The 121,896-nt window shown below is 36.8% G+C and overlaps 34 protein-coding genes and 2 non-coding genes across 45 annotated transcripts; 19 read left to right on the forward strand and 17 right to left on the reverse strand.

Moving 5' to 3' along the window:
• The first annotated feature begins 4,892 nt into the window (after nt 1-4,892).
• LOC17879534 lies at nt 4,893-21,239 on the forward strand. Its single transcript, XM_023779049.1, has 26 exons — nt 4,893-5,189; nt 5,404-5,590; nt 5,687-7,801; nt 8,326-8,401; nt 8,918-9,040; nt 9,735-9,975; nt 10,077-10,496; nt 10,573-10,758; nt 10,858-11,151; nt 11,846-12,487; nt 12,609-13,008; nt 13,084-13,211; nt 13,940-14,110; nt 14,335-14,535; nt 14,620-15,183; nt 15,264-15,323; nt 15,430-15,755; nt 15,959-16,373; nt 16,502-16,966; nt 17,508-17,624; nt 17,712-17,833; nt 17,904-18,633; nt 18,782-19,036; nt 19,265-19,447; nt 19,540-19,881; nt 20,109-21,239. The coding sequence occupies exons 2-26, from the start codon at nt 5,419-5,421 to the stop codon at nt 20,856-20,858; spliced, it is 9,498 nt and encodes a 3,165-aa protein (XP_023634817.1). The 5' UTR covers nt 4,893-5,189; nt 5,404-5,418; the 3' UTR covers nt 20,859-21,239.
• A 465-nt stretch (nt 21,240-21,704) lies between these two features.
• On the reverse strand, nt 21,705-24,758 carry LOC17879393 (S-adenosylmethionine carrier 1, chloroplastic/mitochondrial). Of its 3 annotated transcripts, none has more exons than XM_023778797.1 (13): nt 24,642-24,758; nt 24,428-24,498; nt 24,226-24,333; nt 23,899-23,985; nt 23,678-23,750; nt 23,368-23,458; nt 23,117-23,170; nt 22,936-23,031; nt 22,760-22,849; nt 22,570-22,621; nt 22,273-22,334; nt 22,117-22,197; nt 21,705-21,994 (listed from the first exon to the last, which is right to left on the reverse strand). In XM_023778797.1, exons 2-13 carry the CDS (start codon nt 24,480-24,482, stop codon nt 21,869-21,871), a joined length of 975 nt encoding a protein of 324 aa, XP_023634565.1. In that variant the 5' UTR covers nt 24,483-24,498; nt 24,642-24,758; the 3' UTR covers nt 21,705-21,868. The 3 variants fall into 3 exon arrangements, with proteins under 3 accessions (XP_023634565.1, XP_023634566.1, XP_023634567.1); XM_023778798.1 differs by lacking the exon at nt 24,642-24,758 and adding an exon at nt 24,598-24,616; XM_023778799.1 differs by lacking the exon at nt 24,642-24,758 and having other exon boundaries at nt 24,428-24,517.
• Nucleotides 24,759-25,932: 1,174 nt separating this feature from the next.
• LOC17880101 (protein SLOW GREEN 1, chloroplastic) lies at nt 25,933-27,858 on the reverse strand. The gene is made up of 5 exons (XM_006283996.2): nt 27,192-27,858; nt 26,847-26,990; nt 26,658-26,738; nt 26,324-26,538; nt 25,933-26,211 (listed from the first exon to the last, which is right to left on the reverse strand). Exons 1-4 carry the CDS (start codon nt 27,807-27,809, stop codon nt 26,353-26,355), a joined length of 1,029 nt encoding a protein of 342 aa, XP_006284058.1. The 5' UTR covers nt 27,810-27,858; the 3' UTR covers nt 25,933-26,211; nt 26,324-26,352.
• A 1,305-nt stretch (nt 27,859-29,163) lies between these two features.
• On the forward strand, nt 29,164-30,960 carry LOC17879256 (alkane hydroxylase MAH1). The gene has a single exon (XM_006283481.2). The coding sequence runs from the start codon at nt 29,218-29,220 to the stop codon at nt 30,772-30,774; it is 1,557 nt and encodes a 518-aa protein (XP_006283543.1). The 5' UTR covers nt 29,164-29,217; the 3' UTR covers nt 30,775-30,960.
• A 921-nt stretch (nt 30,961-31,881) lies between these two features.
• Nucleotides 31,882-33,699, forward strand: LOC17877489 (alkane hydroxylase MAH1). The gene has a single exon (XM_006285648.2). It carries the CDS (start codon nt 31,922-31,924, stop codon nt 33,461-33,463), a length of 1,542 nt encoding a protein of 513 aa, XP_006285710.1. The 5' UTR covers nt 31,882-31,921; the 3' UTR covers nt 33,464-33,699.
• A 566-nt stretch (nt 33,700-34,265) lies between these two features.
• LOC17878968 (alkane hydroxylase MAH1) lies at nt 34,266-35,973 on the reverse strand. The gene has a single exon (XM_006283511.2). It carries the CDS (start codon nt 35,907-35,909, stop codon nt 34,392-34,394), a length of 1,518 nt encoding a protein of 505 aa, XP_006283573.1. The 5' UTR covers nt 35,910-35,973; the 3' UTR covers nt 34,266-34,391.
• Nucleotides 35,974-37,013: 1,040 nt separating this feature from the next.
• On the reverse strand, nt 37,014-40,190 carry LOC17880882 (developmentally-regulated G-protein 3). Its single transcript, XM_006283898.2, has 10 exons — nt 39,934-40,190; nt 39,713-39,766; nt 39,171-39,347; nt 38,927-38,998; nt 38,575-38,634; nt 38,393-38,502; nt 38,001-38,300; nt 37,740-37,931; nt 37,584-37,635; nt 37,014-37,403 (listed from the first exon to the last, which is right to left on the reverse strand). The coding sequence occupies exons 1-10, from the start codon at nt 39,973-39,975 to the stop codon at nt 37,353-37,355; spliced, it is 1,110 nt and encodes a 369-aa protein (XP_006283960.1). The 5' UTR covers nt 39,976-40,190; the 3' UTR covers nt 37,014-37,352.
• Nucleotides 40,191-41,047: 857 nt separating this feature from the next.
• LOC17880559 (shikimate kinase 2, chloroplastic) lies at nt 41,048-43,281 on the forward strand. 3 transcript variants are annotated; one of them, XM_023779326.1, is made up of 11 exons: nt 41,048-41,137; nt 41,323-41,538; nt 41,640-41,698; nt 41,821-41,884; nt 41,958-42,030; nt 42,110-42,197; nt 42,349-42,434; nt 42,523-42,655; nt 42,734-42,812; nt 42,896-42,960; nt 43,050-43,281. In XM_023779326.1, the coding sequence occupies exons 2-11, from the start codon at nt 41,343-41,345 to the stop codon at nt 43,104-43,106; spliced, it is 900 nt and encodes a 299-aa protein (XP_023635094.1). In that variant the 5' UTR covers nt 41,048-41,137; nt 41,323-41,342; the 3' UTR covers nt 43,107-43,281. The 3 variants fall into 3 exon arrangements, with proteins under 3 accessions (XP_023635094.1, XP_023635096.1, XP_023635095.1); XM_023779328.1 differs by having other exon boundaries at nt 41,830-41,884; XM_023779327.1 differs by having other exon boundaries at nt 41,068-41,137; nt 41,337-41,538.
• Nucleotides 43,282-43,294: 13 nt separating this feature from the next.
• Nucleotides 43,295-44,737, reverse strand: LOC17878914 (F-box/kelch-repeat protein At4g39550). Its single transcript, XM_006285217.2, has one exon. The coding sequence runs from the start codon at nt 44,685-44,687 to the stop codon at nt 43,518-43,520; it is 1,170 nt and encodes a 389-aa protein (XP_006285279.1). The 5' UTR covers nt 44,688-44,737; the 3' UTR covers nt 43,295-43,517.
• Nucleotides 44,738-44,988: 251 nt separating this feature from the next.
• On the reverse strand, nt 44,989-46,629 carry LOC17878320 (F-box/kelch-repeat protein At4g39560). Its single transcript, XM_023778720.1, has 2 exons — nt 45,277-46,629; nt 44,989-45,204 (listed from the first exon to the last, which is right to left on the reverse strand). The coding sequence occupies exon 1, from the start codon at nt 46,479-46,481 to the stop codon at nt 45,312-45,314; it is 1,170 nt and encodes a 389-aa protein (XP_023634488.1). The 5' UTR covers nt 46,482-46,629; the 3' UTR covers nt 44,989-45,204; nt 45,277-45,311.
• Nucleotides 46,630-47,371: 742 nt separating this feature from the next.
• LOC17879521 (F-box/kelch-repeat protein At4g39550) lies at nt 47,372-48,543 on the reverse strand. Its single transcript, XM_006283854.2, has one exon. The coding sequence runs from the start codon at nt 48,541-48,543 to the stop codon at nt 47,395-47,397; it is 1,149 nt and encodes a 382-aa protein (XP_006283916.1). The 3' UTR covers nt 47,372-47,394.
• A 981-nt stretch (nt 48,544-49,524) lies between these two features.
• Nucleotides 49,525-51,020, reverse strand: LOC17879508 (F-box/kelch-repeat protein At4g39570). The gene is given in 1 exon segment (XM_023779749.1): nt 49,525-51,020. A coding segment is annotated over 1 exon segment (1,194 nt). The 5' UTR covers nt 50,937-51,020; the 3' UTR covers nt 49,525-49,742.
• On the reverse strand, nt 49,535-52,564 carry LOC17880461 (F-box/kelch-repeat protein At4g39580). Of its 2 annotated transcripts, XM_023779751.1 has the most exons (2): nt 51,285-52,564; nt 49,535-51,133 (listed from the first exon to the last, which is right to left on the reverse strand). In XM_023779751.1, exons 1-2 carry the CDS (start codon nt 52,363-52,365, stop codon nt 51,096-51,098), a joined length of 1,119 nt encoding a protein of 372 aa, XP_023635519.1. In that variant the 5' UTR covers nt 52,366-52,564; the 3' UTR covers nt 49,535-51,095. The 2 variants fall into 2 exon arrangements, with proteins under 2 accessions (XP_023635519.1, XP_023635518.1); XM_023779750.1 differs by having other exon boundaries at nt 49,535-52,564.
• Nucleotides 52,565-55,101: 2,537 nt separating this feature from the next.
• Nucleotides 55,102-56,522, reverse strand: LOC17880034 (protein MIZU-KUSSEI 1). The gene has a single exon (XM_006285366.2). The coding sequence runs from the start codon at nt 56,352-56,354 to the stop codon at nt 55,566-55,568; it is 789 nt and encodes a 262-aa protein (XP_006285428.1). The 5' UTR covers nt 56,355-56,522; the 3' UTR covers nt 55,102-55,565.
• A 253-nt stretch (nt 56,523-56,775) lies between these two features.
• On the forward strand, nt 56,776-56,847 carry TRNAW-CCA. The gene has a single exon. It is a non-coding gene; the product is annotated as a tRNA-Trp (tRNA).
• A 146-nt stretch (nt 56,848-56,993) lies between these two features.
• Nucleotides 56,994-59,343, forward strand: LOC17878312 (pentatricopeptide repeat-containing protein At4g39620, chloroplastic). The gene is given in 4 exon segments (XM_023778725.1): nt 56,994-57,397; nt 57,737-58,841; nt 58,844-58,963; nt 59,101-59,343. Coding segments are annotated over 4 exon segments (1,758 nt in total). The 5' UTR covers nt 56,994-57,034; the 3' UTR covers nt 59,271-59,343.
• Nucleotides 59,270-61,158, reverse strand: LOC17880863. The gene is made up of 6 exons (XM_006285512.2): nt 60,895-61,158; nt 60,458-60,781; nt 60,337-60,383; nt 59,965-60,027; nt 59,568-59,703; nt 59,270-59,477 (listed from the first exon to the last, which is right to left on the reverse strand). The coding sequence occupies exons 1-6, from the start codon at nt 61,007-61,009 to the stop codon at nt 59,464-59,466; spliced, it is 699 nt and encodes a 232-aa protein (XP_006285574.2). The 5' UTR covers nt 61,010-61,158; the 3' UTR covers nt 59,270-59,463.
• Nucleotides 61,159-61,698: 540 nt separating this feature from the next.
• On the forward strand, nt 61,699-64,811 carry LOC17879340 (glutathione hydrolase 1). Of its 2 annotated transcripts, XM_006283353.2 has the most exons (7): nt 61,699-61,977; nt 62,326-62,667; nt 62,947-63,462; nt 63,556-63,791; nt 63,876-64,146; nt 64,228-64,365; nt 64,466-64,811. In XM_006283353.2, the coding sequence occupies exons 2-7, from the start codon at nt 62,341-62,343 to the stop codon at nt 64,697-64,699; spliced, it is 1,722 nt and encodes a 573-aa protein (XP_006283415.1). In that variant the 5' UTR covers nt 61,699-61,977; nt 62,326-62,340; the 3' UTR covers nt 64,700-64,811. The 2 variants fall into 2 exon arrangements, with proteins under 2 accessions (XP_006283415.1, XP_023634648.1); XM_023778880.1 differs by having other exon boundaries at nt 61,699-62,667.
• A 480-nt stretch (nt 64,812-65,291) lies between these two features.
• LOC17880722 (glutathione hydrolase 2) lies at nt 65,292-67,628 on the forward strand. Its single transcript, XM_006285847.2, has 6 exons — nt 65,292-65,670; nt 65,759-66,277; nt 66,365-66,603; nt 66,689-66,959; nt 67,062-67,199; nt 67,289-67,628. The coding sequence occupies exons 1-6, from the start codon at nt 65,344-65,346 to the stop codon at nt 67,523-67,525; spliced, it is 1,731 nt and encodes a 576-aa protein (XP_006285909.1). The 5' UTR covers nt 65,292-65,343; the 3' UTR covers nt 67,526-67,628.
• Nucleotides 67,629-67,993: 365 nt separating this feature from the next.
• On the forward strand, nt 67,994-70,862 carry LOC17879955 (alanine--glyoxylate aminotransferase 2 homolog 1, mitochondrial). The gene is made up of 9 exons (XM_006283599.2): nt 67,994-68,304; nt 68,614-68,844; nt 68,955-69,125; nt 69,383-69,526; nt 69,628-69,807; nt 69,946-70,171; nt 70,262-70,375; nt 70,472-70,558; nt 70,651-70,862. Exons 1-9 carry the CDS (start codon nt 68,065-68,067, stop codon nt 70,692-70,694), a joined length of 1,437 nt encoding a protein of 478 aa, XP_006283661.1. The 5' UTR covers nt 67,994-68,064; the 3' UTR covers nt 70,695-70,862.
• A 761-nt stretch (nt 70,863-71,623) lies between these two features.
• Nucleotides 71,624-72,569, forward strand: LOC17878105 (ACD11 homolog protein). Its single transcript, XM_006284381.2, has one exon. The coding sequence runs from the start codon at nt 71,761-71,763 to the stop codon at nt 72,478-72,480; it is 720 nt and encodes a 239-aa protein (XP_006284443.1). The 5' UTR covers nt 71,624-71,760; the 3' UTR covers nt 72,481-72,569.
• Nucleotides 72,570-72,935: 366 nt separating this feature from the next.
• On the forward strand, nt 72,936-73,009 carry TRNAV-CAC. The gene has a single exon. It is a non-coding gene; the product is annotated as a tRNA-Val (tRNA).
• A 3,216-nt stretch (nt 73,010-76,225) lies between these two features.
• Nucleotides 76,226-76,691, forward strand: LOC17880427. The gene has a single exon (XM_006284970.2). The coding sequence runs from the start codon at nt 76,271-76,273 to the stop codon at nt 76,484-76,486; it is 216 nt and encodes a 71-aa protein (XP_006285032.1). The 5' UTR covers nt 76,226-76,270; the 3' UTR covers nt 76,487-76,691.
• A 214-nt stretch (nt 76,692-76,905) lies between these two features.
• On the reverse strand, nt 76,906-80,117 carry LOC17878061 (apoptotic chromatin condensation inducer in the nucleus). 2 transcript variants are annotated; one of them, XM_006282393.2, is made up of 6 exons: nt 79,925-80,117; nt 79,728-79,765; nt 78,361-79,550; nt 77,954-78,142; nt 77,704-77,855; nt 76,906-77,579 (listed from the first exon to the last, which is right to left on the reverse strand). In XM_006282393.2, the coding sequence occupies exons 3-6, from the start codon at nt 79,529-79,531 to the stop codon at nt 77,169-77,171; spliced, it is 1,923 nt and encodes a 640-aa protein (XP_006282455.1). In that variant the 5' UTR covers nt 79,532-79,550; nt 79,728-79,765; nt 79,925-80,117; the 3' UTR covers nt 76,906-77,168. The 2 variants fall into 2 exon arrangements, with proteins under 2 accessions (XP_006282455.1, XP_023634030.1); XM_023778262.1 differs by having other exon boundaries at nt 79,728-79,824.
• Nucleotides 80,118-80,250: 133 nt separating this feature from the next.
• LOC17877885 (MICOS complex subunit MIC60) lies at nt 80,251-84,680 on the forward strand. The gene is made up of 12 exons (XM_023779174.1): nt 80,251-80,382; nt 80,595-80,658; nt 80,759-81,481; nt 81,912-82,034; nt 82,138-82,290; nt 82,403-82,480; nt 82,699-82,791; nt 82,872-82,991; nt 83,480-83,557; nt 83,673-83,852; nt 83,935-84,036; nt 84,131-84,680. The coding sequence occupies exons 1-12, from the start codon at nt 80,372-80,374 to the stop codon at nt 84,362-84,364; spliced, it is 1,959 nt and encodes a 652-aa protein (XP_023634942.1). The 5' UTR covers nt 80,251-80,371; the 3' UTR covers nt 84,365-84,680.
• A 1,283-nt stretch (nt 84,681-85,963) lies between these two features.
• Nucleotides 85,964-86,880, forward strand: LOC17878022 (heavy metal-associated isoprenylated plant protein 23). Its single transcript, XM_006282424.2, has 2 exons — nt 85,964-86,264; nt 86,429-86,880. Exons 1-2 carry the CDS (start codon nt 86,093-86,095, stop codon nt 86,731-86,733), a joined length of 477 nt encoding a protein of 158 aa, XP_006282486.1. The 5' UTR covers nt 85,964-86,092; the 3' UTR covers nt 86,734-86,880.
• Nucleotides 86,881-87,249: 369 nt separating this feature from the next.
• On the reverse strand, nt 87,250-89,407 carry LOC17880486 (photosynthetic NDH subunit of lumenal location 4, chloroplastic). Of its 3 annotated transcripts, none has more exons than XR_002832931.1 (6): nt 88,941-89,407; nt 88,743-88,835; nt 88,363-88,423; nt 88,215-88,283; nt 87,936-88,079; nt 87,250-87,507 (listed from the first exon to the last, which is right to left on the reverse strand). XR_002832931.1 is itself a non-coding variant. In XM_023778878.1 (6 exons), the coding sequence occupies exons 1-5, from the start codon at nt 89,304-89,306 to the stop codon at nt 87,997-87,999; spliced, it is 672 nt and encodes a 223-aa protein (XP_023634646.1). In that variant the 5' UTR covers nt 89,307-89,407; the 3' UTR covers nt 87,250-87,507; nt 87,976-87,996. The 3 variants fall into 3 exon arrangements, 2 of the variants coding, with proteins under 2 accessions (XP_023634646.1, XP_023634645.1); XM_023778878.1 differs by having other exon boundaries at nt 87,976-88,079; XM_023778877.1 differs by lacking the exon at nt 87,250-87,507 and having other exon boundaries at nt 87,787-88,079.
• A 1,645-nt stretch (nt 89,408-91,052) lies between these two features.
• Nucleotides 91,053-92,247, reverse strand: LOC17877847 (VQ motif-containing protein 22). Its single transcript, XM_006285559.2, has one exon. The coding sequence runs from the start codon at nt 92,213-92,215 to the stop codon at nt 91,337-91,339; it is 879 nt and encodes a 292-aa protein (XP_006285621.1). The 5' UTR covers nt 92,216-92,247; the 3' UTR covers nt 91,053-91,336.
• Nucleotides 92,248-94,472: 2,225 nt separating this feature from the next.
• Nucleotides 94,473-95,274, forward strand: LOC17877604 (PLAT domain-containing protein 1). Its single transcript, XM_006284522.2, has 2 exons — nt 94,473-94,584; nt 94,669-95,274. Exons 1-2 carry the CDS (start codon nt 94,516-94,518, stop codon nt 95,143-95,145), a joined length of 546 nt encoding a protein of 181 aa, XP_006284584.2. The 5' UTR covers nt 94,473-94,515; the 3' UTR covers nt 95,146-95,274.
• Nucleotides 95,275-95,940: 666 nt separating this feature from the next.
• On the reverse strand, nt 95,941-97,813 carry LOC17879075 (protein SCO1 homolog 2, mitochondrial). The gene is made up of 7 exons (XM_006284229.2): nt 97,550-97,813; nt 97,141-97,282; nt 96,974-97,049; nt 96,671-96,895; nt 96,485-96,574; nt 96,272-96,404; nt 95,941-96,169 (listed from the first exon to the last, which is right to left on the reverse strand). The coding sequence occupies exons 1-7, from the start codon at nt 97,609-97,611 to the stop codon at nt 96,067-96,069; spliced, it is 831 nt and encodes a 276-aa protein (XP_006284291.1). The 5' UTR covers nt 97,612-97,813; the 3' UTR covers nt 95,941-96,066.
• Nucleotides 97,814-98,209: 396 nt separating this feature from the next.
• On the forward strand, nt 98,210-102,937 carry LOC17877756 (F-box/kelch-repeat protein At4g39753). Its single transcript, XM_006285528.2, has 4 exons — nt 98,210-98,377; nt 98,478-98,663; nt 98,813-98,918; nt 101,707-102,937. Exons 2-4 carry the CDS (start codon nt 98,625-98,627, stop codon nt 102,822-102,824), a joined length of 1,263 nt encoding a protein of 420 aa, XP_006285590.2. The 5' UTR covers nt 98,210-98,377; nt 98,478-98,624; the 3' UTR covers nt 102,825-102,937.
• LOC17880372 (NDR1/HIN1-like protein 13) lies at nt 99,525-101,135 on the forward strand. The gene has a single exon (XM_023777885.1). The coding sequence runs from the start codon at nt 100,169-100,171 to the stop codon at nt 101,003-101,005; it is 837 nt and encodes a 278-aa protein (XP_023633653.1). The 5' UTR covers nt 99,525-100,168; the 3' UTR covers nt 101,006-101,135.
• A 716-nt stretch (nt 102,938-103,653) lies between the features above and the next one.
• Nucleotides 103,654-104,989, forward strand: LOC17879886 (putative F-box/kelch-repeat protein At4g39756). The gene is given in 1 exon segment (XM_023779438.1): nt 103,654-104,989. A coding segment is annotated over 1 exon segment (1,131 nt). The 5' UTR covers nt 103,654-103,739; the 3' UTR covers nt 104,871-104,989.
• Nucleotides 104,990-105,562: 573 nt separating this feature from the next.
• On the forward strand, nt 105,563-106,110 carry LOC17879487 (putative F-box/kelch-repeat protein At4g39760). The gene is given in 2 exon segments (XM_023777939.1): nt 105,563-105,776; nt 105,779-106,110. Coding segments are annotated over 2 exon segments (546 nt in total).
• A 3,921-nt stretch (nt 106,111-110,031) lies between these two features.
• Nucleotides 110,032-112,459, reverse strand: LOC17878992 (probable trehalose-phosphate phosphatase H). Its single transcript, XM_023779114.1, has 12 exons — nt 112,372-112,459; nt 112,048-112,253; nt 111,800-111,940; nt 111,608-111,679; nt 111,415-111,507; nt 111,258-111,314; nt 111,060-111,161; nt 110,883-110,960; nt 110,723-110,792; nt 110,568-110,638; nt 110,389-110,481; nt 110,032-110,272 (listed from the first exon to the last, which is right to left on the reverse strand). The coding sequence occupies exons 1-12, from the start codon at nt 112,373-112,375 to the stop codon at nt 110,216-110,218; spliced, it is 1,044 nt and encodes a 347-aa protein (XP_023634882.1). The 5' UTR covers nt 112,376-112,459; the 3' UTR covers nt 110,032-110,215.
• A 5,908-nt stretch (nt 112,460-118,367) lies between these two features.
• On the reverse strand, nt 118,368-119,749 carry LOC17880236 (ethylene-responsive transcription factor ERF060). The gene has a single exon (XM_006286158.2). The coding sequence runs from the start codon at nt 119,525-119,527 to the stop codon at nt 118,685-118,687; it is 843 nt and encodes a 280-aa protein (XP_006286220.1). The 5' UTR covers nt 119,528-119,749; the 3' UTR covers nt 118,368-118,684.
• Between the last annotated feature and the right edge of the window lie 2,147 nt (nt 119,750-121,896).

The following is a 121,896-nucleotide window of genomic DNA, read 5'->3' on the forward strand; positions in this document are numbered from 1 at the left end:
AAAAAATACTCTCTTTTCCAGTTTAAGCAATTTTGGCATATTGAAGATCTATCTCTCTACTTAATTTTTCTTCAAAACAAAAACAACATACGAGGATCATATATATTTGAATTGTTCAAACGAAAAGAAAAGAGAGGGATTGAAGTTGCACCAATTAGTAATCATTGTTTCCACAAAATAAATCCAAATCCTCTAGATGTATTGTTTTCGAAAAAATTTACTTTTATTTGAACAATATATATTATTTTTTTGAAATCATTTTCCATAGAAAAAAATGGCTGAGGATGTGATGGGAATAATATACACACATCTATCTCGTCACTTTCTTGTAGCTAGAATTTTATAAACTTTTCTTGCAAAAATGATGTAGTACTCAAACATAAATTTATATACGATTGCTATTATTTTGGGAATCCAAAAAGGAATATATGTAGATTAGGAGGAGCAATGATGAAAAATCTTAGGTGCAAATCTATTCCTCTGTACCCTGTGTGAGGATATCATGATTATGATTTGGTGAATTAGGCTCCTATATCATACTTTTTTTCTTTTTCCCTTCCCGTTTTTTAAAAAACTTGCACCTATCTCTCTAATCTCTAATACTAAAAAGAAGATAAAATAATGTCGTAAGAATATTTATAATCATACAAGAGAGAAAAGTTTCTTACCTTTTTTCTCATTTTGCCTTTTGCAAGATCGCATTTTGTAATCGTTTCATCAAAGTTTAGAAACCCCACCGTTTCTCAAATTCCAAGCCCACTTATTTTTTCTTCATGATGTCTTGTTGTATATTTGGTAATATATACATATATATATATATGTATGTATATGTACACACGCATGATAACCTCACCTCCGTATTTTATGATAAATTAAAGTGCTTTTTATATTAGTTTTCTTTTTGTCGACATTTATATATGTATATGGCCGCTAATCACACGTTTCAGATACTTGTGTGACGCTAAAAAAATAATATTTTTTCGAATAACCAGTATAAAAAGAACCTTTGTACTTTTTTGTTTCATATATTGCATTAGTTTTAAGTAATGTTAATATAGATAGGTCCCTCTCTTAGGTTAAAAGCCTCTCTAGATTACTGGAAGTCGTGCAAAGTTGTTCTACATGACTACATGCACGTAGTATACGAATATACGGTACATAGATGATAGACCCCTGTTACTATTTGTACAAAACTTTCATTAGCTACCCAGCAAAAAAACTGACCTTAATTCTAACGATAACTCATAACTGTAGTTACAAAAGTCTGTTTTAAGTGTAATGGGCACAACAACGATTGAGTATCATTGGTCGGACGTAGATACGATTATCGTTCCTTTTCTACTAGTAACCTTAGGTAGTAACCCATGCATGTATCTTTTTATTTTGCTCTATATGTACGTATTTTACCAAAATTTATTTGCATGGTTAAACGGTTAATTAACCAACAAAATATTTTACATCCATTTAAAAAAAGAAAAAAGAAAGAAGGAACCTCGTCAATAATAGTAGCATCAGTTATATCATTTACTCATTAGCAAGTACTCTCGTAATTAGTGCCGTACATTTGTTTGATTAGAGCGCAAAAAAGAAAAGAAAAGAAGATAGTTATGTTGAGTACAAATAAATACATTTTTTAGGTGATGAGAGTAACTCAAAGTCATCACAAACCATTATGTTATATTCTGGACCTCATATATACATAACAAAATAATTATATGATACTTATTTGAACGATGATAAATGCACAAAATACGTTTGATAACCATATTTTACAGGTTCTTAATTTGATCAATTTTGATAACTTACCTTCACAATAAAGCAAAAGTCCTGTTACATAACCGTGCTGTTTCAGTTGAATATATATTTTATACAGTGAAACACTAAGTTTGAGAGAAGTATTAAAATATGCTTGTTTTCGAAAATAAGTCTCCGTTTTATATATTTGTAATTTGTACATCTCCTTTCGTTTTCTTTATAATTGATATATCTCTGCTTTTGTTTTTTTTTGGTGATTATAGTTTTCTGTTTCTATAACTGCAACTTTCTCTTAATTCTGTACCCTATATAAGTATATTACATTAATGTATCTTCTTTTTTCAGTAGTAAGAAACTTTATTGTTTAGCCTCTTGCTGTCGTGAGGACAACGTCACAGTGACATCGCATTGGTCCAAAGGAATAATAGCATAACGAACATACACGTAACTCGTAATGACATAGGTTTCGCTTTACATATTAATGTTCGTGTGTGTAGGGATGCTAAACATTATATAATTCAAAAATTTTATACATTTTGCCAAAAAGAGGGAAATAGTAAATATTTTTGAGAACAAAAATGATATAAAGAATTAGAAGTAATTATATGAATCTGATTAATGGGCCTTCAGAAGTGGGGAAGAGACTGGAGTGTGGGTTGGCGAAAGTAATCATTTCGTTTTTTATATATTTTTAATTTTACTTTGCTCTGTATATTCTTTTTGTGTGTGTGTGTTCGTAATGTATTTTAAAATGTACATTATTTGTTTTCACATCCATCGCCTTTCTTCCTCTCGCTTTAACCCTACAATAATTACATTTTTCAGTGATCTCTTCTGCACAGTTGGTAGTTTTCATTGCAACTTGCAAGCATTATTTATAACTGGGACCGTAACTACGACTCGTCTTCTAGTCCGGTCCGATCCCATAGATTTGAGTAACCGGCAAAATCGCATTGTCGTAATTGGGAACAAGAAACACGATTAATCTCTAACGACAGTAGTATAAACTATCGACCACTACCAGTACTGAAGGGTATTGATATGGGTCGCACTTTTAGCTCATTCGAAATAGCTAAAGTTGACTTTCAGGTTAGGCGCAACAAATGAAACCCAACAAAAAAGGCAACAATAGAATATTTATCGTACAGCTTACAAAACATGTATCTATATATATGTTCAAACCATTTTATATAAATTAAGGAACAGCTAAGGAAAAGGAAATAACATTTTTTTAAATAGGAAGTTGTTTTTTTTTTTATGAAAGAAATATAAAAGCAAGCGGGGCATGAAGAGAAATGATGACACCATGCGGGGACTCTCTGCATCTGTTAAGAGTTATAATTTGACAACATTATATACTGTGATCCGACCATCCAAAGCTGTCTTGTAATGTCCTTCCTCTGTCACTTTATGCGACCCATCTTAATGCCTTCCTTATTTTTATCTACTCATATATATCTCTTTGCATAATGTTCTTTTGTCTCATATCTATACATCTCTCATTCATCAATGTCCAATAATACCTGGTTAATTGCAGAATCTACAAATTTGTAGATTGTTATTTTTATTTTTATATGTAGTACTAGTTGCTAATTTTATCTGCATCATGTCTTTTGAGTTTACAGATCGAATCTTGTCACGTTGGTATATATAATCATAATATAAATATACATGCAATGCAATGCCAAATTCTTGCAATTCAGTTGTGACTGGAATATGAAACATGATGACACATATATCCTATTACTGTATGTTGTGCTAGTATCGTTACTATGTAGGTTAAACATGCATAATAATGTATTAGAACTTGTGTAAACTTTGAAAAAAGACGCTTAATGTTTTGTATTTAAAGTGAACAATTTCAACAATTGACGTGACATCTGATATACATGGCAAAATGGTGATATAACTAATGATCAAACTTAAATATTTGGGGGCACTAATCAAGCAAGTAACTTCAAATTCAAACATTAGGTAATAGGTATCATCAACTGAATCTACACTTGAGGGTAAAAAAAAGAAAGAAAGAAAGAGATAAAAGAACCTCAGCGACAAATGTCAAAAACATGAGAAAAAGAAGATCATCAACACACTAATTAATCCACAATCAAGTGAAATCTGAAAACCCTAACATGGAGGGGTCATCAAATGATTGGACATAACTGCTCCAATCAAAAACTTAATTCTGAGTTTTATTCATTTTGGCATAAAATCAGTTTGGTGATATGCAACATGGTCCCATCTTAGTTTGACATAATTTAGTTTGCAAAAAATTATTATTATTATTTTTTCTTTTTTAAAAAGACCTTACCATAAAAGTCATTCGTTATTATTACTTATGTTTGCCATTACAAGTTATATCCATTTCGTTATTTTTCAACGAACAAGTTACGTTACCCTTGTATGTATGTACAATGTTCGTCTTCGTTCTTTAACATACACAACTCGACGACAAGAAAAAAGAAAGAAAATACAATACATGACTCAAGGTCCAAGGAAGGTACAGGCTCGGGCAATTCATGGCCCAATGAAAATTGTACAAATAATATTGGCCCATTTAAGAGCTACTTTGCTAATAAACAAAGCCCAATCAGTTTGGTCTTTATTAGCCCTGGGCGTTCGGATTTTCGGATCGGATCGGATCGGATTATTCGGAGTTCGGATTTTTCGGATTGGGATATATAGAATCCGATTTGAATCCGACTGGTTTTCGGATCGGATCGGTTCGGATTTTTTCGGATTCGGATCGGTTTTCAAATTTTATCACGAATCCGAGTTTAAACCGAATCCTATTTCGGATCGGTTTCGGATTCGGATTCTATACTATAAATCCGAAACTTATACTCTAAATCCGAACAATCCGACGTAAAAAAGAGGTTTGAGTGTTGAAGGACAAAAACATAGAGATTATATGTATACTATGTGATGTATTAGACCATGTGTATTCGGGTTAGCAGATAACCGATCGGATTTCGGTTCGGATCGGTTTAAATCCGAAATCCGAATCATGTTCAACATAAAATCCGATCGGTTTTTACATAGTAACCGAAACCGATCCAAATCGGATTTTTCGGATCAGTTCGGATCGGTTTTGTCGGATCCGGATTATATGCCCAGAGCTAGTAATTAATTTCTTAATAAAAGATAATAAAATAAAATAAAATAAAATAAAATTCCACGTAAGCACGGAAACAGACGACTGACACGGTGGTCCGTGCAGGCGTGAACCGAATCCTGTCGACGGAGGAAACCACCAACGATTTCTCCATCTCACGTCGTCTAATGTTTCATCATCATCATCATCTTTCCTACGACTTCTTTTTTCTTTTTATTTTCCCAATTGAAGTGGCGATGCCTTGCGATAGCTCTGCTCCACCTCGCCGCTGATCTCGACCACTTGATTCGAGTCTCTCTTGCTCTTGATCTCTCTCAAGGTATTGTATGTTTTATTGGATCCAATTTTGGGCTAGGGTTTTAAGGTTCTAGCTCAAATTTGGAGTTTCTAGAGTCGGAATCGCCGTTGCTCGCTGTTTCATCACCCCTTTTGCACGTTGCTGTGTTCGTTGATGCTTTGATTGGTGTTGAGTTGTGATATAACTTCGTTTTTAAAAAAAAAAATATAAAAATGTCGTGCTTGCTTCTGTGTAGTGTGAAACAAAGAGGATGGAAAGGTTGTTGAATGAAGGCCCAACGCTGCTGCAGTTGCATAAGTGGGAACCTTCTCAATTGCAACTCAAGCTATCAGAATTTCGAGAGGCTTTTATTTCTCCGTCGAGGCAGTTGTTAGTACTACACTCGTACCACTCCGAAGCTTTACTGCTTCCTCTCGTTGCTGGTAATAACTTTTTTTCCTTGTAACACAGTATGCATCTGCGTTTCAATTTTACTTGCGTTGTTCAGTTAATCTTCCTTTCTTTCTCACTGCTATCAGGGAGTTCTATTGGCAGTGAGGTTTCGGTAAGCTGTCATACTGAAGAGTCGTATAGTCCTACATGCTCTGTTGGGCCAGATCCAGAGAACATTGCATCTCCTTCTGGATCAGGAGTTGGTTCTGGTGAGCCAGGTTTTGTAGATAATTGCAGTTCCAGTGGCAATAGTTTTCCTTTTATCTCTGATGTAAAGTCTGTTGCTTGGGGTAGCTGTGGGGATACTTACAATCGGCACAAAGATCCTTTGTTTAGAGAATTGTTGTTCGTATCTGGAAATCATGGTGTTACGGTTCATGCTTTTTGCTGTATAAAAGATTTAAGTGACAGAGTCGAAGGCAAACCAAATGGTGAGCTGATGCATGGGAAATGGGTTGAATGGGGACCTTCTAGTCAAAATCAGAAATCAGAACACAAACGAGGCTCTTCTTTTGATGGCTCCAAGCAGTGGATGCAATCTTTGTTAATTGATTTGGAAACTACTGAAATTGATGGTATAACACAGTATAGGTTCCCTGAGAAGTTATCTTTTCCCGGTTCTGCGGAGGTTGTTTCATTCAGCATATTAAAGGGTGATTTACCTTTCTCGAACCTTCTTTTTCAAGACAAGCCAATACTTCAGAAGGATACTATGCGGGAGGAAGATGATAGCTTTCTCGTAGCTCCAGATCCGACTGCTATAGATGAAATATCTCGAGCTGATATGTCGATGAACAATGCTAGTATAAACAGTTTGTACAGGTGCACCAAAGTTTTCTCCAGCGATTCCCATTCGCTAATTGGATTTGTTATGGATTTATCAGACTGTGCATCTACCCTTTCAAGCAATGAAAACGATAGAAGTAAGGAGAAGCGTGTTGTCTTTGTTGCCGAGCTGTTTAGCTGGGGGTTAGAATGGGTTTCTCTTGTGAAATTTTGGGAATCAAGTATTGGACCTACAAATATGTGGGCAGATTTCTGTTTTTCTGATAAATTTGTTATCTGCCTCAGTGTTACTGGTTTGATCTTGTTATATGATGTGAAATCTGGGGATTGTATTTCTCATCAGGATATTTTACAGACATGCGGTCGTGGATTGCATTGTTTATCAGATATGCAAGAAGCAACTGTAGAGGCTGATCAGCAAAGTGAATTTCATAGTCGTACTCCACCCATGCCCAAGTCTCACATTGTTGGTTCCTCAGACAGAAGAAAGTTTAGAAAGCTTTTGGTATCCTCTCATACACCACTCATAGCCGCAGTTGAGGAAAATGGTTTGGTATATGTTTTATCTATGGATGATTTTGTTTCCAAGGAACACCACATGTCCGTTGAACCTAGTACTTATTTACGTCATTTTGGGCTTGGAAGTCTGGTTGGTTGGAAAATCGGTGGCATGGACGTTGGCCAGCAAAAAGTGCGCCACCCTTATCCTTCTGGCTCTCGAGTTGAAGATGCTTTTTCCAGGTGTGATCCTAGCTTTTCTGCTTTGGACATCTTGATGTCTGAACCATGTTTGGAAAGACAACATAACAATTTTGATCAAAGAGCTGGTTACTCTGGTTCATGGTTGAGTGGTTTTTCTGCTCAGCCTAAAAAAAATGTGCTGAGACTAGAAAATTTCCAAAGAGACTCACATGTCACACGGAATATGTTTGTATCTGCTGAAAAATTAGGATTGGATGATAACATATGTTTTTCTCCATTGGGATTCACTCATTTTTCTAGAAAGCAAACAAAAGGGGAAGATCAAAGCTGCAAGATTTTTCATTATAAGTTGCAGACGCATATGACTGCGAGAGATGATAGTTATTTGAATTATGTTGGCAACAAGATTTCTATTCAAGGTGCGGAAGAGAATCTCATTGACGAATCAGTTGGTTGTTCTTTCCAAGGATTTCTCTATTTGGTGACTTGTAGTGGTCTTTCAGTTTTTCTCCCGTCCCTCTCAATAACCTCGAATTACCCAACTGTTGAGGCCATTAAATATCTGCAGCCACTTCAGACCAGTATCATGGCATACCAGAGAAGGGACGATTTGAGAATAGGGGAATCACGTTTTCCTTGGCAAGTTGAGGTCATAGATAGAGTTATCTTGTTTGAAGGCCCTGAAGCTGCAGATCATCTATGCTCAGAAAATGGTAAGAACTTTTACGCAAGTTGGTAAATAACCTTGTTGCATCCTTTAAGCTTTTCATTTTAATTTTTATTGACCTTTCATATTGTCCAGTTTGTTTATAGATTGATATCTATATCTTAACCACCATGGCTTGTCATGCTGACAGAGTTAAGTACAATTAGGTGATTACTAGTTCACCTAAACGATGTCATGTGGGTTAGTTTGATATCAGTGGAAGCTAGCATACAAGAACTTAACTGTAACTGAATGCATGGCAAGTATTAATTATATGATAAAATCATGTCCACGCTTTCAATTAAGTTTCAGAGGTCGCCAGCTGTTTATGAGCATGAGAAAATGCTTGCAGTAGCTCAGTGAATTTGTTCTCTCCCGTTTCTTCACATTTACGTTATGATTTCTGTTATTACCCTTACTGTAATAACAGAACCCCACATATCGAGTCTTGATGATGATTTATAGATTTTCTGACTCTTAAGTTTTGTTCAATAAGCTTATTGTGTGTTAAATGAATCACTGGTGGCATAGGTTGGGACCTAAAAATTGTTCGTTTGCGTCGGCTGCAAATGGCGTTGGACTACTTAAAATATGATGACATCAACGAGTAAGTTGCTAGTAATTTTCTTGTACCATGAATTATGCATAGTTGTATCGGTTTGGTTGACAACTTCGGTTATTATTCTCTTATGGTCTATTGAAGGATGTAGCTACTTTAGTCTAGAAAGATTGCTTGTTAAAAGTTCGTGTAACTGTGTGTGTATCAGTGTATGATAGCTCTTTCGTTCCGAATTTTTCCCTACTGTTTTTCTACTAAAAATAAGGTTTCTAATCTATGTTTTTTCTTCTCGTTGTTGTTAGTTAGTTGAGTAACTTTAATGCTGTATTCCTGAATCATTTGCTGCATTTTTATCGTAGTACCGAAACTTAGTCTAGACTTTAAAGATTGATGGACATCTTCCAGTGCGTACACATCCTCATCTCATGTAGAAATATGATAGTTTTTCAGCAACATTTTGACATTGATTTTACTCTGATCTCTTGTCTCGATATGTTTTATGCAATCGATGCAATTTCTCTCGTATCATGAATTGATTTTAATTAACCTCTGCTGTATGAGAAGGTCTTTGAAGATGCTTGGTAATGTGACGCTGGCAGAAGAAGGCATGCTAAGGGTGCTCTTTTCTGCGGTGTATCTTTTGTCGCGCAAGAATATAAACGATTATGAGATTTCTGCTGTATCTAGGTGAGCTTCTTGATCTACTGAGCAGATGAGTGTTGACTGGTATAAAGATTTCTGCTTTCAGGTTTAAACTTTAGCGTACAAAATATCAAAAGCAGTGTTTTTCCTACCTGCTTACCCCTAACCCTAACCCCAACCCCAAACCATAACCCAAACCCCTAAACCCTAAACAAGTGGTATACGGATTTCTATTTTTCAGGTCTAAACTTTAAGGATGACAGTAAATAAAAAGTATCGCTCTCCCTGCTTGGTACTCATTAGCATTGTTTATTATTTTTATTACCCTAAACCCTAACCTAACCCTAAACCCTAAACTAAACCCTAACCCTTGAACCGTAAACATAAACCCTAAACCCATACCCTAAACTGCTAACCCTAACCCTTAACTACAAACCCTAAACCCTAAAATCAAAAGCAGTGTTCTCCCTGCTTGGTAGATGTCCTTACTCATAGAAACCCTAAATGATGCTTATACTTGCTATGCGTTGCACTTAGAATTGAAGGCATGTTCAGATTTATGCAAAAGTCAAATCAGGCTCCACTTCAGGATTAAGTGTATTGATGATTGACATGTGGTTGTTCTTAGAAACCAGTTTTAGCAACGTCATTATCTTGTAAGATTTAGTTATGCCACGTTCTCTATTGACTGGGGGCTGCTTTCACACTGGCATATTCATCCTTATTGCTACATGTGTAGGCTCCTTGCATTGGCTACAGGGTTTGCGACTGAAATGATTCGCATATATGGTTTACTTGAATATCAGAAAGATGGATACTTGGTCAACAGAAGTCCTAGGACACAAAGACTTTCATGTCCACCAATTTCACTGCATGTCAACGTTATGGAGAATTCAAGGAGATTGGCAGAGATGGGTTATCTTTTGGAGATCACCCGGAACTTTCAATCCCGTATTACCAGAAAATTTAAGCTAGGAAAGGTAGTATATGATATTCATAGTTTAATACCGTGTTAAATTTTATTATTACATTTGTGTGTGTGAGAAAGTCACTGAACTTGGTAAACCCAAATTCGTTGCAGGATGATTCTCAGCTTGAAAGTGTCCCAGATGCATCATCTGAGGAGGCAAGACAAATTGACACATATTTATTCGAGACCAATGAGGAGCTTGCTTTGACCCCTATGGGTATTATGACAGCCAAATCTGGTCAATTCATTGACGAAACAAGTTATGCATCTGGCCTTGTACTCCAAGGGTTTGCAGAGAAGAAAGTTCTTCCGCTGGAAAATCCCAAGGAGATGATGGCTCGGTGGAAGGCTAATAATTTGGATTTGAAAACCGTGGTAAAGGATGCCTTGCTCTCTGGTCGACTCCCTTTAGCTGTTCTTCAATTGCATCTTCAACATTCTAAAGACGTGGTTGAAAATGGAGAGCATTATGATACATTTACTGAAATTCGTGATATCGGAAGAGCTATTGCTTATGACCTATTTTTGAAGGTAAGCCTGAACATACTTGCTTAGACAGAGTGGTGTACATGTTAGATGTCTAGCGTTTGACTTTCTTGATGTGTAGGGTGAATCTGGGGTCGCCATTGCAACTCTGCAAAGGCTTGGGGAGGACGTAGAAGCGTCTCTCAATCAGTTGGTATTTGGCACAGTGAGGAGATCTCTTCGATATCAAATTGCTGAAGAAATGAGGAAACATGGTTTCTTAAGACCATATGAAGACAACGTACTGGAGAGGATATCACTTATCGAGGTATAACATTTCCTATCACTTGTTAGAAAAGTATCTTGGTTTTGGATGACTCTAACTTCATTTTAACTTCTTCGTTGCTTGAACCTGTGACAAAAAAAGAGGCTTTATCCTAGCAGCCACTTTTGGGAAACATATCTTGCTCGTCGAAAGAAACTCCTGACAGCTGAAGTACCGTTTGACTGCTGTCAAATGAGCTTGCACCTTGGGGGGTCATCTTTGTTCCAGCATCTTGAGATTGAGTGTGGGGAGGTTGATGGTGTTGTTCTAGGTTCTTGGACAAAAATCAATGAGAGTACATCTGAGCATGTGCTTGATGAAACCGATGTGATTGCTGGTTACTGGGCTGCAGCAGCAGTGTGGTCAAATGCTTGGGATCAGAGAACATTTGATCATGTAAGAAGTTGGATTAGTCATTCTTTCTTGTTACCTTTTAGATGTCTGAATATTTATCCACTTGCACCATTCCAGAATATTATTGGTACCTCCAGGTCCCAGGGGAAGTTCAAATAGATTCCCACCTACTCCGCATGTTTAGCTTGGATTTTGGATCAGTTGTATTATTCATTGATCTGCATAGCTTAACTGTGTTTATAGTCTTACACAAGTTCTTCTCAGGATTTTATTAGCTCTTTCCTTGTTTTATATTACGAGGCAAATACAGTCAAGAGGCAATCTGTGCTTGCTTTTCTAATAGCTAGAATCTTTTCCTCTTGACAAAAAATGTGCACAAAATTGTAGATTTGAATAATGATAGCTCTCTTAACTAGATCTTATTTAGTGACACTCTTTTAGTTTGGGTTGCATTTCATATCTTTTTACTTGAATTAGTAAATTGTGGGCATTAGATGGTTGCTACTGCAATCTATTATTACTACATAAACCCTTGAGAACTGGAAGTTGACATTAGCTTTCAGTTGTGGGAGTAACAGTGATATATTTGAATGTTTTTTGTTTTTTTTTTTTTTGTTTTTTTGTTTTTTTTTGTATTTCTCCATGAATTTGCTCAGGCAAAGGTTCTTGTTGTTCGTTTTAAGGAATTTCTGCAGTTTTTGGTTTTAGTAATGTTTCTTTTTGAATTTTTGTGCAGATAGTCTTGGATCAGCCTTTAGTCATGGGTGTTCATGTTCCATGGGATTCCCAGCTAGAGTACTATATGTGTCACAATGACTGGGATGAAGTCCTTAAGCTGTTGGATCTCATTCCTGAGGATTTATTATATGATGGAAGTTTACAAATTGCTTTGGATTGTCCGAAGCAGTCTCCTGGCGTAAATTATTCAATTTCTTCCCGTAGCGAGTATATATGTTCCATCGAAGAAGTTGATGCTGTACTTATGGATGTTCCTTATATCAAGATATTTAGGTTGCCTGCTGATATCCGGTGCTCCTTGTGGCTAACAACACTCATGGAACAGGAACTTGCAAAAAAGTTTATATTTTTGAAAGAATATTGGGACAACGCTCTAGATGTAGTCTACCTCCTGGCTCGGGCAGGTTTCATCCTTGGTAATAGCGAAGACTCATTTAAGGAGGAATCTTGTAAACCATCCCTAGATCTTTGTTTGTCCATAAAGAATGGAGGAGAAAATGTTGATACCCTGAATGCTGTTCACAAGCTATTCATGCATTATTGCACACAATATAATCTACCAAACCTTCTGGATCTGTACCTTGATCATCACGAATTGGTCCTAGATAATGATTCACTCAGTTCATTGCAGGAAGCTGTTGTAAGTGCTTTCCACGTCCATAAAATATTTATGTTACTATGTCTGTTCTTTCTACCCCTTTTGGTTAGTGTTTTGAAAACTCAATTTGTGAGAATGCCAAGAATCTGTCCAATGTATTCAGGGTGATTCTCATTGGGCAAAATGGTTGCTGCTCTCTAGGATCAAGGGCCGCGAGTATGATGCTTCATTTTCAAATGCACGTGCAATTATGTCACGTAGTGGGACACCAAACAGTGAATCCAGTGTTCCGGACATTGATGAAATTGTTTGTACTGTTGATGACATTGCCGAAGGGGCAGGAGAAATGGCAGCTTTAGCAACTATGATGTGTGCTCCGGTGCCAATTCAAAATTCCTTGAGTACTGGCAGTGTGAACAGGCACAGTAACACTTCTGCGCAGTGCACATTGGAGAATTTGAGATCATTTCTTCAGAGATTCCCTACCTTATGGAGTAAGCTTGTTAGTGCTTGTCTTGGAGAAGATATATCTGGGAACCTTTTTCGGACCAAGACTAAGAATGGTAAAGCCCACCACACTTTTTATTTTATTCTATGTATATTGAGGACTTACTCTCTCTGAATGTACGATTTATCAGTCTTGTCAGAGTATCTAAATTGGCGTGACGGTGTATTCTTCTCAACTGCACGTGATACCTCACTCCTGCAGATGTTGCCTTGTTGGTTTCCTAAGGCGGTTCGTAGATTAGTTCAGCTTTATATCCAGGTATCCATTTCTGATTTGTATACTTTATGTGCTTTTCTGAGTTGTACAACACAATTTCGACTTTCTGGAATTGAGGGATCTAGTTGAACTCAATAATTACACTGTAACGGCAATATAATCAGCTTAAGAATTTCTATGAAATTGTGTGATAACTGTGAAGAAGCACACATAGACAAACCATTAGGGGGAAGTGATCACTAAGATTTAGGGAGGAAGGAAAACACATCAAATTAGTTTGTACCAACCTTTACCATATTACAGAAGAAATTTGAGGCAATACACCAAAAGTGTAGAATGGAACTGTAACTCCGGTCTGCTTAATTAGTAGTATTTTTTTTGGCGTGCTGGCTTCTGTCTCGTCAATACAATCTATAGGTATTTTTCCTCCTGCAATTAGTTGCAGATTTTCCAAGGATGCATAGCTTGCTTGCTTGTTCGTGGTTCTTTTCAACTTGGAGACCTTATATCGAGCCTCTGATATGGCATCCTTGCGTTGGTTCACTATAGTAGAAAAATGGCTTGTAATAAACTTACATTTGTACTTTTATCACTGTATGAAACTTATCCGCCCTAGGGAACTCGCGAGCACATATATATGTTGCCTAAATGACTACTGATATAGTTTACACACCTGCTCGTTATCAGTATTTGAAATTTATCTGCTCAATGGAAATCTTTTGCTTAAAAAGTGTTTGCCCGTCGCTTATAGCAGAAAGTATTCTTCGTAGGGACCTCTTGGATGGCTGTCTTTCTCAGGATATCCTACAGGGGAATATCTACTGAATAGAGGTGTTGAGTTCTTTATAAATGTCGACGATCCGACTGAGATAAGTGCCATATCTTGGGAAGCCATCATCCAGAAGCATATCGAAGAGGAGCTTCATCACTCAAAAACTGAGGTGGCACTTTCATTTTATCGTAGTCCTGTTTCTCTAACCTGTTGACGATCTAACTGATTCAGTTGTTTAATAATGTCCTATTGATAACTGTCATGTCAATATCTCTTTTTACAGAATTATCTTTATGAAAGGTTGTCATCCCATGTTCATGCAACATATCAATTATTCGCTGACAAATAGAGTTTATATTTTCATTACCTATGCTTATTTTGAACCGAAATTAGGGAACCGAGCTTGGACTTGAGCACTTCCTGCATCGTGGACGACCACTCGCAGCTTTTAATGCTTTCCTGGAACAAAGAGTTGAAAAGCTAAAATTGGGAGATCAGTCTGGCACTTCGTTACATGGACAAAGAAATATGCAGTCAGATGTTCCTATGCTACTTGCACCTCTGACTCAAAGTGATGAGTCACTTCTTTCATCTGTATGTGCTGGTCACCTTACAGTTTCTAACTTAAGTTTATTGAATTGCTGTCTATTATGTCATGGCTGTTTTTTTCCTCTTCAGGTCATACCACTTGCTATTACACACTTTGAGGATTCTGTGTTGGTGGCTTCGTGTACCTTCCTTCTTGAGCTTTGTGGTTTATCTGCAAGCATGCTTCGTATAGACGTGGCATCCTTGAGAAGGATATCATCCTTTTATAAGCCTAATGATAATGTGGATATGGCGCAACAAAAATCTCTTGAGGGCTCTATGTTTCATGCAGTATCTAGTGAAGGTGATCTAATGGGGTCACTAGCTAGGGCTCTTGCTAACGAATATGCTTATCCTGATATCTCAAGTGTCTCGAAGCAAAAACATTATCCAAACAGTATTTCTGGCACGCAACCGGGTCTTCCACTAATGCTTGTTCTTCATCATCTGGAACAAGCTAGTCTTCCAGAGGTTGGAGCAGATAGAAAAACAAGTGGTTACTGGCTGTTAACAGGTGATGGTGATGGGTCTGAACTGCGGTCTCAACAGACACTTGCTAGCTTGCATTGGAGTTTAGTTACCCTATTTTGTCAGATGCATAAGATTCCTCTGAGCACCAAATATCTTGCCATGCTAGCAAGGGACAATGATTGGGTATGCTTCATGATAATTCTTCTTACTATTTTGTTTCTTAGCCTTGAGCTTTTATTTGATCTGATTTATGTAAATATCAGATTGGATTTTTATCTGAAGCACAGCTAGGAGGATACCCATTTGATACGGTGCTCAATGTGGTATGTCTCTCACTCTTTCACTGGTTTAAGAAATCACAGTCAGTAATTTTTTGTACTATGTTACAAGCTTTATATTTACGATTTATGACATATTTTCATCTGTCAGGCATCGAAGGAGTTTGGTGACCAACGCTTAAAAGCTCACATACTGACTGTTTTGAGATATTCCAACTCAAAAAAGAAAGCTACCATATCGTACTCAGATGACACAACCAGAGGTTTTACATGTTCCTCCTCCGAGGATGGAGCTTATGTCTCTGCTGAACTCTTTCGAGTTTTGGCGTACTCTGAGAAGCTAAAGAATCCTGGGGGATACCTTTTATCGAAAGCCAAGGAGTTATCGTGGTCTATATTGGCTCTCATAGCATCATGCTTTCCGGATGTTGCTCCGTTATCATGCCTAACAATTTGGTTGGAAATTACCGCAGCCAGGTGTGACAATATTTAATAACAGAATTCCAATTAGGTCGGGTGTATCAGAATTCATCTTCTGTTGTTCGTTCTCATCTATTTTATGCCACAGTAGTCATTTACTATCCTCTATAACATTGAGCGTTTCAGTTTTCTTATATGTTTTCTGGAATATAAAGATGCATACTTTTTGTCTTACCTCTAACAGAGATCATTCTTTTCAGGGAAACATCGTCTATAAAGGTGAACGATATAACAACTAGAATAGCAGAAAATATAGCAGCAGCCATTGTATCTACAAATTCCTTGCCAACGGATGCTAGAGGTGTCCAGTTTCATTACAATAGGAGGAACCCCAAACGGAGACGACTTGCTGCTCATACCTCTGTGGATTTATTGACTTCAGCTAATAGTTTAAACACCTCTGCTGGTATACCATTTTGTTCTCATAGAACAGATGCTGCAGAAGATGCAAAAGCTGAAGATCACAGTGTTACTGATGATTCGTCTGATGAGCATGCGTCTCTATCAAAAATGGTCGCTGTGCTTTGTGAACAACGCTTGTTTCTTCCTCTGCTAAAAGCTTTTGAATTGTTCCTCCCCTCCTGCTCTCTACTGCCATTTGTCCGTGCTCTTCAGGTTTGTCTTACATTTTAGCCCACTATTTACCCTCTCTGTTTTTATTGGGCCCTGGTTATTTGCTTACAAGAAATTTTTTACACGATATAGATGCATGGGTATGATGCTGTTTTTCTTCTTTTCTACAGGCATTTTGTCAAATGCGCCTGTCTGAAGCTTCTGCACATCTGGGTTCTTTTTGGGCTAGAGTTAAAGAGGAATCAATGCATTTTCAGTCAAATACATCTAAAGATGTCAGTTTTGGGGCATCTTGGATCAGCAGAACAGCTGTAAGAGCTGCTGATGCTGTTTTGTCAACTTGTCCATCTCCATATGAGAAAAGATGCTTACTGCAACTTCTTGCTGCAACTGATTTTGGTGATGGGGGAACTGCGGCGACATATTATCGGCGTCTTTATTGGAAAGTTAACTTGGCTGAGCCATCACTCCGGGAGAATGATCTTGACATAGGAAATGAGGTTCTTACTAATGGTTCTCTTCTGACAGCCTTAGAAAAGAACAGGCAGTGGGAGCAAGCACGAAACTGGGCTAAGCAACTTGAAACCATTGGTACGAATTGGACATCCTCTGTTCATCATGTTACTGAAACACAGGTAACAAAACTTCTTGGCATTTGTCTTATGCTTGAACTGCCAGAAAATCCCTGGTCATTTGGATACTGAAGGCCTAGCAACTTATAAGAAATCATGTTCTGAGACTATTATTGACCAGTTTAGCTATTACTGGCTGATTTTCCGCAATTTTTTTGTTTGTCTCTTGCTGCTTCTCTTGCACTGCATGGTGGTTACTCTATATCCTATGCGAGTTGCTTTTGTAGAGGTTTTCTAACTTATGGATGAATCACAATTGCATTTAGTGTAGGAAATATGTGAACTTTTTATTTGATATAACTTTGAAAGAGATGTGATGTTGAAGGAACTGGGCATTTTCCCTTGCAAGGCTCAGTTTTACATTCATATAAACTTTCTTTATTGAGCAGAAATGTTACTTGATTCGCGCCCTATTGTATATATGTTTTCTTTGTATTTGATATTTAGCTGCTTTGTGTGTGATGTACGCCACTGGTTCTAATTATCTTTAAGGATTCCCTGAATGTCCAATCTTAATAGAAATTCGTATCTGCTTTACATATAGGCAGAATCCATGGTTGCAGAATGGAAAGAATTCCTTTGGGATGTTCCAGAAGAGAGAATCGCATTGTGGGGTCACTGCCAAACTCTATTCATGAGATACTCTTTCCCTGCTTTACAGGTCACTTTTCTGTTTGCCTCACTTATAACCAGTTAATGTAGAAGCCTGATACTGATACAAGTGAATCTGTTGCTTATTCTTTTGCAGGCAGGTTTATTTTTCCTTAGGCATGCAGAAGCGGTGGAGAAAGATCTTCCTGCAAGAGAGATCTATGAGCTGTTACTGCTATCCCTTCAGTGGTTGAGTGGGCTAACAACTCTGTCACACCCGTAAGTGATATTGCACTACAACATGTTATCAGTTTTACAAGTTTTATGACTTTGAATTTACCTCTACCAGGGTTTATCCTTTGAATCTTCTGCGAGAAATTGAGACTAGGGTGTGGCTCCTGGCTGTAGAAGCAGAATCACATGTGAAAAATGTGGGAGCATTTAGTCCCAGTATTATCGGAAAAGATATGCTGAATGGAAAAAGTTCAAATCTTATAGACCGAACAGCAAGTATCATAACAAAAATGGACAGCCATATTTCTTCAGCAACGAAAAATAAAATTGGAGAAAAACATGACCCTAGGTCCCCTGGCCAAGGACATCAAAGGAACCAAGACACAAACACTTTAATATTTGGTGCGAACACAAAGCCCAAGAGGAGAGCAAAAGGAAATGTCCCACAAATAAGACATTTTGTGGATTCTTCAGATAGGAATAGTGAATTTGATGATTCCTTATCTCTTCTAAACATCAAAAGCGAGTTTCAGCTTCAAGAGGAAAGCACGGGATTGGAAATATCCTTATCAAAGTGGGAAGAAAGTATAGAACCTGCGGAGTTGGAAAGAGCTGTTCTGTCTTTACTGGAGTTCGGACAAGTAACAGCTGCTAAGCAGCTCCAACTTAAGCTTGCTCCAGGGACTTTACCTTCTGAGATAATTATTCTGGATGCTGCTATGAAGCTAGCAATGCTTTCTACACCTTGCAGTAAAGTACCATTGTCAATGTTGGATGGTGAAGTTCGTTCTGTTATTCAATCACACAGTCTAAATTTAGACCACCCTATGATTGAACCGCTGCAGGTTGTTTCTCTATATATTTCTCACCTGAATTTCAGTTGTTGCTGTGAAGACTATTACATTTTATATAAAAATACTACTTTGTTTAGTTTTCCCATTTTTTCCCTATCATTTTGTTGGATATAATACTGATTGGTATCTGATCATCTAGGTATTGGAGAAATTATCAAACATTTTAAATGAAGGCAGTGGACGTGGGATGGCAAGAAAAATCATAGCAGTTGTAAAAGCCGCTGACATACTGGGCCTTACTTTCACTGAGGCATATCAAAAGCAGCCAATTGAGTTGTTACGTTTACTTTCTCTTAAAGCACAAGATTCTTTTGAGGAAGCATGTCTCCTTGTCCAAACGCATTCCATGCCCGCGGCTAGTATCGCTCAGATACTTGCAGAATCCTTCTTAAAGGTAATGTAGCAAAACTATCTTTGTTAACTTGTATGTGTACAAGGACACACTTATAGATTTTTATTTTTGAACTTTGGATTCATCTTTTGACAAAGTTCTTTATCTTATGGCCCTTGTTTGATTAGTTACTTGGCAAAACCCTCCTATTCTGACTTTTTCTTTTTCCTCCTGCCTTTCTTTTTGTGGGTTATTTTGTGCTATGTCTTTAATCCGTCTTCCTTGTTCTAGGGTTTATTGGCAGCTCATCGTGGAGGATATATAGATTCTCAAAAGGAGGAAGGGCCTGCTCCACTTTTGTGGAGATTCTCAGACTTTCTGAAGTGGGCGGAGCTTTGTCCGTCTGAGCAAGAAATTGGTCATGCATTAATGCGTCTTGTGATTACCGGGCAGGAAATACCACACGCATGTGAGGTATGTGATTTTGAATCTTCTTAAAAATAGTTTTATTGCTGCATGAGTTTCTAGATAGATGAGAGGTAATATAACGGCCTGATGTATTACAGGTTGAGCTTCTTATTCTGTCTCATCACTTCTACAAGTCATCCACGTGCCTTGATGGAGTTGATGTTCTTGTGGCACTTGCGGCCACTAGGGTCGAAGCCTATGTTGCTGAGGGAGATTTCTCATGCCTAGGTCGCCTAATAACTGGAGTCGGAAACTTTCATGCTCTTAATTTCATTCTCAATATTCTAATCGAAAACGGGCAGCTTGATCTTTTACTACAAAAATTTTCTGCTGCTGCTGATGCAAACACTGGCACTGCCCAGGCTGTCAGAAGTTTTCGGATGGCTGTTCTGACCTCGTTGAATTTCTTTAACCCAAATGATCATGATGCGTTTGCAATGGTATGTCTTTAGTAGCTGGAATCAGCAAAGTAAAAGAGTTTATTTCATTATATTTTGCTGCTTACCATAGGTGACTAATTAATTCATTACCATACTAGATGATAGAGTGTATTTAGATTGACTTTAACCACATCTGTTACTTGTGCACGTGAAAGAACATTTTGGGATAGTTTAATAAAGTTACTCTTGTTCATGGCTTTTTTTCATGAAACATACATTGTCCGCAGGTATATAAACACTTTGACATGAAGCATGAAACGGCTGCGTTGCTAGAGGCACGTGCAGATCTGGCTGCACAGCAGTGGTTTTTACGGTACGACAAGGATCAAAATGAAGATCTCCTTGATTCAATGCGCTATTACATTGAAGCTGCTGAAGTTCACACTTCTATTGATGCTGGAAACAAAGCACGAAAGGCTTGTGGTCAGGCTTCCCTTGTCTCCCTTCAAATAAGGATGCCAGATTCCAAGTGGCTCTGTTTATCTGAAACAAACGCCAGAAGAGCACTTGTTGATCAATCCCGTTTCCAGGAGGCTCTGATTGTAGCAGAAGCTTATGGTCTTAACCAGCCAAGTGAATGGGCTCTTGTACTTTGGAACCTGATGCTCAAACCCGAACTAGCGGAAGATTTTGTGGCTGAATTTGTTGCGGTGCTTCCCCTACAGGCTTCAATGCTTCTGGAACTGGCTAGATTCTACAGAGCGGAAATGGCAGCTCGGGGAGACCAGTCTCAATTCTCAGTCTGGCTCACAGGAGGAGGCTTACCAGCTGAGTGGGCCAAATACATGTGGAGATCATTCAGGTGCTTGTTGAAAAGAACACGGGATTTGAGATTACGTCTACAGCTTGCTACAACAGCAACAGGCTTCTCTGACATGGTCGATGTGTGTATGAATGCGTTGGATAAGGTCCCAGAAAATGCTGGACCACTTGTACTAAAGAAAGGACATGGAGGAGGATACTTACCACTGATGTGAGTGAGTGAACTCAGAGATCATACCAAAGGATGCAATGCTAAGCATCTTCTGGGGTATTTGGAAAAACGGGTTTTTGACTGATTTCTTTTTGGTGTTCTGAAAAAGACATAAACTTGAAAGTCTGTTTTCTTCTTTTGTAGGGTTAGTATCTGTGTGTAGTTAGTATGTTCTGTTGATGGCCTTCACACAATTCTTCCATTTTTGTTCCCTTTTTTTTTTTTGTCCTCTCCTTATATTTTATTTTGCCCCGGCTATCAAATGGCCCTGTTGAGAGATACACAAGAGAGGACATAGAGATTGCACATTGCAGTGTACAGTGTAATACCTGTCTTTTGTATAAGTTATATTATAGAATTGCCCTGATGAATAATTTTGAATGAATTACAGTGTACAGTGTTATCATAACTTATAACATGTCTGATATTGTTTGCTGATTTGCTTCGAGTTCATGGTTTTTTGAAAAAGATGATTCAATGAAATTAGGACAAAATGAAGAAATCAAAGCTTTGACGACAGATTCGATCCTCAAGAGCTCTATACTCCATCGATTTTAATGCGGTGTAGCTTACGCGCTATTGGTGCGTGTGGGTATATAATCATGTCACGTAATTAAGAATAAAATCAAGGTAATATGCTATTTGCCTATTTCTAGTTAAAGAAGATTTCTCTAATCGGTATTTTGACTATTTTCTCATTAATTCGAAGGACTTGAGTATTATTTTTATTTTTCCAAATAAATTTTTAGAAAACTAATGTACTATCAACATTTTTTTTTTTTTTTTTTTTACTATCAACATTTAATAATGTAAAACGAAGGTCACCAAATTTTATTTTAGAAAAAAAACAAAAAAACAAAGAAGAAGCTAATTTTAAATATCAAATGACAAATACAATCAAGAAATTGTATATGGAATAAATCTGATTATTGGTACTTGACAAACTCTATCACACTGAACTCTCTCACAAAGGGGTTTGAATGTGAAAAACATTAACAGCTTGCTGCCACAAAACTATTCCTCCTTGGATTCTTTAACCGTATTGGGACGTCTCTGTGCAAGTGTTCTCTTAGTGCGCTCCAGGACACCAAAGAAGATTGAACCTCCAATACCTATCCACAACACTCTTGGCCCGATACCCTACATGTCAAATATCCTTGTAAGAATTCTCCTCTTATAGCTATTCAATTTACAATACACTTTCTACAGATTTCTACTTGAAAACTTTAAACTATTATCTGTGTTTGTGTGTGTCTCTGTACCTTTAAGAGTGCAGGAGCTCCTTCATCTCTTACAATTGTTTGAACACAGTCAACGATTCCTTGATATTGTTTGGATGACCCCTGAAAGAGTTGGCCAAGAAAGAACAATAAGCTGATTGGGTTTTGGAGTCGAAGAAGAGAGACTATTATTATTACCTGAACCATTAATCTTGTCTTAATAACATCAAGAGGAGTGGTGACTGCTCCTGTCAGAGCACCTGCATAAACCACAACAATATCCAAGCACCTCTAATTAAGTATAGCCATTTAAATTACTCGCACAATACCATTAAACTGGTTTTCGCTGTAATAACTTCATTGTACTTTGTAGTGTTAAGGTAAATGCAGACCAGAGTCATTTTTTCTTAAGTTCAGCGGACTATTTCTCAAAAAAGTTTGATTTTTTATGGATCCAAATAATTTCTATTAAATCATATAAGACACGTCACCAACCAGCAAATGCACCGATGAGAGCGTTCTCAGGATCACTAAGCTCTCTACGCGCCTGCCAAAGAGTTGACCAAAGTTAATCTCATGCACAATAGTAGTTCATCAGAAGTTACCATGCGTTTTATTTTCCGGTACCCTATCCAAGGATAGAACAAATAGGAGAAATGTCAATTTATTTTGCCAAGAAGCTTACTGCTTTTTTATATCCCAAGCAGAGCTGCTCATATATGCAGAACTGTATAGCATCAAAGGGCAAATCTCGCAAAAGGAAGGACCGATATCCCTGAAAGCGATTGAAACAAATTACCACATTAAAATTCAACAAAAACGTGCAGACTAAAAGCAAGATCTTAAAAAGATGTTACTAACTGCATATAGACCCTTAAATCCCTCTTTTGATGCGATAAGCCGAACAGCATTGGGGGCTGATGTAAACTGTCCGGTCTGCATTCTTTGCTTCACAACCTAATAAATACACAATATAAATGTGGACCGAGGGATTCAGTGTAGAACATGATCTGGATTCTGATATCCAAGAGGGAGTTTTTACCTCTGTAGGAACTCGAATAAGAGAGGCAGCAAGTCCACCGATGGCCCCTGCAGTCTGGAGTTTAAAATAAGGGAACAAATTATTCCTTTTCACTCTGATATACGAAGCGTATGTGAGAAACGGTTTAAATATCAAAAAATTTATTGATGCTTATTGTTACCATTCATTTATTGATATAATAATCTAGTGAAAACAGAGACTGATAAAATACTTTTTCAATAGCCAGACTAGAGATGAAGCAAATCTCTCACCAGGTGAGCAACTGCGCTTAAATGATCAGGAAAGGTCTTTAGCAGTTTCTGCTTTGTGGGTTCGTAAACTCCAACAAATAAAGCAGAAGCCCTACGAAGAAACATTGTTAAAATAATCAAGCGTCAAAACAAGTCGGAAAATAGGAGAAGTAGGAAAAGATAGGAAACAATTTTGTCTATTTGGGTTCTCGCCATTTAGGCTCTTTAAGAAGAAGCCAGACAATCATAATCTATGGTTGCTGCATCATGCATCACCAATGTCAAGTGGGCAGAGAGATAGTGAAATAACAAAAGTAAATAGGTCACTTACGGTAAGACACCAGCAATATTTCCAGCTAATCCTGAATAAAGACCCTTCAAAACAATTTTCCCACCTCCACGAGCTGCCTACATCATATGATCAAAACTCATTAGGAGCTTAAGTTCAATATTCTATTTCGCCGTTAAAAACCAAAGGACTACAGGGGCTAGTAGCATACATATAAAAGCAAGTCTAACAAAGAACTAAAATGAAAAAAAAAGTTTCTTAACCTGCCTGAAGTCTTGTCTTAATTGTATCAATTGGGTATAAAGCTGTTTCAACTACAACTCCAGCTGTACCTCCTGCTATAAATCCCTCTGCATCATCAAAACAACACATAAGAATAACAAGACTTAGACAGCTGAAGCTGCCGATCTCAGGAAACATGGTCTAATCATGAGGGCAGTATTTCAAACTCAGTGAGCATAAAAAGAATTTTTTTTTTTTTTTTTTTCAGATACAATGACGTATATGATACAGAAGATGAAATTCAGAAAATTGCGATTGCAAAAATGAAACCAAAAGAGTAAGTAGGGAAAGGCAAAATAGACACGAACCAAAGAGAGTGCGGAAGAAATCCAAAGGTTTGTCTTCTTGGGCATTAACAGATGCAAAGCCTTTGCTCGTTTTGAACTGTGGACTCTGCATTGTCCTCTTCGAAACATCTGCAACAATAAGTAAAACCAATACGCAAAGGAATTGAAAAAAGAAAGACTTGACAGTCAATAAATGAACACAGACAGTCAAAGCGGATTTTACCAAGAGAAGTCGTTGAAGAGCTCTTCACATCAACAGAGAGAGTAAGCGGAGCCATCGGAAACGCCTTTCACCTAATTTCACCAAACCAATTTCACTCATTCTCTTTCTTTGCAGCGAAACGCAAAACTAGTCAAGTAAGTGAAGCAGCAACAATATCCAATTATACATACAGAAAAAAGCGCATAAATGTAATGAGTGTGGCGTTAGAGATTACAGGAAGATACGAGAGAGGCACGAAGTGTAAGCAAGAAAGAGAGAGTTCACCAACACGATATTTTGCTCTCCTTCCCACAAAGGTTCTCAAAACGAAGAGATTAGACGAAGCTTTCTTCTCTCTTCTGTTTACATACAATTCTGTCTTTTAACCCTGAATGGGCCTAAAAGGACCCACTAGGCTATTATTAAGCCCGTCACTAATTTCTTAGTCGGTAAATTGCATAAAAAACGTGGTTATAGTTTAGATTATTTAAATCTGCATCAAAAAACAACAAAATTGGGAAAATAATAATTTAATTTTAGCATATACTTTTTGTAGTGATATACTTTTTTAAATGACACGTCATAAGGCGACGAAAAAAAAAAAAAAAAAATGACACGTCATAATAATTAAAAAACAGTACCAATTATTGAACTAACTTTATTTAAAAAAAAGCCATATATGTATATCCTGCTTTTTGAACAAAAAAAAAATGTACAGTAAAACCTCTATAAATTAATCATGTTGGGACCTTAGAATTTTATTAATTTATAGTGATATTAATTTATCTATAAATTAATATTTCTTATTTTATAGTGTAAATTAATAATTATTAATTTATAGTGGTATTTTCACTCTTAAAGTTCTTTAAAATTATGAATTGGGACAATTTTACAAAACAAGAATAGTTTTTAAGATTATATAAATTTTTATAGTTTCGAATTGAATTCTATATTTATAAGAAAATAAAAATGAATTCAAAATATTATAAATAAATTCCTATCTATAATACAAAGTACATACATAAATTCAAATTTATGTTTAATACCTCAATTGTTAACTTTTACCATCCTATAAAACAAACAAAAATGAATATGATGCATATTTATAAATAGAAAACATTAGAAAATTTTTGTTTATTTTATGATGTTATGGAATTTATTAGAAAATTATAGTTTAAAAATATAATATAATTTTTTTTATAGATATGAGGGATAGGAGAAATTCATTTTTAGAAAAAACTAAAAGCATATTTCAACATAACTACTTATATCACACATATATATATATATATAGATGTATATACATAGTGATTATTAATTTATGATATTATTAGGACTATATTTACATAGGGATTTCAAAAAAAATTATTATCTTATCGAATATGGTTAATTTTTACATTGGCCCGACTTGGGACTAGCAAAATTTATTAATTTATAGTGTTTATTAATTTATAGAGTATTAATTTATAGAGGTTTTACTGTATATCCTGCTTTTTTCTACAATAATGACAACTGACGAGTGGATGAAATTGTGAAAAAGAAGTATCGGCAATCGAGCGACATATAGAAGCAGGAAAAAAAAAAGTACCTAATTTGAAATTTTATACACATGTCAAAAAAAAGTTACAACCTTTCATGTCTGATTCTGCACTTGAGAGAAGCCACAACATGACTCTAAAACCAAAGTGTCTTCTTCTAGGTTCTCCAATGCAGCCACTGACTCTGCCTGCTCGAGATCGTTTTTTTTTTTTTGTCGTTAAACCCGTCACAGGTTAACATTCATACCCGAGATTCATCATAAGAAACTGTCATGTAAATGCAACAAGACCAAATTGTGATGACATGAGTGGCACTCCAAAAACCAAGAAGAAAACTTCTAACTACTGATAAAGCATTGAGTAGGATGAAATTTGTTACCAGGATATTGAAAATTAGCTATCCATGGTTTATTTCCCCTGAGCAAATTTAGCTTTGAATGTGTTTTGAAGTCGTTCTCGAGATTTGGCTTGAGCAGCCAATGCAACATCGTCGAGGAATCCCTTTTGTGGGAATTCTTCAGGTACAAGACTCCAATAGATCTCAAACTGTTGAGCTGCTTCTTCCTTTTTATCCATTAAACTATAAACTATGCCCTGAAACCAATTCTTGCAATTTCTTTAAACTAGTATAGCGAAAGAGAAGCCTAAAATTCTTTACGCCTTAGAGATGAATTCAGCGAATCAAAGACCATTCTTTTCATGAATAAACTTACCTGGCAAAGGTAAGGTCGGAAATCTCGAGGGTTATCATTTACCATCTGTTGAAATATCTTTAGACCTTCTTCAAATTGACCCTGAGGTTTTAAACCAATTTCCATAAGAACAGACAACAAGCTATTATATCGATACATAGTTCAAAAGGACAAGAAGGAACTTAAGGATTGGTTTTGCATCGGTTTTACCTTGACAATATGCATTTGACCAATCAAGACTTGTATGTTTCTCTCCTCAGTTACACGGTTTCCTCGTCGAGCAACTTCCATAGCGTCCATGAGCATATCAAAGAGAGAGGAGTCATGAGTCTTATGCATTACCATTGCAAGACCCTGCAAGCAGTAAGACAATACCAAACGTAAATCCTTTTGGGAGGAGTAATCAATTTAAGATGCTGCAATATCGAAATCAAGGCACTATTCTGTTACCTACCAACGAAAAGAAAAACCATTTCTCCTAAACATACACTTAAATCACAGTTTCATTGAAATACTGTAGTCTTAGAGAAGCTTCAAAAGGTGAGAAACACATACGTGCAAAGCTCTGATCAAAAGAGGTTGTTCTTTGAGAATATCCTTGAACAATCTCTTAGCTTTGCTCAATTGTCCCATTGTCTCATAGCAAAGCGCTTCTAAAAGCTTCCATTCAATTTCATGAGGCTCTAATTTCATTAGCTTCTCAACATACTTCACAGCATCTTCAGTCTTCCCTCTCCTCATCTTCTTATACAAAACAGCCTTCATAGCCTCCATGTTCTCTGGCTCACTCTCCAGAAGCTTCTCGAACATTATCTCGTCCTCTAACTCCGCTTGAGAGACCACAGTTGCAGCGGGTAGTGCAAAAGCTGGCTTCGAAGAACAGAACCCTAGAAAGACAAACGACCCAACAAGTAAAATCGCGGCTTTTCTCGCCAGAGTCTGAACGGAGGAATGAAGAGACGTCGAAGAGCGTATTAGAGGAAGATGTGAAAAGGGCGAAGCGAAATTGGGGTCGGATTGGGCGAGTTTGGGAGCGAAATCTCGTGAATTTCTCCTCCGAAATTGGAACCCATTTGGATTACGCAGATGGGTCGGAGTAAAAATCTGCGGTTGTTCCCGGCGGTGATGAAATTTAGCCGGAGAACAAAGAGCTAATACTCCGATTGAACACATCCTGCGTCTTCACCGAGCGTCTTGTAATTTTTGTCTCATTTACCCTTAGGCCATCCTTAACAGTATATACTCTTGTGTCTTAGAGTATTAAAAAAATTATAAAATAATAAAACAGTGGTAATAAATGTAGCAAGCGAGTCTTCAGATGTTTTCTGGGTGAGATGTTAGTGGGATGTGGCAAGCAGTGATTGGTTCCCATTAAAATATATTCATTTTTAATATTTTTTCCATACTATTTAATATTTTAATATTTTTTTAATTTACAAGTAGTAATTATTTTAATACTTTTTTTCTACTAAGATATATCTTTCAGTTTATCCCTTTAAAGATGCCCTTAGAGCATGATTATCAAGGGGTTTTAACAAAATCTTAAGTTAAGAAAAGTACAAAAAAACTAAGAAAAGTGATTAAATATCTCTTATACAAGAGACATAAACTAACTTTTCTTACCTTTTCTTAACTTTTTTTAGCTTAAGATTTATTTAAGAACCCCTTGTTAATGATGGTCTTAGTGTGAAAAAAAACACCTTTTTAAGTAATCACAAAAGAAATTATAGTAGACGGTTTACTGTAAACCAAATCTATACCACCTCACAACATTGACATCAAATCATCACTACAGACGGTACATTGGCTATTAACAAAATCATTATTTGGACTTGGAAGTTCATTGTTTCAATAACATTCTGATAGAATTACATGGCCTGAAGCATCATCTTAGGCCATGGGAGAACGTGCCAACGAACTGATCCAAGGACCATGGAACCTGAATCTGCCAAACTAGGTCAGTACACACTAGACATCACATACGTCACTGTCAAACACCACCAGCTACGCAATCTTGACATCTCAATTATTGTTGCTTTCAAATCAATTATTACGAAAGATACAGATGCAGTTCGAAGTTCGAACAACAACTACATGATATGTTGAAAGCTATCAAGCTAAGAAAATGAATTTATCTTATATAATATGTTCCGTTAAAGCTATTTAATGTTTCTCTGTTTCTGTGATGTGTTTCACTGCTATCGGATCCCAGTTTAACTAACTAGTAGGCGATTTTATTAACTAATTATTATTGTCTTATGCTGGGGACAAATAACTAATTATCGTAATATGTCGCATGCAGTGGATCATTGTTTTCAAATGGGGTTTTGACTTCCCAGAAAGCTAAGATACCAAACAAACACAAGAGGACATAATCACCAAAGATAAGGTACGACCTCATCTACATCGTGTATATCATTATTGAAACGACAAAGACAAATAACTAATATCTAGGACAACACAAGATGAATTATGCTTTCTTGTTTATACTCATATTTATGTTATCTCCTTAGTGCATGAATGAAAACATAAAAAACAATCAAAAACTTCACCTTAGTGTTATCTCCTATAATTCTCCCTAATGGCTTTCGCAAGCTTACTCGAAATCTCCATTGCTTTCTTCTGTTTCCTTATCTTTCAGTTTTTCTTGATCATCAGCAAGAAACCGCACCGTTCCTTTCTCACAAACTGGCCGTTCCTCGGTATGCTTCCGGGTTTACTTACCCAACTCCCACGTGTTTACGACTTTCTAACCGAGGTTCTAGAGGACGCCAACTTAAACTATCTTTTCAAAGGTCCTTTTTTGGGGGGAATCGACATGTTGTTCACCGTTGATCCCGCTAACATCCACCACATTATGAGCTCAAACTTTGCAAACTACCCGAAAGGAACCGAATTCAAGAAGTTATTTGACGTTTTGGGGGACGGAATTTTCAATGCGGATTCGGAGTTGTGGAAGGATCTGAGAAAATCTTCTCAGAGCATGATGAGCCATCCGGAGTTTCAAAGGTTTACATTAGATACAAGCTTGAGTAAGCTAGAGAAAGGGCTTGTGCCACTTCTTGATCATGTTGCTAAAGAGAAACTCGTCGTGGATTTACAAGATGTTTTCCAAAGATTCACGTTTGACACTACGTTTGTTTTAGCAACCGGGTATGATCCAGGTTGTCTCTCGGTTGAAATGCCAGAAATCGAGTTTGCAAGAGCGTTAGACGATGCAGAGGAAGCCATTTTCTACAGACATGTCAAGCCGGAGATGGTGTGGAAGATGCAAAGACTGATTGGGGTTGGAGGTGAGTTAAAGCTGAAAAGAGCTCACGCGATTTTGGATCGTGTTTGCTCTGAGTGCATAGCTTCTAAGAGAGAGGAGATCAGCCGAGGGAGTGATAATATCAGTTCTTCTTCTAAAGATTTGTTGATGTCTTCTATACATGTTGACACTAGCAAGTACAAGTTGTTGAATCCAAGTGATGACAGATTTCTTAGAGACACAATCTTGTCCTTCATGTTAGCTGGTAGAGACACGACAGGATCAGCACTCACTTGGTTCTTCTGGCTTCTATGCAAAAACCAAGAAGCCATGGCCAAGATTCGTCAGGAAATCAACACAAACCTATTTCCAGGAAACAAGATTGACGGTTCTGTTTCTTATGATTCTGATTCATTCAACCCCCAAGAGATAAAGAAGTTGGTGTATTTGCATGGCGCAATCTGTGAATCCCTCAGGCTCTATCCACCTGTTCCCTTTCAACACAAGTCTCCTACTAAACCTGACGTTCTTCCAAGCGGCCACAAAGTCGAGGCCAAATCGAAGATTTTGTTCTGTCTTTACTCGTTAGGGAGAATGAAATCGGTTTGGGGAGAAGATGCGTTAGAGTTCAAACCAGAGAGATGGATTTCTGAGAGCGGAAGGTCGATACACGAGCCATCTTATAAGTTCTTATCGTTTAACGCCGGTCCAAGAACTTGTTTGGGGAAAGAAGTGGCTATGACGCAAATGAAGACAGTGGCTGTGAAAATCATACAAAACTATGAGATTCAGGTCGTTGAAGGGCACAAGATCGAGCCAGCTCCGTCTGTTATCCTGCACATGAAGCATGGTCTTAAAGTCACAGTCTCTAAAAAATGTTGGGTCTGAATGTAAAGTAGAAACTATGACGTGATGAGGAAATCTCATGGTCAGCAAAAAAGTCATACAATCCCTAAAATATATAATTATTGTTAAACATTAATTTATATTAACACATAATCTAAATGTACGTTGTGTCTACTTTAAGATGTGGGAAGTATAGCGGTATGTATTCTGTATTCAATAAACTATTTTCATCACTTGTTTATTTCCTAATCGATCTATCTATCATGGAATACATAATATCTCAGGGAATTTAGTTCAACCATACTTTTTACATATATATCTTTTGAAAAATAGAGATGACAAAGGAAGACTGTGGATCATTTTTAAAATTACATATATACGAGATGATCATTACATGTATAGTTATATAATACAGATTAGCCAAAAACAAAAATTATGGCACATTATCTATATATTTAATAGGAAAGTTTGACTAGAGATAATTATTTTGTTTAAATTTTGGTTTTTTTTTTGGTATGACAGATATATAATCTTCTTTCATTATGGTATAGTTTATAAATATTTGTTAAAAATACTTAACCAATTCATTACAGATTCGAAAATTTGAAAACTGTAGTAGAATCAGAGATCTAGTCAATATGTCTCAATTAAAAAAATTACTGTATTTCTAGAAAAGAATAATCTAAAACGAGATAGATGCATCTGATTTAGTCAAATTTATTGACCTTTTAAAGTAACTAAGAATATATATCTATAATAGCCAGATTTTTTTAGTAATATCCAGATCGAAACAAAATAAACTTGATTATCTGAAAATCTATATTAATACGTATGCACGATATGTGTTTTGTGGAAATATTTATAAATTATGTAAACTGTAAAATGTTATTATATTAGAAAATGACTAATTGGGTAATAATATATCACATGCATTGGTTTCCGAAAGATTATTAGACTTATTACAAAGATATAATACCAAACAAAATAAAAGAGGACATAATCAGCAAAGAACGTAAGATTCTATTCCATTTTGTAATTATTCAGAGGACAAAGACACATCACCGATTTCAAAGACGCTGCCCAAAGGAAATGCTTTATATATCCTACATGAGAGCAAACTCAAGAATCAAGCTGCAAATACTGGTGAATCTCAAAAGGAGAAAAAAACACATTTTTAATCTTATCTCTAATGGCTTTGATTAGCTTGTTTGAAATCTCCATTGCTTTCTTTTGCTTTCTCCTCTTCCGATATTTCTTGATCAACAAGAAACCTCACCGTTTGTGTCCAACAAACTGGCCATTCTTGGGTATGATTCCAGGTTTGCTGGTCGAGATCCATCGTGTTTACGACTTTGTAACCGAGGTTCTCGAGGTCACAAACTTAACCTATCCTTGTGTAGGCCCGTGTTTCGCGGGCCTAGACATGCTGATCACGGTTGATCCTGCTAATATCCACCACATCATGAGCTCAAACTTCGCAAATTACCCCAAAGGTCCCGAATTCAAGAAGTTATTCGACGTTTTGGGAGATGGGATTTTCAATGCAGATTCGGAGTTGTGGAAGGATCTGAGGAAGTCAGCCCAAAGCATGATGATGAACCCCGAGTTTCAAAAGTTTTCATTAGCTACAAGCTTAAATAAGCTAGAGAAAGGGCTTGTCCCACTTCTTGACCATGTAGCTAAAGAGAAGCTCGTCTTGGACTTACAAGACATGTTCCAACGATTTACGTTCGACACTACGTTTGTTTTAGCGACCGGGTATGATCCAGGTTGTCTCTCCGTGGAAATGCCTGAAGTCGAGTTTGCAAGAGCTTTAGACGATGCAGAGGAAGCCATTTTCTACAGACATATCAAGCCGGAGATCTTGTGGAGGATGCAGGGCTTGGTTGGGTTAGGAGATGAGAAGAAGATGACGAAAGCTCGCACGACTTTAGATCGTGTTTGCTCCGAGTGCATATCTTCAAGGAGAGGTGAGGTAAGCCGTGGGATCAACAATGTTGATTCTCCTTCGAAAGACTTGTTGACGTCTTACATGAACTTGGACACGACCAAGTACAAGTTGTTGGATCCAAGTGATGACAGATTCCTGAGAGACACAATCTTGACCTTCATGTTAGCGGGTCGGGATACGACAGGATCTGGACTCACTTGGTTCTTCTGGCTTCTCTGTAAGACCCCAGAAGTCATGGCCAAGATTCGTCAAGACATCAACACAAACTTGACCGATGGTTGGGGATCTGGTGTTGATTCCGATTCGTTCAATCCCCAAGAGTTAAAGAAGTTGGTGTATCTACATGGAGCGATTTGTGAAGCCCTCAGACTCTATCCACCTGTTCCCTTTCAGCACAAGTCTCCTACTAAACCGGACGTTCTTCCAAGCGGACACAAAGTCGACGCCAACTCTAAGATTTTGCTCTGCCTTTACTCATTAGGTAGAATGAAATCGGTTTGGGGAGAAGATGCATTAGAATTCAAACCGGAGAGATGGATTTCTGAGAGTGGGAGATCAGTACATGAGCCATCTTATAAGTTCTTATCGTTTAACGCCGGTCCAAGAACTTGTTTGGGGAAAGAAGTGGCTCTGATGCAAATGAAGACTGTGGCTGTGAAAATCATACAGAACTATGAGTTGAAGATCGTTGAAGGGCAAAAAATCGAGCCAGCTCCTTCTGTTATACTCCACATGAAGCATGGTGTTAAAGTCACCGTTACTAAGAAATGTTTGGTCTGAAATGTTCTTTTCGAATTCTTCATAGCTGCAGCGAGGAACTCTAAACGTCAGAAGGAGACAAAAAGTAATAATAATCTACGAGGAGGCAAGGAGCTAGACCTCTACTATTTTAGTTTTTCCAGCCAATCACAACTCTCTATTTCATACCCATTCGCACCAAACGCGCGTTGCGCGAGTGTTTGCAATTTCTTTTCTATATGCTATATAACCCACCAAATCGTGCCTTTTTGATTCAACGCACTTGTTTATGAAATTGGCATCGCGTGACTTTGGGTGCAAATGGTTGCACAATTTAAGAGGTTGAAGAGGTTGAAAAAAATTATTCAACTAGTTTTTACCATTTGAGTTGAAGAGGTTGGAAAAATTATTCAACCCGTTCAACTTAACAAATTGAAAAAATGAACTAATTATACAAGAAATTTGTTCAACGCATTCATCTCCTATTTTGCAGATGAATAGATTGAATGCTATTCAACTTTTTTTATTCAACTTATTCTTTTCCAACTCTTTCATTTGCAACCATTTCCACCCTTTGTTGGTTTTTTTATTTCTTCTTCTCAACACTTTCAAACCAAATCGAAATCAATTGAAAATTTCGAAATCATGTAAACCGAACCGAAATCAATTGTAATTGTTTCTATCCCGCCAGGCCGCCATAGGTAGATGCCAGTCCGAGACTGAAGTTCAGTTCAGTAGTCATGACTTATGGCGGAGATGTAGTTACAGAGGAAAGCTATAGGAAGAGCTTAAGTCTGGTTAAACTTTAAAAAGAAAGCCTTGGAAGAAGAATAAGACCGCGGAATATATCATCAAATATATTATATATAATCATTCAGTTCATACCACAAATTTAGTGATTGATTTAATTTAATTCAACGGAAAAGGGAGTAAGTAAGAAATTATACATATGAAGTTCAAGCTGGAAAATCTATCTTTTAGTAATTGTAACTCTAAGCCCATGCTTCATGTGCAACATAAGACCAGGATCTGGCTCAATCTTCTGCCCTTTGATAACCTCAATGTCATAGTTTTGTAATATCTCCACAACTACGGTCTTCATTAGAGTCATAGCTAACTGCTTACCAGGACAAGTTCTCGGACCGGCGTTAAAAGATAAGAACTTGAAGGAAGGTGCATGTCTCAACCCTCCCGTCTCAGTAACCCATCTCTCTGGCTTGAACTCAGCTGCATCTTCTCCCCAAACCGCTCTCATCCTTCCCAACCCGTAAAGATAGATTATGATGACTGAGTTTGCTTCTACCTTATGCCCACTTGGAAGCATATCTGCTTTTATAGGAGACTTGCGTTGGAAGACAACCGGTGGATAGAGCCTCACTGATTCATACAACGCTGCATGAAGATAGACCAACTTGTCTAACTTCTCTTGGGCATTTCTTCCGGTTTTTGAGATATTTTTGTCGATGATCTCTTTACGAATCTTTGTTACAACTTGAGGGTTTTCAGAGAGAAGCCAGAAGAACCAAGACAGAGCAGAAGCCATTGTGTCTCTCCCAGCTAGATTGAAAGCTAAGATGGTGTCTCGGAGGAACTTGTCATCACTCGGTTTCAAGAGCTCGTACTTGGTTGTATCAAGCTTTATGTGAGATGACAAAAGATCCTCACTTTCACCATCTGAGTGATGATCAATGCCTTGTGATCTTATCTCTTCTCTCTTAGCTGTTATGTATTTAGCAGAAACGCGATCAAAAGTGGCATCAGCTTTGGCCATCCTCTTCTCTTGTCCAAGCCCCATCCAGTTTTGCAGCTTCCACAAGAACTTGGGTTTAATGTGCCTATAAAAAATCCCTTCTCCAAGATCGTCAAGAGCTTTAGCATACTCAACAGCCGGCATTTCAATAGTGAGAGATTTAGGATCACACCCGGTAACAAGAAAAAAAGTTGTGTCAAAAGTGAATCTTTTAAACACTTCCTGCAAATCCACGACCTTGCCTTCCTCGCAGCATTGATCGAAAAGAGGAACAAGACCGTCGTAGAGTTTACTCCTCGTTGCACTCATTGATAGCTTCTGAAAGCCTTGATGGTTAAGCATGAACTGAGCAGCTTTTCTTTGATTCTTCCATAGCTCCGAGTCCGAACTGAAGATCATTTCTCCAAAAACATCAAAGACTTCTTTAAAGTCGGCACCTTTGGTATAGTTGGAGAAGTTGGAGCTCAATATGTAGTGAATGTTAGCTGGATCAACAGTGAACAACATATCCATTCCAGTGAACCACGGTCCCTTAAAGAAAAAGGTTAAGTCGGTGGCCTCTAGAGTCTCCACGCCGAAGTTGTAGATGCGGTGGAGCACGAGAAGGAAGCCTGGAATCATCCCGAGAACCGGCCAGTTTCGAAAAGCCTCGTTTTTAGGTTTCTTGAAGAAGAAGCATTGGAAGAAGACAAGGCAAACAATGGCTATGGAAGCGTCAAGTAAGCTAATAGAAGCCATTACTCAAGGTTACGAGACTGTTTTTACAGACACAATATGGGGATGGTTCCTTTTGGAGTGTTGGAGGAACTTTGATTATATACACTCACCACCATATAGAGGGCAGTCACGGTGGTTAAATGCAATAATTACATATTTTTAAAAAAATAGCAACCAGAAAACAAAAATAGTTACCCCAATTGCTTTGTAGCCTGTAGGTACTATACTAATTTGTCAGCTGCTTTTCATATCATAAAATAAGTAATTTTGCCCTTTTTAAGCTCTCCATTCCAATTACATTGGATAGATATCATCTTCGTTGCCGGGAGAAACAAACAAACTTTAGAATAATTTTAGCCTCGAAGAATTCTAAAATAGGGTTTAAAATGGAATTCGTGCGTACAGTTTTAGTCGTTTTTTACCTCGATGGACAGGAAATAAAAAGGTAAATGCAGCATAAACAGGTTAAAAGTTATAGGTTTATGATGGTAAGGAAACGTGCTACATAAAAACACTACTAAAAACGTTGGTAACAAACAATAAAATTAGGAAAAGGAAACTTGTCTTTTTAGAAAAGGTAACAATAAAAGCTGTCATAATTCTTAAATCTGACCTAACTAATTTCATTAGAAGAAGAGGAAAAAATAAAAGTGAAACGTGACCGACTCTGCAATCACAAAGATGTCAGTGTCCCTTGCTAACTACTAACCACACAGATGGACGAGACGAATTATGGAGGATTTCAAAAGGGTCCAAATTTCAGACATTAAAGGACAAATAGACTTTTAAGACGATAGACAAATCAAGACGTGCATCAGAACTCATTGGTCCCCCAAGTCACTGCAAAGAAAGTCTCGTTCGTTCTAATAGTTTTCCAAGTCTCAAGTTGTTCTTTAATGTCGTCATTAAATCTTAAAATCAACACTAGAACTAGAACTGTAGAAGTAACCATCAAATTTTAATTAACATTCAATGACAAAACAATTGTCAGAGATAATAGTAATACTAATAAATAAGACCCGGTCATACTCTCACTGCAATGAAGGCCGTTTTAACAGTTTTTCTTTTAATACATGAAGAAAAATTCAATAAAAATCGATACAACATCTCAGAGCTTTTAATCCATTTCAAAAATTTAGTCAACTTGCATACATAAAAAATCTACCACTACTGGGCAAAACCATATCCGAAACACAATAATATGAGAGGGTTCCGACAACATCAATCACATGCTATTAATGGAAACAGATAAAAAAAAAAAAAAAAAAAGTCATGGGGTTTCCAAAAATACAAAAAGGGTGCAGACACACGGATTTCGTCTTTCCATATAATTGTATGATACAGTATTTTAAAAAAACAGATGGATAAGCAGAGTAACCAAACCAATAATAGAAGATCCTAACCTTCTCTAGATATCTCATTATGCCTACTTTTTTGGTTGGCTTCTCCGCTATCTGGTAAAAATCATATCTTTTTCACGATCTGAACAACATCCTCATCCTCCAGCTCGTGCTCCTGTGGTGTTTCCATACATCAAAAATACCGATGTCAAGACAGAAATACTTATAGTCAGTGATATTGTAATGGATATTGTCAAGACAGCAATACTTAAGTCGGTGATACTGTAATGGATTTACTACCCCAATAAATTTTAAACTATGGAAATCTTGGCAACTAAGGTGCAAGTAGACTGACCTTTCCAACTCTCTGTGGCTTGTGTTTCGCACTTGAACCCCAAACCAAAGCGCTGCATCACGACATCATCAGTTCAGTACTCATGTGCGATGATGCTCTTGAGCAATAAACCATATAACAGAGAAACAGAACAATGATAAAATTTCAATTACTTACTACTTGAATTGTTTGAGCATGTCCTTGTGAATCCGGATGCAGAAGTCCTCTACTGTTCTCTTCTTGGAAGATAAGATAACGGGATCATCGTAATCTGGATTCATTGCCTTCGGTTTTGTGTAGATTCGAGTTAGATCCAAGTATTCCCATATTTTATCCAGCAGACCGTCAAGATTCCACTCCAGATGCGCACTGCAGGATTATTATATCTAAATGAGAACAAAAAATGTGAATCCTCTCACTAAATTAACAATATTTTACCTGATAGGACAGTAATGAGGAAGTTTGTCCAAAATTTCGAGCTCCTCAAGTGTGATTTGATCGATCTTGTTGACAGCGTAGATACAGGGCATATATATCCGACTGCCCTCAATGACGTCAATGAGGTCATCAGCAGTTGCATCATAGCGCAGGGTGATGTCAGCATTGTGAATCCTGTACTCACCGCAAATCGCCTTGACAGTGTCCAGATCAAGGTGTGTGACTGCGACTGTAGAAGTTAGATTGATACCACCTTTGTCTTTTTTCCTAAACGTTAAATTTGGTGGCTCCTTGTTCAACCTGAATAGCATCAGTACACAATTGAGTTAGACTATCTACTACAAACGATCAAACATACGACGTATGAAGGTTGTTATATAAGCAATCTATACCTTATTCCAAATCCTTCGAGCTCTTTTTCAATGAGACGCTTGTGAGTAATAGGTTTTATGGCATCAAGAACTATTAAGATGCAGTTGCATGTCCTAGCAGTACTAATAACCTAGAAACAGTAAAGTGTCAAATATGATCGAAAAGGGTCACATTATAATTTACTCAAGAGATATATACGTACCTGTCGTCCTCTACCTTTTCCATCTTTAGCACCCTCAATAATACCAGGAAGATCTAATAACTGCAAACCAATTAAAAGGGACATAGAAAATAGTATCAGCATCAACGTCCAATGAATCATTACATGTTGTTCTGAGCTTAATCTAAGCACCAAGAAGTCATTCAAGCAGAATATATGTTAATATAAAACTGAGATTCGAGAAACGATAATTACAGGCATATACAAAGGCATGGATTTCATTGTTTTCACAAATCACCAAGACAAAGGAAACAATTGAACAGTCAAGAATTATCATTTTTTTTCTCGAATAAACAACAGATTAACAACAGACCAATAGATGTAGATATCGTACCTGGATTTTAGCTCCACGATATGTAATAACACCGGGAATGCATGTCAAAGTTGTGAACTCATAAGAAGCAACCTGAAAAAGCATAGAGCATATCCTATAAGAAAATAGAGTACCAGCCAAAAATACAGTTCAAATTCAAAGATTTATGATCATCTATATCCAAGACAAGACTAGTGCCGTTCAGTCTTGCCTTATAAGTGAGATTGCACAAGAAATTGGTAAAAAATAATAATAACCTACAAACCTCGGAAAATGTCCCAGTCAGCTTGTTCAAGAGCGTTGATTTTCCAACAGAAGGAAACCCAACTAGTCCAACTCTAGAATCTCCACTTTTAGTCACATCAAAACCTTCACCCGCACCACCACCAGCACCTTTGGTAGGCGGTGCAAGAAGGTCCCTCCGTAGCTTAGCAAGTTTGGCCTACAAAACGTACCAATCAAAATAAAAGAGAAGCTATTAATGGCCGGGAAAAAGTACTAAATTCTAATATATCGATATGGAATGATAGTTCCTGCCTGCCTACTAGTGTTTGACAAAAAGAAATTCATAAGAGATCATGCCCGTAAATAAAAATTCCATGATTTGGGAGCTCATACGACCAGAAGTTACAACATTTGTCAATGTGCTTGCTTGCTTAGTAGGTTGGGATTTCAGAGAAGATACTAGTATCGAAATAGATATGCCAAATTTTACATTTATTCACCAAAAACGATTACATGAACTAAGCAACAACAAAATTCTTAGCTAGTTAGAAAGTGCAATAACTTTTAAAGAGAATATTTTACCTTTAACAAACCCAGATGATGAGAAGTAGCTTTATTCTTCTGCGTTTTAGCCATCTGCGACATAAACGAAAAAACAACCTCGTGCTTGTGAGTCACACAGATTATATAAAAAACAATTAACCATTTCTTTAATTCAGAACTAACAGAGAAGAAGAAATATATCGGATTTACAGTTCTATGCATCCAAATAATGAAGAATCGGAGGAGGATTGAAAGATTACCTCATCTTCAATTTCTTTGATCTTCTGCATAATGGTCGACATGGTTGCAGTCAAAGCAGAGCGAGAGAGCTCACAGAGACAACGTCAAGGTAAAGAGGTTAAACGCTAGCGAAAGGAAGAAGGACACCGGAATCTGAGTTTTAAAAAAAAGTGACGACGGAGGAGAAAGAACCAGAGGATTCCCGAGGGTTTTCGTTTCGCCACCTGATTACGACAGAACACAGAAGAAAAGAAAAAAGAAAAAAAAAAACTAGAACAGAACTCGGCCTGATCCAACAACATACTGGGCCTAAATAACAACTAGATGTCCAATTTGGTATCCGGTTTAAGAAAAATTGGAATAGATTTGAGAATTTAGCTTGGTTTGATTAAAAAGTGTATTGTTTTGAATTGGTTTTTCGGGTTTATCTGAATTTAAAATCGGTTTAATCAAATTCAGATATACAACATCATGTACCGTTCACCATTATAACTTCTCCCTCAGGTTAACAAATTCCAAGAGACCAGAGGCAGAAGAATACGAAGAAGGGTAGAGACGTATAGTTCCTTGCAATTACTAAGAGAGAAGAAGAAGAAGAGCGCGTGCTGCCGCGTAGAATACTAAGAAACATGCTGCCGTTTTTTTGAAGAAGGATGGTGGATCAGATAAACGAAAACGGCAGATAGTTATATCACCAAAAATAAAAACGACAGAAATCGGATGGACGATGGTTGGTTGGATGAACGGTAAAATTTTGATGGGCCTATTCTGTACATTAAATGGGCCCATCACCTACCAAAAAAAAATAACAGTTTGTCATTTTTTGAATATTCTATCGTTTCTACACTAAGGAGTAGAGACCATAGATGAGAAATGGTTCTTGTGGTACGTACAATAATATGGACAAATGTCACACATTATAATAAGCAATTTTCCTATTGTCTTATTTCAAATATACACTAATCAATCATCATCAATTAAATACATAATTATTATTAACTAGGCATAAATTAGCAGATAAGTTTAGGAGTTTCCACTTTCCACCATACATATATCATTTTACAATGACTGCGAATATAAAAAATACATAAATCTAGTAAAGTACTCATTTACGCCAATAAGAACAGAGAGATAGAAGAGTCTGTGTTATTTGTTCAAAAAAAAAAAAAAGAGTCTGCGTCTCTCAAGTCTTTGGTCTTTTGCTCCGCCGTTGAGATAAAAAAGGTGAACCCTTTTTAATACATTCTCCAATCTCCGTTTCCTTTCTCTGCATTGATTTTTTAATGCTGAATTGGTTGTACTTGTTAGTTGTTATAGCCAGATGATTACTCCACTTTTTCTAAGGAAATGGTTCCATTGATGTTATTTGGCCTCTAAGATGAGTTATTCATTCCATTGAATTCTTGTAGTGGGCATTTCGCAGAATGTTATGGAAGTAGCTACTGTTCAGAGGTTTCAGTACTCATCATGGATTGATTTGAGGAATTTTGAAGGCAAGCCTCGTGGTTCTTTGAGGTATACACTGAGATTTAAGGAAAATAAAACGCTTAGAGTTGTTGCCCCTTTGGCTCTTGATAGAAGAAGGGATCATCGACTAAGATCTGTTTCTGATCAAAACTCCTCAGGTTCTAACATAAGCTTGAATCTTTCTATATGATTTGGTTGTGTCTACTTTTATGACAAAAGAGATGTGTTTCCTCCATTTAAAAATATATAAATTTTGTAGCATTGTTGGAAACTGGAAGTCTTCGTCAGTCTCCATTTGATGAAGAACAGATTTTGAAGGCAAGTTGATACGCTTTTGTGGTGTCATCAAGACATTTGGCTTTACAGTCTTTAGTGACATGGTTCAGATGTTGCGTGTTATCTTCTACCTTTTTTCTATAAAATTCTTATGTCGACAATAGCTTTTGCAGAGAAAAGCTGAAGAGATTAAACCATATTTAAAAGGACGACCTATTTTTCTTGTTGGTCAGTTTCTTTGTCTCATCCTTACCTTCTCGTGCGTGCTGGTAGTTTAACAGTGTCCTCTTCAATGTGTTAGGAATGATGGGATCCGGGAAGACGACAGTTGGAAAGATATTATCAAAAGCACTTGGTTATACATTGCTTGACTGGTATATTATCTCCCCACTTTCATCTGTCTCTATTGAACTTTAGATGAGCTTAAACATTGTTTTGTAAAAAATGTGCCAGCGACACTTTCATCGAGCATGCGATGAATGGAACTTCTGTAGCTGAGATATTCGAGCATTTCGGTGAGAGTGTTTTCAGAGAAAAAGAGGTTGGTTTATACAATTCTTCGGTTCTTCTCTTTAGTTGTAGGTAGACTGTGTTACCAAAAAGTCCTATTGTTAATTCTGTTGTGTTGAATTTTTGTTCGGTGCTTCTTTGTTTATTTTTTATGCTAATTTCACCACATGCTTTCTTTCTAGACCGAGACACTAAAAGAGGTTTCTTGCATGTATCGTCAAGTTGTTGTTTCGACCGGGGGAGGTGCTGTCATAAGACCCATCAATTGGTTCGTTTTCTTCCTATAAGTGATTTATAATGTGGAACTCAGACCATTTGGTAACAATGTATCTTTTTAATTACATTTTTGTACTCAGGAAGTATATGCATAAAGGCATTACCATTTGGCTAGATGTTCCTTTAGAAGTCTTAGCCCATAGAATTGCTGCTGTAGGAACTGATTCAAGACCATTGTTACATGTTGATGAGGCAGAGGACATATACACAACGGTAGTGCTATTATTGTTAAGTATAACACAGCAGCTTAAGCCCTTTTCTGTGGTTTTGATCATCTGTGACTTCATATAGACTTTAAACCGTCTTTCAAAAATTTGGGATGTACGTGGAGAAGCTTACACAAATGCCAACGCGAGAGTTTCCTTGGAGAGTATGGTCCTTTCCACGTTTTATTTTATGTAGCTTTTACACAATCTCAGCCATTGTTGTGACTAGTTTACTCGAATTGTTCAGATACTGCGTTGAAGCTCGGTTATAAAAGTGTATCAGATCTTACACCAACTGAAATCGCCATTGAGGTAAGTCTCAGAATCCCTCTGTTCCTAGTCAGGTGTGTACGTTGGAGTTTGTTTTGATAAGCTCTAACTACGCAATAATACATCACCAGGCCTTTGAGCAAGTTCAGAGCTATTTAGACAACGAAGATGGTATAGCTAGACTCTGATGACCCTCTAGTTCCAGAATGATATGTTTTCCGCAACATCTCATGAAGTTACGCTTTATCAGAGCTTATTTGTGCCTAGTTTTGAGTGTTTTAGCGAGTCATGAAGAAAGAGAAAGCCAGTTATCTGTAATATACGACCAAACACTCTTCAATCAAACTTGCATGTCTTGATTTACTTGTTCTTACCATGAAAGAAAAGAACTTTCTATTCAACCAAAACAGAGTTACAAAGGTCTATAGCAGCACTAAAGTAAGCTAAAAGCATGAAAGGTTTACAGATGATATGCTGCCAATGACTATACCTTAACGCTAAAAACACAAGAAGCAATCATCCAACAACATGACACAATAATACCCACAACCAACCACCAAAGATTCACGACATTCAAGTTTGTCTCGTATTATCATTCATCAAACGGTAGGGGAAAGAGCATAGACCACTTTATATGACAAGGGAACCGTAAGCACTGCGTCATGCCACTCGACCTTCCCCCAAATCTCTTCACTGCGCCTTTCAAGCGCAATCACCGCGCACAAAATCGTCTTGTTCTTACACCCATTGGAAGTGATAATCTTGTCCCAGAAAACAGCCATCTTCCCACCATAATCCGCCATCTTTCCACCACATCTGGCAAACCTAGGCAGTCCTTTCACACCCTTCAGTTTCTTCCAGAGTCTGACCTTAGTGTCATACCAATTAAACTCTCCCTCATAATAATAGTAAAGCACGTTCTCAACAACGCAATAGGAATACCATACCCAACCTAAATGCATCTCCAATTCCAGCCTTCTCCATCTACCTTCCTTCGGTTTATAAACCAAACCATTAGAGTTTGCAATAACGATCTCTCCTTCAACCGCTGCGCTTTGATGTATACCACAACCACCAATCTCGGCACCAGGGCTTGAGACAGGCTCCCAAGTTTGGGTATGAGGAGAAAAAACCTCCATCCAGTTGGATGAATTGCTGCAGTCTTTGCAGCCTCCTGTCACATATATCTTTCCATCAAGCACATTGGCGGCTGGATAATTCCGCTCTACCCGCATGCTTGGACCCTCCTGCCACGTGTGAGACTGGCAGTCCAAGATCGAGACGCGAGACGAATGTGCTTGGTCGATGGGTCCGCCAATGTTATAGATATTAGAACCAACCGCAACGAGACCCGACCAGTGCACACCACGAGAAGGGAGAACTGGGATTGCCGCCAAAGCGTACCCTCTAGACTTCTTCTTCTTCTTCTTCTTCTTCTTCTCAGTGAGATCACTGGTTAGAGGTCGATTGGGTCTCCGGCAGAGAGTGAACCATAGAGGGTTTAGGTCATCATCTCGGTCCTTTAAACACACATAGAGACAGCTCTCGGTGCGTTCTAACGAGGACCGGATCTTGTATAGCTCCGGTGATGCGATAAGCGAGCGGAAACTCTTGGAGACAAGGGAGAGAGCTGGATAATACAATCTCGAGACTCGTGCTAAGCAGCTCAATATCAAATCATCTGGAAGCGAAGGATTTGGAGTCGTCGATTGCGGGAGTACAGGCGACGGCTTCTTCTTCTTCCTCCTCCTCTTCTCTGGGGACGACATTGGCGAGCAAAACGAGATCGCCGTTGATCAACCAACCTCTGGGTTTTCCACTACCGAGTTTTCTGAAGCGCATTACTTATTTCGCTCATTAAGGCCTACTTAAATTATGGGCCCAATCTAGAAATAGGTATCAAAATCTTTTATGTTTTAGTTTCATAATGGGCCTCGAACCATAAATTCAACGTAAACTATAGAAGCTTCTGAAGCTGAACTGCTGTGCTGCTTCTGTGTGTTTGTTTAGTCTTGCCATGAATAAATGATTCAGTCTGAAGATGAACTGAATAACAAAAACTTTGTTAGATTAAAATCTATAATACGCGTTAATCTTTTTCCTGTGATATTTAATGAAACACACATAGAGCCATAATCATTTGTTTATAAGATTGTAGGCAAGCAAAGCCAAGCCTTTGCAAATGAAGCGAAATAACAAAAAGAGTTCTGTAAACTAGTCGACCAAACTCTCTCCAAGGATGAATCTTGTAATGTTACAGCTTTCCTACAAATGTGAATAACCTTCCTGATCAACCAATACAAATATGTTAGGCTTTTAAACATAAGCAGACCACTGCAAACTAAACTAATCTTCTACCTCCAACATTCAAGATCCACAACCGAGTCAATTCATCAAACAGTCGCAGCACGAGCACACACGAATACATAAGACTCAGGAACTGTAAGCACAGCATCAAGCCACTCAACCTTCCCAAAAATTTCTTCATTGAAGCGCCTTCCAAGTGTGATCACCGCACACCAAATCACCTTGTTCTTATAGCCACTAGAAGGCAAATACTTGTCCCACAAAACAGCCATTTTTCCGCCATAATCGGCCAATCTAACGCAACCATAACCAGCAAACTTAGGCAATCCTTCTAAACCCTTCAACTTTACCCACCGTCCAATCTTAGAGTCATACAATTTGATTCCATCTGATTCACTGTAAGAATATAGTACACTATCAATCACGCAATAAGTATACCATACCCATCCAAAATCCAAATAATTCACCGCTCCTATTGCTTCCCATCTATCTAATTTTGGGTTGTAAGCCACACCCTTATCCCCAAACAAGCATATAGCTTTTTCAATCACTGCGCTCTTGCATACACGAGTTTCACATCTATCTGCGAAAGGGTTCAAGAGAGGCTCCCAAGTTCGTGTTTTTAGATCGAAAGCTTCCATCCAATTAGAGGAATTGGACTCTTTGCAACCACCTGCAACATATATCTTTCCACCAATGACATTGGCCGCAGGGAAATTACGCTCGGCCAGCATGCTTGGACCTTCGTGCCACGTGTGAGACCTGCAGTCCAAAACGGAGATGCTAGAGGAGTACTCTTCACTGGTGGATCCGCCAATGTTGTAAATATCAGAACCAACCGCAACGATACTCGACCAGTGGGCAGGAGGAGAATTGGGAATTGACACTGCGGCCATAGCATGACCAGTTGACTTCTTATTCTTCTTCTTCATGTTGTTGGTTAAGGTTGGATTAGGTTTTCGGCAGAGAGTGAACCAGCGAGGGTTAGAGCGAGAAGGGAACCCTAAGCACACATAGAGACAACTCTCGGTGCGTCCTAAGAATGAACGAGTCTCGTATAGCTCCGGTGAAGCAAGGAGAGCTCGAAAGCTTTTGGAAACGAGAGAGAGAATCGGGTACTCCAATCTCGAGACGCGTGCGAAGATACTTATAAGCAAATCATCAGGAAGAGACGAAAGCTGGGTCGATTGCAACGACAGGGGGAGTAAGGGTGAGGTCGTCGTCTTCGTCTTCCTCTTCTTCACCGGTGACGACATTTGGCGAAATGAAATTGTCGACGGCAGAGTACTAAAGTCAAAGAGGAATTTAGGGATTTTGACTGCTACACTCCTCCAACGTAATGGACCTCAAAAGTGATTTAATCCTTTTCATTAATTCTTTTAATGGGCCTCAAAAGCAATAAAATTTGTAAATTTGAAGAAGAAAAAACACAATCCTTTAAAGTGGATGACTTTATTTACGTTAAATGAAAATTAGAAATGTTAACTTTCAGTGCACAAAAAAAAAAAAAAAAAAAGGTTAACTTTCAGCGTTGATATTTATAAAAACAAAATTCATTACGTTGTTATATTTTAAAATTTGTATGCTGCTGATAAGAGACGAGTGGTAGTAACTCTAATTAGTATTTCTTGCAAAAGTTAAAGTCACTGAGGACTCAGATCTTTGGTTAATGTTTCCTGTAGCGGGAGATGGTGAAATCTTTGATAACACCAGTCCACCATGGACTAACTACCAGAGCAAGTTTCTCTGCAACTTCTTCACCAAATCTGTAATAAACTTCCTCTTCATAGGTAACATCAAAAGCCCACTTTTTCTTATTGAATCATCAAATGTCCACTTTGTCTGCCTATTAGACGACCAAACATTCTTCAAGTATGTATCTTGTTAAGTTGTTATAGTTCATTTTTTCCCCCTAAGGATACAGTAAACCATTCTATAGTCAACCAAAACAGTGTTTCAAATGAAAGAGAGCACACGTTTAGCTATACAAAACCTCGTTCTAAGACATAGCCAACCGAATGCAATTTCGCACCCGCTGGCAACAATACAAGCTAACCATTAAAAATTCTCAACAATACAAGTAGAGGTTTGCAAGTGAAAACAAAAACAAACCAGCAAAGACACAATCCTCTCAATATACCCAGTGTTGGTCTCAGTTGTTGTCATTCATCAAACAGTAGCTGCAAGAACACCCACGAACTCAGAACCCTCGGGGACTTCAAGCACAGGACCAAACAACTCGACCCTCCCCAAAATCTCTCCGTTGTTATTTCTTTCTACCTCAACCTCTGCACACCATATCTGCTTTCCCTGAAAGCCACCACCACTATCACTAGCATACGTCATGTCCCAAAAAACCGCCATCTTTCCACCATAATCCGCCAATTTAACATGGCTATGAATAGCAATATCCAGTGATTCTAAACCCTGCACAATCCTCCATTCTCTGATGCTAGCGTCAAACCACTTGAACTCTCTACTATAATAATAGTACAACACATTATCTATCACACAAGAAGAGAACCAGGCCCATCCCTTACACATATTCCATTCTACGGGTTCACATATACCATCCTTTGGGTTGTAAGACACACCCTTAGAACCACACATGTAGACCTTTCCATCAATCTCTGTGCTTCTGATTATCTCACTGTCGCATTCTTTCGCACAAGAGCTTGACACAGCCTCCCAAGTTTTGAACTTTGGTTCAAAAACTTCGATCCAGTTGGGGGAATCAATGTCCTTGCAGCCTCCTGCTACATAAAGCTTCCCATCAAGAACACTAGCGGCTGGGTGATCTCTTCTCATGATCATGCTTGGACCCTCTTCCCAGCTGTGATACCTGCAGTCCAAGATCAAGACTCTAGAAGAAGGCTCGTCGTCATCGATGGTTCCGCCAATGTTGTATATATGAGAACCAACCGCCACGAGAGCCGAACACCGCGCAGAGGGGAGAGGGGAAGATGGGATTGAGACCAAAAGATTGCAAATTGGCTTCTCTCTGTTGACGCTGGCTCGATCAGGTCTCCGCCAGAGAGTGAACCAACGTGGGTTAGGGTCCAGAGGGAACCGTAAACAAACGTAGAGACAACTCTCGGTGCGGTGTAAGAGTGATCGGGAGGTGTAAAGATCCGGCGAATCCGGCGAAGCAAGAAGGAGCCGAAACCTCTTGGAAACTAAAGAAAGAGTCGGATAGTGTAGTCTTGAGAGGCGAGCTAAGCAGTTCAACACCAAATCATCCGGAAGTGACGAAAACGTAGTCTCAGGCGATGGCTCTTTGCCGTTCACGGCGGCGGTTGAAGTCGGTGGAGACGACATCATTAACAGTACGAAATAGCCGTTGATAAAAACTTCGGGAACTCTCTCTCTCTCTCTCTCTCTCTCTCTCTCTCTCTCTCTCTCTCTCTCTCTCTCTGTTTTGGGGATCCACGGTCTATTTATATAGATTTTGACTCAATTTCAGTTCCAAAGTATCGTGAAGGTAACGGAATCTTGATGGGCCTTAACCAACTGATTTTAACCTTTTAAGTATTATCTACCTTTTAATCGTGTTGTTAACTTATAGTAAATTTATATTTTAACTTAATTTGTTGTTCCAATATCCTTACGACAGAAACTAGTATAATGGACGTGATCATCCCTCAGGAACATTCCCTAGAGGTTTAACACTTCAAAGTGTTCTCATAGATCCTATTGTGGCTTTCGAAATTGCCAAAACTAACCTCCTCTTTAAGGCCATTTTGTCCACCAGATTTTTAATTAAGGCTCTGTTGAAGAGAACATTTGCAAAATGATCTAAAATATCCCAGCAAAGGCTCCTAACATACCAGATAATGATCTTTTAAAGTTTAATGCTGATGGTACTTAGAAAAATAGAGAATGCTTTTTGTGGTGTATGCTAGAAACTCAGTCTCTCAAGGTTTTTGTGTTGGAGCAGAAATCGTAGCAAGGAGATGTGGAAACAGAGGCGGTTCTCTGTTCTCAAAATCTGTATGTATCATCTTTAGCCTAAAACGATAGATTCAGGTTTTTTGCCACTTCATCATTACATTTCATTTAAAAAAAGTCTAAAGAATGGTTTGTAAACATATTCTTGAAGTGTACCCAGTTATGGACATTTTATCAGTAGCAGTCACATTGATGACAAAAAAAAAAAAAAAATATCAGTAGCAGTCACAAAATAAGTTAGATTTACAAGCTGAAAAACATTTCATAAGAACACACATTAAAAACAAACTGATTTACATAGTAGTGCGTCGCTAGATAAATCCATAATGTAGAAGGCTAAGAGACAAATACTTGCACCATGAAAGAAGTAAACTTTCTTTTCAACCAAAACAGAGTTTCATAAGGTCTTTAGCAGCAGAGAAATAAGCTAACCATCAAAGGTTTACAAGTGAAACAATGTCAACAGCATAAAGCTAAAAAATACAATACACAATCATCCAACAAAATGATACAGTTCCTACAACACATTATGGATTCACCACATCCAAGCATGTCCTGTATGTCATTCATCAAACGGTAACAGCAAGAGCATGCTCAAATTCATATGACACGGGAACTGTAAGCACTGCCTCATGCCACTCGACCTTCCCCCAAATCTCTTCACTGTTGGGCCTTTCAAGCGCAATCACCGCGCACCAAATAGTCTTGTACTTATCTTCACTGCAAGTCGGAGGCACACGATTGTCCCAAAAAGCCGCCATCTTTCCACCATAATCCACCAACTTTACATAGACATTCTTGCCAAACTTAGGTAGTCCTTTCAAACCTTTCATAATTTTCCATAAACTCAGCTTAGTATCATACCATCGGAAAGCTCCACCATAGCAGTACAAAACATTCTCTATAATGCAATTACAAGACCAAAACCAACTTCGACCCATCTGATATCCGACAAAGTCCCACCTACCTTCCTCTCGGTCATAAGCCATAACCTTACTCCCAATCATTAGGTAGAACTTTCCTTCAATATATGCGCTTCTTGATAGAACACCCCATCGTTTCTCCCAACAAGGGATGGGCATATGATCCCAAATTTGGGTCTTTGGGTCGAACATCTCGATGGAGTACGAAGACTCTGAATCCTCATCTTGGTTGCCTCCAGCTACATAAATCTTTCCATCAATGACGGAAGCAGAAGGGTCCAACCTTTCCATCTGCATGCTTGGAGCTTCACGCAACGTGTGAGAGCGGCAGTCTAGGATCAAGACTCTAGATGAAGGCACATTCTCAATGTCTCCGCCAAAGAAGTAGATATTGGAACCAACCGAAGCGTGACCAGACCAGTGCGCAAGAGGAGGATTTGGAACTGGGATTGGGATCAAAATGTTGCCCCTTGACTTCTTCTTCTTCTTCTTCCTGGTGCCTTTACTTAGGGCTCGGTCGGGTTTGAGGCAGAGAGTGAACCTGAGAGGGTTAGGATCAGGATTCCCCTCCTGTAAACACAGATAGAGACAACTCTCGGTGCGGCCTAAGAGTGACCTAGTATCATAAAGCTGAGGTGAAGCAAGGAGAGATCGAAAGCTCTTGGAGACGAGAGAAAGAGTTTAGTAATACAATCTCGAGAGGCGTGCGAAGATACTTAATAGCAAATCGTCAGGAAGGGACGGAATCGGCGCCGTCGGCGGTGATGGCTTCTTTTTCTTAAACGATGGTTTCTTCGTCGTCGTCACCGTCTTCCTCTTCCTCTTCTTCGGGGAATACATTGGCGGGACTAAGAAATCGCCGTTGAGCAATCTCCCGATGTCTCCGAGAATTTGACCCACTACAATGACAGTTCTCGAGCGCGTTTTCTGTACTCGCTCAGATTGCGCGTGCGATATTACCCAGATTTTTGAAGGGCTAGTTCAACTGTGGGCTTTATATTATTTAATGGGCCTCAAAACACGAGCGATTAATCCAGCTGGAAACATGAAACAATCCATCAAATTAAACAGCCCAAACCATTCACATACTCCGGCAAATCGTCATCAATCAAACAGTAGCAGCAAGAACATGAACCAATTCATATGATTTGGGAACTCTAAGCACAACATCGAACCACTCAGTCTTACCGCAAATGTCGTATGTGTCATGCTTTTCAATTGTAATCTCGGCACACCAAATCATCTTGTTCTTAGAGCTAGACGGCACAAAAGTGTCCCAGAACACCGCCATCTTTTCACCGTAAGCCGCTAAGTTAACACGGCTATAGCAGAGAAACTTGATCAGCCGTTCCAAACCCATCAATTTTCTCCAAAACCTTCCTTTATAGTCATACCATTTAAATTCCCTATCATTATAATAGAACAGTGTATTGTTTATCACACAATACGAAACCCATGACCGACCCATATCCAAATCCATTCCAACTGAGTCCCATCTGCCTTCTTTCGGGTCGTAAGCCACATGACCCGCACCTCCAAACAAGTGATATTTGCCTTCAATACCAACGCTCTTGTAAACAAGTCTCTCGCATCTCTCAGTACCAGGACTCGCCACAGAGTCCCAAGTTTGAGTCTTTGGGTCAAACACCTCTATACAATCCAACGAAGTGCAATCCTCGCAACCTCCTGCTACATAAATCTTCCCATCAAGAACGGTAGCAGTAGGGTAGCTCCGTGCCACCCGCATCGGTGGAGCTTCACGCCACGTGTCACACTGACAATCCAAAACAGAGACGCTAGAGGATGGCGCATCATGAATAGGCCCTCCAATAGCGTAGATATTAGAATCAACAGCGACCACACTGGACCAATGAGCAGGAGGAGCATAGCGAGATAAGATCGGGACTAATAAATGACCGCCTGAGAAATTTGTTAGTTTCCGATCCGGAACTCGACAGAGAGTGTACCAACGGAGGTTAGACTCGTTAAGCAACCTTAGGCACACGTAAAGACAACTCTCGGTGCGGCCGAGGATAGACCGAGTCTGATAAAGCTCAGGGGAAGCAACGAGAGCGCGGAAACTCTTGGAGACGAGGGAGAAAGTTGGGTAATACAATCTTGAAATGCGGCTAAGGGAGCTCAAAAGTATGTCATCAGGCAGAAACAGATTCGTCGTGATCGGCGAGAGTACCAATGGTAACGCCTTCTTCGGCTCATACGGTGCCTTCTCGTCGTTCACGGCGGCCGGAGAGTTAGTTGGAGACGACATAAGACGAAATTGCAGCCGTTGGTTTTCAAGATTTCTATTGGTAGAACAAATCTACACGGTGTTTGCAGAGATAAATCCCCGATTCTTTACCAATTCCTTTATTTCAATACATTGGAATTGTGACTTTTCCTACACAAACAAAAAAATCATATAAAAAGAAAATGTTGGAGCAGTCGTCGGAGAAGACTCGCTAAACTTAAAAAAATAAAAAGACTCAACTCATTCAAGAGCTAAAGATGCGCGTTTATTTCTTTATTTACACAAGTTTGACCAGGTCAAGATGAAAAGCACTAAACTAAACCAGACAAAACTAATAACAAAAAAAAAAAAAAAAAGTATTTTTGTAATAAAGTTGTTAACGTGGGCTCCTTTGTCGGGATGAATAATAAAAGACTTTGCTGTCCAGTGCAGGAGCAAAACTTGATTATTGTTTTTGTCGAATGAAAAAGAGTTTAGGCCTTTTTAAAATTAATGGCCCAACCCGAAATGGGTATTTAGGCCTGGTAATTGTATTTGTGTTGTTTCCACATGTTTCAAAATTGATTTTAAGGATTTCGTTTCCATGTAGGTGTTTATTTTCTCGTGGTCGCGACAAGTATGAAGAACTTTACCATCATTTAGGAACAATTATATTTATTCTAAATAGTTAGATTTGGTGTAAATGGTTTTACAGAATATAACATCTGAAGAAATTTAACAATTTTTAATTTATTTAACGTCCAAAAGTAATAAATTATTAACAGTTACCCCTATTATTTTTATTTTTATTTACTGAAGCACCAGTTATCCGAAAATCCTACCCAAATTTTTTTTAAAAAATTTATCCAAAAAACAAATTCTACAAAATTAATAGATTGCAATAATCAAATGCTCTACTTGTAATAGTAAAATTTTATAATAAAGAAAGAAAAAATGACCAAAGAGATGCTTTTAAAGCAATATATTAAAATCAATATTATTATTTTTGGGATCAAATTGTAAATCAAACTACTATCAATACCAACCATTAATATTTTGTAAATTTTACTGTCTAAAAATCAGAAAGAGAAAGCATAAATCTAGGTTGGCCACAAAATATTAATTGGATACTTTTAGTTCTCTCTCCTTTATTTTGACGATAATTTCTCTCTTCTCTATATATATACCAAAAGTTAGACATTTTGAAACTCATCATAATCTTAAAAGTGAAAAGAAACAAAAAAAAAAAAAAACTAAAAAAATGTATAAAGCAGTGTTTTTTCTAATTACTTTGATTGGTCTCTTGTTTGCTGGATCATCAAACACAGCATTAGCCCAAGTAGCCTATGAAACACCAAAAACAGGTAAGCTTATATATATTGTCCATTTTTTGATTTTATAACCTAAATAATAATTTGATCATTAATTAATACATTGTTGTTAATATGGATAGATACAGGAGAGGGGAGGTGGAATGAAAAGCCGATCATCAGAGGGATCAAAAGAGAAGTAAAAGGCAGCGTTTCAAGGCGTGCACCTGACCCACCTACTGGCGTAGGCTCTACCAAACCCTAAAGACGATCATATTCATATAATTATCAAAGCTTCTTATTATTATTATTACTATTATTATGCTGTGACATCGATATATATAGACTATAGAGAATAGCTCAGCCGCCGAATAAAACAACCTCGAGACCACCTTCATCTGTGCAAGTGGTCTCTATACTGAACATTATTATTATTTTAATATAAATAGAATAATTAATTAATTTTAAACAAACATATTCACACAAAAAAAATTATTTTGTTTTAATTCTCACGCATATACACATCATCATCACAACCAAAATCTATAATATGTTTAATTTTGTGTTAAGGGCCAACTAAGTGATATGTCTCTATGCATGCGATCTAATTGATACAGAATTCGATTACAATGGATTATATATGGCTTAGAAAACCAATGGTTGAAGTTCATATATAAACAAAGCTGTATATATGTCGTATACAATTGATTTGAGATCTTATCGTATACGTTTATGTTAAATCGAACTGATCAGCATTATTATTTTCTTGTAAACATCAATCTAGATGTCTCTCTCGCTAAGATCTTTATTATCTCCAAAGACACCATCTTCGTCGTTTTGACCATCTCTTACACGATAATAGTCTGATGACCAGACGATAACTTGGACTACTGGTTTTTCTGAAGAACAGAAAATACATCAAAAGAGTTTGGGACGTACGACTTTTTCTTTGTCAGAGAAAACTTATTCTATAAATACATATTCTCACCAAATGAAACTAAATATATTTTTTCAACGTCAAATACAAATTGAAAAAAAAAAGAAAAAAAAAATCATATATAATAAACGATGTGTTCGTTGTAAAACTCATTACTTTAAACAAAACCAAAATGTATCACCGCTTGGTTTGGTTCGTTGCTTTGATTATTTTATTGTTCGTTGGATCATCGAACATCGCCTCCGCTCGGATTCCATACCAGTACTCCGTGACAAGTAAGTTGCTAGTTATTTATAAACTTTTTTCATCTCGCAAACCAAATTAACGTTATTTATTCCTTATTAATATATATTAACAGTAAAGATTCATGAATTTCATTTCGAACAAGAGTGCATGTTAAAAAAATATAATTTTGACGCATGTTTTCTGCATATTGGAAGATCATAAAGTACTCGTATGGCTCTTAAAAATGATAATTTAAAATATTTTAAAGTTACTGATCTGGTCGTTAATTTGTACGAGAAGAAAAAGAAAAGGGGGTTTGGGAAAAAATGATGATCAGAGATATCAAGATTGACGTTGGAGGAAGTGATTCAAAACAGGCACGTCAAAAAGATGGACCAGCTCCTCCAGGCACCAAGATGTAGCGACAAATTGACCATCGATATATGGTCTAATTTCTCGGACAATCGAGAAGAGTCCCATTATTTCGATATTCGGGATAATATATATTTAAATAATGAATCCATCCCATTTTAGTTAAAGGAATTATGTCTATGAGTTCATGTTATATATAAATAAACCCCTCCCTCTTCACATATATTATGAAGAAGTGGTTACTCTGAAGAGAGAGAGAGAGAGATAGCTATATACTGTATCATTGAAACAAATTCTTATAATTATCCTAAAATAATATATAACGTACGTCGACGGGCGGCGTTTCCGGGAATTTACATGCACGTTAAAGGAAGTCAAACCATGGAAAAAGTGAATAATTAAACTCTTACAAAGAAAAAGCTAAGTTCGGGTCCATTGTTACCTTCAGGACTCAACATATAAAAAGTCTCCGAATCTTTAGACCCAATAACTCTCTCAAAATAAGCTCTCATATACGCCATTTCGCCGTCGGGTCCTTCCAACTCCGAGTTTCCCGGCAATACTCCGGCTCCCATAGACACCGGACGTAACAGCTCCATCACGTTGAGGTCATCTTCGTTCGCTTCTCGTTTCACACCGTAACCTGTCTTCTCTCCTTTACAATACATTGTCCATAGCGGTTCTTCCAATATATCAGTCTTCTTCTCTGTTTTGTTGTTGTTATCTGACCGAGGTTGCTTCTCAGTCTCGAGAGCGATTCTCACCATTCCCGTGCTTAGCTCTTTTTGAAGCGTTGTGGTCTGCATGGCGAGCTCTACGACTAGAGAAGGTAAGCATTTAGGGCTTTCTTGAATCGAGAAACTTACTCGTCCTTTACGGTATCCGAACAACGTCCCGGTGATTCTTGACGTGTTGTGGTGCGGATCCGGTAAGCCTAAGCCGGGATGCATAACCGGGATTTTGCATGCTACGGATGGTGTTGTAAAGATTGGGAAAGAGCGAAACACGGTGCGTAACACTCGGAAAACGTTTGTTTTGGTTTTCTTCTTTTTCGAAGACGGTGGCTCGAGGAGAATATGTGGACGTGACGGAGTGGTCGGTGTAGCAGGAGAAGGAGGGATTGAGGAGGAGGAGGAAGAAGAGGAAGAAGAAGAAGTTGTAGCCATTGGATTTGATGATTTTACCATTAGACGACGATCGTACGGCGAAGAAAGAAGGAAGAAATCTTTCTTCGACGACCGACGACGACTAATGAACCAACGTCGTCCTTGTACAAAATGTAGCCTTTGTGTTTTTTCTTAGCTCTCTCTTTCTTCCTCCTCCTTTGTGAATTGCTTTTTTTTTTTCTCCTACCAATCTTTATCCTTGAATTTGTTTTCTTTCTTCTTGTCTAAATTTCGTTTTTGTTAATTTCCTTTTTAAGAAAAAGTTGATTAGAGATTTCAACGGTTGGTCGTGATCAGGTGAAAATCTAAGCTAAATTTGCAAACAACAATGTATTTTAACATATAAATATAATGCTTTCTTGCAATGCACAATGGTAGGATGTAGCAAGCATTATGAAATTATTTGCAGCTAAATATATTTAATGAAGCCAATAATACAACAGGATCCGTGGCGCAATGGTAGCGCGTCTGACTCCAGATCAGAAGGTTGCGTGTTCGATTCACGTCGGGTTCAAAATCCCGAAGATTTGATCCTTAATTTTTTTGTTTTGCTGTATTTACATAAACGACCCAGTAACTTTCCTTTTTCCCTGAATGTTCCCTCAATTTTGTTTATGTATCTGTAAAACCCTTATCCTCATTAAAGGATTCGGAAAAGATCCAAATATCCAATCCTCGTACTCTCTCAGTCAACCAGAAAAATGTCCATAGATTACTTGTTGACATCATCGCCATCGTCACTGAGATTCTCCGACTTCATCCCTTCGTTTCCCCAAGAAAGCGACCAAAAATGGCTTCGTTTCTCATTAAAACTCGGCGATGCGAGGAGGCCGACGAAGACGAGGATAACCTGCGGTGCGATTTCGTCAAGGAGGAAACTTGCTGAGAGGGAGAGCGCGGAGAGAGAGAATAGAGTTCTTGTTCGGAGCCTGATGTCGAGGATCAGTGACAGAGAGCCATTGGTGAAGACGCTTGACAAATATGTGAAGGTCGTAAGATGTGAGCACTGTTTTATACTCTTTGAAGAGCTTGGGAAAAGCGATAAGTGGCTCCTATGCCTTGAGGTTTTGCTTCTTCTTCTTCTTTCTATGTTCTTCTTTTTCTGGGTATCCTTAATTTGGAGTTTCAGCTTCTGTGTGTTGAAAAACATTTGAATTGTTTTTGTAATTCGTTTAGCTCAATGATGGATTCGTAGACTGTGTCATGAAACCATGCTGTTACTTCATAGTCTGTTGAAATTGTGTAGTTTTGAATTTCAGTGCTCATGGGTAGATTCATAAGCTGTGTTTTGTGTCCAGTGACAACTCTTTAGTATGAAAGGTTCTGCGAGGAGATGAGGTGGTGATTTCATTAGAGAATAGGAACCATGTTAATTTCTTAACTTGATGATGATTCTTCACTAGGTGTTCAGGTGGATGCAGAAGCAGAGGTGGTATATCGCAGATAATGGAGTCTACTCGAAATTGATATCCGTAATGGGCAAAAAAGGTCAAACTAGGATGGCAATGTGGCTGTTTTCCGAGATGAAAAACAGTGGTTGTCGTCCTGATGCTTCTGTTTACAACGCTCTCATAACGGCTCATCTTCATACACGAGATAAGGCAAAAGCTTTGGAGAAAGTTTGTGGATACTTTGACAAAATGAAAGGGATGGAACGGTGCCAACCCAATGTTGTGACTTATAATATCCTCTTGAGGGCTTTTGCTCAATCCGGTAAAGTGGACCAAGTTAATGCTTTGTTTAAAGACTTGGATATGAGTCCAGTTTCTCCAGACGTTTACACCTTTAACGGTGTTATGGATGCGTATGGGAAAAACGGGATGATTAAGGAGATGGAATCTGTGCTTACTCGTATGAGGAGTCATGAGTGTAAGCCAGACATCATTACCTTCAATTTGCTTATTGACTCGTATGGTAAGAAGCAAGAGTTTGAGAAGATGGAGCAGACTTTCAAGAGTTTAATGCGGTCCAAGGAGAAGCCAACTCTGCCTACATTCAATTCAATGATTATAAATTACGGGAAAGCTCGTCTGATAGAGAAGGCAGAATGGGTTTTCAAGAAGATGAATGATATGAACTACGTGCCGAGTTTTATCACATATGAGTGCATGATCATGATGTACGGCTACTGTGGCTCTGTTTCCAGAGCTAGGGAAATATTTGAGGAAGTTGTTGAATCAGAGAGGGTGTTAAAGGCGTCAACACTCAATTCCATGCTTGAAGTGTATTGTCTTAATGGTCTTCACATGGAAGCAGATAAGCTTTTCCATAACGCAAGTGCTTTTCGGGTTCATCCAGATGCATCGACTTATAAGCTTCTATATAAAGCATTTACCAAGGCAGATATGAAGGAGCATGTCCAAATACTGATGAAGAAAATGGAGAAAGATGGGATTGTACCTAATAAGAGGTTCTTCTTGGAAGCCCTTGAAGTTTTTGGGTCAAGACTACCTGGTTCCAATTCTGAAAACAGGAAATCAACTCGTTTAGACAGGCCACGAGACAGACCTAAGGACATGGTGGGAGAATATTGACTGAATTCCAAAATAAAGATGTAACAAAACAAACAAACTCTTTGCTGGATGTGAATCTGATTCCGCCAAGTTATCCAGTCCTTTCCCTGAGTCACGGTCAGTGTTCTTCTTTATGTGATACCGGATACCGATCTGGAACTAGGAATATATGTTCCTAATTGGCATTTTGTCATACAACTTCAGAACAAACATTTTTGGAACAACAAAAATTTAAGACCTGTTCAAGATTGCAGAGAAAAACTGCAGATTGGCGAACTTAAGGGGACATAATAAAGTTTCCAGGGATGAATCAAGAAAGCTTAGTCAGGAAGAGCAGCCACTATTTTCTTCAGATCAAGATGATGAAAATAGGAAGATCAAAGAGAAGAAAGAACTATTCACTAGTCTTGTAAAGAATTGGTAAACTGTAACTAAAAAGTTTCATACATTTACAAACAAAACATTATTGTTGTGTTTTGATCCAAAGACTTAAATTACCATAGTATGCGGAAGAACACACATAACAATTACACATAGCATCTTTGGAATCTGAGTAGATCCTACAACTATAAGAGTAAACTATCACAATCCAAATGTGTCTGACTCTATGAAGCTCTTCAACTGTTTTCCTCTGCAAAATCAATTGATGCACATAAGAATGTATAATCTGATTGAATTCATTGTAGGGAGCAAGAAAAACGACAGTGATCTAGTAACATACCCTTTATAGCTTCAATGTTGTGGTCTTCTTTGTAGACCCCCAAAGGAGAGCCATGCACAGAGAGCATCATCTCTCCAGGTTTTGGTAGCCTCCGAGTCTTTGGTGTCATTCCAAAAGAGAGTCTTTGCCCATTTACCTGCAAAAGTTACAAGTATCATAGTAGAGTCTCTGCTTGTATATATAAAATCTATCACCAAAATAAACATTACTCATTCTGCAGCAGAAAATTTACTGATAAATTTTGAAACCATGAACTGAATTCTTTCAGTCTGGATCAATGTAAAAACAAAAACTCGAAGGGAAAAGACATGCCAAAGAGCCAAACAAAGAAACCTAGAGTAGGTAGGAAATAATTGCATCAAGAGAGAAATAGGGAAGACAATCATAAAATACATACCCCAGGAGTCTGAAAAGCAGCACTGCTTGCAAGCATAAGGTTCTCAGATGTCCCCTGGAAGACCTAAAAACCAGGGGAAAATATCAAATTAGAGTTTTGTACCGACTGCCCTGAAGTAGCTTTGCATAATTTTGGAAGGCAGAAGAAAAACACATGGTTGGAAAAAAATAATAGAAACATTACTAAAACAAACAAATAAAGGCTGGCTATATACAGTGCAGTACTCAATTGGGTGAAAGCCTGCAAAATTCGATTAAAGCAAGTGACAAATTCACTAAATGTTCCATCTATGCTACAATCCTCAGTTCTAATAGGCATCAGTAAGAAGGAAACCACCAGAAAATGGCAAGAAGACAAAAGATACAAACTTACAAGATTATCAAGCTGCGGGTTATCAGTTCCTAACAGGCTTGCTTTCACTGCCACCAAAGACAAGTCAAAGTTTCATACCAAAACAAAATACTCAAAATTCCATTCAGCATAAGCAACCTACCGTTATCAGGTAAATCATAGCCACCAAGAGATGGCCTAGTACTGTATAAATCAGGGAAACCCATTGACAAGCGTTTAAGAATAGAATAATTCATGTCATTCCCCACCAACGGATCACTATTTTCGTCTTTCCAGTTTAACTCAATCTCCCCAGTCTCTTCGTTTCTCGAGATTGACAAATCCGGAAGGTTCTCTTTAAAGAAGTCTAACACAGGAGTGCCGAGCTGTTCCTCAGTAAAATACGAACGGAGCAACCTCAACGCAGTTAGAGTTTGTTCAATCTCAACATCACGGACTGCTCTAATCGCAGCGATTTGTCTTTCAACTACGCAAAAAAAAAAAAAATGTTTACCCAGAAAAAAAAAAATCAGATCCAAGAGATCATTAAAACCCCTAAATTCGTAAGTGGGTTATTAAAGAAAGAAAAATTCGAGATACCTTCTTCGTCGACGAATTCTTCTTTCTTCTCTTCTCTTGTAATTCGCTTGCTGTTGTCATCCTTCTTATCTTCTTCAGTGAGTTTGACACACTCCTTTGCTTTTCGCTTCGGCATTTCTTCAAGACAACTAGAGGCTCAATTTGATTCGACGAACAATTTCTAAATCGCAATCCGAAAAAAAAAAAATTTGAACAATTTGAAATTCGAGAAAGAAATTCGAAACCCTAGAAAAAAAATCCCCAAAAATGAAAAATCAAAAGCTTTTGAATAGTAAACGGGCGGGAATTACTAGACTATTATGTTATCCTTTGGCAGATCTATCGCACTATTGAAAATACGGATATGCCCCCTGATTGTAATAATGTCCAATGGGCTCAATAGTGTTAGGATCCTCACATAACATTCCAAAAAGAGGCCCACATGGTTTTCACAAGTGTGTGGTGAGGAAAAAATAAGAAAAGAATAAAAAATTATAAAGTTGTCTTTTTTTGTGGTCCACGAGGCTATGAGGGACAAAAGCATGATGAAGATGAGCACTTGTTTAATTGACCAATGAACAAATTAGGATTTGTTTTTTTTAATAAAAGTTTGAGCAGCAGCACTCAGATTCCCACGAGTTTACTTGAAATATAATCAAAATTTAATAAAGTCTTTTCTTAGTTATTTAGGCAAAAGAAAAAAAGAACTAGAATTGAGATCTTAACTAAACTAGTTTCGATAGAGTCCAAATTTTTGCAAATGTTAATTGAGTTTGTAATGAAACGATCTAGATCAATAGCCAACCAGCATGAGCGTGAGCCAACTTTTTATCCATTGAATAAGTGTACTTCAACGTGTTCAAGATAGATATAATAGTATTCCCCTATCTATAACTATAGTTTAAAGTCTTTTGAAACTAATACACAGAGAGATTTGATTAATTAATGACTTGGCGTTGGCGGCGACTTTGGTATATGCTTATATATCTTTCATAATGTATACTCAATAGTCAATACAAACCTTGGCGCAGAGTGAACTTTCTATAGAATTTTATCTGAACAATCTCTCTTCTCGCCAAGAACGAGACATCGCTATAAACTACGGTAAGTTATTTCAAGCTTTGGCTCAAAGAACAAGAAGTATAAAAGTGTGTGTCGTTTGTTGTTTTCTTGGGAATCAAATTCAAGTTTTGAGCTCTTTTTTCCTTTTTGTTGTTGTGTGGTCATCAAAGACAGTAACATAAAAGTCTTCGATGGCTTTGAGTTTTTGCGTATACGCGTGAGACTAAACTTTTTCAAAAAGTTCGCAGTCAAAGCTCTGTTTTCAGACTTTTTTTGGTTGAAACTTCGACGATTCTTCGAATTTTATCGTTTCAACGAAGGAAATATCTGTTTTTTTTTAAAACGTTGAAAGATCAGAAACGCCCGAATCTTTGGTTTTGATTATCCTAGGCATCAATCGTAGCAATGTCGTTGGTTCGAACAGCAACGATCGTTCTTCTTATAATCTTGTTTCTTCAAAACACTGAGGCGGCTCAAAAAAGACAGCAAAGTATCGTTAAGTCTCGCGGTACGGTTGCCACTGACGATGGACGGTGTTCTGTAATCGGGATGAGTGTTCTTCGCCAAGGAGGAAACGCGATTGACGCGTCGGTCGCTGCTGCTCTTTGTTTGGGCGTTGTCAGTCCCGCCTCTAGCGGTATAGGCGGTGGAGCGTTTACAGTGGTTAAAATCGCTGGTGGGAGAGAGATTGCTTATGATTCTAGAGAAACCGCTCCTCTAAGCGCCACTGAGGTAATAACGCGTTTTACTTATAGTTAATATGCGTTTTCTGATCATATATGCGTTTTCGTTAAAAGTTTTTGAATTATTGAACGATCTTTGTCTCCTTGCTCTTTGTGTAGAAGGGGTAGTAGTAATAGTGTTTCTGAGCTATTAAATAGCGTTTTAATTATACGTTTTAACATGGTTTGCATTTAAATAAGCGTTTTGAACGTGGTCTTGTGCTTAAATAGCGTATTCCTTGCATGTCTTCGAGTCAAAGACACTGATGGGTTGTTTCTCTTGATGCAGAACATGTATGGAGGTAATCCTGAGCTAAAGAAGAAAGGAGCCTTATCTGTAGGCGTTCCCGGGGAAGTCGCAGGTCTATTCACGGCTTGGAAACAACATGGAAAGCTACCGTGGAAGCAGCTAGTGACTCCTGCAGAGAAACTTGCAGAAGGATTCAAGATTTCAAAATATCTCTATATGCAGATGAACGCGACAAGAAGCGACATCTTAGCAGACAAAGGTCTCTCTGAGCTATTTGTTTCAAATGGACAGCTCAAGAAACCAGGGACTATTTGCCGTAACCCAAAATTAGCTTTTACACTGAGGCAAATTGGGGAGTACGGTCCAAAGGCATTTTACAATGGCACGGTTGGTGTTAACCTAGCAAGGGATATACGTAAATCTGGAGGGATAATAACTTTGAAAGATCTGCAAAGTTACAGAGTTAAGGTTAAGGAGCCTCTGTCCGCAGACATTCTTGGATACCGACTTCTCGGTATGCCTCCGCCTTCATCCGGTGGTGCTGCAATGATGCTTGTAAGTCTCTCTATTTCTTTTTGCGGCAGTTTGACATCTTATCAAACCAAGGTGTACTTCAGGTGTTTACAGAGTTTCTTATATTTGTTGTAGGTTCTGAACATTCTTGCTCAATATGGGATTCCATCGGGTGTTTCAGGCCCTCTTGGTGTTCATCGACTAATAGAGGCTCTGAAACACGCATTCGCAGTTAGAATGAACCTCGGTGATCCAGATTTCTCCGATATTACCAATGTTGTTTCAGATATGTTGTCTCCAAAGTTTGCACAAGACTTGAAGAGTAAGATAAACGACCAAAAGACCTTTGATACTAAATATTACGGCGGCAAGTAAGTTTTAATATATGTTCAAACTCACATTTTCCTTCTCAACTTCTTGATTTGAATATTGATCCTTCTTTCTCCAACTGGTAGGTGGAACCAGATCAACGACCACGGGACAAGTCATTTATCGATCATAGATCACGAGAGGAATGCTGTATCGATGACTAGTACAATAAATGGTTACTTTGGGGCAGTGATGCTATCTCCGAGCACAGGAATCGTTCTGAACAACGAAATGGACGATTTCTCAATCCCGATTAAATCTAACGGTAACTTAGATGTTCCACCACCAGCGCCAGCTAACTTCATCCGTCCAGGAAAACGACCTTTGTCCTCTATGTCACCCACCATTGTACTCAAGGTAAGGAAACAAAAAAACAATTACTTGTGCTGTACGAAACTCTAATCTAAAATATAGTTTCCTCCGATTCTTTTTACGTAGGACGGTAAAGTGAAAGCCGCGGTGGGTGCGAGCGGAGGAGCCAACATCATTGCTGGGACAACGGAAGTTTACTTGAATCATTTTTTCCTCAAGATGGATCCTCTTTCTTCCGTCTTAGCTCCGAGAATCTACCATCAGGTTTGTTTCATTTCTTTTTCTTTTACCCAAACTAGAAACTTACCACCTTGTTCTGTGCTTGACAACTGAACAGAGTTTCTATTGGTAATGTCATTTTCAGCTGATACCAAACAGAGTTTCCTATGAGAATTGGACCACAGTATTCAATGATCATTTCGAGATCCCTAAAGCGACAAGAGTTGTGTTGGAGAAGAAAGGTCATGTCCTATCTCCCGTCGCCGGAGGGACGATTGTTCAGTTCATAGTTCAAGAATCCGGTGCGAACTCCGGCCGAGTGAGTGAGCTTGTGGCAGTAAGTGATCCTAGAAAAGGAGGGTTCCCTTCAGGATATTGAGATCGATACTGAAATTTTTTATTTCCCCATTTGTTTTATGGTGCTCATTGCATGGAGCGCTTTGTGATGAATATTAATCTTTTTATTGTATATTTAAAATTTAATTATACTATCAAAACTCCAACCATATAAAATAATTAAATTGGGCGAATCTATTTATCATACACAGGGGTGCAATACTACTTTAAGCTAAGTACTTTGTTTCAATTTGGATTTAATTTGACAAATAAAATTTAGCTAAATTAAATGAAAATAAAATATAGATGTAAATTTGGAAAATCAGTTGATGACACTAACAACTTGAACAGGGGAAAGAAAAATATTAATTGGGACGAATTGATTTTTTATCTTGTAAAATTTTGGTAGTATCTCAACTTTTTGGATACTTAATTAAATTACTAAACTTTAGGTCAACATCTAAAGAACATTTAAAACATTTGACCAAAAAGAAATGGGAAATTAAAACTTTTGGAAAGGGTTTTAATGTTTTATTATACTCATAATTTACCTTCCACGAAAAGCTCAGAAGAGGCTTTGACCGCCGAGTCTTATTTATACCCATCTGGACAAACTCTGGTCTCTAAGGACGAAACAGGACGAGACATTCTAAAAAAGTCTGGTTGGTTTCTCCATCGACTGTAGCAATGTCGCTCGTTCAAGCTATAACGATCGCTCTTCTTATAATGGCGTTTCTGCAAAACACTGCGGCCACTCAGAAAAGACAGCAAAGTATTGTTACGTACCAGGGTGCCGTTGCGACTGACGATGGACGGTGTTCTGACATCGGGACGAATGTTCTTCGTCAAGGAGGAAACGCGATTGATGCGTCGGTGGCTGCTGCTCTTTGTTTGGGCGTTGTCAGTCCCGCCTCTAGCGGTATGGGCGGTGGAGCGTTTGCGGTGGTTAAGATAGCTAACGGGAAGGAAATAGCTTATGATTCTAGAGAGACCGCTCCTCTAAGCGCCACTGAGGTAACGCGTTTTAGTAATTTTTTTTTTTTTTGCTTTTCCCTCTTATATATCAAAGTGCATTATTTATTGGTTGTTTCGTTCGATGTAGAATATGTATGGTGGTAATCCTGAGAAAAAGAAGAAAGGAGCCTTATCAGTAGGCGTTCCCGGGGAAGTCGCAGGTCTATTCACGGCTTGGAAAGAGCATGGGAAGCTACCGTGGAAGCAGCTAGTGGCTCCCGCAGAGAAACTTGCAGCTGAAGGATTCAAGATTTCAAAATATCTCTATATGCAGATGAACGCGACCAGAATCGATATCTTAGCAGACAAAGGTCTTTCTGAGCTATTTGCTTCAAACGGAGAGCTCAAGAAACCAGGGACTATCTGCCGTAACCCAAAATTGGCTTTTACACTTAGCCAAATCGGTGAATACGGTCCAAAAGCGTTTTACAATGGCACGGTTGGAGTTAACCTAGTGAGTGATATACAAAAATCTGGTGGGATAATAACTATGAAAGATTTGCAGAATTATAAAGTTAAGGTTAATGAACCATTATCTGCGGAGATTCTTGGTCACCGACTTCTCAGTATGCCTCCTCCTTCATCCGGAGGCGCTGCAATGATGCTTGTAAGTCCTTTTTTTTTTTTCTTCTTGCAAGAAATTTCACATTTCATGAAACCTAGGTTTATCTTTTGGGAGTTTCTTGTGTTGCAGATTTTGAATATTCTTGCTCAATATGGTGTTCCATCGGGTGTTTCGGGACCCCTTGGTGTTCATCGACTAGTGGAGGCTCTCAAACATGCATTCGCGGTTAGAATGAACCTCGGGGATCCAGATTTCGTCCCCAATGTTGCTAAGGTTGTTTCAGATATGTTATCTCCACAGTTTGCTCAAAACTTGAAGAGCAAGATAAACGACCAGAAAACCTTTAACCCTAATTATTACGGTGGCAAGTAAGTATTTTCAATGAGTTATAGACGACAATTTTCGTTTTCTTTGGTTATGTATTTATCAAAATTTTGGTTCTACAATTCGTAGATGGAGTCAGATCAAGGATCATGGCACAAGCCATTTATCGATAATTGATTCGGAGAGAAATGTTGTTTCAATGACTAGTACGATTAACGGATATTTTGGTGCACTGATGTTGTCTCCGAGCACCGGAATCGTTCTAAACAACGAAATGGATGATTTCTCGATGCCGATGAAATCCGGAGGTGACCCAGATGTGCCGCCACCAGCACCGGCTAACTTCATCCGTCCCGGAAAGCGACCTTTGTCCTCTATGACTCCCACCATTGTATTCAAGGCATGAAAAAAAACCCTAGTTCTTGTAGTACAAGTAACTCTGCATTTGGGTTCTATCTAAGCGATGGTTTTGTTTTTTTGTTCTGTGTGTTGGTTTACACAGGATGGTAAAGTGAAAGCCGCACTGGGTGCGAGTGGAGGAATGTACATCATCGCCGGTACAACAGAAGTTTTCTTGAATCATTTCTTCCTCAACATGGACCCTCTCTCTTCAGTCGTGGCTCCGAGAATATACCACCAGGTTTTTGTTGCATGCCCTTCTTTTTCCTTCTACCCAAAATGAGATACTTTCTTGGTCTTCGATCTTAACCAAAGTACCATCATTTACAGCTTATTCCGAACAAAGCTTCGTATGAGAACTGGACGACAGTGTATAATGGCCATTTCGAGATCCCAAAAGAGACAAGACTGGTGCTGGAGAAGAAAGGTCATGTCCTGACGCCAATCTCCGGAGGGACGATTTCTCAGTTCATAGTGGTTCAAGAATCAGATAAAAGTTCCGGTGGAAGGAGTAAGCTTGTGGCAGTGAGCGATCCAAGAAAAGGAGGCTTCCCTTCAGGATTTTAATTACTATTGCATCGACCTGTGATATGATTATTGTCGTTTCTTATTAATCATTGAATAAAAAAATAATAAATACATTGATCCTAATCATATGCATTGGTTATTATTGGATGACAGCTCTATTAGCAACATATGATTTGATGATGACACATTTTATTTTTTCGTTTATGAACTCATAAACATTATAGACAACGGTTGCACGCACTAATAACGGCACCTACCCACTCACATCAAAGTTTTTTCATATAAATCCCGAAAAGTTAAAATAAAGAATTTTCGAGGATAATATTGGATACTCCGCCTCTAGTCAGTGACACGTCACAAGGATAATTGGTGATTTGTCATATTAGCTCACATGGAATCTCTTTTCCCAAGATTCTTAATGACACGTCATCTTTGGATTCTATAATATTCTACTATTAATAACAAGTACTACACTATTAATCTTTAACCACAGTTGATATATAAAATTATAAACACATTCACTGTGTGATTTGCTGCTCAGTTTGTCATTATTTCTCTAATCATCGTTTCGTACGAATATGGCGATACAGTATCAACTCCTGAAGAGAGCCATAGATAGATTTACGAGTTCTTCCAGTATTCATCATCGCCGTGCTATTTCCTTACTCCGTGCTGATTTCTCCACTTCCGATGCTCCGCCGCAGATTCCGCCGTTCGATCACCAGCCGCGGCCGTATAATGGTCCTTCCGCCGATGAAGTTTTCCAGAAACGGAAGAAGTTTCTCGGACCTTCTCTTTTCCACTTCTACCAAAAGCCTGTACGTTCATCCTGAGATTTTCCTCTCTTTTTTTCTCCCCTCTCTCTCGTTGATTTAATGTATACTGTTGATATCGAATTGATATTTGATTTGTTGGTTTTGGCGATCGCTATTGAGATCAGTACGCAATCGGATAAGTTATGATCATTTGTTAAGGTTCCGCTTGTTTTGATTTGTGGGATTTGATTAACTTAACTCTGCCTGTGTATCCGCTGATGCAGCCAGAGTCATCTGAGTTCATTTCTTCAGCCTTATCCATGCTGTGACATTTGGATCTGAACTGATTTATATCTTCCTGTTGTCTTGCAGCTTAACATTGTTGAAGGGAAGATGCAATACTTGTTTGATGAGAGTGGTAGGCGATATCTGGATGCATTTGCTGGAATTGTCACTGTCTCATGCGGTCACTGCCATCCCGATATTCTAAATGCTATTATGGAACAAAGCAAGCTACTTCAGCACGCCACGACCATTTACCTGCATCATGCCATTGGCGATTTCGCTGAAGCGTTAGCTGCCAAGATGCCTGGAAATCTAAAGGTACTTGAGATTTATTGTGATAAGTCTGAAGCAACTCGAGAACGATGATCTAGTTAGGTTTCTGCTGTTGGTTTTTCGAGAATTCAAAAAGCTTCACAATTCGGATGCAGGTTGTGTACTTTGTTAATTCTGGCTCTGAAGCTAATGAGCTAGCAATGATGATGGCTAGGCTTTACACCGGTAGCCTTGAGATGATTTCGTTGAGAAATGCTTATCATGGTGGAAGTTCCAATACCATTGGACTAACAGCTCTTAACACATGGAAGTACCCATTACCACAGGTTTGTCCCAAAATATTCATTTCCAGAAAAAGTCTAATTGATTCCTTATAGTTCACGCGCGCAGAAAATAGAGATATGGCCTCTAACATTGAATTTAGAGTCTCTGCGCTTGAGTGACCATATTGTTTTCTGAAATTTCAAGCAGATACTTTACTTCTCCTTTACGTCTTAGACCCATCAGAATCAAAGTCTCTGCAATGTAGTTCTCTGCGATAGTGTGTCTTTAACATTAGTTTGCCAATTATTTTATTGTGCAGGGTGAAATTCATCACGTTGTAAATCCAGATCCATACCGTGGAGTATTTGGCTCTGATGGTTCTCTTTATGCTAAAGATGTCCAAGACCACATCGAGTATGGTACCTCTGGAAAAGTAGCTGGATTTATCGCAGAGACTATCCAGGTTTTTGTTTGAATAAACCATCAAGTGAAATTTAGTGTCTTTATTTATTTACCACTCACTTGAGCAAAATTTCACCATGCCATTTTCATTTTTCACTTCAGGGGGTTGGAGGAGCTGTAGAATTGGCTCCTGGTTATTTAAAGTCGGTTTATGAAATTGTGCGCAACGCTGGTGGTGTATGCATTGCTGATGAAGTCCAGACTGGATTTGGCCGAACAGGAAGTCATTATTGGGGTTTCCAGACTCAAGATGTGGTTCCTGACATAGTCACTATGGCAAAGGTTTGTCAAAGGAAGTTGTTGTCATTTACTCTGTGCTTACCATTTGCACTGTTATCCTATCTTTGACGAACATATATTGTTATTTAGTTAAACAAGCAGAGGTAGTCTACTAATAACTGGCATGGGTCTTATTCACAGGGAATTGGAAATGGATTGCCATTAGGAGCGGTGGTGACTACACCAGAAATTGCGAGTGTTTTAGCTAGCAAAATTCTGTTCAACACATTTGGTGGAAACCCGGTTTGTTCAGCTGGTGGACTTGCTGTTCTAAACGTTATTGATAAGGAGAAACGCCAAGCACATTGTGCTGACGTTGGCTCACACCTTATTCAACGTTTGAAAGATCTGCAGAAAAGACATGATAGTAAGTACCAAAAAGAATGTTTGAATATTGTTTTCTTTCATCAGATCATTAATCAGTTTTTACTTGCAACCGCTTCTGGTTTGGTTTCAGTCATTGGAGATGTGAGAGGAAGAGGACTAATGGTTGGGATCGAGCTTGTGAGTGACCAGAAAAACAAGACACCAGCAAAGGCTGAAACAGCTGTCTTGTTTGAGCAACTCAGAGGTAAACAACACTAAAGCCAAATGAATCATTTTTGTACAGGTATATTAGATCATGAATTGGTTAACCAAAATGTTTTTTTACTTGCTCTCTATGAAGAACTTGGCATTCTCGTTGGAAAAGGGGGACTCCATGGGAACGTTTTCAGGATAAAGCCACCGATGTGTTTCACTAAAGACGATGCAGGTAAAATCTCGCATTTTATGTATTTACTTCAAATAATTGTTTGTTTTCATACAAGAGGTATATATAATGAATTGTATTTTGTAAATCCACAGATTTCTTGGTAGATGCATTGGATTATTCCATCTCCAGGTTGTGAGGAAGGATGAAACAAAGCGAATAAGGAGGATATGATCGCTAATCTTATAAAAAAACCATCTGAACTTTTGTGTACACAAAAAAAAATAAAATTGTATTCATTTCTTGTACTTTTCAGTAATGACTAATGACCAAATTTGCTGGAAATTAGCAAAAGTTCTCTTAAATAGATCAAGAGCAAAATACTGAGAGATTAGACCCATAAACCAATAAAATTTCAATAGCATTTCTATGTCTACAAAATTTCAACAAACTCGAATCATTTACTATAGCTTAGCATTCAAGATATAAGATTGATAAACGTCTACAACCTATAAGGACATTCTCAAGATATTATCTAAGATATTAGTATTGAACTATAGTTATTAATAATTTATCACCGTATAAGAATTAGTGCATTAAGTAGAAATTTTTATGTTGTTGTAAAATGTGCTATAATGACATATACACTATTTGTAAGTTTTAAACTAGTATTGAATTATTGAGTTATCAATATTTTATTCACAACTAACCATTTATTTTCTTCATTGTGTACTTGTGAGTCCTTGTAACTAACTAGCCCACTTAAAATTCTGCTTTAGATCACGCAAAATCCGAATATCCCAATCATATTTCTTTGCGTGATAACAAATAACTTTCATTTAAAAACGAATTCATAACAATTAAAAACACGTGTACAAGATAATTTATGACAGATAATTCCGAATCTAAATTTTAATAACTTGTAATTTTTTTACTTAAAAGCACGCAAAATACAAATCCTATTTCTTTCTCAGCAAGCATTTTATAGCCACTAATTAATGACTCTTTATATATAGTTAAAAAATCCCCATAATGATGGAGACCCGTAAATATTGCGAAAAGTCATATACACGTTCCAGAACAAAAAGTCGCAAAGTCTTGTTACGTTTCTTTTCTTTCAGAAACACAACACGTCTTTACCCAATTTCTTCGTAAATAAGGTTCTCTGCTTGACCCATCACAATCACAATCTCCTAGAGAATTTTCAAGAAAGTCCAGCAATCGTGGCGAAGCTATATAAGAAAGACGAGGAGAGAAATAAAGCAATGGAAGAAGAAGAAGAAGAAGAAGAAGAAAGAGAGGAAGAGGAAGACATGTTCGAAGACGCCACGTGTACCGGTTCTTACGGCCCAGCCAGAGTCAACACCCCTTTGTCCGTAATCACCGAGGCCTTCGAAGATCTCGCGGATCTTCTGAAACCTCAAAGATCTGAGATCACCAAAGAAGATGAAGATGGATTGAGGGTTGAAGATTTTTGTAGTGCATGTAGTCATGTCCCTGTCCTCTTCAATTGCCTCGGATTTGCTTTCAAATTCGCGGAGATGGAGTACGTCGCCAAGGTTAAGGATCTGGTCGAGGCGTCCAAAACGTTCGACACGTTACACAACATTCTTGACCTAGACGTGGAGAACGAAACGGTCAAAACACCGGGAAGCCATTCTCGTAACCTAAGACGCGTTAGACAAGGCTTAGATCTGATCCGAGCCATCTTTGAACAGTTCTTGATCGCAGATGACTATTCGTTGAAAGACGCTGCGACAACAGCTTACACGGAAGTATGCGCACCGTTTCATACATGGGCCGTGAGAACCGCGGTTTACGCCGGGATGTATACACTTCCCACGAGGGATCAACTTCTGTTACGGCTCAATGAAACAGATCAATCTGTTGAGAAGAACATGAGGAGGTACATGGAAGCATCGCGACCTATCATAGAGTATATTGACAAGCTTTTCATTCAAAGGAACATTAAACTCGATTGGTAAAAGTCAAATTTTTGTTCTACATCGAGTAATTTTAAGACAAAAACAGTTTTGTCGTTGTAAATTATTATTATTATTATTTCTCATTAACTTTGGTTTTTTTTTTTAATTAAAAATTGGAGCTTTTCTATGAGGCCTCCCCAAAAAAAATTGTTTGTCACCGTATGTAACGTGTTGAGCAAATTAAAACTTAAAACGAAAAAAGCATATTCTCTAGTTTTAATTTCATGAGCTTCTTATTCGTGATTCTGATTTTCTCATCTCCCATTTCCAATATCTTGGTTGATACAACGTTTATTTACTATTATGAAGTAAAGTTCATATCAACACTTTCATCACTTACCTAAAGTCAAATACTCAAAGGTAAAGTCAAATACTCAAATGTGCAACTGTAACTCACGTCCGCTATTAGATATTTACCAGTTAATATATATCAGTGTCAAGAAATAGACATTAAAGTCTGGGTGGTGTAGTCGGTTATCACGCTAGTCTCACACACTAGAGGTCCCCGGTTCGAACCCGGGCTCAGACATTCTGTTTTTTGGTTTTTTTTTTTTTTTTGTGATTCTGTAAATATCGTTTTTATACTTATCTTGGTAAACGATATTGGTGAGAAGACGGCGTCTACCTAGAGAGGTTGAAAGAGCCGAACAAAATTTTCTAGGGTTTGTTTATAACGTAGCGACGATGATACTATGATAAACCTTCCTATATTTCCCCACGAATAAGTCCTTTAGTTTTCTTGAATGATACTAGCTAGGTGAAAAAAAAATCACACATTTATTTACATGTTAAGAAGTGTTTTAATCCTCCCTCCCTCTGCCGCAGCCGACTCCTACAAACAAAATTATCGTTCGAGGATTGTTTTTGGTAATTTTGACTGCACCATCGTAACACGATTAATAAGGAGCTATCTCAACAAAGAGAAAACGATTATACACATTTCTGTATATACTAAAGAGATTAAAAGGTATATCTCGACGATTTATGCTAGACTATGTACTATATATATTTACACTCATAAAACACATGTTCACTACGTTGGTTGAGTAACTTGAGTTCCATTGATAATGATATTGATTCCCGGCTTGTTTACTTAATAATCATCAACGCTAAACACTCTATTTAGGTTTTTTTGATTGCGTAACTATTTGTTTCCTTGACAACTTTGCTTGATTTTGCTAAGCAAATCTGTAAAATATGTAAGACATCAAGAGATCCAATAAGAAAGAAAGAAAGAAGAGTGTGATTAGGTCTATGGATTGGCTTTTAGGGACAAGTATGAGACAAATTGCCCCCTAATCACACTTTTTATTGGCTCCAAACTAATTGCTATATTTTACAAGTACAAATCTAACAAATTTTTTTGATGATGACCTTAACAAAATTTATTGAATTCTTAATTCTAAACATAACAGCATATTGACGAGTCACGAGTGGGTTATTTAATGAAGTAGATTTCGAGAGTGGAGTGGCAAGTATTGTCCACTATCAAACATACTAAAATCGGTCCACTAAATTCCATTGAGTCGGTAAATTAATGCATTGATCAACAACACCAAATGTAGAACTACACGTATTATAAAAACCCAACCAAATATATATATGTTGGTGAATAAGGTGCGTGTGTCCATCCTTAAACATCTCAACTTTAATTTTTGTTTTGGTTCTGATTATATCAATTTATCAAAAATACTTAACTAACATCCCCTTTTTAGCTTTGAGCTCTAGCATGGATTTTTAATATAATATCATCATTATCGCTCTAATCACTAAGTTTTATCCTGTGTCCATATATATTGGATTATTTATCGATTCATAGCCCGTGGGTATGTGTTAAGTTCCACCGCAAGTCATTTTGAAATATATAAGACAATGAGTTCCCATAAAATTGTTGCTGACTCGCTTCCATTGTATAATTTAATCAGTCAAAATATACAATTTACTAATGAGAGTACTAGTGGAAGAAAGTCAAAAAGTTAGTCGAAGTCCAAAATAATTATTAATTTTATGTAAATTTTGACTTTTGTTATGAAACAGATTATATGTAAACTTTGACTTGCTTAAAAAAACAAATATACAAATATTCGTGTAAATGATATGTTTAGTGAACTATTAATTTTTCTTTATCAGAAATTGTAGTTTCTGACTCAAATATTGGGGTATGATATATGGTATTTACACATGCAAGTATAATCTAGAGACATCATATTTTTTAAGCTCTAAAACGTTTCTAACATTCTATTTGAATGGAGAAAATACTTATTATCTTTGAAGAGAAAGGAAGATATATAATGTTGTTATTTGCATGTAGTAGCTTTGGAAGCTATAGTTTAATTGAATCAAAGCCCTCTTGTTGGTAGCCTTTTCTAACTACTTAAATATTTCTTTCTTCTTCTCTTGTTGTGTTTGATCAAAGCAATTTTTTTTTGTTATCTACTATAAAACAATGTACATGTCAGTGGTTGAACCACACCAGATAAGATATACATATCTATACTACTCTATTTTATCATTAATTTTTAAACTATTCTATCATTTCATCATTTATTAAGATTTTAAAACTTTTAACAATGTCTAGCGTTTCATCATTTTATTTTGTTGAATTCTTCATACCTTAGGTATATTTATTTTATATATCAGAGATCAATCTTATGTCGACAAACCTTAAATATGTTTTGCCATATATAACCTATGGGCTGCGTAATACCATTCATTTAAATATCTAATCTACGAGCCGCCCTCGAAGTAAAAGCTACGCCATTCAGATGTTGCCAAATACATAACATGCTAATATTAATATTTTTTCGTATTTTGTCACTATTATCTTTTTGGTATATATTTTTTCTTAAAGGTGTATATATTTTATGTATCTAAAATTACAGAGATGACTAGAGCACCATGCAAAGATAAAATCATATTTTATTGGCAACGACGTGAATGGATTGGACCATAGTTTTATGCCGCTGGTTTAAGAGCCGCCCTCATAGCGAAAGCCACAAATTAGATGAAACCTCCCTTCTTATTAATTACTTTTATTGAATTATTATTATTATCAACTATAGGTTAATTTGCGGAAGAAGCCACTCCACAAATTAACGATCGTATAAGACATGAAGCAATTATAGTTTTTAAGTAGTTGATGCATAACAGTCTCACTCACGATTAAAAAACATTATCATATATCTTAATTCATAGGCTAAGCTTTGTAAGAAAACAAGTTTCCTATAGCTATCTTCATGCATCAAGATCAGATACACAATTCATACATTCCATCTAATCATATGCCAAATGTAAAAAAAAAAAAAATTAATTAGATTTTTCTTAATTGGCTTCTAGAAATGAAAGACAGATTTTTGGCCAGATTAATTTAAACCTAAGTAAAGGATTTAGAGTAATTTGAATCATTACCTGTTATAGAAGTAGAGTAAATATGACACTGATCTCAAGCAATACAATCAAACACTAGTTATGGCTATTAATCGGTATAACTAGTTTTTAAATTGTTACAACTTTTCAACTTTGTATGTTATATTTCAATTTTTCATGAGATCTTTTCTTACCTAATCGATTAGAGTCCTCATTCTACTTTTTGTCTACATGCAGTATCATGAAAACTATGGACCTATTTTCTCATATATAAAAATTAAAAGAGAAAATAATATAATAAGGGCAATGAAATCGTAGAAACCCCTGTATAAATAGGGACTCTTGGACAAACCCAAATCTTCACTTGAAAAATATTGACTACATTCTTACAACAATTATTTCGTTAATTAACACTTAAGAAGAAATGTTGTCCATGGCAGCAGCTTACGCACACCTACAGCTCATACAGAAGAATCAGAAGGAAGAGATAAAAAAGAGAGAAAAGATGAGAAACTCCGGCGACGATGCAGCTCATCATCTCCTCCCCGCCAAAACGTCGTCTGCCTCCGGAAAAATTTCTAATAAAATATATCCTTCTCGTTTATCTTATGAACAAGTAGAGGCCAAGTCACGAAAGTGAAATCATAAAGTCATGAAATGCTTGGAAGATTATTCAAAGATTTCTCTCTCAAGTACTTATGTATGTGTGATGTGTCTAAAATGTATCTTGGTCGTGTTTATAGTTTTGTGAAAGTGTACTATTTGAGTGTTCTTAGGTGTTTTGTTATCAAGTGTTCGACGATTATTCGGAACCCTGTTTTACTAGTACATACAAGTTCCATCAACACATTTTTCTAAGGTATCTATACTTCAAAGTTCAAACCTAAACAAAGTAAGATACATATCTCTCAATATGTGAAGTGCATATCACTAAGAACAAAATCGAAGTAAATTGCCTTCCGGTTCGGGAAAAAAATGGTATTTATATCTCGTACACGTTCAAGCAAATCCGAACAAATCATATGTATGTGAATCGATTCATTCGTTTAAGACTTGTAATTTGGTGATATTGGATTATTCATATAAAGGTAAAAGAAAAATGGTGAAGAAGAGGTCCACAACACACAGTACCAAGCAACTCTGTTCGGTCATCAAAGGTTCAAACCAAAGTCTACTAAACATAAGAAGAGTCTTCTCCTGCGTTCTACAGTAAAAATAACAAACCAAACTCAACAAAGTTCTCAACTCTTGTCCGCACTGAGCTAAATTCCTAACAGCCTGCTACGAAAATAATGACCTCAAATCCCCCAAACCAGGCAATATCACTTGTTATTCTTAGCTGCAAGTTTGGCTGCAACTTGCTCCTCTGACAAGGGCAAGTAATATATCCTAGGGATTGCTTTTGTCTTCTTGAAAAGATCATCAAGAGTGACAATGGGAGGTTCCTGTTCTTCAGGGGCTAGAGCAGGAGGTGGAGGAAGACGTTCTGCGACCGGAGGTGGTTTGGTCAGAGGTGGTGGTGGTGGTGGAAGAGCAGTTGGAGGTGGCCGGGAAGCAGCCTGGGCCTGTGTCTGATGTTGAGGTTGAGGAGGAGGAGGCAGGGGAGCTTCCAGTTTTGCTTTCACTTCTTCTGGTCCAACAAATTCAGCTGTCAGAAAGCGGCCTCCATTAGGTGGCCACTGCAGGTTATACACGGCTTGTCTTGTTGCTGCAGCTTCTTCAACAGAGGAATACTGCATTCACGTCACAACTCACTCATGTTACAAGAAATTCTTTAGATATTTAGATAATTGAAATGAAGGGAACAAATGCCATGACATTTTTTGTAAATCAAAAGGATTGAAGAAGCGGTCTTACTGTTACATAGCAATGGGTCTTAATGTGGTCCATCCAGAAACTAGTGACGTTTCCAGTTTTACCCAGAAGCTCCTGAACAGCTTTCAATGTGAACGGCCTTAGGAAACGATCAATCCTGAGGGAATTTGTAGGCTCCTTGGGAGATGGAGGAACTGCCAATAAATATTGAACACATCTATCAAACAATGTTATTAGACAATGAATAAGAGATGGAAACATACATAGAGGATTCGGGGGGCTGATTACATACCCACACGTTCCTTGGGTCCATCCTCACTAACCGAAGAGTCAGATCTTGAGAAGTCGCGCTTCAGACCAGTCGACCTTGGTGTTGTAGTGGGTGCAGCGCTATTATTGGCCTGTGCTTCAGGAATTTTAATACTCTCAGAGTTCCATCGGCGTCTCTTTGCAGGCTCATTGTTTCCAACAGCTTCTTGATCTACAATGAGGTAGAATAAAGACGTGTCATCATATGCAGCTTGAATTTCAACAGAGATGCTTCAAAAACCAACAGATACAAGAAGTAGCCGTACACACAAAGATGAAACAACTATTAAACACTAGCTAGCGATATATGCCTCAAACACCAACACCATAAAAGTTAACACAACAAACAAAATGATTAATAAACAAACAAATGAATATGTGAAGCCTTACCATTAGCAGGAAGCTTTCTCTTGTCAGAAGCCACCAGTGGATGGTTTTTATTTTCAGTGGCTTTCCCTTTCCCAGCATCCATATCAGCACGGGTTTCCTCCTTAGAAAGCATTTCAATTTTCTCACTCTTATCATCAGATGTAACTGACTCGGTTTGCTTTGTCTCTGGCTCATCCTCCATAGACTCATCACCAGAACTTCTATCTAAATTCAACTTTTCTGAGTCGCCTGCATCGATAATATTATTATCTTTGGTCATATCTGTGTTTGCAGCATTGCTGTCATCTCCACCTCCAACAGATATCTTCTGCTCAAGTGGCGCCTCAACATCCATTGGATGCAATTCGGCAGCGACTTTTGATGGTTCTTGAGACTTATTAACATTTTGTTCTAATTTGACATTATCAGCAATTTTGTTATCCTTTAGTTCTATTTTTTCATTATTTGACACAGAATCAGTAGAAATACAATCAGATTTTACCTCAAACCCTGTAACGGGGATGACCTCAGATACCTGGTTGTACATAGCAGAATTTTCAAGCACTGCCTCTGTTGGTTGAGCCTTAGAACCCCCACCATCCAACCCACTAAATGGATCACTCGCTGAACTACCAAGACCAGCTATGTCTCCACTAAATGGTTGAGAGTTGTGAATAATATGCTCACTCGCTGAACTACCAAGACCAGCTATGTCTCCTCTAACATCATCAACTTTTTCATCTTCGTGACTAGCGAATTGCACTGTGTTAACCTCTGGTTCTGAAAACACCGGGGGTGGTGTTGTCTCAACCGCAGCTGAAGCTTCAGTTGTTGTCTTTGTCTCAGTTGGTTCTGGGGGCTTCTCAGCTGTAACTGGAGTTGTCTCATTGCTGAATGCCGCTGCAAATGGAGCAACAGGAGTGGTTTGCTTACGATCTGGTGTAATGTTGCCTCCAGTAAAGGAAAACATCTGAGCCTCTTGATTGGCTTTCTCGGCAGCAGCAACAGCAGCACTGTTGATTCTCTCAGACTCTTCTTGTTCAAGACGAAGGGCTTCATCTAGACGCCTAACCAATTCCTCCTTCAAGCCTCTTGTTGTTAGCCTCCTTCGTTTAAGCTCTTCTTTCAATTCCGTAACCTTCCACTTATCAATTGGTCGGTTGTCCAAGATTGGAAAAGGTGATGACGACATCTTAGCTTATGAGATGATTCTGAATAAAAAAAATTGGAGAAATTAGTTTCACTCATCGCAGTGGACAACTGTTTCTCAAAATCCAAATTAGCCAACAAAAAACAAAACAACGCAACAAATCTATAATTAAAAATAGAGCTTGAATCTTTAACAAACCCAATGCAAAAGAGATAAAAAAAAATTAAAGATGACTTACACCAATATGGCTTCAAACTTCCTCTGATTCGTGAAACCCTAAATTCGCAGGACATGAAGAATGACAATTAGAGAGACTTCTGAACACAAGACGATAACTACGAAAGATTGAAAATTTCCCGAATCAAATCAATTCTTGAATACCAGATATCAATTGCTTAACACAAGAAAAAAAAAAAGAAGAAGATAAACGCAAACCTTAAAGAAAATGAAATCCAGAAGCAATGGAACGGAGAGAGAGTAACCTATAGTGATGAATTCTAAAAGAGACTGAAAGACAAAGCGGACATTGGAGAAATCTCTATCCCGCCATCAAAAATTTTAATTTGGGAAATTGGGGAAAGAGGAGGCGAATTCTAGGGTTCTTGTTCGTCGGGTGTTTAATGGGGAAAAACTCGAGGACCTGAAGCCAAGGGGCTTGTATGATAAATACCACCATTATATATGAAATGTCGAAATTACCCTCGCTACTAAAGTACTCTTATACGCCGTCGTTTAACGCTAAACGCTTTCGGGAATTCCAGAAATTGTTTTTTACTCTCACCGGGAAAGGCTTCCGAGTTCCGAGTCTGCTTCTCTCCGTCGAGCGTAAGATTCTTCACCCTATCGTTACGCGTTTCCTTCACGAGAAGAGCTACGGCGATAATGCTGCGGAAGTATGTTTCCTGAACCCTAGACAACTATCTTAATCTGCGATTATATTCCGTGGTGATGATATTGTTTTGGATTCTCTTGTTCGCTCCATCAAATTTTGCGTAGCTTTTTGGGTTGATTTCTCTAAATTGAGAGCTATTTGTGACTTTGACCAGCTTGATTTGTTTTGAAGAATCTGATCGAATGTGATTGTGATGTTCCTCTTTTTGTTAAGGTCTGTTCTCGAGCTGTCTTCGCGTTTGTCAACCAAGAGATTCCCGAGCAATTTGGTAGCTCAGGTGAGTATGTATTTTAGTTGGTGATATTCTTAGTTGGTACCATCTTTTGTGAGCATTCTCTTGATCTGATTTTTTGTTGTTATGTTATGTTTTGCATCAGAGGTTTCATTTGAGTTCTTCTAGAAATGCATCCACTTCTGGTAAAAATGGTCTCCCTGGAGCTAAACCCGTTGGGAAACCAGATGCCTCAAAAGTTGATCCCCCGAAAGTGACTCCTCCTTTGGGGAAACCGAATAACTCTAAAGGTAATTCTTCCAAAGTGGTTATAGGAGGTGTTGCAGTCGTTGGTGCTTTTCTAGTAGCGTATCAGACTGGGTATTTGGATCAATATCTGGGGAAAGAACAGCAGAAGTTAAGTGAGCGAGTCCACTCTGATGCTGTTACTGAAAAACTGGATGAGGCTCATCATCTTAATGTACCTTCCCATGTTGAAGATTCTACTGAAAAGGATGGTAAAGTCGAATCACAACCTCAAGTTACTCATTCTGAAGCTTCTGGGGGAATGCAGATTGACGAAGTGCAACCCGAGTCTGATCTATCACCTGAACGTTTTACATATATTTCTTCTAACCAAGAGGAAACGCCTCAAGAAAGTGTCACTGATAGAGCAGATACAAGCTCGCCTACTTCTTCAGATGATAACTCTGTATCTGGCGATTACAGAACTAATTCTGATATGCCCAAGGCAGAAAGTGTGAAGTTGGAAGCGGTGCCAAAACCTGAGGACAGTACTGTTGTTAGTATCCAGTCCAGTTCGGTTCATAGAGAAAGTGAAACAGAATTTGGATCGCCAAAGGATCCTGCCACTGAAGAGGCACCTGAGGTACTATATTTGCCTTAGGTTAACTTGATAAAGCACTACGAATTCAAACAGCAGAAGATAAATGTCTCAGCATTCCCTTCATGGAATTTTTCTTGGCTCGACTTTTTTCTTCGTTGCTCAGAATGCTTGGATGGTGCAAGGGAATAGATCATAGATTTATGTCAATTTATTGTGCTACACCGTTGGAGATAAAAGCATTCCTTTTTTTTGTTCAAATAGCTATTATAAGCATTCCTGAATCAAATTCTGATAGATACCAATTGCTTAGGAAGAAGGGATGTGGGGAACTAAAAATATTTGAATTAGATATATACTATTCTCTAAGGAGAGCTGGAGGTTTTTGTGAAGCCTTTATAAATACTTAGTTTTTCTATGGCCTTTAAAAGTTACGTGGAATTTTCTGAATCTCTAATCAATCGTTCTCTTACAGGATGGCATTGAGCGGGAAGTCCAAATACCAGGTTCGCTCCTTAAAGAATACAATCTAGAAGGCAGCGATACTGAAAGCAATGAATCCCCATTATTTGGGGAGCAAATAACTAAAGAAACTGAGGTTTTAAACTTTATTTTCTTGGCTATGTTTCTTATTGCAGTACCTTGTATTGATTGATAATTTGCAGAAAAATGTGCCTAATCTGGATAGTTTCGTGAATTAGGCGCTTCCTAACTCAGTCGAGGGGATGAAAGATGGTTACATGACTGAGGATGGAAAGTTGGTACTTGATTTTCTGGCTGCCATTCATGCAGCTGAGAAGCAACAGGCCCATGTAGATGCACAAGTTTTTGCTGAAGAATTACGAGCCTTGAAGGTTTCGTAAAAGACGGAATATGTCATATGAAGTATTTGTTGTCCGTAGTATCGTTGTTTATCTAAGAAATTTGAACTAATATACTACTGCCAATTGTTTTGGTTGTACTCAGGAGAAGTACGAAAATGAGTTGAGAGACCTTAGGGCGCGTGAGCTAATGCGTATAGAGGAGGCAGCAATATTGGATAAGGTGCTTTTATATTGTTATTTCTACTTGATTAACTCAGTCCAGGGCATTGCTCGTATGCATCAAATAAACATGCCATTAATATATATTTTGCTCATCTTATAAATATGGGCAATATGATGCGAACTTTTACTGGATTCTTGTAAGTGTCTATTTAATCTCGGTCTCATGTTCCTGGGTAGAGGCATACAACTATATTTAAGTGCCAATGTTGCTTTCAGGAGCTAAAAAGAGAAAGAACAAAAGCAGCAGCTGCCATCAAGGCAATCCAGGAGAGAATGGAAGATAAGCTCAAAACTGAAATTGAACAAAAGGTCTGTACATTGCAAAGAACTCAGAATTAAAGTGTATTACGACTTGGCAAATCATAACCGATAATTTGTATCTACTGTAGGAAACTGAAGCACAGTTGGCTTTGAGTAAAGCTGAAGAATTGGCAAAAGCTGAAATGATTTCGGCAATTGCAAAAGAAAAGGCAACACAAATTGAAAAAATGGCAGAGGCAGATCTTAATGTAAGTAGAGTCGAAATGGTGTACTTCATTTGAACTGTCTAATAGTTTCCACCTCGTGGTATGGAATATTGCTCAGACTGTTTTAAAATCATAATTAGGAAGAAGGTGTAGGAATCCAGATGCACGTGAGCTCTAAACCAAAATTGAAAGTTGTTGCTGCAGTCTGCAGAAAACATGTCATCAAGACAGATAATTTGAGAGGATTGGTTTTGAAACACATAATCCAAGTAGTAAATTCAGGGAACAAAATCTAAGAATTCTATTAAGGAGAATTAATGCATACAAGTTCTGTGATGGGCACATAGCAAAGATGTTGAAAGCGAAATTTATATTCTAATGGAGTTAGTTATGTTTTGCATACTTTGAAGTACTCAAACCCCCATTTTAACTTTGCAACTTACACTAACTTGTGTTACCTATCTCTTTGCAAATAAGCAGAATTCCTGAATGTTAAAGCCCGTCTCTGCACTGTCTTTTAATTTTTGTAGATAAAGGCACTGTGTATGGCATTCTATGCGCGCTCTGAAGAGGCTCGCCAAAGTCATTCAGTTCACAAGCTTGCACTGGTAAGAATCGAATGTATGATTTTGTCATAGGCTCATATTAATGTCATGAAACTCTGCTTTATACCACCTACTAAGTTTGATATATAAAAAATGAAATAAAATTATGATTTTGTAGGGTGCACTTGTGCTGGATGATACACTCTCGAAAGGACTACCAGTCCAAAAAGAAATCAATATGCTTGAGACTTATCTTGAAGGGACTCATAAGGATTCAATCCTAGGCTTGGTGTTATCATCTCTCCCAGAAGAAGCACGAACCAATGGAACAGAGACAGTGCTACAACTGAATCAGAAGGTGAGCCACACAATCTATGTTTTTGTGGCTATAAAAAACTGTTCCAACTCTTTTTCTTACTCCCTTCTCGTTATGTTTTCAGTTTGATACTTTGAAAGGAACACTTAGACACTTCAGTCTCATTCCACCTGGTGGTGGAGGAATCTTAGCACATTCTCTAGCTCATATAGCATCTTGGCTAAAGGTATGCTGATTACAAAACAAAATTCTGCGCTCAAAACTCTGAAGTCTTAACCATAATTCTGTGGGCTTTTTCTTTTTTTAATAAACTAAAACAGTTCAAAGAAGTGGATCAAGCTAATGGAGGCATCGAATCTGTAATTAGAAAGGTAGATAATTACTTGGCGGAAGGGAAACTAGCAGAAGCAGCAGCTACACTAGAAGAGGGTGTTAAAGGTAGTAAAGCAGAGGAGATAGTGGGTGATTGGGTACAACGTGCAAGAAACAGAGCCATTACAGAACAAGCTGTTACTCTTCTCCAGTCTTATGCAACCTGTGTCAGCCTCACTTGAATCCTCCCAGAGCTTCTATTAAGGTACATTGGTCTTTCTTTTTCCTGGAGTTACAATCAATTTGCAGGGAAGTAGTACCAAACCCTCTTTCTTTTTTTTTTTTGTGGTCGAAGGAAGAATTACAACGTTACATTCCAATGTTTATGTCTAAAACACAATGTTTACGAGAGAATTCTTATCTGAGTTAGAAATATTACAGAGGTTTGAATCAAAATAAGACGAATCTCACGAATAATGAGTTTTATTTATTTGTTGGGAATTTGGGATCAGAAATTGTTGGTCCAGTGTTTGTTGTTGATCTGATGATGATTGTTAAGCGGCGGCGCGAAACTTCTTCTCGTCGGTCTCTGGTTAGAATGCTTAAACTTATTTTATTTCAATGTACCCAACGTTGAAAGGTTTTGCTCGACAACTCCAAAAACATTATATAATTTTGTCAGCTAACTTACCACTAATTATTCGAGATCCAATGGAGTCACCTTCATATTCTTATATGTTATAATATAACAAGAATATAAAATTTTGTCAACTAACTTACCACTAATATATAATCTAAACGAGTTTATGAAAAGATTTAAAATATTAGATAGACGAAAGAAACGCAATTGTTTCATTCCAGATAATTGTATGTATATATGTTATTGAATTATCACGTAAAAGTTATCAATTACATGAAAATAATGTTTAGAGACTTGAGTATACATATTGCACCAGCTGACACAGCGAACCTTGAATATGAAACAGCTAAAGTTTGATGAGTGAGGTGGCACAACTCCTCCAATCAGGAGACAGCCTCACACACGCGTATTCCAATCAGCGCCGTACGATATCAGCCACGTATACATTTGAACGCTCGAGATCTCTTCCCCCAAACGTGTGAAGCTGTCTCGTAGTAAGTAAAGTAGTGTGACTTAACCTCCACGATGGTTCTTTCTATTTTTAAAAAATATTTGATCATCGCCTTTATATTCCTCTTGCTACAAATTTTGTATCATTGATCCTAATTAGTTTAATAATGAACCGACTATTATTCTTTTAGATAAATTAGTATGAATGAATTCGTTAATACATGCATGGTTCTCTCTCTCACCTTCTTTCTTACTTCCAAGATTTTAAATCAAAATGTCTAAAGTTATTATTCCATAACTCAATTGTATTCACATGGATTCCCTACAAAGCCTACCCTTCGTGTATATGCTAAGCTAAAATCGTTTACAAATATTTGGTTTTTCAAATTGGTTACAAATACTTTAAGATGATTGAATTTAGTATGATGTTAAAACATTTAATTAGCCCTTTAGTTCCAAACATTTTCTATCAAATACTTTCGTTTCTTACCTAAACCACAAGGTCTTAATTTGGCATATATATTGCTTACAGCCTAAGTTCTTAAAGACCTCTTTTTCTATATTTTTATAAAGTGAGCCAAAATTAGTTTGAGTATATATCAATTGTAAACACATCAACATACTTTTCCTTTCGTACCAATACAATAATATACCCAAAAGTAATATATTTTACTAAAATATCAAATTAAGGCCTATATAAGTCGAGACAACCCAGCTAACAACTCATTGCAAACCGAAACCAAAACAAATATCTATACAAACACACAATAACACATATTGAGAGACAGGTAGAGAAGAAAACCCCAACACTACTAATCTTCTTTATCTCTTAGTTTCTTGATATAAAGAAGACACAAAGTCAAAGATCAAATTAAGAAAAATGGGAGTTGGAGGGACATTAGAATACATATCAGAGCTAATAGGAAACGGAGGAAGCCATAGCTATGGCAAGAGAAAGAAGAAGAAGCAGTTTCAGACAGTCGAGCTCAAAGTTAGAATGGATTGTGATGGTTGTGTCCTCAAAGTCAAAAACTCTCTTTCTTCTCTTAAAGGTAACTAACTTCTTCTTTATATTCAAACTTATCGTCCAATTTTGTGCATATTAGATTTGTTTTCAATTAGCATTAGTTGTACATATGCTTTTGTATTTGATGTTATAATATCAATATGTGACATTTAAAACTACGCTGAAATGAAACATGGTTCATCTTTTCAGGAGTAAAAACAGTGGAGATTAACAAGAAGCAACAGAAGGTGACAGTGAGTGGCTATGCAGATGCGAGCAAGGTACTAAAGAAGGCTAAAGCGACGGGGAAGAAAGCCGAGATATGGCCGTACGTGCCGTACAACTTGGTGGCTCAGCCGTACATAGCTCAGGCTTACGACAAGAAAGCACCTCCTGGTTACGTTAGAAAGGTGGACCCAAACGTTAACACCGGGACGATGGCCGTTTACTACGATGACCCTTCTTATACCTCTTTGTTTAGTGATGATAATCCTAATGCTTGCTCTATTATGTAATTTGTTTGATTAGATAAGAGTAATAAAGGGATATATTATATCCTATATATATGAGGATAATGCATATGTATAAATATGGGGGTTCTTCTAAATTTTGGTGTTTGTTGTCTTTTAGTACATGATTTTGTCTTCTTTTGCATGTGCTTATTGTTGGTGTTAAAGTGAATGTTTATTAATGTTAATAAATGTCTAGTACATCGCCTAAACAAACTGGATAGAATAAGTAATCACTGTTTTTTTTCATCATTGGAATACATAATGGAAACATACATCAAGTCAGGTTTTTATGATTGTTACAAAACAACACTAACAAAGATGAAATTGTTTTAAATTCTCACTTTGTATGAAAGTGATTGAAGAGTAAGAACTTAGAAGCGAACCAAACTATCAGATCATGGACATTTTTTTTGAGGGATCATTTGGTCGCCAGACAACTTTAGGATGAGGCTTTTGCTTCTGGTTTAGGTGTTTCGTCTTTCATCGCCTTTTTTTTGTTAGTTTTTTGGGACCCCAAAATTCCAACTCTTTTCACCAACTCTCTTTCGCTTTTACAGGATAGTACAGATCACATAAAGCTTTAAAAATGTGTATCACTACTACACAGCATACACGGGTCATTCCCTAACATATTTCTATACATTCAACTTGCTCAACATACCAATTTTTGAAGGACTTATTCAACAAATAATTCTTGCTCTTCAGATGTAAACAGAGTAACATTAGCCTCTAAGAACCTTCAGTGCTCTGTATATCAGTTCCTGCACTGTGATTATCCTGAAAAACATATAACATGAAGATTTGTCTTATGTGCTTTCTACATACCAAGAAGGCAAGAACCAAAGTTTTCCACTTTTTAGGCCGTAAGATTCATGGGTTGTTGTGAGGGGACCAAATACAAAGATATGACACCGGTGAACAATCACATTGCGCAACTTTGTTCCAGACTCTGTACATCTTTGTGACACAAGCTGCATCACTTACCTAGACTGAATCTAACCTAACACACGCTTATACACCTATGCAAGTACATAATTTTCCGAGGTCATAACTCAACATACAACTCAAAATATGAGACTTGTGTATAGCAGATGTGTCTTGTTCTTTAACAGCAAGCTAGTCATTAGGTCCATTTATATTATCTATGTTTTAGGTCATAGAAATTATAGTGAATGTCTGACATGAAGATGGTGGAAAGGAATCACCTAGTGATATACATCATATACATAGTTGTTCTTCCTTTACCAAGAGAACTTGGGATTGACCTCATCTCGTATTACTTCCTGGGTAGATCTCAACAAAGTTGATATCATAGAGCAAAGTTGCATTTCCAGGTATGTTACAGTCACCTGCATAAACCCAACACAATACTCAAACCATCACTTGGGATCTCACATTTCTTGTCTTACCATTTTATGTGAGCATGGGGAGGGAGAAGACTACATAAACAAGTAAAATGTTACAAAAGGAACAGTTGAAAGTACCGGAAAAGCATCCTGCAGGCTCTGGTCCATAAGCTAACTTTGGTGGAATCTGAAGTTTACGCTTCCCGCCTACAAAAATATAACCGGTCCGCACCAATATGCTTTCAGCATAATATATAAAGTGAAAGAAGGAAATTACAGTACTTGCCTACTCGCATAGGAGGAACTCCTTCGCCTCCAAGTATCCCTTGGTCTAGACCCCTAATAACCTGATCATTGTGTAGACAAAAAGAGTTAGAAACATTGTTTTGCAATCAAAAAGGTTGGAACTTTTCTTCTAGATCTTATAGTATTCCTGGTTAGATCAAGACATTGCTCATCTAAATGTACAGGTTGCATTCCTCCATTAAACAATCAACAGAATCAGCAAATCCTAATCAGTACATCAAACTAGAAGAGGCAAATCCAACTTACAACTCCCATATAGTCAAAGAAAGAGCCCTTTAAACGTTGCAAGCAAGACGGTCATATGAATTTTGAAGACAATGGATGGAACCTAACAAAGAAACACATTGGAGATAGTTGTACCTTGCCGACCCCAATTCGCATAGTAAGTGGTCTCGCTCGCTTATAGCTACTGTCAAACAACGTTCCATCCGCAAACCTCGCCGTGTAATGGATCTGCCCAACTCCAAAGTCTCAAACTTTAAATCAAAAATCTCACAAGTTTTGGTTAAGCAGAGGAAATCGATTAAAGGAGGGAATTAAGGGAGATGAGTAGCTTACATTGACGAGTACGCCACGAGGGGCTTCATCACCGAATCCAACATCGAGATCGCAAAATCCAAGTCCCGATTTTGCGTAGCTGAATTCGCAGAGAGGATCTCCAACAGTGGCGTAGTACTCAATCCTCGTGGCGTCTGCGTCCAGAGGCGTTAGAGAGAGAATCGAAGCAGCTAAGAGCCCTAAACCCACTCCTAAAACGCGTTTCTTCGCAGAAAGTTTCGGCTCGCAATCAGAGGAAGAAGAACAGAGACACGCGAATGACGACGACGAAGAAGAAGAAGAAGAAGAAGAGATGATTGTAGGAGTAATGGGCCTGAAGGAACGTGTATAGAGAGATTGTGTGAGTGTTAAAGTAGAAATCGCCATTGTTGGCTTTGACGTTTGAGTCTGCTTCTTCTTCTTCTTCCTTATCTGAGTGAAGACAGAGCGTTTGGTCTGAGTTTTTTTGAGAGATGCAACGGCCAAAAAAAAACAACAACAACAATGGATATGACTCTAAGACCCACGTGTATCCTTTTTTAATGTTTAAGATTTTTCCAAACAAAATAATTATATCAATTAAAATAATGATATGAATTTTATTCACATTGAGCCATTGGCATTTTGCTTATATAGTCCAACAAACAATTTTTTACTGCTTTCAGTAATGGCTTTTAATTTGCTGGTTATAATAACGGGATTAAGCAAGTGGTTTAACTAAAGTAATAAACCAATGAAAATTCAATGTTGGATGTTTTAGACTTTTAGTCAAGTCCTTCTTCGACATGCATGATTATATGTAAGACCAAACGGACCATTAATATCAAGATACGTTGAAAGCTGAAATCATAATATTCAAATTCATTCACTGACTCTTCATCTGCAATTTTGAGATTTAAGCCAACACGGTTTTGTATTCAAAAATTATAATAGGATATATTTAAAAAGTCTTTAACATTTTTCATAATTTCGAGCTGTATATATGGCAAATACTGTAGTACTCTATACTTTTTAATGTATTCTTACGTCGTCTCATCATCTTACGGGATAACTCCCAAACGGAGTTAATCCAATATCGTTGCTGCACCAACTTTTGAAACTCTGTAATTGGAGCCAATCGGCCCACAAGGTAGAGAGAAACCCGAATCGAATCAATTTGGATGGCCATACCTAGTGGTTTATCACTGAACTACGTCCATCTGAATATATCAGTGCGACAATAGCTCGATATCATCATGGTCCACCATAACCACCACCATGATAATTAACCATCATCATCAATCATCATTATATATTCCTCTTAAATAGAGATACACATGTATGCATATTGTGGAAGGTGTATAAGTATGTAGTGCATTAGTGGCTCAAGTGTAACTGGTCCGTGGACAGAAAAAAATCAAAATCATTCGAACTTCTGTACACACACATGAACAAGCTAAAGATATCTTCATCAAATCTCATGGTGAAACAAAAAAATAAGGTTATTGTGTTTCTTTCTCTTTTACGAGTAGCAAATTATTAAAAGTCCCTCTAAGAGAAAGATGACATTTCATTATGAAGTGTAATTACTAGCTAGAGAGCAAAGAAAGATATATAAAATTAAGCTGAATAATTTTCTCTATTACATTTAATTAACGAGAAGAAGAAAAAGGCTAAGAATTTTGTAGAGGCATCACATATTAATCATCACTGTTGATTACTACTCTACTACTATCAACATATATACTATATACCCTTTTCCTTTCTGTCTCTTTAACTTGGATTTTTATTTTTCAAATTTCAAATATGTTGGTATTGTATATGGTAAAATGAGAGTCAAGTCAATCAAAATTAACTTTCAATGGAATTAAATACCATAATAAGAACATGACTTAATAATGTAGATGATGCGAAACAAGACATACAAAAAGACTAACCACATGGGACAACAGTAATTTATCAAACTTCAAATCACCACAGCAGAACAATTTTTTTAAAAGCTAGTATATACTACTGCTGTATAAAATATAAATTATATACTATATTCCAGAATCCGGCGGCCGTGGAAGATTCCCCAAATTTCGCCACCATTCACTCCAAATATTAAAATAGGAGAAAATATTAATCGCACTCAACCCAAAACCACATACTGTATAGTTAAGAAATTTCAATTTCAATTTTTGCAAGTAACTGTTATCATAAACATAACGATGAAAAGGTGCTATATGTTATAAGAAATATATAACAAAACTTAATTTAAATGAGATCCTTCTCGTAACAAATACTCACCCCAACATGATACTAAAGACAACAAAAGGATAGATTAATTGCTTAAGTAATAAATAACGAATAACTTCATCATCCTATACGTGCTATGTTTAATTTTCTGAATAATCATGTCAAGAAATTAGCTTTGGTTTCGGACAATAATATATTTTTTAAGTTCTTTGGTCGGAAGATGAACATAACCAAGTACCGTCATTATTGTGATCATGATCGGAACCACCGTAACTTCCATTATCACCGACTATGTTCCCGTTAGCCGCTTCAGTTGTCATCGGAGGATTAGCAGGTGGACTCTGCATCACACCAAGACCAAACTGATCGTGATCATTGCTTCTAGGGTTTGTAATATGAGCTTGGAGAAGAGCCTGTAGATTCATATTCTCGAAAGCGTTGTTAGGGTTTTGATATTGCTGAACCTGTGATCCGGATAAGAGTGGCGACGACGTTGGTATGAGCTTTTGAGCAAAAGGTCGTAACAAGAGATTGTTGTTATTGTAAGAGTTTGGCGAAGAAGAAGACAGGCCGAGGAATGTGTTGAGGCGCGTGGTGTTCACGACGGAGTTGTTGTTGAATAGCGGCGGCGCTGGGATTCCGGTAAACTCTTGAACCATCGCTCTGAAGTTCGACGTGTCCGTCGTTAGAACCGTCGTAGGTGCTCTTCTTGATGCACGTGATCTTTTCTTTGTCTTCTTGGTTACCCCTACGTTGTTAGGAGGAGGATGTGATGACGTGGCGGAGAAGGTCCGGAGGTCGGGTTGAGAAAGCGGGTCGGGCTGTTGGTTTACGGGTAAGAAAGTGTTGTTGTTGTTGAAGTAGGTTTGTGGTATTAGAGAGCTGTGGTTGTTGTTATGGTCGAAATGGAGGAGGTTAAGGTGGTTTTGTTGCGGCGGAGGGAGAGATGACACGTGGTGGTCGAAGAGGGCGGAGATGGAATGATCGGCGGCGCGTGAATCATACTCTTCTTCTCCCCCCACTCCCCCACCACCACCACCGCTTGAAGATTGCATGCTGCTACTATTACCGGACTCCATCTCGCGAGACTAAAAGATTTGGTGAGAGATTGATTCGGATGGGAGATATAGATTGATTACTCGAGTTAAAAGAGAGCTATAGCTTATGCAATGGGGTATTATGGTAAATATAAGACATTTGGTGTGACATGATATTTTTTAAATTATTTTGTTTTTGTGTGAAAGGGAGAAAAAACAGGGAGGGTGAAATCGCATTAAGTGGTTCCACTACCACCATCCACTATTGTCTACTCTATATAATAATATCATATGCATACATGTAACATGTATCTAATAATCTAAGGTCTCGTTTATATTAAATTTATTCGTTTTGGTGATAGTCAAAATTCACTTCTTCTTTTTTTTGGTAGTGATATAGTCTTTTTTTTTTTTTTAAGTTTTGGTAGTGATAGTCAAAATTCACTTTGATTGTATTTGATGGTTCAGCATGCATAATGATTTGTTTTGTTTTTCCACCACTACGGGATGATATGTATACAAATCTTGTATTGTTTTACTTGTTCCTGATACATGTTATGTTACGTTTGATCGTGAGTTGTGCGTGTATATTACTACTGTAAAAGTAAATTATGCGATAGAACGAAAATGAAAAAAGAATTGTATATATCGTCCGCGCACAATAACTTTTCAACCTCTCGTTATTCTCTAAAATGATAAATATAGATTAAAGCGATATATGGGTTGTTCAATTAATTATCTGCTAGTCTCTAACATGATGACATAAGTAGGTCAGTTAATTTGGACCAGATTCCATAATATATATATCACACTTATTAGTAGATGTTATCATATAGTTCCACCGAAAATATATTTTGTTTTTATTGATTCGATTCTCTTTTCAGAGGAGTAATTACGAAATCACAATTTCAAAAAGATGAACATAAGTTCAGAACCATTGATATATGCAGAATTTGATCGATGCTAGGTTCAGGTTTGGTCGGAAAATAAGAATCAATCATATTATATACAGTTTTTATTATTTCTCTAGGAAAATTATTTAAAAAGGTTTATGGGTCCATTAACAAAAAATGCCATAACCCTATTTTAACTTGACCCATACGGCTTAGTTTCGTTTGGTTACCCACACTCATTTACATAAATGTTTGTCCAGTTTTATTATTTCTGAATGATCTAACATTTTTTTGAAATGTGCTCACTAGTCACTAGAATGAATTTTGTAATCATTCTATGACACACTAGAAAAAAAGTAAACGTATAGTAAAAATCAATCCCTAACTTTCGATCAGCCTGATGAGCACGATTGATTAATAATCATATATATTAACTCATGTCCACAATTTTGGAGTTAACATGTAATAATTAACAAGATTAATATAAATTTGCCTTTCTAATTATATTTTGGCCTCCCCCATTGAGAAGATAATAAGATATTGTTCTAAAAAAACTGAAGGAATGTTTATCAAACACGTGTGTGTGTGAGATGAAAGGTATTGATTAATTGAATTTGGATTGGGCGGGACATGATGATCTGATAAAAGTCGCCATAGATGATGATTCTGACATGATCATAACTTCAAAAAATAAAAAAAAATAAAAATGTAAACTATGGTTTATGTATACTATATGGGTTTATGATCAGATGATTTTTTGCAACATAGATATTTGGCTAGGTTTGAAGGTTGAACTTTTCATGGAAAATAAAAGAGAAAATCTATAAATGGGCTTAGTTTATGGCTCCCATATGAAAAATGCACAAAACAGTTATCTGTTATTTTAAAAGCCCAAACACTTTTGAGAAGAGGATGTTTTCAAGACAGAAACGTTGCCGTTGAGTTACAATTTCACTACTGTGTGAAAAACGTTTTTTCGACGATATATCACTCTAACTAAAGTACACTTTTTTTTTAATAATTATATACATATACAGTATAGTATAAATTATGCTTAAGGTAATAATTAAAAATATCTGGCAGAAAATACAACTAAATAAGTTTGGAAAATTATTCTAAACATATTCAAAACCGAAATATTCACGTTTTTCTTGGTCTGTAAGCTGCCAGGGGAGCCATTAAGGGTAGTTTCGTAATCCACTCACCCCTATCCTTACCGACCCGCCGAGTAAACGCCGTATCTGAAAGTCTGAAAAAATGATCTCTCTCAATTCTCTCATCACAACGGTTAAGAATCAGCCACCTCAACAGTACACGCTACTCCGTATAACACATGATTAGCACCCCGTTTGTTAATTCTCAATACTAACCCTTCCATCAGTATTATTCTCATCTATTAATAATAGACCTCCCCAGAAAAAGAAAAAAGAAATCAGAGAAGAAAATAAAATGGCTCGCCGCGACGTTCTCCTCCCTTTCCTCCTCTTTCTTGCCACCGTCTCCGCCGTAGCCTTCGCCGTAAACTTCCTCAATCTCCTATCCTCTCTCTCTTTTAGATTTTGAATTGTTTTTGACTTATTAAATTCCTCTCTGATTATTTAGGAAGATGATCCAGACTGTGTTTACACATTCTACCTCAGAACGGGATCGATCTGGAAAGCAGGAACGGACTCAATCATCAGCGCAAGGATCTACGACAAGTTCGGTGACTACATCGGAATCAAGAACCTACAAGCCTGGGCTGGGTTGATGGGACCTGATTACAATTACTTCGAGAGGGGTAATCTCGACATTTTCAGCGGGAGAGCACCGTGTTTGCCTAGTCCGATCTGCGCCTTGAACCTGACCTCCGACGGCTCAGGTGATCACCATGGCTGGTACGTGAATTACGCTGAGGTAACGACGGCTGGTGTCCACGCACAGTGCTCGACTCAGAACTTTGAGATTGAGCAATGGCTCGCTACTGATACTTCTCCTTATGAGCTCACCGCTGTACGGAACAACTGTCCGGTCTCGCTTAGGGATAGTGTCAGCCGGGTCGGGTCTGAGATCCGGAATAAGCTTTCTTGGGTCGTCTGAGTAATGTGTTTTTGCGATTCATCATGTCATGAGATGAGAGATTTGTCTCTGTATTGTTTGTCTTTATCATCTTGTGATCGAGTGTAATGTGGGCGTTAATGAATAAATTAAACTTCTAGTTATCTTTAAGCGAAAATTTTAATCCATCCGTACATAATTAATCACTGGTTCTTTGAATCATTTGACTTGTCTTGGGTTTAAAGTATATTGTGAAACCAATCAATGGGATATTAAATTGAAAGACTATGACATGATGAACACAAGGACTAAAAAAATTGATTGTATGCACATAGGTGTCCATATTAATACGCGGGATATATCCTTTGGGTACATATGATGCCACGTTTGTATTCATCGCTATAACTAACTGTGTGATATTTATATAATAAGATTGTCCACATTGTACCTATACTTATTTTGTGGGGTCAAAATTACATTATTGATTTTTTATTGTCAAGAATTTATCATTATATTAATGATAAAATTCCAAGGATATACGATTTAATATGAAAGAAAATTATTAAACGAAAAAAAAAAAGCACATTACATTCTTTATAAAATATATTCATATTTTTCTGATAAAATTCCAAGAGATGTTGTGGCTATATTACTGGACTCTTATGTGTGTTTTGGGATTCAAAGTTATTCGAATCGTTTTGTTGAGAGTGAGAGATACGTTGTGGCTACATTACTGGACTCTTGTGTGTTTTGGGATTCAAAGTTTCCTTTTTTCAATTCTTTGTTATTTCCTTCTTCACCTATGTTTCTATGTTGTTTCCTGTTTTCACTGTGCTCTGATCGAAATAAACAATAAAACACATCTTCGCAAAATCGTCTAAATGAAATTCACCAATTGAAGAAAACAATCAAAGAGCATCCTACTCCTGTTTCTCGCTTTTTTAAGTGTTTGGTCAAAATGGGTCATTGTGAAACAACTTCCTTAAGAACCTCTCGTGAGAGCTCATCTGGATTATACTCAACCCCAAAGCATCTCACAACCTCCATCTTCGGATTTAACAAGTACCTATACACAAACGAAAACATCTCAGCATCAAACTTTTATTCGTTTCTTCATTCTGAAAAAACCAAGATTTGATTTATTTGTTTGAGACGATCAACCCCTTACATGTTGTGAGAAGTATCAACAAGATAATCGTCTCCGTCCTCTTGAACTTTCTTGAAGTAGACACGATACTCTTGTGCCATTTGCCTCATTGCACTTGCAGCTCCGGTTAGTCCTAGTATTCTACTATCAAACTCTGCAAAAAGACACAAGCAACAAAGCGTTAGAGGATTTAGAAACTAGCTGTAACACGGGGGCAGAAAGTAAAACCGAAACCTTTCAAGTATGCGTGGAGATGAGAAGGTGTGTCTCGTTGAGGGTCAAGAGTGACAAAGACAGGCAGAATCTTCTGGTTATGTTTAGACTCTGTTCCCATCAAGACAATAATACATCATTTCTAAAAGATGATATGAAAGATCTGGAATTAGTGAAATGGATGGAGCTTTGTTAAAGTGACTCAACCTAGTTTATCAACTGCTTTGGACATCATCTTCAGTTGCTCAGGTCCAACATCCGGGGAAAACGAGTATCCAAAGTAGAGTAGAACCCATTTACCACAAACGTCTTTCTCAGTGACTATCTTGTTGTCAGTGCTCATAAGAGTGAACGGACCTCCGATAATTGGACCTTTGACAGTTGTGTTAGAACCGCATCCACAACCGCTGTTGCGGCTGCTGCTTGCTTGACCTGCAAAATTAGAAACATGAAAGATCTAAGCTTTATCAATCCAGTGTGACAACCACCACCATCAAAGTCTATACAAACCTTTTGGGACTGCTCTTCTCTCATCATTGTAATGAAGAAAGGTGATGAATCCAGTAAATCCAAGCAGAACTGCTGGCTGAAACATGGCATCGAATTGGTATTTTCTCAAAACAAAAGATCCAATTGCAAGAATAAGTGAAAGCAACAAAGGTTTTGAGAAACCATACAACAGCATAACGAACACGAGAACGAGGAGAAGCTGGAGTTCCTCCTCCTATAGGAAACATAGGGTTAGCACCTGGCATTTCATGGCCCTGTCTTGCTGATTTACTGTAACTGAACGATTGAATTCGTTTCGATGGTCCAGACCTAAAAATTAAGTTTTGAAATTGAGATCAATCAACGCCTCGATTAAATCTAATGTCTCAAGAACAAAAATTTCATCAGTATAAAAGCTTCAATTTTGATACTTTAGAAAAGTAAACCCAACAAGAAACACAGTCGCATCAGCATCAAGATTCCAACAAAGAGATCAATATATTTAGCAGATGGAAGTAACAATGAGTTTTATATAAGTAAGATCCCCTGAGAAATTAAGAATAAGGGTTTAAGGAGGGGTTTAAGAATATGACTAACCTTCGGAGAAAAGTAGCCGCACCATATCTGCAGGAAAGAACAAGACGACGACAAGGAAGCATTGAACTAGAGATTCTTCTTCTCTGTTGCGTTGATAAATTTTTTTTTTCTTTTCAATTCTGTAAAAAAAAGCTAATTCCAAGTGAATCGTTTAGACTCATTTCCCGAATTCGTCGTCTTCAGAAAAACCCGTGTCTTTTTCTTGATGAAGAAGAGCCTGAAAGAAAGAAAAAAGTTAATTTTTTTCTTGGTGCCCAAGCTCGTTTCTCCTCCTATGTATTTCGTTTGTGTAAATGTAATAATTATTTATGGTTTGACTCCAATAGTTCTGTTATGTATAAAACATTGGGCTTCCCAGGGCTTTATAATTTACAAAGGCTTTATAATTTACAAAAAGGCTTCTTTTTTTTTTTCTTTTTTTTTGTAAACCTACAAAAAGGCTTCTATATACACAATTTGGGTACTTGTGAATTTTGAAAGCATAGGAAGTGTCCGTTGTAAACTTGTAATAACACCTGTCACATAACTTGTTGCAGTAAAAAGTAAATATGACCGTTGCAATTTGTGAGCACTAAAAAGTAAAAGTAACCGTTGATAGCCCAAATCATATCTGTACTACTAACCAAACTCGTCCAAGCAGAGGAAACAACCAAACCAAGATACTCTGCTTCTTCTTCTTCTTATTTACTCTTCTTGTTTGAAAAACGAGAACCAAACACAGCACAAATCTAAATCCTTTCATCTTTTTATTTTGTAATAAAGCATGTTCTCTTCTCGAAAAAGAGAGAATCATCAATCATAAGATCCGACATTGAAGTAAAGCAAGCCGTGAGTTCATTTTCATCATCTCAGTTTCGTGGTTGTTGAATTATTTCTCCCCCATCCGTTCTCTCTCTTGAGCCAACCAAGAATGGTTTATTATCTTCAGTCCGGCGGCGAAGGAGGATACTATGATCGGAACAGAATGGGATTTGGAACCAGTGAAAGCGACGAGTAGCTAACAAGGTTTCCACGACATTAATCAGCAGACTTCACAAATAGAATCATTCACCTCAGTCCACGATGAAGATAAATAATGCCACAGTGTTTCAATGTTTCGTCGATGAACAACAAGGTTTTGTTACTTTTTCTTCAATTTCTTTTTCTTGATTTTTTTTATTTCTTTCTTATAAGCTTCCATTCTTTTTTCCTTTACTAACGGGGAAAAATACTGTATCGGTCCATTTTTTTCTCTCATATTTTTCTGTTACTGTTTCGTCTAAGTGGTGGATCTCGCGAGGCAACTGCAAGACGGTGGGCTTACGTGCGTCCGGCTTTGGTCGTGGGCTTTCCTGTGTGGGCCTCTTCACTACTCTTAAGTCCAACCCAGGTATTACTTTCTTCGTTTCCTTTTTTAAAATAAATGAAATAAACGTTTTTCTATATAAAACATAAAAAATAGTTTAAATTGTTAAATTTTAATACGTTGAGAACAAAACGAGCTTATACATCCAGTCCTTGGGATTTCCTTTGGTCCGTCAGTTTGATGTTATAAGTTTAACATGTTTTCACGTAAAACAAATTTAACATTTGAACTAATTTTTCTATATAAAACATAAAAAATAGTTTAAATTGTTAAATTTTAATACGTCGAGAACAAACCGAGCTTATACATCCAGTCCTTGGGATTTCCTTTGGTCCGTCAGTTTGGTGTTATAAGTTCAACATGTTTTCACGTAAAACAAATTTAACATTTGAACTAATTTTTCTATATAAAACATAAAAAATAGTTTAAATTGTTAAATTTTAATACGTCGAGAAGAAACCGAACTTATACATCCAGTCCTTGGGATTTCCTTTGGTCCGTTAGTTTGGTGTTATAAGTTCAACATGTTTTCACGTAAAACAAATTTAACATTTGAACTAATTTTTCTATACAGAACTAATTTTTCTATACAAAACATAAAAATTAGTTTAAATTGTTAAATTTTAATACGTTGAGAACAAACCGAGCTTATACATCCAGTCCTTGGGATTTTCTTTGGTCCGTCAGTTTGGTGTTATAAGTTCAACTTGTTTTCACGTAAAACAATTTAACATATGAACTAATTTTTATATAATTTTTTAATAGTTTATATTGTTAAATTTTAAAACGCGAGAACAAACCGAGCTTATACGTCTTTAGTATTTTCTTTGGTTTGTCAATTTGGTGTTATAAGGACTAGACGTATATTAAAAAAAATTCAATATAATTTCTTCAACTATATTTATTTTAAAACTAACATAAATTAAATAAACGTTTTTCTATATAAAACTTAAAAAATAGTCTAAATTGTTAAATTTTTCTAGGTCTCGTCCTTCAAATTTCCTTTGGTTAGTGAGACTATTATCATTCTAAGTATTATACGTGGTTGAAACAAAATAGAAAGAATAATAAACAGATTTATTGAGTTGGTAAAAAATGCAAGAAAAATCCGGTCCAAAAGACCAACTAAAGTTACGCAAACAAACGACAGCCAAGTACTGCCACACTCTCCATGCAAAAACTCGCATTTCCTCTCTCTCTCTCTCTCTCTCTCTCTCTCTCTCTCTCTCTACACTCCCTCCGCCACCACACGTTTTATTCTCACCATTATTCCGATGGAGGAGCCACGGCTACCTCCGACTAACAATGAGAACAATACCACTGATCCTCCTTCTACGTGTCATCGCCCCACCGGCAGCCTCCCTCAACTCCCTTCATCTCCCTCCCAAGTTTCTTCACCTCCACAGCATTTACGTAATCATTCTTTGAATCTTTCCACACACTTATCATCTTCCTCTCCTCCTCCTCCTGATCCAATCCCAGAGATCGAGACTTACGTTGTGCAGGTACCAAGGGATCAGGTTTACTGGACACCTCCTCCAGATAATGCAAAGATCGTCGAAAGACGTAGGAATAGCGAGCAAGGGAAAAATAATAAAAGATTCTGTTCTAAACGATGCATGTGGTTATTCATCTCTGTGGTCGTCATCGGACTCATCATCTGCGCGATCGCACTCATCGTTGGTTTTGTATTCAAGCCGGAACCTCCTGTTTTCAATGTTAATAAGCTCGAGAGATCTCGCCATTTCGAGATCATGCTGACATCAAAGAACCCAACCTCCACCATGTGGGTGACCTACAAAGGTCTTGTCTCCCTTATGTACAAAAACAAGAACCTCGGCCAAGGGAATTTCCCGGAGCTGTCACTAGCCGTGTCTGGATCCCATACGGTCAACCTAGAGCTAGAAGGGTCCAAGAACGCGGCTGTGCTGCCGCCTGAAGTGGTTAGTTTGGTATTGACGATGGGGCTCAATGCCGGATTTGGCACGGGATTGGTGAAACGGGACAAGGAAGTGGTAGTGACATGTGATATTAAGGTCAAAGGATTATTAAATGATGCTCATAACGTCGAGATTGTGTCGGAGAGTTGTGAGAGTCAGTTCACTAAATAAACCTAGAATTCACACTCAAAATATTATGTTCTGTCTTTTATTATAGGTAAATTAGCGAGCTTTATCACTTCTCATGTAAGTTTGTTCTCCTCCGATTGTCAGCATATGCTTTTCTTGTCTTTTGGTTTAACTTTTACATGTTAATAATGCCTGTTGCTGAGGAAGAGAGAATGAAAAAAGAAAGAGAGGAGCGTGAACACGGAAGGTTGATAAGTTAATTTTAATTATGTAGAGGACTGGATTTGATTAAGAGAGGTCGAAGGTGTTTTTAATGCATGTTTGTTCGTCTAGGTAATCATAAATCTTTAATTTTCTGGCTTTTTTGTTTGTTAGATAGTACTACAATTTTTAACGCTTTTGTTATACTTGTACTATTAACAGTTTTCTATTTATTGAAAGAAATAGGTAAGTTTGAACGCCTTAAAAAGTCGTCTCTCGTCTTCTCTTACGGTTCTCTTTCACTGTTTTTCTTTTTTTTTCTTCTAAAATGGTCGAGTAAATTACCTAAAATAAATAGAGGGGTTTTTTTCAATTAAGTAAAACAAAAACCTTGGTTAAATATAAAATCCATAGTCAAAAAGACTCAAAACAAAATCTTCATATGTTTTTATTTTAAATACAGTATACAGTATTATGTTTATAAGTCTGTGTTGGAAAAAAGCCCTAATCATGTTTTAACCTAATGATTTATACACGGGTAGAAGTAGTGGCGGCTGCGGCGAACAAGTTGGAACCACCACTGAAAAAGAGGAAAACGGATCAACCTCCTCCATCGTTTTTGTCGCTCCCTGATGTACTCATCCTAAACTGCTTATCCCGTGTATCTAAATCGTACTACCCTAAACTCTCATTAGTCTCCAAGACCTTTCGTTCTCTCATCCTATCCCTTGATCTCAACCACGCTCGATTCCATCACAAAACACAAGAATCCTTCTTCCATGTCTGCTTGGAGTTACCAGGTCGTCTTATTCCCTCTTGGTACACACTTTGGATTAAACCTGAAGACAAGAAGAAGACTACATTGGTACAAGTACCCTCTTCCTATGCTGTTAATGAAGCATTGTTTATAGTTCATGTTGGTTTAGATGTCTATGCATTCAGACAAAGCCATCCTCCATCTCGCACCGTGTTGGTTCGTAACAAGGATTGCTGCTTATGGCGTCTTGCCCCCAATATGATCGTAGCTCGAGCGAATCCCATTGCGTGCGTCTTAAATGAGAAAATATACGTAATGGGAGGTCTAACGGCAGATGAATCTGGGAGTTGGGGTGAGGTTTTCAATACAAAGACTCAGACTTGGGAACCTTTACCTGATCCTCCCCAAGAGCTCCGCTTTTCTTCGGTGATTAGGAAAATATCGCTTATCAAAGAGATTTTTTTCATTCGTAGCAATGATATCAAGGACTCGGTTTACAATCCCAAACTAGGTAAATGGGTTGCTGCAGCGAAAACAACAATTGTGGGTGACAGTAGGTGTAGTGTGAACAATGTTTTGTACTCTTTTCGTCCAAAGAGTTGCTTATGGTACGACACTGAATGTAATAATTGGATACCGGTCAAGGGTCTGTCTTCGCTGCATCGGAGTGCTCGTACTGGTTTGATTGAAACATTTAACTACAACGGTAAACTTTTAATCTTATGGGACAAGCCTACCAAGCCTCGCCATCGTATTTGCGAAGACAGGAATATTTTCTGCGCCCTGATTGCCTTTGAAAAGCGCAAGAATGGTCACGTCTGGGGAAAGGTTGAGAGGTCTAGTGTTGTGCTTACCGTTCCTAGTTCATACCGTTTCTTGCGTTATACAGTGATACGGAATTGATGTCATATCATTTGTCTGTCGAGAATAAGACTTCTTAGGTTTAACTATTGAAACACTCCGTTGTTTCAAAACAAGTTAAGTACATTCTAGCTGATATTGTCACCAAAGTTATGCGATGGATTGTAAGGCTTTTACTTAACCTTTATATTATAAATGCTTTGGCATGAAAAACTATGCTACATGTGTGTGTGAGTGTGTGTGATCGTGTGTTGATTCTAGAATCAGGTGTCGTAATTGTTTCTTAACAATCACTATAAAACTCATTTCAATATTCGATCATAGGTCGTTGATTGTTTACAGAAGGTGTTGTGGCTGAATATTTTTTTAGATCGATAGATATTTCCTTTGAATTAAAAGAAAAACAACGATTATTTTAAAGAAATTGATATTCAATTGATTTAACATCTCATCTGAAGAAAATGTAGAACAATTGGGTTTTTAACTTGTACACAATTACGATCTAATATTGAAATAACAGACACCAATGTCTTTCTTTTTTATTTTCTGAATCCAAGATAGGCCGATGGATCCATATGGGCCGTGTTTTTTTAATTAATAAATTTAAATTCAGTTATTATGTTGTAATATTAATTATTAACAAGATCAATGAGGAATACAATCTAATTCACAGAAATTAAAAAGGGTATAGTTACGGAATTTATTATTTTTCCAAACGGGGACGATTATTTAGATATTTTACTAAATCAAGGGGTTAGTTTTTAATTAATAATAATACAAAAGGTATATACATATGTACATGGTGGTTTTATAAAAGACCTACTCGTGTCTGGTTTAAGGATGAAGAAGTCCAAAGTAGAACCACCTCAAACAAAACCTCCGTCTCGAGGCTGGTTCGCTAATTCATGTTTAACCCTAATTTTGTTTTAAGAAAACCCTAATATCTGCCCCCACGCTATGGATTCCGAAGTGGAACCACCGCAGAAAAAGAAGAAAACATCAGACTCATCTCTGTCGTTTTTGTCACTTCCTGATGAAATCGTTGTAAGCTGTTTAGCCCACATACCCAAATCGTATTACCCGGTACTCTCCCTAGTCTGCAAGAGCTTCTGCTCTCACATCTTATCCTGGGAGCTCTACGTGGAGCGGTTTTAAATTCGGACACGTGAAGACGTCCTTCACGTCTGCTTACAGTTGCCCAATTATGTTCTTCCCTCATGGTTTAGTCTCTGGATAAAACCTAATCAAACCCTGACCAACGACATAGGGAAGAAGAAAAAGTCCACCAGGAACGCTTTGTTGGTGCCAGTACCTTCTTCATATACTCCTCGTGTACTAATGTTCGTCGGTGAGATTGGCTCGGAGTTATACGCTATCAGCAAACATTATACTCCGTCCTCTGTCATGTGGGTTTGTAATAAGAGTAGTACATACGCCTGGCGTAAAGCCCCTTGCATGACGGTAGCTCGAGCCAATGTTGTTGCGTGTGTCCTCCATGAGAAAATATACGTTATGGGAGGTTGTGCGGCACATGAATCCACATACTGGGCTGAGGTTTTTGACCCAAAAACCCAAACTTGGGAACCTTTGCCTGACCCCGGGGTTGAGCTACGCTTAGCTTCAATTAAAGCTATGAAAGTTATGGAAGGAATGATTTACGTTCAGAACAGCGGTACGATGGAGTATGTTTATAATCCAAAAGAAAATAAATGGGACGTTAACGCAAGAGCATTCGTGATTGAGAGAAAGTGTGAGATAAAGAATGTATTGTACCGTGTTGGTAGGCAAAGTTGTTTGTGGTATGACACAAAGCAAAAAGAATGGAGAGCTGTCAAGGGTTTGGCTACATTGAATAGGTATCGCTGTTCATCAGATGTTTTTGAAATAGCTAACTATGGTGGAAAACTCTTAATTTTGTGGGAAATATTTGCAAAGCCTCGTCGTCAAAACAAGAATATTTGGTGTGCGGTGATTGCACTTGAAAAACGCAACGATGGTGAAATTCGGGGAAAGGTTGAGTGGGCTAGTATTGTGCGTACGGTTCCTAGTTCATATGTTTTCTTGCGTTGTGAAGTAAAGCCGGTTTGATCAATATCTGTGATCTTGCTTTTGTTTTTAGTCTATTGCGTAAATGGTTTCTTAAGTCATTTTCTATAAACTATGTATCGTTTAAAATAAAATAAAATAATGTTATGTTCAAATTTAAACTCTTGAAAAATATCAATGGGTAATATATACACATTCATATAGTATCATCAAAGCTATGCAATTTGAGAAATCAAGAATACCAACCAAGCAGGTTAGGCAAATTGACCATTTACAGTTACACATATCAATGTCTACATTTTTCTCCTTTTCTTATATCCTAAAGAAAAATAAACCTTTATTACTTGATTTTCAAATTAGTGATATTTAAGTGTGAGTTGTATACGACACAACGATTTTTTATTTATAAAATCCTTAAATTATGCAATATAATATTAAATTTTCATTTATTTAAAATATTGTATTTTACTTGTTTAGAAATCTATATAATATATATAAATATATATATTTAAATTAATAATCACATGATTTTAATAACTAATTTTGGGAAAATTAATATTGTGAAGATATACTAAAATCTCATCTATCGTAGTAAACTTTACGCGTCAAATGATCACGAAACACCAGCCTTCATGACCATATCCACATTTGATTGTTAAACAAAGGTTCTTTAGTTAATACATATAGGCCATAGCTGACCGTATATATTTAGCCGTAGTTTCTATACAGCTATGATGTCCCAGAGTACAAACCATGATCTGTCATTTTCATCACTACCTCACGAAATCGTTGTGAGTTGCTTAGCCCGTGTATCAGGGCTCTGCCTCGTCTCCAAGCAATTCCGCTCAATCATCTTATCAAACGAGATCTACAAGGCGAGATCCCACCTTGGAACTAAAGAGACCCGTCTCTACGTATGGCTAAAATTGCCTAGTTGTTGTTATCCTACTTGTTCACTCTTTGGATAAAACCTAATCAAACCCTAACCAACGATGATGGCACGGTAAAGAAAAAGTCTACTGGAAATTTACTAGTGCCGTTGCATTCTTCATATAATTATCAAGAACTAATACCCTCTGTGATAGTTGGTTCAGAAACCTACATAATCGGTGGATACACCTTACGCAAAGCCCCTAGCATGTCCGTAGCTCGGACCAACGCAGTGATTGTTGCCCTATATCCTAAAATATACGTAATGGGAGGGTGTTCGTCAGATGAATCAATGAATTGGGCTGAGGGTTTCGACCTTATGTCGAACTCCTTGTTAAGTATGGGCTTGTAATTAGTTTTAGAAGTCCATTATATTTACTTATAAATTAAAAAGCCTATTAAATACATGCCCAATAAAAACGTCACCACATTTTACAGAAGAAAAGCAAATCCAAATTTTCGACGTAAAATAGTTAAGGGCAAAACAAATTCTTCTCTAGTTTACCTAAAATACCAAACCAGTGGTTGGTATTGGTAGCACCGGTTTAATTAAAACAGGATAAATAAAAAAGACCAATAGAAAACTTTATATCCTACAATTCCACATGGTCTCGTTGGAACCCATGCCTTAATATTTTCTTCTTTAAATGCGTAATTGTACTTTCTTAGCAGCCCGTGGTTTAACAAAACATATACTTTTTCCTCTGCTTTATTTTAGTCATAAAGCTGATCATCATCCACTAAAATCATTTAGACTTTGTTAAAGATAATCTAAATACAACAAAATAGCCTATTTTTAAGAAGTGTCAGAGAGGATTGTTCAAGTAAAAGATCGACACATAAGTTTTGCTCCCTCTAATGAGGGCATCTGAGTCACATGCCTCCACATGCCACCAAAGAGTTTGGAACTTCCCATACTCATAATTACGCATATCATATACTATATGGATCGGATGTGGCTGCGTAAATGATGAACACAGACTTCAGAGAACACGTGTTAGAAATTCATTGATAAAACACCTTAAGATGATTCACGAAAAAAGGCATCTTGGTCATGTGAAATGTTCCTTGGCATTTTTTACTTGAGGTACTTGAAATTTTGTCTATTAAGGTAATGTTCCTTGAAATGTTCTTGTTAAGGTACTTGAAAAATAGTTATTAATGCGAAGACAATAAAGTTCCATAGATTATGTTAAGATGTACGTACGTAGTCTTGCTGGTATTGAATTAATCTATTACAGGTTTAGTTTAGTTGCTCATTGTTGTACTGTTCTCAGTCTAGTGCACATGTCATTACAGAGTGTTTTCCTTACTATTATATAAATAGAAATGGAAATGTATGGCAGGCCGGATTTGAATTTTATACGAGGAAGTCAAGCACGTTATAACTTGAATGCGGTCACATTCACAACCTGATGCCAAGCTCATAATTTGGAAGAAGACATGCATTATTAATGGTTCTTTTACTATTTCCATGCTTTCTCGTAGGAATGGGTCTTTTTAAAATTGACCTATACATATAAAAGAGTCTACAAACTTGAAATCTTACGGCGACCAATAATTGGTTGGATGCTACTATTATTGTGCTTACATGTTTTTTTAAAAATTGTAGTCGGCCAATAATTGGAGAGTGAAATATATTTATTCTCTTACAAGGACAATTGAGAAATTAAAGTTACAATGATAGAGAAATCTCTCTCTCACTTTTTTTTTTCTGGTGGATTCCAACTCTTCTTCGGTCGTAACTTTTGCTTTCCAACAAGTTCTTAGCAACTTTTTAGTGTCGTGAGTTTAAGTAATACACGTCTTTTTCCTTAATTTAAAACCCTAACCAGATTAAAGAAAATGCTAAGCCACAGAAGAAAGAAATACTTGCACCAAAACTATTTTCCAACGACTCAATGCAATGGTTCACGCATGTTAATGTGAGGCCTATGATTCTATAAAAGATTCGGACCTACCTTATTCCTTTATAAAAAAAAAATCAAACACTCCGACTGTAGACTTATTGGTTCAATGAATCATTTGAATATGAAGGAAATATATTAGAAAAAATAATATTTTTAAAATATAGTGATTAGCACGTGTCGATAGTGCGTGATTGGCAAAACCTTGGACAAGCTTCACAATTTCACGGACCAATTGGCCTTAGAATTTCCACTATACTACTACACTCTAGAGCATAGGAGGCAATAGGCATCCGTAAGAACTTAGGGTTGTTAAAAATCAAATCTTTGGTTTCGTTAACAATATTTAAACTGCTTGATGATTATAGCTATATATTAATAAGCCACCAAATCTTACAATGATCTTCTTGTGGCATGTCGGGAGAAATGGGTGAAGTAGCGTTAATGGTTTGTTCAAAAGTAGACAGCTAATAACGTGGGAAGACTAAAACCCTACTATAGTATAAATTAAAGCCTAACTAACGATAATGATTCATCTAATTACTTTTTAATCGGTAATTACGAAATATTTTTTTTCATATTGTCTCTCATGCTCTAGTTTTAAGAACATGACTTGTAATTGATTAAGTACACGCCTAGGATATGAGAAGTCAATCAAGTTGGTCCTTGAAACAGATTATATAACTTTTATTAGACCTAATTTTTTAGTTTACATTAGTGATGAGGAAAATTAAATATCTTGATTTGCATCTTTTCATGAGTCAAAATATTGAGTTTGACCACATAGGATTGTGAACCTAAAACAATCAAATATTAATACTAGATTGTCGACATGCTAAAATTTGGAAAAAGTATCGTAAAACTTCTTCCAATAAATTTAAAATATACAGTGTGCCATATATAACTATCTCACGCTAATACAACTTCAGCCGTTAGTAAATATCGAATTTTTCTTGACATTGCACTTTCCCTTTTTAAACCCTTCATCAAAATTGATTATCAAAAATGGAAATTTCTTTAGCGTTTGAACTTTTAGAAAAACAACAAAAAAATGAAAAAAAAAATAGATGAAATTTAATTTATTGTATGTATTGCTTTTGTTTACCCAATTCCGATTTTTATTAACGTTAAGATCCAATGCATGAAAAATCTATAGTATATGTGTTTTATTGTTTTGCCGAAAGAAACAAAAGAAAATATGGTTATATATAAACCATTAAACCTCCGCGCTTGAAAACAAGAAGGAAGAAATATTTGAACGAGGTCTTGATATACACAACATTGACTTCAAAGCATAAAGAGTTGTATGTATGTCAGGGAGATTCTCATTTTGGTGCTCTATTCTTGGGATTCCTAAGACTTAGCCAAATACTGTTACATAAGATTCCATCGTAAGCTAATTGGTTACGTATAATTAGGCGTTTATTACTATTATTATTATTATTATTTTCATAACTTAAACAATTTAGTTAAGCCTCCCAAGTCCCACCCTTAATTAATTAAGCTTAGAAGCAAAGATCCGATCATAGTTCATACTTCATAGGTCGAGTCTGTTTGACGCTATCTTCTCACACAAGTTTTGCCCCATAGAATATTCTGCTTTTCTTTTGTGTTTTTCCCAAAGTAGAATAAAATAATAAGATTCCTTCTTTCTTTGCAAATAGATTCCAAACTATGAGCGTAGCTTTAAGATTCTATTGTTTTTTACTTACAACTTTTATATATAATTTTATTTCTGAGAAAACCTGTATTAGAAGTACTAGTATTTGAACACACTGTTGTAACCTAGATTTCCAAACAATTAAATTAAGAGTAGGATGTGTAATCCATAAAAATCCTAAATAATGGTTAGTTATATTTGAAATGAACTAAAACTTTTTTTTTTTAATAATCAATGAGGTTCTGGGCCGAAACCCATACATTCCCTCAGACCCGAAACCAAAGCATGTTATATGGTTTCGTCCCAATCGCTACTCGAACAGGCGACCTCTAAGCTTTTGCCAGAGATCTTTACCAATTGAACTATTAGCATTTGGTAAAATGAACTGAAACTTGATATTAAAATCAAACAAATCGTTCATCAGTCAAATAATTATCTTTTTTTATCCAAAAAATAGAAATTCAATCCTAACCAAACCTTAAATTATAAAGAAAGATCCATCTTATAATAACATTATTACTTGTCTAAGTCCTAGGAATCTCTTTTAACTTTAAAGCCCGAAACTTCGTATAATATAATTTTGTAATGCAGCTTGAACAATCAAACTTAAATAGCAACATATTACCAAACAAATATACGTTCATTTCATTTTGAGAATCATGGAAAAAATACATGTCATAATAATTTATTTATAATGGGACGCATGGAGAAAATGATATAGAACCAAATATGATTGATACGTTCCTTGAGAATGGATCTACAATATGCTTATCAACATTTTACATATGCGTTGAGTACAATATGAGTAGGAAAAGGAAAAATTAAAATTAACAAGTTATTAAAAAGAAAAGAAAAAAAAAAGATTCTTCTGTACTTAATTATAGCTCTCATCATGCTCCAGATCTCAGTTGTTTCCATTCCACTAAACGTTGCAAGAAATCCATAACCTGTTAATAATTAAGATAAAAAGTATATTATATAGTCAGCTTATATAAAACTTAATTTCTAGCTCAAACATAATTGATGCTTTTTAATTTAGATCGAGCTGTGTCAATAAATTTACCTCATCGGGCTCTTGCAGGGAATAAGACGCACTGGTCTCTTTTGGAAATTTGGATACAAGAATGCCAAGACCTTGTCTTCTTTCTCTCAATATCTATTACATTATTTAAATTAATTTTACTTAGAATATTGAACGTTAACTGTTTAATCTGATATATTACAATAAGACTCGATATACACCTTAAACGCATCTTCGTCTGTGCGATCATCTCCGATGTAAAGAGGAAACACGTCGGTACAGTTAGCGTATCCTACACAAAGCCAATACTAATTTTAATTAATATCACACATAACAAATTAATTAGTTATTTAGTTGAGGAATTGTATAAAATTACCTAGTGACTCTAATAAAAATTCGAGTGCTTTGCCTTTATCCCATTTTATGATAGGACGAACCTCCAATACCTGAAATGATTAAAACCCGTTAATAAAGTAATCTTCTAAATTAATACCTTAAAACGACATGAATAAATTAAGTTAACAGTATTATCTTACTTTTCTTCCTTGAGTAAGACGGAGCTTAGGGTAGTCCTTCATTACTGATCGAACTTGGTTAGCCAATTCACTCCAGTTCTGTCGATTTATATATTTAATTAGTACTTAAGTGATTAGTTTTGTTTTAAAATACATGGTTTTTGGAGTTTAAAATAAAAATAAAAAATATAATCGTACATTTTCATTGACGCGTCGGAAGTGAACAGAGACACAGAATTTGTTGTTCTCTACTTGGGCACCTGAAGTTAATTTTGTTTTCTGCACTAACTTTTGATAAACCTGAACAAACAAAATTTTTAAAATATATGTAAGTAACAAGCAAATACTAGCTAGGTTTATTTATATGTGAGACTAAATCTTGAAGAAGAATGTGACCTCGTCGATCATGGGGAGGAACTCTGTAGCTGGTTGGCAAAGAAGAGATTTACTATCCTGCAAATGTTTTTATGCAACAATAATATATTAGGATAAATCATAGATATTGATTTATTTCAGTTTCGTTTATATAAATAATGGTAAAGAAAAATCTTACTTCCTCATACTTGGAACCTTGCTCTGGCCCTTTGATGTCCATTCCATGACTTCCAGCATAGTACAACTCAGTTAGTTTCACAAAGTTATAAACCTGGAAATTTTGGTCAAAATATAATCAGATAACTTAGTTTCAATAAATTTAATCTCTAGTAATCAAACCATTAGTACAGTTTTTAAAGTTTAATAAATACCTTTTCTCTGCATCTCCCACTAACTATGGCCGTCGGGAAACAGTTTGCTAACTTCCTCACAGTTCTCCTCATCTAAGAAAATCAAACCCCAAAAGAGAATAATTTAAATATTTTTCTTTGTGTATAAGTATTCTTCTTTTTAGATACACAAAGTAGTTGATTTCTTTATTGATATTGGTATAGGAGATGAACCTTCTTAGACATGAAAGCACGATCTGGATCGTCAACAATGGGAGATAAAGTGCCATCATAATCCAAGAACATAACGATTTGTTTTCCTTCAGAAAGGAGAAGAATCTCTTCAAACATATCCAAAGCTGATGGATGTTCTGTCTGCGAAAATTATATAACACACTCCATTTATTATTTATGGTTATATATAAGAGATAAAAGAAAAAATATTAAATGGAGCTTTGAGAGAATAAATGATAAATACGTACGAGCCAAGAGCTTTGTTTCAACAAAGATTTAAGATGAGTAGGAGAGCAGGCTCTCATTGAATCAACCCAAGAATTGATTAGTCCTCCTCCATGGTTGATAATAAGATCTTGAAGAACTTTCTTCTTCGCCGTTGTAACGTTGTCGTTGTTTGATTTGTTTCCCGTTTCTTTTTCCGCGGGCTTTGTGTTTTCTTCTATGAATCTTACTGGAAAAACAAACATAAAAGAAAAAATGAAGAACATGTAAGAGGATATATAACACATAAGCCTGAGTAAATGTATAGATTAGTAGTCTATAAAGAAGCTCAACAATATATAATATACCCATTTTTTTTTCTTGAGGTCGTAAATGAGAGTCGAAACGAAAGAGATTTTTGAGTTTGTGGAAACAGAGTGAGAAATGTGAGTGTTGGCTTTGAGAGAGGCAGAGGCTAAGGTGTGTGGTATGGTCTGAATTTATAGTAGCAAATTATTATAGGAAAATAAAAATAATAAAACTTTTTTCATGATTTGCGTTTTGGGCAACATTTTAAACTTAACAAAAAAAGAAAAAGAAAAAGAAGAAAAAAAAAGATCAGATTGTTGTGTTGTGTTGTGTCCGAACGCTGCTGGAACCCATTGAGAGTATGACCCACAAAAGCGGCTTTCTCGCTCTCACCGATCGTTTTTTTTGTTTTCTCGCTTTGGAGCAACCGCCGCGTGGTCCCCTCCCCCATTATGCACTCTTTCTCCTAATTTTTGTTTTTACCAATAATACCAATTTCTCTCCAACTCAAATAAATCTAATTAGGTATAAAAAAAGAACCAGATCAACTGTTTCACATTTTGTAATATTATAAAAAATAATTCGAAATATTGAAGAAGAAAAGAAACTTCACGTTAGCATACATGCATTATCTTAACGGGTTATAAGACTTTTAGAGTAGCATCAACCAATCATGCTCCTTGACATAAATTTTTATAGTAGGATAAAAGTTAAGTATCTCGTTGTTGCATCGCACATTTTACCCTTTTTAGCTATAATAAGCTATATATAACTGTTGTAATTAATGCATGTATTGGGAGCTTTTTAGAAGAGTGATTGGATGGCTACTATAAAGATGGTCCGGGTTTTTTTTTGTTTTGGGAATGGGATACTTTGCTTGGTTTTGGTCTGATAATTGGTTCCATTTGGTAACTTGAAAGCTTCGCCATGAAATGAGGATCTTTTAGGCTTCCACTAATTAAACTAGTTCAGGTAAGGAATTAGAGACGATCCCTCCAGCATCGGTCCATCTCTTCTTCTCCTTCCTCTATCTTTGGGCCAAGTTGATAGAAGTACAAGGGGCACGTACGTACGTTGCTCGTTTCTCAGCTATAGAAAAGTAAAAGGTTGTGTAGCAGACTGCTTTCACAAATCACAATGGTGTGCTCACTCTTAGCTATTGTTCTGATTTACTCTTTTAGTATTCTCTTGCTTTTTTAAAAATTTTTGGCCATAGAAGAAGCTCTTTGCCTCTAAAGTTTTTGTACTTCCTATTGCTAAAATAATTCACGTTTTATCCCCAAAAAATAAAAGAAATCGTCGGTGGGATTTTATTCTCTTCATACTTCAGAATCTCATATGCTCAAAATTTCATAGAAGCTTGTATTGATGATGTAGGAAACATCGATATGTATATAGTCTAACGTGCGCATGCATGCATTATGAGATTTAATTCGCGGAATTTAGAAGAATTTGAATAGGATTCTTTCTTCGTAGCTTCTACGAGAAGAAGAACTTATTAAATTACAAATCGTGATTCTGGGACTTAAATAGTCTATAAATATATTCTTAATTATGACCACTACTTTCAGATAGTTCGATTTACATTTGATTGAAGCTTATATATTATTATTAATTTTTGGATAACGATTTTTCTTTTTTAAAAATAGTATCTTTTGTTACTACTGGTGGCTAGTCCATGCATGGAACCCAAATCATTCTTCCCACCCCGGAAGCCGAACATAGCATTTTAAAAACTTTTTTTTTTTGTGTGGGCAGAAACATTAAAAACTCTAATGCAAGTCCAGTAACAATGAAACAATATTTTCATATACGACCGAACAAACCACACTTTAATGTAGGGTAACATATATATGCGTAAATTTGTATGGAGTTAGAAAGATAGATATATGTATGCGTCAATGGAAAGAATGACAATAAGGCAAGGTTCAAAGAAAAATTCGGAACCGACAGCTCACGTGTAACGAATCAAGAGTGTCTCTACCTAACATGTATGTGGATCCCTACGAGAGGCATAATAGTATCATATGCAAATAATTGTCCGCATCATGCACGTACGGTAATGATCTCGTCTATCGATCGAGTCCTTAATTACGTATGTTATAAATTTTATAGAAACTGGCTTATGGGATCGAGCACGATTACATATATACTCGAGACAGTTCTTAATTAGCAAAGCAAGAAAAGACTGAATATTAACCATCGATCAAATCGATTCATCCCCAATTACCATCAATTCCTTTTATGATTAAGTTTGCACTTTAAAGCACATATACATTTCGGTATGCATGTAAGAGTCGAGAGACACATGAGTTAATATTCTTTGACCATATGTCACATTCACATGACAATTTTGGATGCTGGATCAACGAGCTCTTATTGTAAACCACCAAACGAGTAAATTCGACGACTGTGCACTTTATGGAGGAAGAAAAAAAAAAGCATAGTATATAATTGTAAACCTGTCAGTCTAAAAGATATATATATATGAAAAGAAAAACTAATTTCAAACCTCTTAAAACTTTTTTTTTTTTTCTTTTTTTGGACAAAGAAGAAAAAAGAAGAATATACAGGACAGGTGGCTTGAAGGAGAGAGTCAATGGGGTTTGACCAAACAGACTAAACGGAGCAAAACCGTTTCTCCAAACTCTTCGGCATATAATGGTTTGGTGGGGTCCTAAGCGTGGCTACCTCTACCAAAGCTTTTCCACGTCAGCCATTTTTAAAAGGCTTCTTGTTTTTTTTTTTTTTTTTTTTTTTTTTTCTCTTTTCTAATTTTTTTTTTTTGTGTGTTTGCAAACATTTTTCATTATATTGCAAACACATACAAAATAAAAGATATTTCTTGTGATAATATTTATTTTTCCATGCTTTTAGATATTTAATAATCTAGACACAGCCATGTATTAGATGCAGATTCCCGTTTTACCATTTTCAAAAGAGAAAAAAATAAAAGTTGAGAGCCTTTAATTTTTAAGAATATTAGTCGATCAATATATATGGACGTCGTCTTTTGGAAGAAAAAAAAGGTAATGATTCTTATTGTCCAAAACCTCACAATTTCGATCAAGTTGCTTCTCATTTCCTTGATAAATAAATGAAATTAAATCAAACCTTGTAGCTATGCTTTATTTATATCTTCATTGTAGATATATAAATGTATCTCTCATCCCAACCAACCAATTCCTCGAACTTGATACTTGATCAGTAATGCTTTCTTTTTCCTTTTCTCTAGAGAGTTGATCCAATCATCCACGCCTAATTATTACATGAATCTAAAATAAACAATAGTGTTATTTACTACTCCACGATTATTAAAATCACATGGATACTATATGCCACGATTAACTATATCGATGTTATGTTTTAATCTTAGTGTCATGATATTATTTCAGGCCAAAATGCGCCCAATCATTGAGAACTTTACCATGATTTAAGAAATATTATAAAGCAGAGGCTATTAAGCTACATGAATATGTTTACTTGCTTGTATTCTTGTAAGTAGCTCATATATCTAAAACAATATATATCAAATTGCAGAATAGATAAGAATCAATATCTACATAATTATACGATCACACAACATGTAAGTTATTCCTTATGTCACATTTTGATTCCTGTAAAATATGGTTTATGTCAAATTATGTGCGGGAAATGTCCTTTGATGATAACTTTTCGACTTATCCATGTAAATGAGGGTTTTTATTGGAGAACATTTGAGAAATATATGGAGACTAGCTAGCTACAAAACTGGTAGTACAGGAAAAAGAAGAAGAAAATTAAAGAAGGAGCACGTTCAAACTTTAGCAATCATCGATATCTATGATGAGTGTGTTAAAAGTAGAATGTCTTAGGTTACTCTTTATAATCTCCAAGAGTCGCCAATCTACAATGTGGGTGGCTTCTCTTTATATCTTCAAGGCCTTCGAGCCTTTAATGGACCGACACTTTTTCGATAATTAAAGCTACGAGATTGATATGATCTTCTTTTTAACATATCTGAATTTCAAAGACATACATTAATATTTATCATCGCACCTTGTTAATTTTCATGCAATTCGAAGTTCAGTGTTCTGCTAATTATGAAGAATCGGTAAAGGAAATAACCTGGTACGTTTTAACTGTGACTCCATATGTATGAGTTAAATATTGTCGTCGTTTCTAATTTATATGTCTATGTATACGCCATTGTCAATTTCTCATATTGACTTCATATCTTCATTCAAAAGTATAATTTATTTTCAATCTCTTGAAATGCATATTAGCATATATATATTACACTCGGTGCATGAAGTGATGTAGATATTTTGGCTTTTATAGAATGATCAAATAAACTCTACTAGTAGTATGATGAGAAAGATAAACCTTTTTCTAGATCGTGTACATATGTATAAATTGGAATCGCTCGACGGATCTGAACGGAAACTAGTTGGATCGATTGCGACATCTTGTAAAGAATTAAGAATGGATCATAGTAAGCTTCGCGTTGGAGTTTTTCACTTTCGACGTGTCTTGCATTAATATTAACCCTAAGCACTCTCTTTTTTTTTGTTCTTTTGTGATTAAATATATAGAAAAAGAACATTAATCTTTATCTAAGTCGACACATAAAGTTGAGGGATGTATCCTCCGATTTTCTCTTTTCATTCAACCAAGCACGTGCCCTTCTCCATCACTCACACACTCACACAACACATATTAAACACTTACATATATAAAGTTTGACGTGTTATAATAGTTGTTCTATATATACTGTATCTCTCTAATATCTCTATAATTCTACATCAAAAACACATATATTATTATTGTATATACACAAATGGAAAAAAGAAAGTATGTTTAATTTATGATTTTAGAGATAAGATGATTGTTTTCCAAAGGAAAAAAAAAAGGAGATAAGATGACCAACAAAAATTTGTAGTTGTTGGTGACAAAAACAAAAACAAAAACAAAAAAAGACCAACAAAAGATGCTGCTTAAAGCTAAATTGCCACACTAAAATCGCAACTAGGCTAATCTAATAGGCCGATCAAACTCTTTTTTCCATGAAAGCTTATCGGGCCTGGTTATTAATTCGAATCACAGAGGTAAGCACATTTCATTTGCATGTGGCCATTTCTGTACGGCCCAATATGGACTTAAAAGGCCTGTAAACAATTATCATTACTGTTTATGCGGAAATTCAAAAAAAAAAAAAAAATCCTTTAAAATCAAAATTCCCTAAAATAAACACAACTTACGATTTTTGAAATAATCAAAAGTTACAAAAAAAAAGTTCTTTAAAATAATTTCCACAAACATCCATTTCAATATTTGGAAGTATGAACACTGTCTTTACGTGCTGAAAGAAAAGGATCAGAATATTTGGATACGACTGCTTTGTCTAAGTTTCTATATATATTATATATGTATTTTGTAAAAAAATAATATACTTAAAAGTAGGTATATATTAATAATGTACAAATGAAGTTACAATCCTTTGCCACATTTGTTGCTTATATTGTAAGATTCTTCACTTTATAAAGCATCGGACTTTGTGGCTTAGACCACCTCCAATGGTAAGCACCCATGATGGGTGTTTACCAATATTTTTATAAAAAATTGTGACAACTTGTAGTTTAAAGTGCTTATGATTTGCTTAAAACCTCAATTTAAGCAACAATTTTTAAGATTTTTAGATTGTTTTTGATTATATTCATTATATATAAAAATAAACAACCCATTAAGCATTCATTAAACACCTCCATTGGAGATGCTCTTATGTGTTCCGATATGTCCACAACGGATCCCTCTCTCTCCGCCCTAGATCGTCCACAATAGACGCAACTACCGATTCTTTAATTTATCGCCGGATAAAGTTTTTTAATTATTCATTTTAATATGAAACGTAATAGCTTTTTTTTTTCCGATCCTTAAAAAATAATAAACAAAGATATTTGATAGAAAGGTTTAGTAAATTATTATATACTTTATCAGCATGCATATCTTAATAATGTGCAAAAAAACTGATATCAACAACAAATCAACCACGAAATCGTAAAACAGAAAACGGAAAAAGACTAAATAATTTACATTCTTCATTAGAAATTTTAAACACATGGAAACTTCTCCGATTGGTCCAATGACAAAAGGTTTTTGAAAGAAACATAAACCAGTCAGACCAAAACCATGGAGGAAGGTTTGAAGAGAAACAAACCCTAGACGACTCTCTCGACAACTGTTAAAAATTTCAGTTGTAGAGATCAAGTTGATCAACTAACTTAATATGAGACATCAACATCATCATCATCATCATCATCATCATCAGACACTGAAATTGAAAGACAAGCACCTAAAAGAAAAAGATTAAAAGTCTTGTGTGTTTTTTTTTCCTTAAGATTCGGACAATTTGCTAATGGCATCCCAATCAATCTCCACAGAAGGAAACTTCTCCAGCCCGAAACTCCCAAACTCATCAAATCCAGGATCCGAGAAGTCCAAGAACGTAGTATTAGTTATACACGATTCCGGCGAAGAAGATTCCACTTGAGACTCATCGGAAAACGAATTCACGACGGATCTCAAGAACCCATATTCAGTTTCTTGATACTCTGTTTTTGGCGGGAACAGCTCTGTTTCAGAACAGGGGAGATGATGATGATCGTCCTCTGTTTTTCTCAAGCTCTGGCAAATCGCCTGGAGCTTAGCGTCGACAGAGGAATGGAGAGGATTGAAGCAGCTGCCTCCTCCATAGTATCCATCCTCGTGTCTGAATTGTGGGAAGTTAAGCCTAGCGAATCCGCCTCGTAGCTTGTAAGCGGCTAGGTCGTAAGCCATGGCTGCTTCTTCAGCAGTGTCGAAAGTTCCAAGCCAGAGTCGGGTCCGGTTCTTGGGCAAACGGATCTCAGCAACCCATTTTCCCCAGTGCCTTTGTCTAACTCCTCTGTATAGCTTCTGAGTGGCCATGCTCTTCATAGGGACCGGCTTTGGGGCGAGATTTGGTGGGATGGTGTTACGTCTCTGGTTAAGCTGGTTTTGGATCTGGTGGATTTGGTAAGGTGTGAGCTGGTTTAGACCAAGAGGTGTGGTTTGATTAAAACCGAAGACTGTGTTTGAGTACGGGGAAGGAGAAGAAGAAGAAACAGTGTTGGTAAGAGGTTGAAGTGCTTTCATGAGCTCTTCTTTAAAAGGATCTGAGAGATCTGTGTTGCTATTGAACATATCTATGGCTGCCATGAAACTCACGTAAAAGGAAAGGTTTTTGAGAGATCGAAAGAAGAAAAAAAAAAGTAACAGAGAGGGATTAAAAAACACACCCTCTTAGTTGATTGAATCAAAATCAAAATCTACGAAAGAAGAACAATAGAAAAAGGAAGAGATTGTATACTGACAATGGGTGAAATAGGAATTCTATAAAGTTTTTTATTTTTGGCTCTCTCTCTAATTTTTATTTTTATTTTTTTGTCGCTCTTGGTTTCGCTTTGATGCGAAGTTGTTTGCTTATATAACCCGAGAAGTTAAGCCGCCCACTGAATTCATAATAACTCTTAATTAGTTCACCAGATTTTTTAATTTATTATAGTTTTGTTAGATACTTTTATTGCTATTCACAATATTAAGGAATTCGTCAGCTTTGATTAAAAAAAAGAAGAAGAATGCTTTGATTCCATATGGAGGCTTAGACAATAGGAAAACGACGTTCACATATTCTTCGGATCTAAGCCGTTCCCAGGGAATATTTTGGATATAATACGACTTTTAATTTATGGTGTATGTGTGTGTGTGAGATAAAAAAGAATCATCAATGATATAAAAATTTGTAAGTAAATAAAACCTTTTTAACAAAAAAAGAAAAGGTTGTAATTTGTAAGTAAATTGTTTTCCAGTTCTAGCCGATTAATAGCTTCTCATTTTTTATTTTATTTTTAAAAGAAGGAAATGTAATCATAGTATTATATTAGCTCTCAACAGTTTGAAGAGCATGTTATATCAATTAGGTTTACAAAGAAGAAAACTTTTAACTTCCCATATGAATTGTTGACTCTAGTTTTGGAGCTATATATATTCAATAAAATAGACCAAATAGAATATATTTTTGAGCAATAATATTTCAAAAAGACTCGTATAGAAGAGCCAAAAGTGATATATATTTGTTGATTCTACGGCAAGTTGAAAGGCCATTTTGCATTATTACCACTTATTTTCTTATGCCAATATATAACTTTATTTTTCTTACTAGTCGGTTGCCCGCGCTACGCGCGGGAGTTTATTATTTTGTTTATGAATAATTAGTTCGTATTTTATTTTCTACTTATTCTTTTCACTATACCATACTTTAATTTTTTTAAACTTAAATTGTGTTTGTATAGAAAAACTATTGAGTTTTAGCTTTATTAGTTGTTGAGAAATTAAGTGTTTATAGTATAAGTCGAAGTGTGGGCGTAAATGGAAGTGCGGATGAGAATCATTGAGAAACGTGTGCTAGTAGGGTTTTTACCAAATATAGATCTAGATGTTAATATTTTAGGCCCTTTTATATGTTGGCATGAAATTTGAACATGATTTGTGGGTTTTGGGCGGATTGTTATATTTTTAATTGTTTACATTATCTCTTTATATATTGTCATAATTTATTATTTTTTGTTTTACGTTTTCCTTTTTTGGATTTGTCGTACTTTATATCTCGTAATGATCATTTATATACTATTATATATTTTTCTGATTTTATGTTTTATATATTTTTTTTGTTTTTTCATATGGAACAATTTTTGAATTTAACATATTAGTATAATTTACTTTATATTTAGTTTATTTCATTTAATAATGCTTTTTATTTTAATTTTCAATTTTATGAAATATAGTTATTTTTTTTATTTTGTTTATTAGTTTAACATATGTGTTGTATTGGGAAAAATAGTTAAATTCATATTGGAAACTTTTAAAGAAATATTATTTTTATTTTTACATTTTTATATGTTTATAAAAAATGAGAATTCATGTTTCGGTCCGACCTATCTCATTTATGTTAGAAATTTTTTTGAGACATAAATTAGATAGATTTATATTCTCAAAATTTCTTACTTTTTGCTCTATTCCCGTTAAATCCAATTATATTTAGGTTTACATTGTGTAAATATAATCATATATATATTTTAAACATTTACTAAAAACTATAATCTATTATTTATATATTTGTTAGTATAATCGATAATTAGTAAGTTTTTTTAACTTTTAATCAATTATCTTTTTTAGTTTTATAATGTATAATATAAAAAAGACCTTTCATATTCATTTTTGAAAAAACTTATTTACATAGGTTTAAATATTAAAATTAAATGATAAAATGGTATAATTAATTTTTAAAATTAAATAATAAATTGAGATGGATGATGATGTGGCTTAAGGAGAAGAAAGAAAAAGTTAACTTTATATATATAGATATATAAATAATAAATAGTTTATATTATTATATTTATAACTCATGTGAATAACGACGGGGGAAAAAGCATGGAATCATTACTATATATTCATGCAAACAAAAAGAAGAGATCGCAGCAAACACATGAGAGAATATTGGTGGTCATACTCGTATTCCAAATTCCTCT

Source organism: Capsella rubella, unplaced genomic scaffold (assembly GCF_000375325.1).
Source record: "Capsella rubella cultivar Monte Gargano unplaced genomic scaffold, Caprub1_0 scaffold_7, whole genome shotgun sequence".
Taxonomy (NCBI): Eukaryota; Viridiplantae; Streptophyta; class Magnoliopsida; order Brassicales; family Brassicaceae; genus Capsella; species Capsella rubella.

Coding starts and splice junctions, on each gene's coding strand:
- LOC17878320 (XM_023778720.1), bottom strand. CDS start 46,481: ATGTCGTCACCGGTGAAGAAGAGGAAGACGAAGACGACGACCTCACCC.
- LOC17880034 (XM_006285366.2), bottom strand. CDS start 56,354: ATGGTAAAATCATCAAATCCAATGGCTACAACTTCTTCTTCTTCCTCT.
- LOC17880372 (XM_023777885.1), top strand. CDS start 100,169: ATGGAGGAGCCACGGCTACCTCCGACTAACAATGAGAACAATACCACT.
- LOC17880101 (XM_006283996.2), bottom strand. CDS start 27,809: ATGTGTTCAATCGGAGTATTAGCTCTTTGTTCTCCGGCTAAATTTCAT. Junction 26,991..27,191: donor TTTTGATCAGAGCTTTGCAC/GTATGTGTTTCT, acceptor TACTGCTTGCAG/GGTCTTGCAATGGTAATGCA. Junction 26,539..26,657: donor TCCGACCTTACCTTTGCCAG/GTAAGTTTATTC, acceptor AATTGGTTTCAG/GGCATAGTTTATAGTTTAAT.
- LOC17878968 (XM_006283511.2), bottom strand. CDS start 35,909: ATGGCTTCTATTAGCTTACTTGACGCTTCCATAGCCATTGTTTGCCTT.
- LOC17878914 (XM_006285217.2), bottom strand. CDS start 44,687: ATGTCGTCCCCAGAGAAGAGGAGGAGGAAGAAGAAGAAGCCGTCGCCT.
- LOC17880722 (XM_006285847.2), top strand. CDS start 65,344: ATGTCGCTCGTTCAAGCTATAACGATCGCTCTTCTTATAATGGCGTTT. Junction 66,278..66,364: donor GAGGCGCTGCAATGATGCTT/GTAAGTCCTTTT, acceptor CTTGTGTTGCAG/ATTTTGAATATTCTTGCTCA. Junction 66,960..67,061: donor CTCCCACCATTGTATTCAAG/GCATGAAAAAAA, acceptor TGGTTTACACAG/GATGGTAAAGTGAAAGCCGC.
- LOC17877604 (XM_006284522.2), top strand. CDS start 94,516: ATGGCTCGCCGCGACGTTCTCCTCCCTTTCCTCCTCTTTCTTGCCACC. Junction 94,585..94,668: donor TCTCCGCCGTAGCCTTCGCC/GTAAACTTCCTC, acceptor CTGATTATTTAG/GAAGATGATCCAGACTGTGT.
- LOC17879521 (XM_006283854.2), bottom strand. CDS start 48,543: ATGTCGTCTCCACCGACTTCAACCGCCGCCGTGAACGGCAAAGAGCCA.
- LOC17878105 (XM_006284381.2), top strand. CDS start 71,761: ATGGAAGAAGAAGAAGAAGAAGAAGAAGAAAGAGAGGAAGAGGAAGAC.
- LOC17880427 (XM_006284970.2), top strand. CDS start 76,271: ATGTTGTCCATGGCAGCAGCTTACGCACACCTACAGCTCATACAGAAG.
- LOC17879534 (XM_023779049.1), top strand. CDS start 5,419: ATGGAAAGGTTGTTGAATGAAGGCCCAACGCTGCTGCAGTTGCATAAG. Junction 14,111..14,334: donor TTCATCACTCAAAAACTGAG/GTGGCACTTTCA, acceptor AACCGAAATTAG/GGAACCGAGCTTGGACTTGA. Junction 17,625..17,711: donor ACTCTTTCCCTGCTTTACAG/GTCACTTTTCTG, acceptor ATTCTTTTGCAG/GCAGGTTTATTTTTCCTTAG.
- LOC17878061 (XM_006282393.2), bottom strand. CDS start 79,531: ATGTCGTCATCACCTTTTCCAATCTTGGACAACCGACCAATTGATAAG. Junction 78,143..78,360: donor GAGAAAGCTTCCTGCTAATG/GTAAGGCTTCAC, acceptor ACCTCATTGTAG/ATCAAGAAGCTGTTGGAAAC. Junction 77,856..77,953: donor TGGACCCAAGGAACGTGTGG/GTATGTAATCAG, acceptor ATTTATTGGCAG/TTCCTCCATCTCCCAAGGAG.
- LOC17878992 (XM_023779114.1), bottom strand. Junction 111,508..111,607: donor GTGGGAGATGCAGAGAAAAG/GTATTTATTAAA, acceptor CAAAATTTCCAG/GTTTATAACTTTGTGAAACT. Junction 110,273..110,388: donor CCCTGCAAGAGCCCGATGAG/GTAAATTTATTG, acceptor AATTATTAACAG/GTTATGGATTTCTTGCAACG.
- LOC17880863 (XM_006285512.2), bottom strand. CDS start 61,009: ATGCCGAAGCGAAAAGCAAAGGAGTGTGTCAAACTCACTGAAGAAGAT. Junction 60,782..60,894: donor AGAATTCGTCGACGAAGAAG/GTATCTCGAATT, acceptor TTTTTTGCGTAG/TTGAAAGACAAATCGCTGCG. Junction 60,384..60,457: donor CTATGATTTACCTGATAACG/GTAGGTTGCTTA, acceptor CTTTGGTGGCAG/TGAAAGCAAGCCTGTTAGGA.
- LOC17880559 (XM_023779326.1), top strand. CDS start 41,343: ATGGAAGTAGCTACTGTTCAGAGGTTTCAGTACTCATCATGGATTGAT. Junction 41,885..41,957: donor ACGACCTATTTTTCTTGTTG/GTCAGTTTCTTT, acceptor TCAATGTGTTAG/GAATGATGGGATCCGGGAAG. Junction 42,656..42,733: donor CAGAGGACATATACACAACG/GTAGTGCTATTA, acceptor GACTTCATATAG/ACTTTAAACCGTCTTTCAAA.
- LOC17877756 (XM_006285528.2), top strand. CDS start 98,625: ATGCCACAGTGTTTCAATGTTTCGTCGATGAACAACAAG. Junction 98,664..98,812: donor TTTCGTCGATGAACAACAAG/GTTTTGTTACTT, acceptor GTTTCGTCTAAG/TGGTGGATCTCGCGAGGCAA. Junction 98,919..101,706: donor TACTCTTAAGTCCAACCCAG/GTATTACTTTCT, acceptor ATACACGGGTAG/AAGTAGTGGCGGCTGCGGCG.
- LOC17877847 (XM_006285559.2), bottom strand. CDS start 92,215: ATGGAGTCCGGTAATAGTAGCAGCATGCAATCTTCAAGCGGTGGTGGT.
- LOC17880461 (XM_023779750.1), bottom strand. CDS start 52,365: ATGTCGTCTCCAACTAACTCTCCGGCCGCCGTGAACGACGAGAAGGCA.
- LOC17879340 (XM_023778880.1), top strand. CDS start 62,341: ATGTCGTTGGTTCGAACAGCAACGATCGTTCTTCTTATAATCTTGTTT. Junction 63,792..63,875: donor ACTAAATATTACGGCGGCAA/GTAAGTTTTAAT, acceptor TCCAACTGGTAG/GTGGAACCAGATCAACGACC. Junction 64,147..64,227: donor CACCCACCATTGTACTCAAG/GTAAGGAAACAA, acceptor CTTTTTACGTAG/GACGGTAAAGTGAAAGCCGC.
- LOC17879075 (XM_006284229.2), bottom strand. CDS start 97,611: ATGCTTCCTTGTCGTCGTCTTGTTCTTTCCTGCAGATATGGTGCGGCT. Junction 96,575..96,670: donor CAAAGCAGTTGATAAACTAG/GTTGAGTCACTT, acceptor TGATGGGAACAG/AGTCTAAACATAACCAGAAG. Junction 96,405..96,484: donor TCTCCACGCATACTTGAAAG/GTTTCGGTTTTA, acceptor GTCTTTTTGCAG/AGTTTGATAGTAGAATACTA.
- LOC17879955 (XM_006283599.2), top strand. CDS start 68,065: ATGGCGATACAGTATCAACTCCTGAAGAGAGCCATAGATAGATTTACG. Junction 68,305..68,613: donor TCCACTTCTACCAAAAGCCT/GTACGTTCATCC, acceptor GTTGTCTTGCAG/CTTAACATTGTTGAAGGGAA. Junction 69,126..69,382: donor GGAAGTACCCATTACCACAG/GTTTGTCCCAAA, acceptor TTTATTGTGCAG/GGTGAAATTCATCACGTTGT.
- LOC17877885 (XM_023779174.1), top strand. Junction 83,853..83,934: donor TGCTACAACTGAATCAGAAG/GTGAGCCACACA, acceptor TTATGTTTTCAG/TTTGATACTTTGAAAGGAAC. Junction 84,037..84,130: donor ATATAGCATCTTGGCTAAAG/GTATGCTGATTA, acceptor AAACTAAAACAG/TTCAAAGAAGTGGATCAAGC.
- LOC17879393 (XM_023778797.1), bottom strand. CDS start 24,482: ATGGCTCCGCTTACTCTCTCTGTTGATGTGAAGAGCTCTTCAACGACT. Junction 23,032..23,116: donor TTATTCGAGTTCCTACAGAG/GTAAAAACTCCC, acceptor TGTATTTATTAG/GTTGTGAAGCAAAGAATGCA. Junction 22,850..22,935: donor GATTTAAGGGTCTATATGCA/GTTAGTAACATC, acceptor AATCGCTTTCAG/GGATATCGGTCCTTCCTTTT.
- LOC17878022 (XM_006282424.2), top strand. CDS start 86,093: ATGGGAGTTGGAGGGACATTAGAATACATATCAGAGCTAATAGGAAAC. Junction 86,265..86,428: donor CTCTCTTTCTTCTCTTAAAG/GTAACTAACTTC, acceptor TCATCTTTTCAG/GAGTAAAAACAGTGGAGATT.
- LOC17880882 (XM_006283898.2), bottom strand. CDS start 39,975: ATGTCGACCATTATGCAGAAGATCAAAGAAATTGAAGATGAG. Junction 38,635..38,926: donor ATCGTGGAGCTAAAATCCAG/GTACGATATCTA, acceptor ATTGGTTTGCAG/TTATTAGATCTTCCTGGTAT. Junction 37,932..38,000: donor CCTCATTACTGTCCTATCAG/GTAAAATATTGT, acceptor ATAATCCTGCAG/TGCGCATCTGGAGTGGAATC.
- LOC17877489 (XM_006285648.2), top strand. CDS start 31,922: ATGGCTTTGATTAGCTTGTTTGAAATCTCCATTGCTTTCTTTTGCTTT.
- LOC17880236 (XM_006286158.2), bottom strand. CDS start 119,527: ATGGCAGCCATAGATATGTTCAATAGCAACACAGATCTCTCAGATCCT.
- LOC17880486 (XM_023778878.1), bottom strand. CDS start 89,306: ATGGCGATTTCTACTTTAACACTCACACAATCTCTCTATACACGTTCC. Junction 88,836..88,940: donor CTCGTGGCGTACTCGTCAAT/GTAAGCTACTCA, acceptor GGAGTTGGGCAG/ATCCATTACACGGCGAGGTT. Junction 88,284..88,362: donor AGTTCCTCCTATGCGAGTAG/GCAAGTACTGTA, acceptor ATATTTTTGTAG/GCGGGAAGCGTAAACTTCAG.
- LOC17879256 (XM_006283481.2), top strand. CDS start 29,218: ATGGCTTTCGCAAGCTTACTCGAAATCTCCATTGCTTTCTTCTGTTTC.